The 120,594-nt window shown below is 43.3% G+C and overlaps 1 protein-coding gene and 1 long non-coding RNA gene across 3 annotated transcripts; one reads left to right on the forward strand and one right to left on the reverse strand.

Annotated features, from left to right (window-relative positions):
- Window positions 1-48,787: 48,787 nt before the first annotated feature.
- Window positions 48,788-119,294, reverse strand: LOC109432808 (C2 domain-containing protein 5). 2 transcript variants are annotated; one of them, XM_019709153.3, is made up of 15 exons: window positions 118,863-119,290; window positions 115,247-115,362; window positions 115,093-115,190; window positions 114,950-115,036; window positions 114,552-114,712; window positions 114,301-114,485; window positions 114,021-114,226; window positions 102,442-102,600; window positions 102,215-102,383; window positions 81,526-81,927; window positions 81,405-81,462; window positions 75,066-75,616; window positions 74,485-74,998; window positions 49,682-49,954; window positions 48,788-49,618 (listed from the first exon to the last, which is right to left on the reverse strand). In XM_019709153.3, the coding sequence occupies exons 1-15, from the start codon at window positions 119,037-119,039 to the stop codon at window positions 49,556-49,558; spliced, it is 3,219 nt and encodes a 1,072-aa protein (XP_019564698.3). In that variant the 5' UTR covers window positions 119,040-119,290; the 3' UTR covers window positions 48,788-49,555. The 2 variants fall into 2 exon arrangements, with proteins under 2 accessions (XP_019564698.3, XP_062714663.1); XM_062858679.1 differs by lacking the exons at window positions 114,021-114,226; window positions 114,301-114,485; window positions 114,552-114,712; window positions 114,950-115,036 and having other exon boundaries at window positions 118,863-119,294.
- LOC134291211 (uncharacterized) lies at window positions 81,936-89,119 on the forward strand. Its single transcript, XR_009998976.1, has 2 exons — window positions 81,936-86,828; window positions 87,759-89,119. It is a non-coding gene; the product is annotated as an uncharacterized LOC134291211 (long non-coding RNA).
- Window positions 119,295-120,594: the final 1,300 nt, after the last annotated feature.

Consider the following 120,594-nt stretch of genomic DNA (forward strand, 5'->3'; position numbering starts at 1 on the left):
TATCAGCATCTGCAATGCGAAATGCAGTAATTCCACACTTCTCATGCAATAATCCTTTAGATTGGCATTATCAATGTAATGATGCATTGCATTTTTCTTTACATTAGGGTTCAATAAAAGGTGATATAAGATAATTCAATAATTCAGCACTGCAAAAACTGAATAAATGCAATGTACGAACTAGCAAAGGTTGCTCTAAAAATACAATTATAAAAGCTTGACTCTACCCAAGTAACCACGAAGCCGTATATAAGTGCATCAATTTTGCCATATATTGATAATTAAAATTGTGAATATAATACTGCATTGCTTTAAACCCCTCATTGAAGCAATATTAAAGTCGAAAAGGGCCCCACTAAAATCAAATTAGTGCCACATATTGCAGCACGCTGACAGCCATTGCTAAAGTAACATAAATGCATGTGCTGTACATTTGCATTTGCACATGCTTAAAACGTGCAACACGAAAAACCAAAACAAAAATCTATTTTTAGCACCGTTTCGTTATCGACGGTACGATGACCACCCCCCCCCCCCCGCCCTCCCAAACATGACTGTTTTAACCATTATTTTTTTGTCGCCGGGTCGGGAGTCGAACCAGAAGTGTTGAAGACCGGTAGATGAGTTCCATCGCGCTGGCGCCTTGGACCGTTTCTGCTGCAGTGATAACAACAGCTTTTTCATTAACTAAAAGGAAACTGATCTTTGATTGATTGAGACATCATTGCAGTAGAAGCCAAAACGACTATGTCATATGTAATAGAATACGGTAATTTATCACACTCTGATAAATTACTGATAAATACATAATGCATTTTAGAAGATATTCAATCAATAAGAAAATTAAAACACCCTTCGCACACTGCTCATATGCTAATTTTGATTTCCATCATTATTGGCATGTGATAGCAGCCTACAGAAAAGAGAAAAGGTCATCTACAAAATGATTTTGCTGTCGTCGATCGGTGGCTCAAATGGGGATTAAGTTGGTCGGGAGTCGAATCAGAAATGTTGAATACTGATGGAGTTGACCGTAAAGTTGTTGAATCTTCTTAATTTGATTTGTTTACCATTACCCAAGTAACCACAAGCATTATATCATTGCACGAGTGCAGTATCAGCATCTGCAATGCGAAATGCAGTAATTCCACACTTCTCATGCAATAATCCTTTAGATTGGCATTATCAATGTAATGATGCATTGCATTTTTCTTTACATTAGGGTTCAATAAAAGGTGATATAAGATAATTCAATAATTCAGCACTGCAAAAACTGAATAAATGCAATGTACGAACTAGCAAAGTTTGCTCTAAAAATACAATTATAAAAGCTTGACTCTAATGGTAAACAAATCAAATTAAGAAGATTCAACAACTTTACGGTCAACTCCATCAGTATTCAACATTTCTGATTCGACTCCCGACCAACTTAATCCCCATTTGAGCCACCGATCGACGACAGCAAAATCATTTTGTAGATGACCTTTTCTCTTTTCTGTAGGCTGCTATCACATGCCAATAATGATGGAAATCAAAATTAGCATATGAGCAGTGTGCGAAGGGTGTTTTAATTTTCTTATTGATTGAATATCTTCTAAAATGCATTATGTATTTATCAGTAATTTATCAGAATGTGATAAATTACCGTATTCTATTACATATGACATAGTCGTTTTGGCTTCTACTGCAATGATGTCTCAATCAATCAAAGATCAGTTTCCTTAATAGAAATACACTAGAACGCCAATGGCGCTGTACTCAGTTTTCCTATTTAATTATATTAATAACTTTTTTTGTAATAATTGATTATGTTTAAGTGCCCATCTTGTAGAGGACCTTTTGTTTTGGTAAACAAAATTTATTTGACATTTATAGTACCGCTACTGACGCTGTAAGGGCGAGGCAAACTAGATGTTAGTCACACGAACAGTCGTGACATTGGATTTCTGTGGCTGGTTATTCTAATGTTTCCTTTTAGTTAATGAAAAATCTGTTGTTATCACTGCAGCAGAAACGGTCCAAGGCGCCAGCGCGATGGAACTCATCTAGCGGTCTTCAACACTTCTGGTTCGACTCCCGACCCGGCGACAAAAAAATAATGGTTAAAACAGTCATGTGTGGGGGGAAGGGGAGGGTGGTCATCGTACCGTCGATAACGAAACGGTGCTAAAAATAGATTTTTGTTTTGGTTTTTCGTGTTGCACGTATTAAGCATGTGCAAATGCAAATGTACAGCACATGCATTTATGTTACTTTAGCAATGGCTGTCAGCGTGCTGCAATATGTGGCACTAATTTGATTTTAGTGGGGCCCTTTTCGACTTTAATATTGCTTCAATGAGGGGTTTAAAGCAATGCAGCATTATATTCACAATTTTAATTATCAATATATGGCAAAATTGATGCACTTATATACGGCTTCGTGGTTACTTGGGTTGTATCCCTGCTTGCAGAGCAACCACTCCAGATGACACCCAACCGCATTACTCTTGCCACTTGCGAACCGACGTCAGCCTGGGTAAGTTGAGTGTGCTGCACGTGAGGGATGATTCCTTCCCAGAGAAATCCCAAACTCCACAATTCTCTGTGAGTTCGCTCTTCGCAGTAAGAGAAATGAGTTCTACCGAGCGTACCTGTCAAAACGTTCTTTGTGCCTTCGTGATATCGGCTTCGACAGTGGGAACCGCATTTACATCAATGAAAATCTCACCAACTATGCTAGACAAATTCGAACCCAGGCAATCAAACTAAAAAAGCTCGGACACTTGGAGAACGTTGGCACTCGAAATGGCATCATTTACATGAAACGAAAGGGATCCGAGAAGTCTACTGCAGTCTCCAATTTACAACAAGTTGCATTACGGGACCCATACCGAGTACCCGCCGGCAACGGCAACTGGGTCGCGGATGGGACCAGAAAAATGGCGGCGATATGGACGACGGGTAAATACCCCATTCAGGAGTTGGTGTCTGCTACCTATGAGGGCTTCGTGGTCGCCAAAGTAAACGGGGTCTTCTTCTGTAGCTGTTATGCGCCTCCGCGGTGGCCAATCGAGCAGTTCACGCAAATGCTGGACCGCTTAACGACCGTGCTAACAGGGCGAAGGCCGATGGTAATAGCGGGTGACTTCAATACATGGGCCGTGGAATGGGGAAGCCGTTTCACGAACCAGCGGGGTCAGATCCTGCTAGAAACACTGGCCATCTTAGATGTCGACTTGGCTAATGTCGGTACCAAGAGTACCTTTAGTCGAAACGGAGCGGAGTCAATTATTGACGTGACCTTTTGTAGTCCTGGCCTAACAAGTTGTAACGAGTTTGTTTCAGCTCAACACAAACAGCAGCTTATGCGCCACTTCCTCGTATGAGAAAGACTGCTGGTGCTGTTGAAGGGCCCGGCTAAGAAACCCTTTTCTCGGGCGAGTCTGTTTAATGGCTCAAACGCTCCCGTAATTTCCTTAAACCCAATCGCTGACCCAACTTACCTGTTCAGTCCCTCCCCGTAAATCAAGAAAACTCTTTAGTCTTCTGAATCGAGAAGTTCAAAAGAAATCAATTTAAAAGAAAATATTCTAACTTAACCACTTCAATTATGGTTGCAAAACCAATGCAGAAAAGGTGTGCCTATTTTGGACCGTGCACGAAATTGTAGCAACATGATTTTTATTGGATCCAATTCCGTTAGTGCACATCGATCTACTACGGCTACCCTGATCTATCTTAACCTAGGTTTTCTTCTTAGTATACTTGCCGGCGTGGAGGGTCCAACGATGCCGTTGATCGGGGCCCCGACGAAGTCCGAAGAACGCTCATCAACTTCGCATGCGATCTAGCAACCTGCCAATGGACTACCCGCTTTGCACGCAGCCACAGTTGATCAACAGGAGTAAATCAATTTAATTTTGTATGGCGAAATGCATCTAAACTTGAATTACTTGAAATACAAAGCTTTTCCCGAAAAAAATATTTGGTAGGCTTTATAGTGGTCACCATTGTGCACAACCACTACCAAATATTTTTTCGAATAATGTGTTCTACTTTGAAGAATTTGCCTTTAGATGGTATTCGCCATACAATATTTTTGCGATTTACTTTTAGCGATTTTTCGTGCATAGAAGCTAGCGCCACATTGGTCGATGCGGAGAGTAGGAAAACAGCCGATGTAGTTAATTCATACGCCTCACGCCACGTGGTACTTTGTCGGCTATCACCACCGTTTCGCCGTGCACTCGTCAGCTACTCGCTCTGGATCGAACTCGATCGCTTTGCACCGACCAGCCTTGCAACGGTCTCTCCAGTGCGTTATTCGGTTCTCGTAGAAAACTTACATACGAGTCGCTTCTGACCGTGAGTAAAAACGACCAGTTGATGCGTTCGAGCAGTCGACGATGGCTAGTCCGATGACGGTCGGATAAGAAACGAGCTGAAGAGAGGTTCTCAGGAGTGCTCACGGTCGGCGGTCAACTGCAATACGCACCAAGGATTCAAAGCACGTGGCTGGTTGAGGGCGGTTGCTCCGAGTCCAAACCGACACCCTACGTTGTAGGGGTAATCCTTGGAATTTACTATTATAAATTACAATTAGCAATTGTTCTCTGCGTGTGTGATGCCTAATTGGTAAGTATTTACAATTCGAATACTGATTTACTTGCACTAGGCACAATTTTGGGTTTATTCACACTTTAGATTAACTTTCAATCTTCGATTTAGTGCTTCTACAATCTTTAAGGTTCTTCTCTTTTGAGCTAGAGGCTAACTGTAGCTTAACACATCCGCACTGGTAGGGAATCACAACTCAAGTGGGCTATTAAATGCATAGCCAAGCGCCACTAGGGTAAAAGGGTATAATGCGCCCCACCGGGGCAAAACGCCCCTCTTCATTTTCTAGCGATTCAAGCGCTTTTCGCATGTGTGATCGATTAGAAATCTCAAATATTGAAGAATTATTGCCATCAATCTGGTCCGTTAGTGGATTGGTACAGAAATGCAATAAAAATATCAAAAAGTCTGAAATCGACGCTTTTGGCGTAATATTTTACCTCTTGTGTGGCTTCATTGTAAATGAAGCTAGGTCTGTTCGCTTGTGTTACTTTGCAACTTTTATGCAGTTAAACACTTGTTGAAAGACCCTCCTAGGATAAGCATGTGGTGGAATTATCCCCTGGAACAGTTTTATCACGGGGCTGAACGTTTTTCTTTTGATGGGGCGTATTGCCCCGTTTGTTTTGAAAAGGCAAATTTTGGAACGTTTTTGAAAAACGTTTCAAAGCTTCCATAACCACCTCTGCAAAGGCAAAGTTCGCATGCAATACTTCACTAACATTAGTAACAATGATTTGCAGTGAACAATAGATGGAATAGGGCGCCATTTTCAGATGTATTGCGATTTCTGCTTAGGGGGGGCATATTATACCTGTTTACCCTAATTATTGTCTTAGCTGTATTTGAAAATGCCTAAGGCGCGAAAGAACAAAGAATCCTCTTTGATTTAACTTTGAGCCCCTTAGCAATGCAGCATGCAAAAGATTAAATGCGCATTTTAAATCCAGGTAGAGCACTCATGCGAGTGGAGCTCAAGAGAATGTGAGAGCGGAGCCGAAATCAACTTTTATTTTACCGCGTGCACTCAAAAGCTTTCCTCTGATGTAGAGTAGGGCGAATACGGGTGCTTTGTCCATGCTGAGCTTTTTTCTTGTATTTCGCTTTGCGATATTTTGCTGGCAGTTTAGCATATTAGTCTAGAAGAAACAATTGCAGTCCTCCACAAATTGGATCGAATATTTGTATGGCATTACAAAGTAGTTCGAACTGGAGAGTAGATGATGGCTACACTCACAGCGACCACCTGGCGGTTCGCTACAGTATCGACTACAACAACAGCAGACAGCGGATAGAAGAAGAGGCGGCTAGGCCCAGGCCAAGCCCTCGCAGGTCGAAGACATCATACTTCGACGAAGGGGTAGTTAGGGAGGCGCTCCGCCGTGAGCGAAACTTAATCGGTTTAGACGGCGACGAGCTGGTAGCGGTGCTCTCACGTGCCTGTGATGCGACCATGCCTAGGCGAGTCCACCCTAGAAATGGGAGGCCACCAGCTTACTGGTGGACCGGCGCGATTGCGGACCTGCGCCGCGCCTGCCTACGGGCTAGGCGGCGGATGCAGCGAGCACGATCAGAGGAAGAGCGAAACGAACGGCGGGTGGTGTTCGCCGCTGCAAAAGCCGCGCTTAAGACCGAGATAAGAGCAAGCAAAAAGGCCTGCTTCGAGGGTCTCTGTCAGAGTGACAATACGAACCCGTGGGGTGACGCCTACAGGGTCGTTATGGCCAAGACGAGAGGTGTAGGAGTTAGTATGGGTAGTGGACGTGTTTATATACAGCTCCCAAATTTAGGGCTGTTTTTCACAATTTTACTCATCGATTAATATCGAAGATGTGCATTGTCGTTAAAGTAAATTATTGGCTGCAAAAGTTTCCATAAATTACTTAGAATAATGTAGAGAATCAGTGCATTTTTTATGTTTAATCCAAAAAGTGGTTCAAGATGGCAAGCGCTATCACAAGTGCACCTAAGTGTATTAGTGTTATTCAAAACATTCTTATATCCTGAGTGTCGCGGACTGACTCAATATGCTCTCTCAGCGGGAGCCAAACATCGGGAGCCAAACATTGAAGATTGAGGTTATGTTAAACCTTTTTGAACCTGTGTGATTGATTGAAGAGTATTGTTATCTAGGTGCTGCGGATGTAATCAAAACTGTTGTCACGATATCTCCATTTGCCGCTGTTAAGCCGTTGGAAAGCGAGGAGAAGGATAAACATTGTTTTGCGCCTATTTCAGCTAATTTTTTAACAACTATCCATCAAAATTTCCATCGCGAATGGAAAATAATAAACTTCTAACACGACAACAAAATCGGAATAATGGTGGATTGATCATGTTTACCATTTCCGAACAGCGTCGCGACGGCGTGTTTGACAACCGCGCTGAGAGAGGTGGTTGCAAGAAAATTGAACGCTCGTGCGTGTTTACAAGCTGTGTGCCGGGAGTGTGTAGGTGTGTGTTAGCTAGCTTGAAAAATAAAACCGCTTCTATTTGCACCACTCAGCTTATATCCAGTGTTTGTGTACCGATATGTTGATGGGTATTTAATCATGTATGATGATGATAGGTTGTGGTGTCTATTTTATCTATTTATCTATTATCTATTTATCGCAAAAATATTGTATGGCGAATACCATCTAAAGGCAAATTCTTCAAAGTGGAATACATTATTCGAAAAAATATTTGGTAGTGGTTGTGCACAATGGTGACTACTATTAAGCCTACCAAATATTTTTTCGGGAAAAACTTTGTATTTTAAATAATTCAAGTTTAGATGCATTTCGCCATACAAATTTAAATTGATTTACTCCTGCTGATCAACTGTGGCTGCGCGCAAAGCGGGTAGTCCATTGACACAATTTTTGGAATGTGGTGAGATAGGTATGGTATCTACCCGTGTACAACATTTCAAGTCAATGGACTACCCGTTTTGCGCACAGCCACAGTTGATCAGCAGGAGTAAATCAATTTAATTTTGTATGGCGAAATGCATCTGAACTTGAATTACTTGAAATACAAAGCTTTTCCCGAAAAAATATTTGGTAGGCTTAATAGTGGTCACCATTGTGCACAACCACTACCAAATATTTTTTCGAATGATGTGTTCCACTTTGAAGAATTTGCCTTTAGATGGTATTCGCCATACAATATTTTTGCGACTTACTTTTAGCGATTTTTCGCGCATAGAAGCTAGCGCCACATTGGTCGATGCGGAGAGTAGGAAAACAGCCGATGTAGTTAATTCATTGGTTCAACATTGACTGAGTTATAGTGTGAAACAGACGAATATAGAAGCCACCGCCCAAGTAGCGCGATACCCTAGCGCAGTATCAGACCAAGCCCACTCGTGGGCTTAACACTACACACGCAACAGCACGTCGTTAGCGATTTTTAATTTCGTTATCCACCCATTTTCGCACCGGTCGTTCGTTTCCATGCGAGTAAAATAATTATCGGTCGCCTTTCCGCACCGGTGGTCTCTATTCTATCCGTACCATCGGTTTTTTGCACTTCCATAAATCATCGCAATATTTTGTTTATTTCTATGGTGTTATTGCAAATCTTATTTAGTATAATAATCTGTGCTCATATTTTGAAAGAAGAGGTTTTGGATAAGACTGAAAACTGTTAGTAAAAATTGAACTCAAATAAATAATTCCCTTGGAGATTTGTACCAGTTTTGGTGCGTTTCAAGGTATCATTTTCTCAATAATGTATGATTGTATTTAATCCCGGAATTCAAGCAATCTTTTTTAAATTATATGTTTGTTGCTTACTGTATGACTAGTAGGTTGAATTTTTATCTAAAAAAATATCCATCTCTTCGATATCCATGCTGCCTTTCTCGCAAGAAATTTATCTGAATTTGAGATTTTGAGCATCTTTCTTAATAATTAGGTTTATTGAATAATTACATCCCTTGCATTTCCAACACATTTATTACGTAGTTATCTCCTTTACAACTTCGCGTAGGTAAAAATTCTTGAATCCTGGTCATAGTAGAAGCTGCCTTCTAACAGTCTGCGATAAGTTTGCGCAACCTTTTTTCATAAACGTGTATTTTAACATCAGCTAATTCTATACTCAGTCACAACCTTTTAGTTACAAAGCATCAATCGGAAATCTTAATGTATATTGCGATATTTTATATACTGGTATATGAATATTTTGTTGGAAGCAGATTCTATGCGCTTGAAGTAGACTGCGTATTTGTGAAAGTACATATTGAGCCCACTCTCTTTTTTGGCACTTCATACAACACTTGTTGTATTTTAACATCCAACACTTGCTTTTTTTATAACGAGGGACCTACAATATGGCAGTCCTGCACACCGCCCATTTTAATTGATGAAACTTGGCAGCTCGATTACATTTTTTTTAGATTTTTATCGGTATGATTAAAGTTTGTTTTTACAAAAAAATAATAACTGTAGTGTTTCTATTTGAATTGAGTTAGGTACAGTCAAAGCATCTTTGAAAAATCATAACTACTCAAATCTAATCTTATACATACGCAGCCAGTACGCGGAATCATCCTGGAAAGCAATCGTGTTACTTTTCTTGTCAATATTGATGCTTGCAGCATATCAGGACACATACATCAAAGCGGCCAGGTCTATTGCGTTGTATTTACGCGCAAAGTGTTCTTCGAAATACTTGGAGTACAGAATATTTTCTTCCGGCAAGGTACTTCTCGAATTTACAGGGGTGGAAGGATGCGTATACCAAACGATCCAGATAACATGTTGATGAATATGTTTTAAATATATAAGAATGTGTATAATAGAGCTATGAATAAAAAATGTGTAATATTGGAAAAATCTCCCCTATTGTTGGGTTGTTTTTATAGATCTAAATAATGTCGAACCTCCTATTCTGTATGATCGGTGTTATTCACATGGGGTTGTCGCAGATTTTTTTTCTGATTTCCCCTATTGTTTCTACAAGGGTGAAGTTACTCATTTCGCACACTTTCTTCCTAATGTCTCGTTTATTTAATTTATATTTTCAAATTTATATTTAATAAACCACCCACTGACAACCACTTTTTTTTTTTTAAAAAAAAAGCAATCAAACCAAAACTCCTTTGCCTTTTTCGAACTATACACGACAAAGCGAAACGCGAGGCACAGCTCTTTCAAAACGGGGGATCTCAGCCCGGAAAGTGGAGAAAGAAATCCTTGTGGTCACTTATTACCGTCAAATGGTATCTTTTCGGGTTAGAAAATACGCACATCTTCTTACCGGAATCTGCGACGGATGACGATAATTTACGAACTTCGCGACGAACTTCGCGAGTTATTTATTTGGACATTTTTCTAAATATGCGAAACCAAACTTTACTTGCAGCGTAGAAACCCCGGCTCAAGCATGTACGTGTTAAAAAAGCAAAACTCACTGAATCACTGTACATTTCAAATATAAGTTTCGAAACGATCGGCCGAATCAAAAACTAAAAGTGCGATTATGAACAATCGTAACTATTTTAAGAGAAAATCAATACATTTTCGATATGCATGATCCTAAAATTGGCGAAGAAGGGAAAACTTTATTCAAATCATACTTAAGGACAAGGTATTTGGAGTACATAGCTCAAAATTTCTAGAGCACCGTTTTTTGGAACCGTTGAACGGATTTGGATGAAAATGTATCACGCTAATTGTTCAGTGGCTGTCAACAGCGTGATGCATTTTAATCCAAATCCGTTCAACGGTTCCAAAAAACGGAGCTTTAGAAATTTTGAGCAATGTACTCCAAATACCTTGTCCTTAAGCAAAGCTTGTCAATTTAAACCTATTATTTTTCTGCGTTTGTATTGTCACTCTATCACAATTGTATGTCAGACAATTTGTTGAGTTATTCGTGTAACGATCTATTATATTATTTTATTAAAAATTTCAAAGCAAGTAAAAATAAAAATTTTGAATATTTGATGCAAACTAAAATAAATTTCTACCTATACAAAACAAGAAAATCATTCTCTAGAAACTATATACCGGGCGACAAATCCATACTCATGTTCTTTCGTCTCCTCTTTACGCTACCCAGAGAGCTAAACGCGAGAGAGCGCACGAGCCTACGGATAGAGACCGTACTTTGCGTGTCTCTATATTCTAAGCCCTGCTACGAACCGTACGTAAACTTTTCGCTTTCGAGCCCTACTTAGCAGCGACCGGTGCGGTTCGTTTCTTTGTTCGGGGCTCTACTTACCGTTAAAACGCTTGATTGAGCCCATGAGTGGGCTTGGTCTCATAGCGCTATACCTTATCGGGGGCTACTAACCGGGCTAGTAAAATAGCAGCAAGGCTTTCGGGAAACATCGAGCGCACAAATTTAGGCGCCCGATAGTTGCGCGGGAAACGATTGCTATTTCATATATGTCAAAAGTGCTGTGTTGTTTTTATTTGTTTGTTTCGAACAAAACGCAGCGCTGGCAAGCAATAAATTTTGTAAACACTTGCAGTTAGAGAAAATCTGCGAAAAAAAGCGAAAATGTCCAGGAGTACCCGTCGCAGCGTTGAAATGCTGGAAAAATCCTCCAGAAAGTTGTCATAGGATTCCTTTAGGAATTCCTCCAGGAATTCCTCCAGAAATTCCTCCGAGGATTCCTCCAGGGATTCCTCCGCGAATTTCTCCAGGAATTCTTCCACGAATTCCTCCAGGAATTCTTTATTTCTTCTGGCATTCTTGCAAAAGTTCGTACAAGAATTCCTCCGGAAATTTCTCCAGCAATTCCTCTGGTTATTCCTACGGGGATTATTGCAGGAAATCCTCCAGGATTGCTCAACAATTTATCCGGGGATTAATCCGGTAGTTCCTCCGGGAATTTCATATAAAATTTCTCTGGATATTCCTCCTAGAATTCCTTCGAAGGAAATTCTAGAAATTCATCCGGAGATTCCTCAGGTGAATTCCCATGGAATTTCCCTGGGGATTCCCTGTAGCAATCCTCGGGGAATAGCCAGAAGGAATCCCCGGAGGAATTCCTGGAGAAATCCCACGGAAGAATTCCTGAAGGAACATCCGAATAAATTCTTGGATGAACCCCCGGAGGAATTCCTAAAGAAATTCCTGGATAAATTCTGGGAAAAATTCCCGGAAGAATTCCTGAAGGAATGGACTACCCGCTTTGCGCGCAACCACAGTTGATCAGCAGGAGTAAATCAATTTAATTTTGTATGGCGAAATGCATCTAAACACGAATTACTTGAAATAGAAAGCTTTTCCCGAAAAAATATTTGGTAGCCTTAATAGTGGTCACCATTGTGCACAACCACTACCAAATATTTTTTCGAATAATGTGTTCCACTTCGAGAAATTTGCCTTTAGATTGTATTTGCCATACAATATTTTTGCGATTAACTTTTAGCGATTTTTCGCGCATAGAAGCCAGCGCCACATTGGTCGATGCGGAGTGTAGGAAATCAGCCGATGTAGTTAATTCATTCCCGGAGGAACCCTCGGAGGAATTCCCTGAGGAATCCTCGGAGAAATTCCTGGAGGAATCCTCGGAGGAAATCTCGGAGGAATTCCTGGAGGGATTACTCGGAGGAATCATCGGAGGAATTACTCTGAGGAATCCTCGGAGGAATCCTCGGAGGAATTCATGGAGGAATTCCTGGAGGAATTCCCGGAGGAATCCTCGGAGGAATTCCCTGAGGAATCCTCGAAGAAATTCCTGGAGGAATCCTCGGAGGAATTCTCGGAGGAATTCCTGGAGGAATTCTCGGAGGAATTCCTGGAGGAATTCTCGGAGGAATTCCTGGAGGAATTCCCGGAGGGATTACTCGGAGGAATCATCGGAGGAATTACTCTGAGGAATTTCCGGAGGAATCCTCGGAGGAATTCCCGGAGGAATCCTCGGAGGAATTCCCGGAGGAATTCCTGGAGGAATCCTCGGAAAATTCCCGGAGGAATCCTCGAAGGAATTCCCGGAGGAATTCCTGGGGGAATCCCCGGAAGAATTCCTGGGGGAATCCCCGAAGGAACCCACGGAGGAATTCCTGGAGGAATCCCCAGAAGAATTCCTGGGGGAATCCCCGGAGGAATTCCTGGAAGGATCTTCGGAGAAGTTCCTGAAGGAATCATCGAGGAATTCTTGGTGGAATCCCCGGAAGAATTTCGTGAGGATTCCCCGAAGAAATTCCTGGCAGAATCCCCGGAGAAATTCCTGAATGAATCCCCGGAGGAACTCTTGGAGGAATCTCTGTAGGAATTCCTGGAGGGATCCCGAAAAGAAATCCCAGTAGAAATTCTAGGTGAAATCCCGAAAGGAATTCCTGGGGAAATCTGAAATTCCTGGAGAAATCCTAGTAAGAATTCATGCTAGAATCTCAGAGGAAATTCCTGGGGAATCCCAGAAGGAATTCTTCCAAAATAGGTTTCCAAAATATTTTGTTTATTCCGCAACAATATTTGGCAACGACCGGTACGCAATCCGGTAACTAAATATAGTAGCGACCGGTGTGGAAATGAGTAACTAAACTAAAATGACAACTCTGTGGGCAATCATTTTACTCGCCCAGATAGTAGCCCCCGGTAAAGTTGCTCTTAGGGAACCTCATGTTGCGGTTAGATAGAATGATTTTCAGAAACAATATGTTTCAGTTTGTTCAAGTATCATTGTCTTCTACGTTCTCTAATAGTGTATATGTCTTTTTTTTGTATTCTGTTTGGCATATTACACCTTATAACCTTCGGTTTGATTTTTACCCCTACTGTGGTTATTGTTTCAGTATTGGAAAGCGATATTGTTTCAATTTTTTTTTCTCTACACATACATATATGCGTCATACTTCAGTGCCAGTCTTCAAAGATCATCATTGCAAGCGCGAGTTTTAAAAAGCATGCTTTGAAAAAACATCATATCTTTGCGATTCGCAAACCTTCGCATTTTATTGCTCCTGTGCTCACTTGATCGAAATAGTGCATCATTGATTCAAATCATTTGGATCTAACTGTACGTGAAGGTAGATGTGTAAGTGCTGCCGAATGTTTGGACAAGATAGTAATGTTTGAACTATTTTTAATTTAAATATTTTTTCTTATAATTGGAATTCATAAATAGAATATCTAGCTATGTGCTGCGGCAGTTATTGTTTCTATCCTTGGTACTGGTAGCCTTTCAGAGCAGCGGAAAGCCGATCGGCATAAGGTTTTCACACGTCACCGCCAGCATCTAATGCCTCGCCGATATGCAAGTGCTTTCCTGGAACACCGTCTTACATAATAAACAATAGCCGAATCCACCAAGGCATGGGCACAACGCTCGTTTACCAATCCCCATTTTAACATATGGTAAAATTTGTTCTTGATAACTTGTGGAATCGCACGCCGGATCGGCATGGCGCGTGTGGAGAGTTTTAGGTGCTATACTGGAATTTGCTATATCCGACGAAAGTTACTGGATCACGTGCTGGATCGTCAAAACCCAATCGTTCGAGACATTGAACCACGTACGAGACGTGATCAGTAATGGACTACCCGCTTGACGCACAGCCACAGTTGATCAGCAGGAGTAAATCCATTTAATTTTGTATGGCGAAAAGCATCTAAACTTGAATTACTTGAAATAGAAAGCTCTTCCTACAGAAATATTTGGTAGGCATAATAGTGGTTGCCATTGTGCACAACCACTACCAAATACTTTTTCGAATAATGTATTCCCCTTCGAGAAATGTGCCTTTAGATGCTATTCGCCATATAATATTTTTGCGATTTACTTTTAGCGGTTTTTCGCGCATAGAAGCTAGCGCCACGTTGGTCGATGCGGAGAGTAGGAAAACAGCCGATGCAGGTAATTAATGAATTAACTACATCGGCTGTTTTCCTACTCTCCGCATCGACCAATGTGGCGCTAGCTTCTATGCGCGAAAAATCGCTAAAAGTAAATCGCAAAAATATTGTATGGCGAATACAATCTAAAGGCAAATTTCTCGAAGTGGAACACATTATTCGAAAAAATATTTGGTAGTGGTTGTGCACAATGGTGACCACTATTAAGGCTACCAAATATTGTTTCGGGAAAAGCTTTCTATTTCAAGTAATTCGAGTTTAGATGCATTTCGCCATACAAAATTAAATTGATTTACTCCTGCTGATCAACTGTGGCTGCGCGCAAAGCGGGTAGTCCATTGTCAAACTACAAACAACATCAATGTTTCTCTGTTGAGATGTGAAACTGATTTCGGGCTCAAAATTTTGGGGCAAAATAATCTGAATGGACTACCCGCTTAGCGCACGCCCACAGTTGATCAGCAGGAGTAAATCCATTTAATTTTGTATGGTGAAAAGCATCTAAACTTGAATTACTTGAAATAGAATGCTTTTCCTGAAAAAATATTTGGTAGGCTTAATAGTGGTCACCATTGTGCACAACCACTACCAAATAATTTTTCGAATAATGTGTTCCACTTTCAAGAATTTGCCTTTAGATGGTATTCGCCATACAATATTTTTGCGATTTACTTTTAGCGATTTTTCGCGCATAGAAGCTATCAGGTATCAGAAGGCCGGCTCCAGAGGCACGTTATCCTCCATTTGGGACATTTGTGCCATCGCCAAAATAACAGCCTATTTCATCATCTACCTGAGGGAAAAGGAAGGAAAAAGGATTTGGATGGGGATAGGGACAGGTAGGGAAATAGGAAAAATACCCTGGAAGAGGGTACTAACGCACAAGCGTACCACAATGGGTTCAAACAGCGCCCTGAAAAGGGCACTGTAATAACGCATAAAGCGAAAGAGAGCCTATAGCTCTTTACCACAGCGGGTTAAGAACAACAGAATATCCTGAAGATTCAGGTTTCTGAAGTCAGTTTCACTTAATAAGTGTTTACCGAGTACTCGGAAACGCAGTTGCGCGAAAACTGGACAGTTACATATCAAATGATACGAAGTTCCATAATCGGATTCACAGCTATCACAGGCAAATGAATCAGCTTGCTGAATATTCGCCATGTGATAGCTGAGTCGGCAGTGGCCAGTCAATGCTTTGACCAGCATGCTGCAATTCTGCTTAGACAGATTAGTTAGATACTTCGCCACCCGTAGAGATGGCTCAGCACTATACAATTTGGTTTGACGACATGACTCCAAACTATTCCAATATTGTCTGTGTTGAGTGACAGCCCAGGTGTGAATCTGAAGCTTAATCCAACACTTCGATATCGGAATAGCTGGCTCAGGGCCAATGAAGTCATGTGATGCTCCAGAGCGAGCTAACTCATCAGCCAATTCATTTCCAGCGATGGAAGAATGACCAGGTACCCATAGAAGGTGAACAGCGTTTGCTGAATTCAGCTCCTCGATTTGAGTTCGACAAGCGATAACTATCTTCGACCTGGAGTTGGCCGAAGCAAGTGCTTTAATAGCAGCCTGGCTATCTGAACAGAAGTATATTACTTTACCCATTACGTGCTGCTGAAGTGCTGATTGCACTCCGCACATAAGAGCAAAGATTTCGGCCTGAAAAACGGTACAGTGTCTACCAAGTGAATAAGACTGATACAGCCTTAGCTCACGAGAATAAACACCAGCACCTGCTCGACCTTCGAGAAGGGAGCCATCAGTGTAACATACGATGCCGTCTGAAATACTTCTTTCCAGATAACCAGATGTCCACTCTTCCCGGGAAGGGAATTTCGTGGAAAATGTCCTATATGGAAAATTACAAGCAATTGTAAGATCACTTGGAGCAAGGACAATTTTGTCCCAATTCACCAAAAGTGGAAACAACGAGGTGTGTGTTGAACTGCGGTTCACAGGAGTTTCCTCTAGTAGACCGAGTACCCGTAACCGGTAAGTGCAAGAAAGGGCTTCTTGTTTGAGATGAATGTGTAGTGGGGCAACGTCAAAGAGAACTTCTAGCGCTGCCGTAGGAGTTGAAGAGAACGCTCCAGACATCGCCATTAAGCACATCCTTTGGAGATGGCCTAATTTTGATTGGACCGTTCTCACTTCACCCTTTTGCCACCACACAAGACATCCATAAGCCAATATTGGCCGAACCACAGTTGTGTAAATCCATTTGATATACTTGGGTTTTAGACCCCAAGTTGTACCAAAAGTACGCCGGCATTGCCCGAAGGCCATACAAGCTTTCTTGATTCTGAACTCAATGTGAGGTGTCCAGGAAAGCTTGGAATCAAGAATGACTCCAACGTACTTTACCTGTTCAGTCACATCGATTTCAGAATCAAAGAGACGCAAAGGTCGAACGCCATTACGGTTTCGCCTTTCCGTGAAAAGAACAATAGATGTTTTACTCGGATTAACCGAAAGGCCATATTGGCGACACCAACCCTCAACTACCTGAAGGGCGTTTTGCATCAGGTCGAAAAGGGTGCTGATGCACATACCAACCAACAATGTTAGGTAGTCGTCGGCAAAACCATAAGTAGGAAAACCGCTATTATTGAGTTGCCTCAATAGCGTATCTGCTACGAGATTCCACAAAAGCGGTGATAAGACTCCCCCTTGGGGGCATCCACAAACACTCAATTTCCTAATCCCTGCTAGACGCAATGTCGAGAAGAGATATCGGTTTTTGAGCATTTGGTGAATCCAATTGGAAATCATTGGAGATATACCATGACTCCGTGCGGCTTCCAATATGGCATCGAAAGGCACGTTGTCAAAGGCACCCTCGATATCTAAGAAAACACCCAAACAAGATTGCTTTTGAGCGAATGCTTTCTCGATATCGTAAACAACCTTGTGTAAAAGAGTCACAGTGGACTTACCAGATTGGTAGGCATGTTGGTTCACATGAAGAGGCACGTTGGCCAGATGAACATCACGGATATGATGATCCACAATGCGTTCTAAGCATTTCAGAAGAAAAGAGGTCAAACTGATAGGTCTGAAACTCTTTGCTTCTTCATACGACGCACGACCCACTTTCGGAATAAACTTTACAGTAATATCCCTCCAGGATTTGGGAATATACCCTGTAGCAAAACTGCAAACAAGTAGTTTTTTCAAAACATGTTTGAAATAATCAAATCCCTTCTGAAGCAAAATAGGATAAATCCCATCTGCCCCAGGAGATTTGAAAGGAGCAAAGCTATTAAGAGCCCACTCAATCGATTCTATAGTTACAATACTCCGAGCCGAAGCTAAAGAATCATAACTACAAGAAAAGACATCAGGATCATCCGAAGATGTAATATCCACACATCCAGGGAAGTGTGTGCTGAATAAGCATTCCAGAACTTCCTCATCAGAGGAAGTCAGATCGCCATTTGGCAAACGAAGTTCGTTCACCCGGAAATCCTTAGATTTCGCAAGGATTTTGTTTAACCGACTGACTTCACTCAAGCTGGAAACATTTGTACAAAGGTTTTTCCAGCCGGATCGTTCAGCAGACCGGAGAGCTTTCCTGTAGGCCTTGCGAGCCGACCTGAAAGCCTCCGAACCAGCCGAACGTCGTCTGTTCCAACTCTTTCTACATTGTTTCCTGAGTTTCGCCAGATCAGAGTTCCACCAAGGGGTTCCTCTTGTGATCTTCACAGACCGTAGAGGGCATGCTTCTTCAAAAGCTTCCATGATGAAGGTCGTTGTAGTATCAACGGCATCATCTAAATCACTTGGAGTGTCAATGGATGGTGAATATCCATGAAATTTGGCTGCAACCAAATCAGTATAAAGATCCCAGTTTGTTGACCGAGGATTCCTGAAACGCAATGTTTGCGAAGTAACATTTAAATGTTCAAAAAAGATATAGCGATGGTCAGATAAAGATTCTTCATCTGACACATGCCAATTGGTCAGCTCGTGACTAATTCTGCTAGAGCAAAGCGTTATATCTAACACTTCCTCTCTAGCAGATACCATGAAGGTTGGGCGGTTGCCTATGTTAAGTAATGCAAGATCTGTACTACTTAAGTACTCCATCAAACTGGAGCCTCTCAAGTTAATGTCTGAGCTGCCCCAGATGATATGGTGAGCATTAGCATCACTGCCAACAATTAGCGGAAGGCCTTTTGAAGTGCAGTATGCGATGACTTGTTTGAAAGCATCCGTAGGGGATGGTTCATCATGTGGTAAATACACAGAACAATAGACGTATTTCCTGTTGAGGTTTCCAACAGATACATCAATTGTGATAGCACATACATCTCTGGTGGTTAGTTCAGAGATGAGTGTAGCAACTATTGCGTTGTTGACAAGCACACAGGCTCGAGGCATGACACGCGAGTTTGCCATTTCATGTTTACTGAAAGTGGCAAACACCGGGTTCACAAGGTTTCCTAGATAGAAATTTCCCTTACGAAAGTAAGGTTCTTGTACCAAGGCCACTTGGGCTGTACCATTTTGCATAAGTCTGCAAAGATTGATCGTTGCTGTTCTTTTATGCTGAAGATTGATCTGAGCTATCCTAACCGTAGCCACTACCCAAACTAGGTAAGATTAAACTCTTCGCAACAGCAGCACAACAAAGAACAGCAACAATAAAACCAAATCGGTATCGATTGGAAAACGCCAAAGGCGAGGATACACAGAATACACTGTGTAAATCGCATAATGCGAAACCATATAGGTGAAAATTTAAACTAATTAACAACATCTTCATAATCCCGCCCTTATTTAGCCTCAAGTGAGACTAAAGAAGGGCAGCTGATTGTCTCGGAGAAACACAAGGTCCACTGCACCATTGCTCCGGTTAGCGCAGTAAGGGCTACATACTGTGGAGGGCGCCCTGGTACTCCACAGGCTCCGTTAGCGGTTAGGTTTTTATTAGACCCCCCTAGCCATTCATTCCTAGGCACGGTAAGCATAAAGCCGCATCACACCATGAATTAGGGGTCACCTGTTGGTGGATTCTTACCACCGGAACAGGCGGTCCGTAGTGTTATTCTTAGCCATTTGAGACAATCGCTACCGACACTACACAGCTATCTAGGCTGATCGAGAAAAGAAGTTAATATTGATGATCAACTTCATGCGGACTCGAACAGCCGACCCACTTTCAAGAATTTGCCTTTAGATGGTATTCGCCATACAATATTTTTGCGATTTACTTTTAGCGATTTTTCGCGCATAGAAGCTAGCGCCACATTGGTCGATGCGGAGAGTAGGAAAACAGCCGATGTAGTTAATTCATTTTCAATGAAATGCTCAAAATAATTACACCGGTATGAAACTTGAAATTCCCGTGAAGTGTGAAGAAAAACACAATTTGAATGAACTGGAGTGGTGATTTATTGTTATGAAATTAAGACATTGATGTTTGCAATAAGAGGGATCCAGAAAAAAATCAATTGGGAGTCGGGAACTGCTGGTACAAGTCTGGAATGCAGGCCACTCAATATCACATCTGATTTAGGCTTCCCTTAGTCGCTAATTTGTATGCTGAAAATAGGAAGCAATCAAAAGCATATTTTTGACTCTAGAGTAAAGTACCTACCTAAACCAAACCCACAACTGACAGATTTTCAAGGACAATGAAAAACGCAGCAAGGTAACCTTCGCCTAGGCTAGGATACCTTCGCGAGCTAGCGATGAAACGTAAACAGGTTTGGTTGCTAGGCCTACCATGCATGTTTCAAGCCACCCACCCAGTGCAAGGAGTTGGTAAATGATTCAGCTCAATGATGCAGTATTTTCTCCAAAATGATAGGAGCAAATCAAGGCATTGTTGATTTGAAAAATCGGGAGCGTGCATTTTCCTGCTCCAAGTTTTTTAGATCAAAGAAAACGCAATGCGGAGGAACTTTTGAAGCGGTGCTTTCACGTGCGTGTGATGCGACCATACCTAGGCGAGTCCACCCTAGAAATGGGAGGCCACCAGCTTACTGGTGGACCGGCGCGATTGCGGACCTGCGCCGCGCCTGCCTACGGGCTAGGCGGCGGATGCAGCGAGCACGATCAGAGGAAGAGCGAAACGAACGGCAAGTGGTGTTCGCCGCTGCAAAAGCCGCGCTTAAGACCGAGATAAGAGCAAGCAAAAAGGCCTGCTTCGAGGGTCTCTGTCAGAGTGCCAATACGAACCCGTGGGGTGACGCCTACAGGGTCGTTATGGCCAAGACGAGGGGTGTGATGGCTCCTACAGAGCAATCTCCAGAGATGTTGGAGGTGATCATTGGAGGACTTTTTCCGCGTTATGATCCTAGTCCTTGGCCTCCTTTCGTAGGACAGCCGGGGGCTGGGGCTGGCGATAAGGAGAGGGTCACCGATGTGGAACTTGCGGGGATAGCTAAGTCCCTTAGCGTAGGTAAGGCCCCAGGTCCGGACGGAGTTCCGAACCTGGCCTTAGAAGTAGCTATTGCAGAGGCTCCCGAGATGTTCAGGTCTGCTATGCAGAAATGCCTGGACGAGGGAGTTTTCCCAGAAGCTTGCAAGAGGCAGAGCCTGGTACTATTGCCAAAGGCGGGGAAACCACCCGGAGACCCGTCGGCATATAGACCAATATGCTTGATTGACACGGCGGGGAAGGTGCTCGAAAAGATCATCCTCAATAGAATGTTGAGGTTCACCGAGGGCGAAAATGGTCTTTCGAGTAACCAGTACGGCTTCTGGAAGGGGACGTCCACCGTAGACGCTATCTTGTCGGTTACAAAAACCGCCGAGAAAGCACTCGAGCCTAAGAAGAGGGGAATTCGCTTTTGCGCAGTAGTGGCTCTGGATGTTAGGAATGCGTTTAATAGCGCCAGCTGGTCTGCTATTGCCGATGCGCTCTTGCGTCTGGGGATACCGGAGTACCTGTACAAGATTCTCAGAAGTTACTTTCAGAATCGTGTACTAGTCTACGACACGGAGGTGGGTCGGAAGTGCTTTCACATAACCTCAGGAGTCCCGCAAGGTTCCATCCTGGGTCCGGTGTTATGGAATGTCATGCACGACGAGGTGTTGAGGTTAAAGTACCCAGTGGGAGTGGGGATTATCGGATTTGCCGACGACATTACGCTCGAAGTCTACGGTGAAACGATCGAGGAGGTAAAGTTGACTACCAACCACTCGATCAAGGTTGTGGAGGCGTGGATGCGGTCCAGGAAACTGGAGCTGGCTCACCACAAGACAGAGGTGACGGTTGTTAACAACCTGAAGTCGGAGCAGCAGACGGAGATCAGTGTAGGAGAGTGCACTATCCTGTCAAAGCGCTCCGTCAAACACTTGGTCGTGATGATCGACGATAAGCTTACCTTCGGTAGCCACGTCTATTATGCCTGTAAAAGAGCCTCCACAGCTATTGCGGCACTGTCCCGGATGATGTCCAATAGCTCTGCGGTGTACGCCAGTAAGCGCAAGCTTCTGTCTAGTGTTGCTACGTCCATACTTAGGTATGGCGGCCCGGCGTGGGGCACCGCGCTAAGTACTAAAACCTACCGACGGAAGCTGGAAAGTACTTACAGCCTTATGTGCCTGAATGTTGCGAGCGCGTACCGTACCGTGTCACACGACGCTCTCTGCGTCATTACTGGTATGGTGCCTATCTGAAACGAGACCAGTCAATAGGTAGCTCGATATGGGGCCAAAACGGACCAGCTGCTGATTGGTTGATTTCATGCTATTAGAAAAAAAAAAAACAAAAACCATCCCGACCGCGTGTGGACAGTGTTGTCAAAAGCGATTGAAAATACGGTCCGCATACATTTTCATTATGGTAAAAGTGTATTATAATAATGAAAGAGAATTATTTTTTTCATCCGTAATTAATAATTAAATGTATTGAAAATTTAACAAAAAATTCAACATTAAAAAACTGTTATTGTTTCAACTGCTCGGGGGGTTGCTTTATCAATGGACTACCCGCTTGGCGCACACCCACAGTTGATCAGCAGGAGTAAATCCATTTTATTTTGTATGGTGAAAAGCATCTAAACTTGAATTACTTGAAATAGAAAGCTTTTCCTGAAAAAATATTTGGTAGGCTTAATAGTAGTCACCATTGTGCACAACCACTACCAAATATTTTTTCAAATAATGTATTCCACTTCGATAAATTTGCCTTTAGATGGTATTCGCCATACAATATTTGTGCGATTTACTTTTAGCTATTTTTCGCGCATAGAAGCTAGCGCCACTATTTTTTTGTATTTCTGTTAGAAATGAGCACTTATAATAACACCAAAAGAAGGCAATGAATCGGTGCCTTGTCGCTTCTTTTTGATGATGAATTTGGGAGTGGTCCTATTTTGAACAATTTGACCTTGTTTGTTTTGTAGCTGATGCTACAAAAAAATAGTTAGCTTAAATCAAAACCGAAGACGTTTCTTCTTGTCTAAATGTAAGCCTAATCTTTCACCAGGAAGCAGAGTTACAGCATCTCAACGGTGACTATTTTGTATGAAAATCTTGATACGTGGTCAATTTTGAAGAAAATCTAGCTTTAGCGTTAAGGGTTTTCCAAATAATTATGTTTACAAATATCATTTAGAACTAATCCTTTATTAGTTTTGATTTACACGAACACGCTATGGAAGTTTTCTCCATTTGCCCGTCCCCCTAAACTCATGACAAAATGTATGGGCACTTCTCATTCATGTTACATCCGTTAAAAACTTGAATCTTGAAGCAAAATAAAATGTTTGGCAACACTAGCCCGAACGACGATCGGAGCGAAACGTTAATAAACAACAAACATTTTGGAAGGAAAGAAGATCAATAAGAAGCCAGTTGTCCGGTCTCGTCTCAGGTGCCTATCAGCATTCTTATCAGTGAGAACATGGAGTGCTTCGAAATGCGCGGCACAAGAGGCATACGCAGGACTGTCAGGATGGCCTCTATGGTCAAATGGCAGCGCGCGTGGGACAGTTCCACCAAAGGAAGGTGGACCCATAGGTTGATACCGAGGGTAGATAGTTGGATGACATAGGTCCTTACAGGTCATGGTTGCTTCCGACAGTATCTACACCGTTTCGGGCATGCGGATTCTCCCGAATGCCCAGTGTGCAATGGTTTAGAGGAAACGGCGGAACACGTTTTGTTCGTGTGCCCGCGTTTTCGCACAATGCGTGACCGCATGCTTGCCACGTGCGGGGAGGACACAAACCCGGACAACTTGGTCCAGAGGATGTGTAGGGATGAGTTTGGCTGGAACGCCGTTTCAACGGCTATCACCCATATCGTCTGGGAGCTACAGAGGAGGTGGCGCGTGGACTCGGAGAGTGGCTAGTCCAGATGCAGTACAAGAGGTGGTCCAGGGGTTCGGAGTCGGCTTCGTAGGTCATACCGGTACCCTGCGGTCGAGATCGACCCTTACAGCGATTATGTGGCCGCGGAGAGGAAGTCCCGGTAGCGGTGCTGTCGTGGCGTCAGTCTACTGGGTTGGATCTGAGCCCGCGGTTGGAAAGGGGTCCCCGGCAAGGGTCGGGGTAGGTGAGACCCTGCTGTATGCAACCTACGGATGCATCTGATAGGGCCTGAAGGGTAGTGATACCCTTCCTTTGTGGGCAGGTCAGATCGAGTTGCATTTGGGCATCAGTTCTTGATGTCCGCTCAGCAGTAGGGCGCGGGCGGGGTTGACCCTGCCCGCCTTCCGAGGACAAAGGGAGTGGCGAGGACCACTCGGGAAACTGGCTAAGCGCCAGCATGCTACCGTGATGGACTCTCCAGTGCGAGTCATCGATGTTCGTTGCTGCTAGGCTACGGCAGCTAACCTTGAGGGTGCGATATGCACTAGCCCCTCTCTGAAGCAATACCTTCTTGGTGGTTCCGGAGAGACGTAGGGTTTGGCGACCATAGGAATGTGTTTTAGTGGGTCGAGGAGAGAGTAGTCCTGGCTTCTACCGGCATTGTAGAAGACGGCCTCATCCCCACACTACCCTAACCTTCCTGTTAGGGTGTCTGATGAGCAGATTTATCCCCCTATGGTTTAGAAGGAAAAAAAAAAAAACACACACACACACACACACACACACACACACACACACACACACACACACACACACACACACACACACACACACACACACACACACACACTGGGCAGCAGGGACAGGAGTCCAGGGGCCTGACGAACCTCCCCTTCTGCGAGTCGGGTGGAAGCTTGGGAGTCTTCCCCAAGCGAAAACCATTCACACACCCGTGTGGATTACCACCTTTGGCGCTTCCTTCGGGGAGTGACCGGGCTTCTGGTCTCCAGACAGCTCAAGAGGAGGATGCCTAGGATGTGGTGGGGGTTCAACAGTGGGCTCTGTTGGATTCCCATAAAAAGCCACACATCTGCAAGCAACTCCGTACAAGCGACCTGGTACCGCTTCCAAAGTGCCTTAGCCCAAACACCCGGAGTGCCAACCGGCACATTAGGATCGACGCCAGTAAGACCCTAATTATGGCAAACTGGCAGCACATGGACATGGACACGAGCAAGGAATACGTATATACTACCAGACGCTACAGAGCTGACAACCGTACTATTCCACTACCCTAGTAAGAATGGGTGACACCTTTCCGAAACGACGAGTGGGCTAATGGTATGGTTGCCCCCGTCCCGTTAAAACTTTGGCAGGCCTCCAAGTACGTTCCGAACTCGCCACCTTAGCCGGTGGAAGTAGGCTCAGTTGAACATTCCTGACTAGTGCCGATCTGGCTCTGAACACGGTTCCCCATAAAGGACCGTGTCAACCCTAGCATGGCCTCACTGCTTGCAAAGATCACCATGGGATCACGACGGAAACTACTTACGACGGGCGAAGATAGCGGCTTGGAGGGGGGACCCAACCAGATGGAGAAGAACAACAATTACACAACAACGGAGGTAGCAGATGATAAGGATGCGAGCGCATTCCTAAGGAGCAGTAGGTTGACACGTTCGCCGGTAGAAACTTTTAGTATCGCGGCAACGGATAACAGCAGCACGCCACGAGGTGGGCGACATGGACTCTTTGGAGCAAAAGGGGTAACGAGTCAAATGTCCACACCCACCACTCAAGAAGGCCTACAACTTGCGAGGCCCAAGGTGTCAATGGTGGAGTTGAGCAGGAAGGTCATCGAGCTGCACGAATACGTAAAACGCCGTAACAACGTGCACACTGAGATTAAACAAAGGGTGTCGAGCCTCAGGTACGCCGTGTTGGAAGCTGACCGCGAGCACACAGCGTTGCGTAAGAGAGCTGAGACTGCTGAAAAGGCTTTGAAGCTGGCCTTGGAGCAGATTGAGGCGGTGGAAGCATCAACAGAGTTACAGGAGACGCCGAAAGGACGCAGAAATAAAAGCTCGAACAAGCGGGATAGAGAAACACCAGGAGAGGAGGAACGCCCGAAGAAGACTAAGAATGTTCAAGGTAGCGAGGAGTTGAGCGACGAGAGAGCCAACAGCGATTGGAACGTCGTCAAAAATCGCAAGGAGAAGAAGAAAAATCAGCCCAAAAAGGAGGAAACGAAAGGGAATAATCGGATCGAAAAAGGTAGAATGCCGGCTCGAGACCAAAGGAGATCCAAAGAGAACAGGCAAGAACGCCGTCTGCCCCATCGAGAGAGACACATGGGAGACGCCCTGCTGGTCAAGGCAAACGACCAACAGTCGTACGCAGCAATCCTCAAGAAAGTCCGAGAGGATCCGGAGTTGAAGGAACTGGGTGAGAACGTGGTGAGAACCAGGCGCACTCAACAAGGAGAAATGCTCTTTGAGCTGAAGAAGGATCCGGCGATTAAAAGTTCTGCCTACCGAGAGCAGTTCGCCAAGTCATTGGGCGGCCTCGTCGGGGATGGTGGGAACGTGAAAGCTTTGTGCCAGGAAGCAACGATTGAATGCCGATACCTGGACGAGATCACAACAGTGGAGGAGCTTGGTCGTGAACTGAAGACGCAATGCGAATTGGGAGAAGAGGTTCTAACGATCCGTCTGACGAAGGGGTACCAAGGCACACAAACAGCGATGATTCGACTGTCGGTGCCTGCGGCTAGCAAATTGTTGAAGGTAGGCAAGGTACGAGTTGGTTGTACGGTGTGCCCGCTGAGGGTCGCCGCCCGAATAGCAAGGAGTGACCGCAAACGGGTGTTGAGATGCTTCAAGTGCATGGGCTTTGGACACATGTCGGCCAACTGCAAAGGCCCAGACAGATCTGAACAATGCAGAAAATGTGGAGAGAAGGGACACTTTGCGAAGGACTGCTCGCAAGCGCCAAAGTGCATGCTCTGCACAGCGGAAGAAGGAAACGTCCATTCGACGGGTGGATACAAGTGCCCTGCATATAAGAAGGCGATCGCAGGCCAACAGTAATGGAGATAATGCAGATCAACCTGAATCATTGTGATACCGCACAGCAACTGTTGAGGCAGTCAACAACAGAAGCAAAGTGCGATGTTGCGATCATTGCAGAGCCGTACCGAGTTCCACTCGGTAACAACAACTGGGTGGCAGATAGCACGGGAACGGCTGCTATACAAGTGATGGGAAGATTTTCAATTCAGGAAGTGATCGCAAGCGCGTACGAAGGTTTCGTCATCGCCAAAATAAACGGTACCTTCATATGCAGCTGCTATGCACCCCCAAGGTGGACAGCAGAGAAATTCGATCGGATGCTGGAGGAGTTAGCCGACAAGCTGGTTGGACGTAGGCCAGTACTGATCGGCGGAGACTTCAATGCGTGGGCCGTGGAGTGGGGTAGCAAGCTAACCAACGCAAGAGGTTACAGCCTGCTGGAAGCACTAGCAAAGTTGGAGGTACAACTGTGCAACGTTGGCACCGTAAGCACATTCAGGAAAGACGGGCGGGAGTCGATCATCGACATTACCTTCTGCAGTCCATCGCTAGCAAGCAATATGAACTGGAAAGTAAGCGAAGAGTACACCCACAGTGATCACCAGGCGATCTGCTACAGCGTTGGCCAACGGAACCCTACGGCCATGCAGAGAAACAGAATATGCGAGCGAAAGTGGAAGACGAAGGCCTTCGACAAGGACCTCTTCGTTGAGGCACTCCGTATGGACAGTGACACTCCAGACCTAGATGCGGTAGAGTTAACAAGAGCGATTACAAGGGCATGCGACACTACAATGCCACGGAAACGGGAGCCAAGGCAGACGACGTCCTGCGCATTGGTGGAACGAGACACTCGGCACCCTCCGTGCTGCCTGTCTAAGAGCCAGAAGACGCTATCAGAGGGCAAGAAACCTTCCGGATAGGGAGGAGCGGAAGTTGGTGTTCCAGGAGGCCAGAGCCGCATTTAAAAAGGAGATAATCGTGAGCAAGTCGAACTGCCACAAGGAGCTATGCCGAGATGCCGACGCAAATCCCTGGGGTGACGCGTACCGAGTCGTGATGGCGAAGATCAAAGGTCCAGCGATGCCAGCCGAGATGTGTCCAGACAAGCTGAAGGTAATCGTGGAGGGTCTCTTTCCGAAGCACGACCCAACGACGTGGCCACCAACACCGTATGGTGAGGAAAACGACGGTAGTGCGGAAGCTCGGCGAGTCTCCAATGCCGAGCTGGAAGCAGTGGCGAAGAAACTAAAAGCGAGCAAAGCTCCGGGTCCGGACGGGATCCCCAATGTGGCGTTGAAATCGGCGGTCCTAGCTTATCCCGATATGTTCAGAACGGTGATGCAGAAATGTTTGGAAGAAGGTCACTTCCCAGACATATGGAAGGTGCAGAAACTGGTTTTACTGCCAAAGCCAGGAAAACCACCGGGTGATCCAGCATCGTATAGGCCGATATGCCTGCTGGACACACTTGGGAAGCTGCTGGAAAAGCTCATCCTTAACAGGGTGGTACCGTTTACAGAAGGAGAGCATGGACTGTCACAGATGCAGTTTGGATTCCGTAAGGAAAAGTCGACGGTGGATGCTATCCGCACGGTCCTGGAGGGGGCCGAGAAGGCGTCCAAACAGAAGAGGAGAGGAAACCGGTACAGCGCCGTAATCACAATTGACGTCAAGAATGCGTTAAATAGCGCCAGCTGGGAGGCCATCGCCGTAGCGCTGCACAGAATGCGGGTTCCAGACTACCTGTGTCGGATCATGAAAAGCTACTTCCAGAACAGAGTCTTGGTGTACGACACTGAAGCTGGACAGAGGAGAATGAATGTGACGGCGGGAGTTCCACAGGGCTCCATCCTCGGGCCAACGTTGTGGAACGCTATGTACAACGGAGTGCTAACGCTACAGCTACCCACAGGCGTCGTGCTCGTGGGCTTTGCGGACGATATCGTCTTATCAGTAACAGGCGAGTCACCGGAGGAGGTAGAAATGTTGGCGGCAGAATCGATCGGTATCATCGAAGATTGGATGAATGGAGTCAAGTTGAAGATAGCCCACCACAAAACGGAGGTGCTATTGGTGAGCAACTGCAAGCAGTGGAAATCTCCGTCGGAGAACACGCAGTGGCGTCGAAGCGAGAATTGAAGCACCTGGGTGTGATGATCGACGATCGGCTAAACTTTAACAGCCACGTCGACTACGCCTGTGAAAAAGCAGCGAAGGCGATCAACGCACTGTCGAGGATCATGCCAAACACCGGTGATCCGAGAAGCAGCAAGAGGCGGTTGCTAGCGAGCGTGTCATCTTCAATACTGCGGTACGGAGTCCCAGCCTGGGGTGCGGCGCTAAAAACCAAGCGAAATCGGGGGAAGCTAAACAGCGCGTACCGGCTCATGGCCATACGAGTAGCGAGCGCGTATAAAACAATATCGTCGGAGGCAGTTTGTGTGATTGCAGGGATGATCCCGATCTGCATCACCTTGGAGGAGGACATCGAGTGCTACGAGCGGAGGAGGACCAGCCAAGTGAGAACGTTGGTGCGAACGGCCTCAGTGACAAAGTGGCAACAGGAATGGGATTCCACGGAGAAAGGAAGATGGACCCATCGGCTCATCCCTAATGTGTCGACTTGGGTGAACAGGAAGCATGGAGAAGTGAATTTCCACCTAACCCAGTTTTTGTCTGGTCATGGCTGTTTCAGGCAGTACCTACATCGGTTGGGCCGTGCCGTTTCGCCCTTCTGCCCGGAGTGCGAGAACGTGGAGGAGACACCGGAGCACGTGGTGTTCATCTGCCCCAGATTCGAGGCGGTAAAAAGATCGATGCCGGCATTAAGCGTGGACAACATCGTCGACGAGATGTGCCGTACTGAAGAGACGTGGAATGCGATCAACAGAGCAGTCACAAAAATGATGACGGAGCTGCAGCGGAAGTGGAGGAGCGACCAGCAAGCTGGGATCGCCCTTCTGCCCGGAGTGCGAGAACGTGGAGGAGACACCGGAGCACGTGGTGTTCATCTGCCCCAGATTCGAGGCGGTAAAAAGATCGATGCCGGCATTAAGCGTGGACAACATTGTCGACGAGATGTGCCGTACTGAAGAGACGTGGAATGCGATCAACAGAGCAGTCACAAAAATGATGACGGAGCTGCAGCGGAAGTGGAGGAGCGACCAGCAAGCTGGGATCGCTTGAAAATGATTGAAGCGACAAAAAGTGCAAAAGCACTGTAACAGAAGAGCGCATGAGCGCATTACCCCCCCTGAAGCAGTCGCAGCAGTGGTACCAGGGGGATCGAGGCATCTAGATGTAGCAGAGTTTTTCCAATCGGTTTTCTCTGCTGGGGGGTAGGGAGGAAAAAAAAAACACACACACACACTCACACACACACACACACACACACACACACACACACACACACACACACACACACACACACACACACACACACACACACACACACACACACACACACACACACACACACACACACACACACACACACACACACACACACACACACACACACACACACACACACACACACACACACACACACACACACACACACACACACGGGGCAGCAGGGACGAAAGTCCTGGGGCCTGACGCAACCCCCCGCTTGCGAGTCAGCCGCGTAGTCGCCGGCTAAGAATAGGACTACTAACCCCAATTCAAGGTGTCAAGCGACCCGTGCTGAGGAATAAGTGATCGAGGGGGTGAAAAAGATGCTCGATCTTTAACGGAGCCTGTGGGGTACCTGGGCACCCCCCACAGTAAGCTGTCCCTTACCGCGTTAATGCAGGGCTCTGGCGTGGTGGACATTCTTTCCCGTGCTACTCGTGGGATTTAATCATGAAGTCAAATAAAAATCAGAATCTAGGTGGAAATAGTGGTGGGATCAACCCTTTCGCAAGAAGCGGGTTGATGAGATCTCCGACAAGGAGAAGTGAGGAGATAGGCGCTGGGAGTTGCGTACGCAGCTCAAGCGTGGGTGCTCCAGTCCACTTCCCGGCAAGCCAGCCGGTGGAGGTTATGGACGGAGCGTGGTTGTTGAGGGCCGTCAACCGAGGATCCAAAGGACGGTCCGCAATAGAGGTGGCTGAGCAGCAGCTTGGCAAAATCATCGACTTTGCGTCCACTAAGTCGAACATAAGCAAGGACCTGAAAACGGCCTTGCTTCGACTTAGGGCGTCGATCGACGATGCCAAGCAGGAGCACGCGGCACTCGCGTTGCTGACTGCTGCAGCAGCGGAGCCTGCAAATGAGAAAGTGCCGAAGTTTACCCAAACGGAGGCCTTCTCCTTCGCAGGAAGTCCGAATAAGGCGGAAGCGACTGCTCGCGACAAACGGGGCAAGCAATCGCAGAAGCGGGCGAGGCAACCGTCAGGCGAGGAGCTGTCTGGCGGTGCCCGCAAGGCCAGGCGAATCATTACCCCGAAAGTCGGTAATAATGCCGGAAGGTCGGACCCCAGCCAGGGCTCCCGGAAAGCTGGGAAGGGTGGGCCTGAAAAGGCTGGCCCGTCCCGGAACGATGAGAACAAGGGGTTGCGACCGCTAGTGGGCCCTCAACAGCCACAGAGTAGGGCGATCCAAGGGGAGGACCCCCATTGGACGAAGGTAGAGCGGAAGAGGAAGAAGAAGGCGAATCCGCAGGTAGTAGCGCAGGACGCCAAGCCAAGGCGTAGGAAGGCAGGTGCCAGGCGCGAGAAAGGCGACGCTATCGTCATCAAGACGGAACAGTCCAAGTACTCGGACGTCTTGAAGATGATGCGAAGCGACGCCAAGCTTGAGGGTCTTGGAGCCGACGTACGCAGTATTAGACGTACTCGTACGGGCGAGATGATCCTGGAGCTGAAGCGCCAGAAGGAGCACAAGGGCGCCGCCTATAAGAGGCTGGCAGAAGAGGTCCTTGGTGAGGGTGTGCAGGTGAGGGCTCTGACACATGAGGCGACTCTGAAGGTCAAGGACATCGATGAGATCACCGAAGTGGAAGAGCTCGTCACGGCACTGCGGCAACAGTGCGATGTGCAGGTGGCCGCCGCAGCCGTTAAGCTACGGAAAGGGCCAGCAGGGACACAGATAGCTTTGGTTCAGCTACCTGTGGCGGACGTCAAAAAGTCCGTTAAAGTAGGGAGCATAAAGGTGGGTTGGTGTGTATGTCACCTGACATTCCACGAGCCACCAGAGGTTTGCTTCAGGTGTCTGGAACCAGGACACAAGTCGTGGGACTGCAAAGGCCCCGACAGGCGCAAACTGTGCAGGCGATGCGGCGCTGAAGGTCATAAGGCCCAAAGCTGCACGAGTCCGCCCATCTGCATGATCTGTACCGGGAAATCCTCGAACAACAGACATCCGATGGGTGGTCCAAGGTGCCCGGCCTTCAAGAAAGCCGCAGTGAGCAACAAATCACAGTGCAGGTAACGCAGCTGAACCTGAACCACTGTGATGCGGCTCAGCAACTGCTTTGTCAGGCAGTTTCTGAGTGGGAGACGGATATCGCCATCATATCGGACCCATACCGAGTACCCGCCGGCAACGGCAACTGGGTCGTGGATGGGACCAGAAAAATGGCGGCGATATGGACGACGGGTAAATACCCCGTTCAGGAGTTGGTGTCTACTACCTATGAGGGCTTCGTGGTCGCCAAAGTAAACGGGGTCTTCTTCTGTAGCTGTTATGCGCCTCCGCGGTGGCCGATCGAGCAGTTCACGCAAATGCTGGACCGCTTAACGACCGTGCTAACAGGGCGAAGGCCGGTGGTAATAGCGGGCGACTTTAATGCCTGGGCCGTGGAATGGGGAAGCCGTTTCACGAACCAGCGGGGTCAGATCCTGCTAGAAACACTGGCCATCTTAGATGTCGACTTGGCTAATGTCGGTACCAAGAGTACCTTTAGTCGAAACGGAGCGGAGTCAATTATTGACGTGACCTTTTGTAGTCCTGGCCTAACAAGTAGTTCGAACTGGAGAGTAGATGATGGCTACACTCACAGCGACCACCTGGCGGTTCGCTACAGTATCGACTACAATAACAGCAGACAGCGGATAGAAGAAGAGGCGGCTAGGCCAAGGCCAAGCCCTCGCAGGTGGAAGACATCATACTTCGACGAAGGGGTATTTAGGGAGGCGCTCCGCCGTGAGCGAAACTTAATCGGTTTAGACGGCGACGAGCTGGTAGCGGTGCTCTCACGTGCGTGTGATGCGGCCATGCCTAGGCGAGTCCACCCTAGAAATGGGAGGCCACCGGCTTACTGGTGGACCGACGCGATTGCGGACCTGCGCCGCGCCTGCCTACGGGCTAGGCGGCGGATGCAGCGAGCACGATCAGAGGAAGAGCGAAACGAACGGCGGGTGGTGTTCGCCGCTGCAAAAACCGCGCTTAAGACCGAGATAAGAGCAAGCAAAAAGGCCTGCTTTGAGGGTCTCTGTCAGAGTGCCAATACGAACCCGTGGGGTGACGCCTACAGGATCGTTATGGCCAAGACGAGAGGTGTGATGGCTCCTACAGAGCAATCTCCAGAGATGTTGGAGGGGATCATTGGAGGACTTTTTCCGCGTCATGATCCTAGTCCTTGGCCTCCTTTCGTAGGACAGCCGGGGACTGGGGATGGCGATGAGGAGAGGGTCACCGATGTGGAACTTGCGGGGATAGCTAAGTCCCTTAGCGTAGGTAAGGCCCCAGGTCCGGACGGAGTTCCGAACTTGGCCTTAAAAGTAGCTATTGCAGAGGCTCCCGAGATGTTCAGGTCTGCTATGCAGAAATGCCTGGACGAGGGAGTTTTCCCAGAAGCTTGGAAGAGGCAGAGCCTGGTACTATTGCCAAAGGCGGGGAAACCACCCGGAGACCCGTCGGCATATAGACCAATATGCTTGATTGACACGGCGGGGAAGGTGCTCGAAAAGATCATCCTCAATAGAATGTTGCGGTTCACCGAGGGCGAAAATGGTCTTTCGAGTAACCAGTACGGCTTCCGGAAGGGGACGTCCACCGTAGACGCTATCTTGTCGGTTACAAAAACCGCCGAGAAAGCACTCGAGCCTAAGAGGAGGGGAATTCGCTTTTGCGGGGTAGTGACTCTGGATGTAAGGAATGCGTTTAATAGCGCCAGCTGGTCTGCTATTGCCGATGCGCTCTTGCGTCTGGGGATACCGGAGTACCTGTACAAGATTCTCGGAAGTTACTTTCAGAATCGTGTACTAGTCTACGACACGGAGGTGGGTCGGAAGTGCTTTCACATAACCTCAGGAGTCCCGCAAGGTTCCATCCTGGGTCCGGTGTTATGGAATGTCATGTACGACGAGGTGTTGAGGTTAGAGTATCCAGTGGGAGTGGTGATTATCGGATTTGCCGACGACATTACGCTCGAAGTCTACGGTGAAACGATCGAGGAGGTAAAGTTGACTACCAACCACTCGATTAAGGTTGTGGAGGCGTGGATGCGGTCCAGGAAACTGGAGCTGGCTCACCACAAGACAGAGGTGACGGTTGTTAACAACCTGAAGTCGGAGCAGCAGACGGAGATCAGTGTAGGAGACTCTACTATCCTGTCAAAGCGCTCCGTCAAACACTTGGGCGTGATGATCGACGATAAGCTTACCTTCGGTAGCCACGTCGATTATGCCTGTAAAAGAGCCTCCACAGCTATTGCGGCACTGTCCCGGATGATGTCCAATAGCTCTGCGGTGTACGCCAGTAAGCGCTAGTGTTGCTAGTGTGTGCTAGTGTGGCTAGTGTTGCTACATCCATACTTAGGTATGGCGGCCCGGCGTGGGGCACCGCGCTAAGTACTAAATGCTACCGACGGAAGCTGGAAAGTACTTACAGGCTTATGTGCCTGAGGGTTGCGAGCGCGTACCGTACCGTGTCACACGACGCTCTCTGCGTCATTACTGGTATGGTGCCTATCAGCATTCTTATCAGTGAGGACATGGAGTGCTTCGAAATGCGCGGCACAAGAGGCATACGCATGACTGTCAGGATGGCCTCTATGGTCAAATGGCAGCGCGCGTGGGACAGTTCCACCAAAGGAAGGTGGACCTATAGGTTGATACCGAGGGTAGATAGTTGGATTAATAGGCGCCATGGGGAAGTCACATTCCACCTGACACAGGTCCTTACAGGTCATGGTTGCTTCCGACAGTATCTACACCGTTTCGGGCATGCGGATTCTCCCGAATGCCCAGTGTGCAATGGTTCAGAGGAAACGGCGGAACACGTTTTGTTCGTGTGCCCGCGTTTTCGCACAATGCGTGACCGCATGCTTGCCACATGCGGGGAGGACACAACTCCGGACAACTTGGTCCAGAGGATGTGTAGGGATGAGTTTGGCTGGAACGCCGTTTCAACGGCTATTACCCACATCGTCTGGGAGCTACAGAGGAGGTGGCGCGTGGACTCGGAGAATGGCTAGTCCAGATGCAGTACAAGAGGTGGTCCAGGGGTTCGGAGTCGGCTTCGTAGGTCATACCGGTGCCCTGCGGTCGAGATCGACCCTTACAACGATTAAGTGGCCGCGGAGAGGAAGTCCCGGTAGCGGTGCTGTCGTGGCGTCGGTCTACTGGGTTGGATCCAAGCCCGCGGTTGGAAAGGGGTCCCCGGCAAGGGTCGGGGCAGGTGGAGACCCTGCCGTCAGCAACCTACGGATGCATCTGCTAGGGCCTGAAGGGTAGTGATACCCTTCCTTTGCGGGCAGGTCAGATCGGGTTGCATGTGGGCATCAGTTCTTGATGTCCGCTCAGCAGTAGGGCGCGGGCGGGGTTGACTCTGCCCGCCTTCCGAGGACAAAGGGAGTGGCGAGGACCACTCGGGAAACTGGCTAAGCGCCAGCATGCTACCGTGATGGACTCTCCAAAGCGAGTCATCGATGTTCGTTGCTGCAGGCTACGCAGCTAACCTTGTGGGTGCGATGTGCACTAGCCCCTCTCTGAAGCAACACCTTCTTGGTGGTTCCGGAGAGACGTAAGGTTTGGCGACCATAGGAATGGTTTAGTGGGTACGAGGAGAGAGTAGTCCTGGATTTTACTTTTGTTGTAGAAGACGGCCTGTCAGACCTACACTACCCTAACCTTCTGTTAGGGTGTCTGTTGAGCAGATTATCCCCCTATGGTTTAGAAGGAAAAAAAAAAAACACACACACACACACACACACACACACACACACACACACACACACACACACACACACACACACACACACACACACACACACACACACACACACACACACGCACACACACACGACTCGATATGGTTGTTAATACTGGTCACATCTGCCTTACGATCAGGCGGGAGATAGAAAACTCCTATGCTAACTACGGAATCAGCAAGTTTGAGCCTAATCCAAAGCTGCTCAAGACTTTACTATTACTTTAGAGCTTTTAGTAGAACTTGTTACTTCAGACTCTAGTTTAATTTAAAAACACTTCACTAATACTTTACTTTTGCAAAAGAAAATAAAAAATGAATAACTCTTTTAAAGAAAAACTAGAAAGGACGAGCAAATTCCTTTTAATTCTACTACTGTGCTTATCTTCGGACAGATAGGCCTATTTCGTCTGTGACTTACAGACTTCTTCAGTGTCAAGTGCTCGACTCACACGACGCTAGACAGCGCATTCCGACTCATGGCCACTCGGGTCGCCAGCGCGTACAGAACCATTTCGACGGAGGCAGTATGTGTTATCGCGGGAATGATGCCCATTTGCATCACCATCGCCGAAGACGTGGAATGCTACCAACGCAGAAGTACCAGGAGCGTAAGAGATATAGTCAGAGCGAACTCGTTGGCTAAATGGCAGCAAGAGTGGGACAATTCGGCGAATGGCAGGTGGACTCACCGGCTTATCCCTAGCGTTTCAGCGTGGGTGAATAGGAAGCATGGGGAGGTGAACTTCCATCTGACGCAGTTCCTGTCCGGCCATGGCTGCTTCAGGAAGTACCTGCACCGGTTTGGGCACGCTCTTTCGCCCTTTTGCCCGGAGTGTGTTAACGTGGAGGAGACACCGGAACATGTCGTTTTCGAATGCCCCAGGTTCGAAGAAATTCGCGTCTTGCTGCGCGGAGTGACAGTCGACAACATTGTCGAAGAGATGTGTCGCGATGAAAACACGTGGAACGCTGTCGACAGAGCAGTAACGAGGATGCTGTCCGCGCTGCAGAGGAAGTGGCGCGAAGACCAGAGAGCGGCGGAACGCGATCCGGGTAGGCATGATCCACCGCCGGGGACATGACTGAGTCGTCCGTAACGTGGCACCGGTTTTTGGTCGTCGGAGCGCCGGTGAACCGGAAGTCCACCACCAACCGGAATCGCCGGACCGACTTCGGCACCTTACTGGTCGGGATAGAAGCATCGGTATCGGGAGAACTTCCACTGCCGGGGTTTTTCTCCGTCGGAGTAGGCTAGGTCCACCGCCGGGGACTAGACCGAGTCTATCGCGAAGAAGCACCGGAATTTGGTCGTCGGGGCGCCTGTGAACCGGAAGCCAGTCTCCAACCGGAATCGCAGGAGAGACCTCGGCACCTGTCTGGGAAGAAACGGTTTCGGAAGATGTTCCACTGCCGGGGAACTCTTTGTCGGCGTAGGGTAGATCCACCGTCGGGGACTACACGAGTCGTGCGCGAAAAGCTGGAGTGCTAAATGGCACAACGGCGGCACGGGGAGGACACCGTTCGGAGCAAGTTAGTAGGATCCGAATGCCTTGCGTGGTATTAGAATAACAAATTGTGTGTATGTTGTATCTATGTGTCGCTGAATGGCGATATGTTAGGTACTAACATTAGAACGTGTAGAATAACAAATTTGAAACTAAGCATGTTGTCCGCTTAATGGCGAGCCAACACCAACCGGAGTTAGCAAAATACGAGACGTGTATGAGTATGAGTACAGATTAGGAGCGACAAAAAGTGCATGAGCACAGTAGCAGAAGAGCGCATGAGCGCATTGCCCCCCCCCTGAAGCAGTCGCATATCAGTGGTACCAGGGGGATCGAGGCATCAAGGTGTAGCAGAGTTTTTCCAATCGGTTTTCTCTGCTGGGGAGGTTGGGAGGAAAAAAAAAAAAAAAAAAAAACACACACACACACGAAGCTCGAATAACCAACGAGGAGCTGATAACAATAGCAAAAGCTATTAAACCAAAGAAGGCTCCGGGACCAGACGGTATCCCGAACGTAGCGGTGCGAACAGCAATCCTAACGAACCCGGAACTATTTAGGATTACGTTTCAAAGGTGTATCAAAGATGGCAACTTCCCCGACATATGGAAGCGCCAAAATCTTGTGCTACTGCCGAAACCAGGGAAGCCTCCTGGAGATCCTTCAGCATACAGGCCAATCTGCCTGTTGGATACTGTCGGCAAAGTGCTGGAAAGAGTGATCCTCGACAGGCTCACAAAATACACGGAAGGAGAGCACGGCCTGTCCGATATGCAGTTTGGCTTCCGGAGGGGTAGATCCACTGTCGATGCCATCCGAACGGTCGTGGCAGCAATGCAGACGGCGCAAAATCAAAAGAGAAGAGGTAACCGCTACTGCGGAGTGATCACGCTGGACGTGAAAAATGCGTTCAACAGTGCTAGTTGGGTTGCAATCGCCGATGCGCTGCACAAACTGAGAGTTCCCGAGTACCTCTGTAGCATTATGAGCAGCTATTTTCAGAATCGGACATTGATCTACGATACTGACAACGGGAGAAGAAGTAAAACCATAACAGCGGGAGTTCCCCAGGGATCCATTCTCGGTCCGACCCTCTGGAATGCTATGTATGACGAAGTACTGAAGCTGCGCCTCCCCAGGGGCGTGAAGATTATCGGTTTCGCGGACGACGTGGCGCTCCTAGTGATCGGTGAATCATTGGAGGAAGTAGAAGTGCTCGCCACGGAGGCGATAGATGTTGTCGAAAACTGGATGCGGGGGAAAAAGCTGGCCCTAGCTCATCACAAGACCGAGATGGTTTTGATAAGCAACCGAAAGGCGGTACAACAGGCGAGAATTTCGGTCGGAGAGTGCATCATCGAATCGAAGCGGAATGTGAGACACCTGGGAGTTATGTTGGACGATAGGCTAAACTTTAATAGTCACGTCGACTACGCGTGTGAAAGGGCTGCAAAGGTGATTTCGGCACTATCTCGGATCATGCCCAACAACTCAGCGATCAGCAGTAGCAAGAAGCGACTACTGGCAAGTGTGTCCACATCGGTGCTCCGATACGCAGCGCCTGTGTGGGTGACGGCACTACAGACAAGGAGGAACAGATCTCGGCTGAACAGTACGTTCAGGTTGATGGCCATGCGAGTATGCTGTGCGTACCGTACAATTTCGTCAGAAGCAGTCTACGTGATAGCCGGAACTATTCCCATAGATTTTCTACTCGAGGAAGAAAACGAATGCTATAGAGATAGAGGCTTATCAGGAGTCCGAAGAAGAGCCCGAGCTGACACCGTAAGAAAGTGGCAACAGCAGTGGGATAACGCTGAAAACGGTAGATGGACCCATCGGCTCATTCCGAACGTTTCAACCTGGTTGGATAGGAAACACGGGGAGGTCAACTTTCACCTGACACAGTTCTTGTCAGGCCACGGATGTTTCCGGAAGTACCTGCATCGATTCGGGCACGCAGAGTCCCCACTTTGCCCAGCATGCCCGAGTAATGAGGAGACACCAGAGCACGTGCTTTTCCACTGTCCCAGATTCAGGGCAGCACGAGACGGGATGTTAGCGGAGAGTATCACAAGCCTTAGCCCCGACAACATTGTAGAACGAATGTGTCGGGAAGAAAGCACCTGGAATGCGGTGAACAGGGCTGTGGGACAGATCCTGTCGTCACTGCAGCGGAAATGGCGTGAAGACCAAAGGGCATCGGATCGCGATCGGAGTAGGCTAGATCCACCGTCGGGGACTAGTCCGAGTAGTCGTAACGCTCTGGTCTTGGGTCGTCGGGGCGCCGGTGAACCGGAAGCCACCCTCCAACCGGAATCATCGAACCGACCTCGGCACCTGACTGGTCGGGATCAAACCACCGTGTTCGGGAGAACTTCCATCGCCGGGGAACTCTCCGTCGGAGTAGGCTAGCTCCACCGCCGGGGACTAGGACGAGTATGTCGCGAGAAGCACCAGTGAATGGTCGTCGGGGCGCCTGTGAACCGGAAGTCACCCTCCAACCGGAATCGCAGGACCGACCTCGGCACCGATCTGGGAAGTATCGGTTCGGAAGATCTTCCATCGCCGGGGAACTCTTCGTCGGAGTAGGATAGATTCACCGCCGGGGACTATCTGAGTAATCAGCGCCCGTGGAAAACCACTGGTTCGGGTCGTCGGAGCGCCAGCGTACCGGAAGCCATCCTCCAACCGGAATCGCCGGACCGACTTCGACACCCTGCCAATCAACATCGAAGGAATACGCAACGCGAACAACGGTTTCGGGAGATATTCTACCGCCGGAGAACTCTCCGTCGGAGTAAGCTAGCTCCACCGCCGGGGACTACGCTGAGTCGCAAGAAACTACGTCGAATCAACCGGGTTCGAGTCGTCGGGGCGCCAGCGAACCGGAAGCCACCCTCCAACCGGAATCGCCGGACCGACCTCGGCACTCAACCGGTTCGCCCAGGAAAAGGTCAACGAACGCAGCGAGAAAGCCACCCGAAGTAGAATAGCCACCCTCCAACTGGCATTGCCGAACTGACCTCGGCATTCCACTGGTCAACTTGGAGAGCAGCAGCAGTATGTCAAAGCTCACGAGAGCGCAGCAGTTAAAGCTACGTGATTAAGATAAAGCTCATGAGAGCGCAGCAGTTATGTCGGAGATAAAGTCAGCGATCTAGCGTGACTAGCTATGCCTGATAACAAGTGAAGTGCATGAGCACAGCCCCCCCGAAGTAGTCGCTTCTAGTGGAATCCGGGGGAAGCAGGCACTGTAGACCTTGGTGGAGGTTAGAGGCGTAGGGTTCAGAGTTCTCTTCTCTGTTCTGAGTCCCTCACGAACTGGCACGCGATGGACGAAATCGGTAGCACTGGTCATGCTTATCGAACGCGTGTCGGGAAGGCATAAAGGCTTTACCACCAAGTAAAAAAAAAAAAAAAACATACACACACACATGATTGCACGGGAGCCAAAAGGCTCAGTACGAAGCCTAGAATAATAAATTGGTGATGGTGCACAAGGCACATAACGCCTCCCCTCCGAAGAAATACTGCATGGTGGTACCGGAGGGGAATTCAAGGTGGAGGTGAACTAGGAGAGTGTTTTTATTGGGTAGGCGCACATTCGAATCCCACACAGCGTCTTTAGAAGATTTTTGGACTCCTAGAATAAAAACACACACACACACACACACACACACACACACACACACACACACACACACACACACACACACACACACACACACACACACACACACACACACACACACGAGAGAGCGTCTTCTGTAGCTGTTATGCGCCTCCGCGGTGGCCGATCGAGCAGTTCACGCAAATGCTGGACCGCTTAACGACCGTGCTAACAGGGCGAAGGCCGGTGGTAATAGCGGGCGACTTTAATGCCTGGGCCGTGGAATGGGGAAGCCGTTTCACGAACCAGCGGGGTCAGATCCTGCTAGAAACACTGGCCATCTTAGATGTCGACTTGGCTAATGTCGGTACCAAGAGTACCTTTAGTCGGAATGGAGCGGAGTCAATTATTGACGTGACCTTTTGCAGTCCTGGCCTAACAAGTAGTTCGAACTGGAGAGTAGATGATGGCTACACTCACAGCGACCACCTGGCGGTTCGCTACAGTATCGACTACAATAACAGCAGACAGCGGATAGAAGAAGAGGCGGCTAGGCCAAGGCCAAGCCCTCGCAGGTGGAAGACATCATACTTCGACGAAGGGGTATTTAGGGAGGCGCTCCGCCGTGAGCGAAACTTAATCGGTTTAGACGGCGACGAGCTGGTAGCGGTGCTCTCACGTGCGTGTGATGCGACCATGCCTAGGCGAGTCCACCCTAGAAATGGGAGGCCACCGGCTTACTGGTGGACCGACGCGATTGCGGACCTGCGCCGCGCCTGCCTACGGGCTAGGCGGCGGATGCAGCGAGCACGATCAGAGGAAGAGCGAAACGAACGGCGGGTGGTGTTCGCCGCTGCAAAAGCCGCGCTTAAGACCGAGATAAGAGCAAGCAAAAAGGCCTGCTTTGAGGGTCTCTGTCAGAGTGCCAATACGAACCCGTGGGGTGACGCCTACAGGATCGTTATGGCCAAGACGAGAGGTGTGATGGCTCCTACAGAGCAATCTCCAGAGATGTTGGAGGGGATCATTGGAGGACTTTTTCCGCGTCATGATCCTAGTCCTTGGCCTCCTTTCGTAGGACAGCCGGGGACTGGGGCTGGCGATGAGGAGAGGGTCACCGATGTGGAACTTGCGGGGGTAGCTAAGTCCCTTAGCGTAGGTAAGGCCCCAGGTCCGGACGGAGTTCCGAACCTGGCCTTAAAAGTAGCTATTGCAGAGGCTCCCGAGATGTTCAGGTCTGCTATGCAGAAATGCCTGGACGAGGGAGTTTTCCCAGAAGCTTGGAAGAGGCAGAGCCTGGTACTATTGCCAAAGGCGGGGAAACCACCCGGAGACCCGTCGGCATATAGACCAATATGCTTGATTGACACGGCGGGGAAGGTGCTCGAAAAGATCATCCTCAATAGAATGTTGCGGTTCACCGAGGGCGAAAATGGTCTTTCGAGTAACCAGTACGGCTTCCGGAAGGGGAGGTCCACCGTAGACGCTATCTTGTCGGTTACAAAAACCGCCGAGAAAGCACTCGAGCCTAAGAGGAGGGGAATTCGCTTTTGCGCGGTAGTGACTCTGGATGTAAGGAATGCGTTTAATAGCGCCAGCTGGTCTGCTATTGCCGATGCGCTCTTGCGTCTGGGGATACCGGAGTACCTGTACAAGATTCTCGGAAGTTACTTTCAGAATCGTGTACTAGTCTACGACACGGAGGTGGGTCGGAAGTGCTTTCACATAACCTCAGGAGTCCCGCAAGGTTCCATCCTGGGTCCGGTGTTATGGAATGTCATGTACGACGAGGTGTTGAGGTTAGAGTATCCAGTGGGAGTGGTGATTGTCGGATTTGCCGACGACATTACGCTCGAAGTCTACGGTGAAACGATCGAGGAGGTAAAGTTGACTACCAACCACTCGATCAAGGTTGTGGAGGCGTGGATGCGGTCCAGGAAACTGGAGCTGGCTCACCACAAGACAGAGGTGACGGTTGTTAACAACCTGAAGTCGGAGCAGCAGACGGAGATCAGTGTAGGAGACTGTACTATCCTGTCAAAGCGCTCCGTCAAACACTTGGGCGTGAAGATCGACGATAAGCTTACCTTCGGTAGCCACGTCGATTATGCCTGTAAAAGAGCCTCCACAGCTATTGCGGCACTGTCCCGGATGATGTCCAATAGCTCTGCGGTGTACGCCAGTAAGCGCAAGCTTCTGGCTAGTGTTGCTACATCCATACTTAGGTATGGCGGCCCGGCGTGGGGCACCGCGCTAAGTACTAAATGCTACCGACGGAAGCTGGAAAGTACTTACAGGCTTATGTGCCTGAGGGTTGCGAGCGCGTACCGTACCGTGTCACACGACGCTCTCTGCGTCATTACTGGTATGGTGCCTATCAGCATTCTTATCAGTGAGGACATGGAGTGCTTCGAAATGCGCGGCACAAGAGGCATACGCAGGACTGTCAGGATGGCCTCTATGGTCAAATGGCAGCGCGCGTGGGACAGCTCCACCAAAGGAAGGTGGACCTATAGGTTGATACCGAGGGTAGATAGTTGGATTAATAGGCGCCATGGGGAAGTCACATTCCACCTGACACAGGTCCTTACAGGTCATGGTTGCTTCCGACAGTATCTACACCGTTTCGGGCATGCGGATTCTCCCGAATGCCCAGTGTGCAATGGTTTAGAGGAAACGGCGGAACACGTTTTGTTCGTGTGCCCGCGTTTTCGCACAATGCGTGACCGCATGCTTGCCACATGCGGGGAAGACACAACTCCGGACAACTTGGTCCAGAGGATGTGTAGGGATGAGTTTGGCTGGAACGCCGTTTCAACGGCTATTACCCACATCGTCTGGGAGCTACAGAGGAGGTGGCGCGTGGACTCGGAGAATGGCTAGTCCAGATGCAGTACAAGAGGTGGTCCAGGGGTTCGGAGTCGGCTTCGTAGGTCATACCGGTGCCCTGCGGTCGAGATCGACCCTTACAACGATTAAGTGGCCGCGGAGAGGAAGTCCCGGTAGCGGTGCTGTCGTGGCGTCGGTCTACTGGGTTGGATCCGAGCCCGCGGTTGGAAAGGGGTCCCCGGCAAGGGTCGGGGTAGGTGAGATCCTGCTGTCTGCAACCTACGGGTGCATCTGATAGGGCCTGAAGGGTAGTGATACCCTTCCTTGCGGGCAGGTCAGATCGGGTTGCACGTGGGCATCAGTTCTTGATGTCCGCTCAGCAGTAGGGCGCGGGCGGGGTTGACCCTGCCCGCCTTCCGAGGACAAAGGGAGTGGCGAGGACCACTCGGGAAACTGGCTAAGCGCCAGCATGCTACCGTGATGGACTCTCCAAAGCGAGTCATCGATGTTCGTTGCTGCAGGCTACGCAGCTAACCTTGTGGGTGCGATGTGCACTAGCCCCTCTCTGAAGCAATACCTTCTTGGTGGTTCCGGAGAGACGTAGGGTTTGGCGACCATAGGAATGGTTTAGTGGGTACGAGGAGAGAGTAGTCCTGGATTTTACTTTTGTTGTAGAAGACGGCCTGTCAGACCTACACTACCCTAACCTTCTGTTAGGGTGTCTGTTGAGCAGATTATCCCCCTATGGTTTAGAAGGAAAAAAAAAAAAAAAAAACACACGAGAGAGCGCGAGTCAGCACACTACACAAGTGGCAGCAGCAGTGGGATAACGCTGCGAATGGCAGGTGGACTCATCGTCTAATTCTCAACGTGTCGATGTGGATCACCAGAGCACACGGGGAGGTTAACTTCCACATGACACAATTTCTGTCTGGTCATGGGTGCTTTAAGCAGTACTTGTACAGATTCGGCCATGTCAGTTCACCGATCTGTCCTGAGTGTCGGGACACAGAAGAAACACCGGAGCACGTCATCTTCAGTTGTCCAAGGTTCGCGCATGCGCGAGGAGAAATGGCAGCAATTGTCGGCGTCGACGTAAATGTGGAAAATATCGTCGAACGTATGTGCAGCGACGAAGAAAAGTGGAACGTAGTTAACAGGACTGTAGTTCAGATCATGGTTGTACTACAGCAAAGTTGGCGGGAGGAACAACGATCGGTTTCGGGAGACATTCCTTCGCCGGGAAACTCTCTGACGGAGTAGAGCCGAGGGCTAGTAGAGTAGAACGCGTCGTAGCACCGGTCTGGGTCGTCGGAGCGCCAGTGAACCGGACGCCAGGACCCACCGGCATCGCTGGAGTGACTTCGGCACTCTGCCGGTAAGTTCGTAATGTCCGCAAGGCGTAGAAGATGTCTGCCTCCGGGCGGGTCTGCGCTGAATGGCGAAAAATGTAGGAAATTAACAAATTACTAACAGGAGCTAAATGGTTCAGCATGACGCATGTTGCTTGCTGATTGGCGAAACCTAACAAATTAACAACAAGAGCTAAATGGCTTAGCATGGAGGTAGCGAAAGAGCATAGAAAATTTTAACAATAACAGCGTAGAATAACAAATTGGTGATGGTGCACAAGGCACATAACGCCTCCCCTCCGAAGAAATACTGCATGGTGGTACCGGAGGGGAATTTAAGGTGGAGGTGAACTAGGAGAGTGTTTTTAGTGGGTAGGCGCACATTCGAATCCCACACAGCGTCTTTTGAAGATTTTTGGACTCCTAGAATAAAAAAAAAAAAAAACACACACACACACACACACACACACACACACACACACACACACACACACACACACACACACACACACACACACACACACACACACACACACACACACACACACACACACACACACACACACACACACACACACACACACACACACACACACACACACACACACACACACACACACACACACACACACACACACACACACACACACACACACACACACACACACACACACACACACACAGACATTTGCTCAGTTCGTCGAGATGAGTTGATTGGTCTATGGAATGGACTCGGCCCTACGGGCCTCGGATCGAAAGGCGGTTTTTCGAGCGGTGTAAGAGGCAGAAGCCTAGAGGCAGAAGCCTGATTATTCCGCGCCACAATTCTACGCATTACGGAAACACTTTGTTTGTGAGGGGTATTTCTATATGGAACATGCTTCCAACTCAAATCAAAAATAATCGTACACTATATGGATTTAGGCGAGATTGCATTACATACTATAATGGAGAAACACAGCAAAATTAGGGAAATAGTTTATAGTTGATAAGATTATAGTTTATAAGATAATTGCAATTCATACTGATCTAAACTAGTTGTAGTAATTTAAAAGGAATTTGCCTTACTCTGCAACAATTAACGGAATAAATAAAATAAATAAATACAAAAGAAGGGTAAAAAAGAATTTATTGAAAAACACTTCGTAAGATATCTCAGTAATCAAATATCGAATCGAAATAAAATTTCAGGGCCTTTTACAAGGATATTGTACCTTTCATTTGGTGCTTAGAGAATCCAAATCGGTTGACAGACGGCTGAGATATTTATTATGGTACCCTTGGTAAAAATCTCTCTAAAAGTTAACCTGTATTATTGAAAAAGGCTAAGAAACTGGTTATGAATCGAATTAAAGGTGTGGAGAAAAAACGATTTTTGAACCACGCTAGGGGTATGTGCATACAGATTATGCTTTTGGTTGAAATCCGAAGTGACCGGCGGCGAGATGCCACTATGAAAATTTTTCCGACCGGAACAGGAATCGAACCCGCCGCCTCCGGATTAGCGATCCCTAGCCTTAACCACTAGGCTATCTGGATAACCCACGTATCAATCATGGAGTTTTTGGGCATTTTTACAATTTGGTCTTGTACGATTTACTATCCGGAGGACACCATTAAGTTTGTCGAAGTGGGAAGTTTGCCATTTCTGCTAGTATACGACCAAAATTCCCACTGGGGTTAGTTATAAGATCGTCTCTAAGGTTGTTTGCATTTTTCCCGATCCCAAATAGGTGGTAGGGATTTATTGCCAAGCTAACACCCTCATAAGAAAATCTCGTTTTTTGGAATTTCGAATACATCTGAGAAAAAACACACTATATATAGTTATTCTGTTATTCTGTTATAATCAACGCACCCCCGGGCCGTGGCCAATCTGCGTTGAATCGCTGGGCGATACGTCTACCAGTAGACTTGTATTTGCCCTATGCTAAACCGATTAGCATAGCAAGTCCTTTCCACTGATGAGTAGGCTCGAATGTCCCGCCCCTCCCTATAACCCATAGGGGGAAATAAGGAGTTTTCAGTTTCAAGTTTTGCATGGATCATGACACCAACTCTTTCTACCATAATGCTTTAAAAAATCTGAAATAAAAGAAAACTAATATGATAAAAATAATTGAGATACAAGTTTTTATACAAAATTTAAAGATCAGTTATTTAAAGGTGAATTGAAGAAATGTTAAGTACGGTACATATATTATAAAATGTTCCGCACCGCCACGAATGTCATGAATAACCAAACACATAAATATTCTATTTGCCTAGTAGTAGAAAGAGTTGCGTGCCTGTTTATAAAAGATTTTACTTATCTTGATTGCTCCGGACAATTTCCGTTCGTATTGGGAAACTTCGTGAGTGTACCAGGATAGGATTTCTTCAAAATTATGGCGTTTTCTGGAATTAAAAAAAAAAAAAATAAAAGGAAATACTGGGCCGCACAGCTCCGCGGCCCACTTATATTAGTATAATGTTTATAACAAGTGATAAATTTTAGAGAATACAATTCTTAATCAGTATAAATAATAATTACTGGGTTCTACTTTATATGCTACAAGATAGATTTTTTGCCCTCCACCATTTTTACTATTGAAGTGTACGAACTTATTGACATATTAAGACATCAGTGATTCAAATACAATGTAGTGAAAATCTTGAGTCGATAGCATTCAACATCCGAGTTTTTTATGCATATAATAACGTTACAGTGATTAATTTAAATATGGCTCAACAAAAAATACTATTTAATTTTTAAACAGATACGCCTACCAAATTACTGTTTATTAAATAATTATCCTTAGCCATGCAAAATAATAACGTGATACAAGAGTTCTCATGTTATATCAATATTGTCATGCTATCCGCTCCTGAGTTCAATTTCATTTGAATTAAAGAAAACGTTTACAAAGAAGAATATCTAAATTACATTAATCTGCTTGTTTACACTACTCTTGCTACTTACTATTACGTCTACAAATGAATAATGTTAGTAGAGACTACTAAGCCTTGTCGGTTTCTCCAGCACTACTTATAGTCAACTGTTGTTAGATCATGCAACAGTGCCTAAGTTCATGCTGGAAGAATGACAAAATCAAGCGTGTGAATAGACAACAATTTGATTATTTGGAGTCAGATAGGGTCACATTGGGCAGGATGCAGTAGAAAAAAGGGGGAATATTTGAGACGAATATTTATTCTATTATTATTCTAATTGTTAGTTTACTACAACGCTTGACAATAAACGATAAACCAATTCCAAGCTTACCAGTTTGGCACCTTGCCAGGGGAACTTGGCCGTGTATCCACAGCTCAGGGATTAACTCCATACCGTCAATAATGTAAATTATCAACTATACTCTTTTGTGATACTATGACGGAATATTATTTGGAGTAATCTTCTGAGACACACAATCCGGGCAAAATGGATTGTCAGATAATCAGTGCCCTTTCAGCACCAGGTGTTACATCACGATCATTAATATACAGGAGTATAAAAATTACAAGATGTGATGGCCGGAAGAATACAGTGTCGAACAAAACTACTGCTTTGTCCGACACTGCAGGTAAGCTAACTCCCCCAGAAAAAACACACTATATATAGTGAATATTTATTTTATTTTGCAGTTCGTTATTGACATGGGGAATTAAGTGCGCTATTACGATATGATATTGCAACATGTGACGCTATATGTAGTTATTCCCTAATCAATAAGTTACACTATTTTAAGTAGAAAATTGCATTCATTGTTTTTGGCTATCTCAGTTCATCCCTTCGTCTACATTGTACGATTTCAATTTTAATATTGCGGAGTGTACACACCCACGGAGGGATAGCCTGAGGGAGTTCAATGAACTGATGTACTCAAATTCGTGGAGTAGCCAGACTTTTGTCATGAGATAGCAACTTTATGTTGACTACCGAAAGAGTTCAGCGATTTTAATTCACCCTACTACAAAGAACCATTAGGTACATAATTCCCGTCCGGAACTAATCTGCAGCCATAGGCAATCCTTACGCTGATGGTGGGTACACTTTTATCATCATTATCATCATCATTTTAGTTTATCACTCCGTCCTTTATCATATGATTATATAAGCTTAATCAACCGTCATACTTTCGTGGATTTTCTCTATTGGAACGAGTTTTTTTTTATCAAACCCCGAGGAACTGTGCTTTAACTATAAACGATTCTATGATTTGACAGTGTTTCAATTTTGAACAAAACATCAACATTTTATTACGAACACTTGCATTTACTGGAATCACTGTTATAAAAATGCACTAAATTCCATCCAAACTTTGAACAGTTCGTTTATTGCACTTTCATATGTCTATCATACTCATCACTTGTAGATGGCGCTATCAGTCATCTCTATAATAAGAAACGAATACCACATCTCCACCGGCACTCATCAAGCATTGACCCTAAAATAAAATAAATAGACGTTCGATCGTGAAATTTAAACGCAAATAACTAATATCACTAACCTGATTTTTATGCAAATTGTCCACTAATACTAGTTCTGTCATGTAAAACGATACCATTGCATTACCACCAAGGGATGTAACATGTGCTCGCACCACCGCTAGGACCTCCGTAATGAAGCTGTGTACAAATCCACTCAGTCCGCCGTTTTCTTTCACTGCGGTGCATTCTCTTATAAAGAAAAAGTCTAAATTTCCTAAATATTTCTCTATACGTCCACCCGGAACATAGCTGAGAGGTGTGATGTCGACGCCATAGCGTTCCTTTAACGGCATCTTGAATGTTAACGAAAAAAAAAAATATTACCCTATCAGAAAATGTGGAAACGATATCTCAAGTAATTCATACAGTGGGTAATGTCATTCAATACGCTCACGCACACCAAATTATATCAGTTTAATAAAATGCTGACCACACAAAAACATTCAATGTTGAAAAAAAGACAGAATAAGGCACTATAGGACCATAGAACCGTAACGATTGTGGGATTAACCGGCGGACACCCAGCAGGCAACGCAGTGGACAGGCCAACACCGAAAGCGGACGGAATTAACCCGGGGAAATCGCGATAACGAAGGAAATAAAACTTTACTCGTGCCGACTACAAAGAACGTGTTTATTATACGGTCTGTTACATGGGAGTGAAAATTTTCTTCGATCTGCTTGAACTTTTTCTCTTCTGCAAGAATGATTGCAGCACAGTGGCGCCCGGTAAAAATATTGCCCCTACTTGTACACTTTTAACACTCCTCCTCAATATTTTTCTCTTCTTCCGGCCGATGTCACGACTTCCGTCAACCCCATGGCTTCTGCAAACTTCTTCTGCTTCACGGGTCCTAACGGCTTCGTGAGGATGTCGGCTGTCATATTCTCCGAAGGACAGAACTTCAGCTTCACCAAACCTTTCACGCACATATGCTTCGTGTTGTAGAACATGCGCGTATCGATGTGCTTCGACCTGCGGGAAACGCGCTCCATGTCGACGAACTCTATACAGCTCCTGTTGTCTTCGTACAACACGGTAGGACCGCACTGTCTAGCACCCATCTCGTCCAAGATCCGACGCAGCCACACAAGTTCTTTGCAAGCTTCTGACACCGCTATATATTCTGCCTCCATGCTGGAAAGCGAAACACTGGACTTTTTTCGACTGGCCCAGCTGATGGAAGCTTCGCCAAGCAGGAACAAATATCCTGTGTTCGATTTGCGATCCACCGTGTCTCCGCTCCAGTCAGCATCGCAGTATCCACTCAAGCACAGCGGTTTGCCGCGCTCTGCATACAGTCGTAGCTTGCTGCCACTGGTCTTCACGAGATATTTCACCACACGCTTCAACTCATTCCAATCTACTTCTGTCGGCTGACTAATCCTTCTGCACAACAGTGACACACTTGCCGCTACGTCCGGGCGTGTATTCACTGCGACGTAGAGAAGTGCACCAGCAAGACTTCGGTATCGTTTGTTATCTGGCAGCTCCTTACTTCCTTCGCGACTTCTGTAATATCCGACGTCGATCGGCACACTCGAACCTTTGGCATGTTCGAGGCCGAATCGCGACGCCACTTTGTTGATGTAATTCTCTTGATCCATATAGTAGAATCCCTTCTTGTCCTTGGTAATCCGGATGCCCAGAAAATAGCCAATCTCTCCCAACGACGACAGAGTAATCTTCTTCCGCAGCGCGTATTCGACAGCATGAACGTCCGTGTCGGTCATCCCGGCGACGATCATATCATCCCAGACAACCAGTCATCGTATAAGATGTTGCATAAGATGATAAAGTGGAGGCTTTATGCGTACATGCCTCCATTTAGGCGCATGTAAAATGTACGCATATCGCCTCTACTTTAACATCTTATGCAACATCTTATACGATGACTGGTTGTCTGGGATCGACGTGCAGCATCAAATAGACGAAACCTCCTCCTTCCGAACGTTTGACGTACAAACAGGGATCCGATCTAGACTGATCGAAGCCCAAACATTTCAGTAACTCGCTAATTGTAGTGTTCCAAATCCTGGCAGCTTGCTTTAAGCCGTACAGGCTGCGCTTCAACCTGCACACAAGCTTTTCCTTTCCTTACCACGACACGAACCCCTTCGGCTGCTGCATGTAAATTTCATCTTCTAGCTTTCTGTGTAGATACGCCGACTTGACGTCTAGATGGCGAACGGTCATCTTCTTGTGTCCAGCCACTGTCAACAGAATCCGCAATGTCGCCTGGCTAGCGACCGGGGTAAATACGGCATCGTAATCGACCCCATAACGCTGTGAAAAGCCCTGGGCTACGAGGCGGGCCTTAAACCGCGAGACTTTACCGGAACTGTCCTCCTTCTTCTTGTATATCCATTTACAGCCGATGGGTACTCGGCCGGCCGGCAGCTGAACCAGTGACCAGGTATCGTTCCGCATCAACGCGTCGTATTCTTCAGCCATTGCGGCCTTTGAGGCATGTCGGACTTCGGATACAGAGATATATCTTCACAACGCGACTACTCGGTGTGGAGTTACGAATAGGAATGAATTTTATTTTACTTGACACTTAAGAACTAAGTTTTGAGTACAGCAGAAAATAGGAAGTAGGTAGGTTAAACAAGAATGGCAGAACGACGCGCTAGAGTTGTTTGGTAAACTACTCGAGTCTTGCATATGCGTGTAATTTATTGCGCGCATATGGAAGCACTTTAAGAAGGTTATGGAAACAAGGAAAAGGTTTCGTTACTGACTGCATGTTTTGGTAGGCAAAGAATTTGGATGGAGGTTTCGGGTTTTTTGTGTCACGCTGAGAAAGTGTTTAATTTATGACGGAAAGTTATATTGTTTTATGATGAAGTCCGAGAAATGTTGAAACGAGATTTGTGGGAGAACTGTGCCACGACACCTCCCTCCTTAGGAAGAATGGTGTAACCATTCTAAATTTTGAGACAAATTATAGGCTTTATGCGGTCGTTTTAGCATTCTGTTATTCTTGATTTTTCAGGATTTTTGCTTAATTAATCTTGTTCGATGGACTTTCAAAATATTAGCAGTTGTTTGATGTTTTATAGTAGCATTTGATTCATCTAGATCTATTATTATATAGGGACCATCTTGTACAATATCTAATTTTCTTCTATTTTCCAATTTTAAATACACTTTATCTCCAATGCTCAATTTTGTTGGTGTTACATCTTTATTTGCTTCTTCTGTTCTTGATAGTTTGACATTCTCGATTTTTCTTAGGATTTCATTGTGTATAAACTGTAGTTTATATCTTATTTCATTTACGTATGAGTCGTGGTTATAAATAGGAGTGATTTGGTCTAGATTTATCTGATCAAATGTATTTACGGGCTTTCCAAATACTATTTCAAAAGGGCTGTAATTGTGTTCCGAGTTGGGAGTAGTATTATAACTAAAGCAGTAAAAAGATAACCATTCATCCCAATTATCTTTAAGATCGTTGACAAAGATTCTCAGATATTCGTTTAAACATCTGTGATTCCTTTCCAACGCTCCCAAAGTTTGTGGGTGATATGCTGTTGCTAGAATGCGATCGATATTGAGCAGTTTACAAACTGATTCAAAGATACCTTTGTACTCTGTACCTTGATCTGTTCGAATTGCTTTCATTGGTCCGTATATCAAAATACATCCTTCCACTACTGCTCTGGCAATCGTGTCAGCTGATTTATCCGGAACAGGTATAGCTATGACGTATTTACTCAGATCGCATTGTATAGTAACTGCGTATCTGTTTCCTTTGCTACTCATTGTGAATGGTCCAATCGTATCTATTGCAACTATGTCGAATGATTTGCATGGAGTTGAAGTTTTTATCATTTTACTTTGAACCGACGAAAAATGTTTGTTCCTTTTACAAATTTCGCAGGATTTGACATATTTAGTAACTAAATATTTCATATTTGACCAAATATATAAATTTTTCAATTTTTTGTACAATCGGTTAATACCAACATGACCTCCGATTGGTGTACTATGGTAATGTTGTAAAATAGCTTGAATTTCGTTTGGGTTGTTTATTTTTCTAGGAGGATGATAAATGATAATTTTAATATTTTTCAAAACTTGATTTCCTATTGTTTTGAAATCATTGATACTTATATAATTAAATATGGTATCGCTAGTCGAAATAGCAATACACTCATTTTCGATTTTATTTTGTTTCATTAATTGTAGGGTACCCTTTTCAATCAGCTTAAATATTTCTGGCAAGTTAACATTGTTAATTGTGAGACCTAACGCTAGAGTTAGACTCGTTTTGAAATTTTTTTCGAGAAGAATTGCCATAGTTGATTTATTTTTATTTTGATGTAATGAAAATTGCAATTTTTTTTGTTTATGTATTTGTTCATTGCTAACTGCTTCATACACGTGGAGTTGATCAGGCTCCGGTACTCTGCTTTGTATGTTATTGTTGACTAAACAAGGTTTGCGTAGCATTGACCTGGTCTGTACTTGTAAAATGTTAATTGACTTTAATTTATCTGATGTAATATTAATTCTAGACAATGCGTCAGCCACAACGTTACTTTTACCTGGGACGAACTCTACTTCAAAGTCGAATTCTTCGAGATCAATCCTCATTCGCGTCAACTTTGAAGAAGGGTTCTTCATTCCAAAGAGGTAAACTAACGGTCGGTGATCAGTACGCACCAAAAATTTACGACCTAATAAGTAGGGTTGATAATGCATGATAGCCCAGTGAATAGCGGCTAATTCTTTCTCAATGATGTGCTTATTTGCTTCGCCTTTTGTAAACGCGCGACTGGCGAAAGAAACAGGTAGATCATTGCTTCCATGCATTTGGGACAAAACTGCCCCGCAAGCGAAATCTGATGCGTCTGTAGTCAATATAAATGGTTTTTGATAATCTGGATACTGTAATATTTGTGGTGAAAGTAGCATAGTCTTTAATGTTTCAAAGGCGGACTTGCATTGTTCTGACCACACAAAAACTGTATTTTTTCTTAATAATTTGTTCAAAGGACAACAAATATTTGCAAAACCAGGAATAAATCTCCTGTAATAATTACACATGGCTACAAAACTTCGAACTTGGTCTGCGTTTTGAGGTTGTGGGTAATTTTTTATTACATCAAATTTTGAATTATCAGGCAAGATACCTTTATCAGTGATTTTATGACCTAGAAATGTAACTTCTGCTTTGAAAAAATTACATTTTGAAGGGTTCAGTTTCAGGTTTCTTTGCCTGAAACATTCGAAAACATTCCTCAAGTTTTTCAGATGGTGTTCAATTGAACAACCTACGACAATAACATCGTCAATGTACAAGAATGCACACTCGGGACTCAAGCCACTGAGTGCTATTGACATCATTCGTTGGAAACTGTTTGGGCTTATATTTAGTCCAAACGGCAATCTTTTATACTGAAAATGTCCACGTTCCTGCAACGAGAACGCGGTGAACTCTCTGGAATTTTTCTCGATCTCAATCTGGTGAAAACCTGACATGAGATCAAGCGTCGAAAAATATTTGGCTCTGCCAAGTTGATCGAGAATATCGTCAATCCTTGGAAGAGGAAATTTATCCGCAAGCAATTTTTTGTTCAATTGACGAAAATCAACTACTAATCTCCATTTCTTTTCGGAAGTAGTTGACTTCTTGGGAACAAGTAATAATGGTGAGTTGTAACTAGACACCGAAGGTTCAATTATATCGTTTGCAATTAAATTATCTACTTGACGACAGATTTCTTCCTTGTGACACTGTGCATTCCGGTAGTTTTTAATGTATACCGGTGATTTATCTTTTAGGCTAATTTTTTGTTGATAAAAATTGTTACACGTTAATAAATCATCCTTTAAACTAAATATATCATTGTATTCGTGACATAATTGTTGTAAAGATTGTTTGGCGGATGCAGGTATATCGTTAAAATTTAGTTCTGCATTCAATTTTTCGATTCTATCTGTATTATTACAGTCAATTTTAGCTATGTAAAAGTCGTTAAGATTGGAAGTTTTTAAATTAAAATTTGCAAGTTGCACAGGATATTCATTAGTGTTTATAATTTTAGCATAAGGTGCGGAACTATTCACAATGGCGTTGGCACAAAACACGCCTGGTGCAAGCTCAGCGGAATTAATTATGACATCTCCATGAACATTAAAATTGTTTATCAATCTAAATACTTCAGATCTAGCTGGTATCCACGCAGACCCATTTAGATTATTGCAAATTGGGATTTCAAGTCGGATGTTATTTACGTATGCTGCTAAAATCCACGTATCGTAATTTATTTCACATCGGTCCTGTCACGGTCGCCATGAGGCATGTCGGACTTCGGATACAGAGATATATCTTCACAACGCGACTACTCGGTGTGGAGTTACGAATAGGAATGAATTTTATTTTACTTGACACTTAAGAACTAAGTTTTGAGTACAGCAGAAAATAGGAAGTAGGTAGGTTAAACAAGAATGGCAGAACGACGCGCTAGAGTTGTTTGGTAAACTACTCGAGTCTTGCATATGCGTGTAATTTATTGCGCGCATATGGAAGCACTTTAAGAAGGTTATGGAAACAAGGAAAAGGTTTCGTTACTGACTGCATGTTTTGGTAGGCAAAGAATTTGGATGGAGGTTTCGGGTTTTTTGTGTCACGCTGAGAAAGTGTTTAATTTATGACGGAAAGTTATATTGTTTTATGATGAAGTCCGAGAAATGTTGAAACGAGATTTGTGGGAGAACTGTGCCACGACAGCCTTCCACAAATCCTGCTCGGAACTGCTCACTGCCTCTTCGTAGGTGTCGGGTTCTCCTTCTATGGATTACCGGCAGGGAGTGCGTTCAATGCTGGTCAGCAGGAGTAAAAACATTTTATTTTGTATGGCGAAAAGCATCTAAACTCGAATTTCTCGAAATGAAAAGATTTTATAGAAAAAATATTTGGTAAGCACCAAACCGGTCATCATTGTGCACAACCGCTACAAAATATTTTTTCGAATAATGTGTTCCACTTCGAGAAATACACCTTTAGATGCTATTCGCCATACAATATTTTTGCGATTTACTTTTAGCGATTTTTCGCGCATAGAAGCTAGCGCCTCATTGGTCGATGCGGAGAGTAGGAAAACAGCCAAAGCATTTAATCCATTGCTATAGCTACATCGACTTCGTTATCGTCGAACCTCTTCGGAAGCACTCCACGTGTGCTTCGCTTCGGCGGCGGCTGCTGTCCGCCGACTGCGCCTTCCTCCTCATCCGGATCGTAGAACTCCGAATCCGACTCCTCCTGAAGCACTGGCTCCTGCTGATGTTGCTCCGGTTCGACCGGATTTTCCGCCTCCGCTGGTTCCTCATCGCTATCAACGTCGAGCTCCACCAACTGTTCGTGGCAGCCGGCGACCGGTTTGCGCTGTTCCAAAGATCCATCTCCCAGCTCGATGTATCTTGCATCCCGACTGATCGTAATTTGATCGTTTTCCGGGTCCAGGAATCGAAACGCCTTCCTATCGTCGCAGTAGCCAACGAAGAGCAACTTTCGAGCCTTGCTGTCCAGTTTGGTCCATTTTACATCCGGGACGTGGACGTATGCCGGGCTCCCAAATACTCGCAGATTCTTCAACGAAGGTTTCCTGCCGAACCATTTCTCGATAGGCGTTGATTCGACAGATCGTGAAGGCAACCTGTTCTGGAGGTATCCAGCGGTCATGATTGCCTCACCCCAGTACTTCTTGGGAAGCCCTGCGTCCAACAACATGCACGTTGCCATTTCCTGTAGGGATCGGTTTTTACGTTCCGCCACGCCATTTTGTTGTGGGGAATACGCGGCCGTAAACTGAGCCCGGATGCCCTCCCGCTCATAGAAATCCTTCAGCTCCTTATTGGCGTATTCTCCCCCACCATCGGAACGTATTACGCCGGGCGCTCGACCAAATCGCGTTTTGACGTGCGCTACGTAACGTTTGATGCACCCCGCCGCATCCTACTTCTGCCTGAGCAGACAGACCACAGTATAGCGACTGTATTCGTCTATGAGGGTCATCAAGTATCTGCAACCCCCTGGCGTGACATTGCTCATAGGACCGCAGACGTCCGTAAGAACTACGTCGAGTATACGAGCAGCACGGTTCTGTGCTTGTTTAGGAAAAGGGAGTCTAGATAATTTAGCTGTTAGGCAGTGCTCGCATACATGCCTGATCCCGCAATCGTGCATACTGAATCCCTCGCAGAGTTTCTCCTCCTGAATGCGTTGCAGCACTGCCGGATCCCGATGGCCGAACCGGCGATGCCACGTATGCTGGCAGTCCGGCAGATGCCGAGCCTCCTTACTCAGCCGCGCATCCGCTGCCGTCTTCAGGATGAACAAATTTCCACACAGCTCTGCCGCAGCAACCACTTTTCCGTCTTCATTCACAACACTGCACCGCGACGCCTCAAACTTCACGCTCAAACTTCTCTGGGTTAGCTTTCGCACTGATACCAGTCCGCCTTCCAAGGTCGGAATGAAAAGCACTTATTTGAAAAAAATGTCCACTACTTTTCCTTCACCGTCGACGCACTTGACCGAACCTTCAACGACACCAGCTGACGTGGTTACCGAACCATCCGCGAGAATCACTTTGATCTTCACACTTTCGTCCAACTTGTCGAAGAAGTCCTTGTCGCTAGTCATATGACTAGAACACCCGCTGTCGACGTACCAGCAGCCTTTGCGCCGACTGCCTCCAGCTGCGAAGCAAATCGGTACATCTTTCTCCACTGCTTTCTTCGCCTTGTTTCCGGAAGGCTTCACTTTGTGTTCGGCATCGCTCTTCTGTTGCGATTTCAGCAGACGGCAATCGCGCCGGAAATGTCCCGGTTTCCGGCAGTGGTAGCAGATCATCTCCTTATCCTTGCTCCGAGTCTTCATGGCTTTCTCCGAAACGTCCCCTGATCGTTCCACGCGGCGCTGGTGCTCGTCGAGAAGCTTCTGTTTGACCAGCTGCAGCGTCTGGTCAGCATCGGGTCTGCTTTCCAATGCCGTTATCAGACCTCCGTACGATTCAGGGAGACTGCGATAGAACATCGCAATCTTGAGCGGTGTTTCCAGAGCTTGACCGGCTGTGGCTAAGCGGTCGAAAAGCTCTTCGAGATCGTAGAGATGTTTCTCGATGTCTCCTCCCTCAGCCATGTTGAGACTACAAATCCGCCGCAGCAGTGCCACCCGCGACGTCATCGTCACTTTCTCGTGGAAATCCTGGAGCACTTTCCACACCTCCGCCGCTGTAACGCATCCCGCACTAAATTTAGCTGACTATCTTCGACGTACAGAACGATAGTAGCTAGCGCCTTCTGGTCACGTTTCAGCCACTCGTCGGTTGCCGGTTCCGGCTTTGGCTCCGACACGACCGACCATAAATCTTCGCGCTTGAGAAGCATCTCCATGCGCTGCTTCCAGACGGGATAGTTCTGGTTACTTAATCGCGAAAACAAATATTTCTCGCTCATTTTCAGTTCTTTTCGTACACCCGCGATCGAACGAAAACGCCAGGGATAGGGTGCGACTCAAAACTCTTTGCGTGCCGCACACGCTGCTACGAGACAGCACAACAAACTAGAAGGAGACGAGTACGCGCAATCGGTTGTGTGTTGCTCGCTTACTTTGCCGCGCGCTGGAGCTCTCCTGTCTCTCACGCTCTGTCGTATGCACTCTCTCGGTGCTTGTCTCCGTGTTTTGCACTTGGCTTGATGCTACGCATGATTGGCAAAAATTCGTATCAAACAACCCATCACTTGTCAACCCTTGACAAGCTTAACAACTTTGCCGAAAACACAAACTCTTCAATTAATTTATTAAGTGATTTTTTCTGTTTGGTGACAAGCACAGTCCCAAGCACCGAGCATTACTCCCTGCGCCGTAGAGCTAGTGCTGCGATTGTCTCTCGCACAATTACGAAAGCTCTCACTCATACGTCTCTGTCTCTCGGCAAAACGGGAGACAAGCACTTGAGATTGTGTGAAACACATGCTTTTTTCGCACCGCACGGTGCATGCCGCCAATCCCTGGAAAACGCGCACAAAGTTTTTCACTTTCGCTCACGCGCACCGAGCGAGTTATTGTGCGTTTAGCACTAAATTGATTTCCGAAAAAACTTCATTGACTTCCGCTGCCTTTCCTATGCGTTAAACATTACGTCGGAAGTAGTGCGCTGTATAGAAAACCAGATTTACTGTACAGCGCACTACTTCCGACGTTACGTTTAACGCATAGGAAAGGCAGCGGAAGTCAATGAAGTTTTTTCGGAAATCAATTTAGTGCTAAACGCACAATAGAGTCTCGAGCAAACTTGTCTCGACTTGTTCGCACTCACGACGACGGTGACGACGAAATTTACACAGTCCAATTGAGTCCAATCACTGTGGTTATTCGCCGAGCGACATAACCTCAATCTCGAAAACGCACTTTCGCACAAACACTTTCTGTTCCAGTTCCCCCACACGGCCTGCAGCCCATAACCTGTGGGATTAACCGGCGGACACCCAGCAGGCAACGCAGTGGACAGGCCAACGCCGAAAGCGGACGGAATTAACCCGGGGAACTCGCAATAACGAAGGAAATAAAACTTTACTCGTACCGTGACTCGTACCGACTACAAAGAACGTGTTTATTATACGGACTGTTACATGGGAGTAAAAAATTTTTTCGATCTGCTTGCACTTTTTCTCTTTTCTGCAAAAATGATTGCAGCACAGTGGCGCCGGGTAAAAATATTGCCCCTACTTGTACACTTTTAACAACGATCTGTACAAATTTTATGCAGCAATCCATAGGGCACTGTTCACAAATTACGTAGGTAACGCTTTAGGGGGAGGGGCGGGCCGATGGCCAAGCGTAACGGTTCATACAAAAATTTTAGGATTTTTATACAAAAAGCATTACGGATGGGGAAGGCGGGTAAAAAATGTCGATTTTAGCGTTATGGGTAGTACGCAGATCGCAAAAAATTTCTTGGCCTTTCTCGATGCGTGGGAAATTCAGGCAAAGAATCGTTCAAGAAATAAGAAAGCGCCGTCTTAATATTCCGGATCCTAGTACGGAGCTGAAACAAAACGTCAAATCAAATGGGGCTTGCTGCATTGAATTTCTTGACCATTCCGGTCACTGAAAAAAAAAACAACTAACAATCACTCATTTAACAGGCACAATGGACTACCCGCTTGGCGCACACCCACAGTTGATCAGCAGGAGTAAATCCATTTAATTTTGTATGGTGAAAAGCATCTGAACTTGAAATACTTGAAATAGAAAGCTTTTGCCGAAAAAATATTTAGTAGGCTTAATAGTAGTCACTATTGTGCACAACCACTACCAAATATTTTTTCGAATAATGTATTCCACTTCGATAAATTTGCCTTTAGATACTATTCGCCATACAATATTTTCACGATTTACTTTTTCACGCTAAGAAAATGTTACTCTAAAATGAGTAAGATTCACACAAAACTGAGCTCAACTGGAACAGCTAAAAAAATGAGTAAATTGCATTTCCAGGGATAGCGCTGGCCCAAGTGCAAAAATCCAAACAGTTTAAGCCGTATAATATTCTTCACATCAGCAAGAATATCATACGACTTAAACTGATGAGATTTTCGCACTTGGGCCAGCGCTATCGCTGGAAATAAAATTTACTCATTTTTGAGTTGTCCCACTTTAGTTCCAAAATGAGTGAATTTTCTGACCGTGTAGCGATTTTTCACGCATAGAAGCTAGCGCCACATTGGTCGGACATTTCTTCGGAGATTCCTGCTAGATTTTCTTCGGGGATCCTTCGCGGATTTCTTCCGGGAATTCCTCTTAGAATTCCTCCGGGGATTCTTCCTAAAATTCCTTCGGAGTTTCCTGCTGGAATACCTTATGGGCTTCCTCTTGGAAATGGACTACCCGCTTTGCGCGCAGCCACAGTTGATCAGCAGGAGTAAATCAATTTAATTTTGTATGGCGAAATGCATCTAAACTCGAATTACTTGAAATAGAAAGCTTTTCCCGAAAAAAATATTTGGTAGCCTTAATAGTGGTCACCATTTGAGCACAACCACTACCAAATATTTTTTCGAATAATGTGTTCCACTTTGAGAAATTTGCCTTTAGATTGTATTCGCCATACAATATTTTTGCGATTTACTATTAGCGATTTTTCGCGCATAGAAGCTAGCGCCACATTGGTCGATGCGGAGAGTAGGAAAACAGCCGATGTAGTTAATTCATTCCTTTTAGTATTCTCTCAGGAATTTTTCCTGGAATTCCTTCTCGCTATTTTTCGTTGATTCCTCCTAGAAATCCGTCGGGGATTCCTCTCGAATTTCTTTTGAAATTCCTGCTAGGATTCCGTAGAAGATTACTCTTGGAATTCCTGCTGTAATTCCCTTGGGACTCCTGCTTTAATTAATTTGGAGTTCCTAATAGTAATTTGAAGTTCCTCGAATACTTCAATTAGAGATTTGTTCAGAATTTTCTGCAAGAATCTCTGAAATAGATTCATAAACCGCCAGAGATTCCTGCACAAGTTTCTTCAGGGTTTCAAACAGCAGTTTCTGCAGAGATTAGTTCAAAATTTTCTTAATGGATTGTTTCAGGAGTTTCTTTCAGGCTCATCCTAGGATTCCGTCTGAGATTCATCCCTGAAATCATTAGGAGATTCCTTAGTGTAAATAGTATGACCTTATCATCAAGTTTGATTGCTTCTGAAGGTTCTGAGACAACCAAACAAAAAAAACTATAGCAAAATCAATATTTTATTGCCCTTCATTGGCATTGGAGTAATGCAATATGCATTACATTTAGGATACCAGTAATGTATCAATATTCCTTTCCAATGGACTACCCGCTTGGCGCACACCCACAGTTGATCAGCAGGAGAAAATCCATTTTATTTTGTATGGTGAAAAGCATCTAAACTTAAATTACTTGAAATAGAAAGCTTTTACTGGAAAAATATTTGGTAGGCTTAATAGTAGTCACCATTGTGCACAACCACTACCAAATATTTTTTCGAATAATGTATTCCACTTCGATAAATTTGCCTTAGATGCTATCCGCCATACTATATTTTTGCGATTTACTTTTAGCGACTTTTCGCGCATAGAAGCTAGCGCCACATTGGTCGATGCGGAGACTAGGAAAACAGCCGATGTAGTCAATCCATTATAAATATTTGTTATCCCTAACCTCGAAACAGCCGCGAGTACTTCGGCTCCCCAAACTATTAATATTATGGCTGTTGACAAGTTGAAAAATGTAAACAACGTAAAAACAAAAATGTATAAATCATTTCGGCTCTGTTATGTCCATGTGGCGCCCGAGCCTTCCAAATAAATGAATAAGTAAAAAAAGTGTCTCAGTAGTGGCAGTGATAGCGTAATAGTTAATGTCATCAATAATGGTCATGTTCTTTGCTTTGCCTAATATGGTCAAATTTTGGTCACACCGATTCACGCCACCACGCCGCCGCCGCCGAAAGCTGCCATCGGCGTGACGCCGATGACGCCGCCGCCGCCGGCCAAAAATGGCCTTCACGCCGCCGCCGAGCAAAATATAGTCGGCGCACAGGTCTACCTGACAGTTGCATGAGCCTCTGTACGAATTTGCCCTGTCCTGCTCACTCCCACAGAACATTTGAAAACAGCGCGCACAGTAAAAGTCACATTTGACTTTTACTGTGCGCGCTGTTTTCAAATTTTTTGTGGGAGTGAGCAGTACACCAGATTCGTGCAGAGGCTCATACTCGAGTCGTATCGAGCCGAGTGGGAAACGTCGTGAGTATTGTTGGCCGCATGGCGATGACAATCTTCGGCTAACCAAGCCGGCTGTCGCGTAAAGGCTGTCATAGGCTGTCACGGGAGCACATGGCTTAACGCTAAAAGTTATTCACAAAATATGTGCTCAATAAATATTTTTTTACAAACATGATATGCCTTTCACAAGATGCCCCAGAGGCGAAAAAAAGTTTGTGCCAGCGTTTGTCAAAATTATAATCTGGCTATAATATACTACTGATGTGATGTGATATGATTCAACTCTCTTTTATATTGAAAACATGGCAGTGCATTTCACATGCCAATAAAAAATAATGCTATGCTAAATACTCTACTAGAATAAGACTTACAGGTACATACTCTCTATTTGAAAAAATACATAATACATGAAACGCGTCGATAATTTTGAGCGTGCGATATACCACGATACTCGACACGTTCAACAGAAGTAAAATGCTCGGGCCGAGCGCAGCGATTATCGTCACTTCGTGTCCAGCCAACGAGAGACGGTTTGGGCTAGAGCCGAGGTTGTCATCGGCGAACGAACGCACAGCGAAAGCAGACGCTGTGAGCAGTTCCCGACAGTGATGTAGGTCGCATGAGTTTTATTCTGTGGGCTGTCATGAATCATGCATTCACAAGGCTGTCATGGGAATAAGAGTGTAACAGCCATCAAAATGCTATCATGATGCGGTACTTTTGGGAAGCCTGATTGCAATTGATTGATGCACCAAGCGAAAAGAAGAAGAAGTTTTGACATCCAAGCGGTGTGCCGTCGATGAGATCCTCGTCGCTGATTGGTCGATGGATGTAAACGGCTTGGAAGTCAAAACTTCTTCTTCTTACCGCTTGATGCATCAATCAATACAACGTTGGACACCATGCAGCACAGATAATGTCCAAGGGTTCATCTGGCCTGGGAATACCTACAATGCAAAATGAGGGTAATATTAGGCGGTCGGAGAAGAATGAATGAGAACAGAATGAATTAACTACATCGGCTGTTTTCCTACTCTCCGCATCGACCAATATGGCGCTAGCTTCTATGCGCGAAAAATCGCTAAAAGTAAATCGCAAAAATATACCGCATTTAGTTCACCACTGGGACTGCGCACTCAGTCTTCATAAGTGCAAAAACGTAAATAAAAGTGCGCGATTGCATCAAATCAAATCGATGTCTTCGGCGCACTATTTCTTCAATCTATGCTGAATAAGTGCTCTGAAGACACCGAGTTGATTTGATGCAATCGCGCACTTTTATTTGCGTTTTCGCACTTGTAAAAGCTAGTGCGATAGCCCAGTGGTGAACTAAATGCGCAATATTGTATGGCGAATAGTATCTAAAGGCAAATTTATCGAAGTGGAATACATTATTCGAAAAAAATATTTGGTAGTGGTTGTGCATGGTGACTACTATCAAGCCTACCAAATATTTTTTCAGTAAAAGCTTTCTATTTCAAGTAATTCAAGTTTCGATGCTTTTCACCATACAAAATATATATAAAAATGAGTTTGAAGTTGCTTTGAGGCAGCAAAACTCAAGAACGGGTGGATCGATCAGCATGACTCTTGCATGGTTCGATTCGTATTCGTGGTTGCTGTGTTTATATGTACAAAAAGTTACCAAAATTATCTAGAAAAGTAATATAATTGACAAAGTACTGATTTTTCATGAGCTGGGAAGGAAATCAACACGATCGCAATAAAACCGATCTAGAAGGCCGTGCTGCAATGAACCCAATAGTTGTCAAATCACCACAGCTTGGCAAGACAAAGTTTGCCGGGACAGCTAGTAGGGTATCGCGCCACTTGGGCGATGGCTTCTATATTCGTCTGTTCGCCACTATAACTCAGTCAATTTTGAATCAATGAATTAACTACATCGGCTGTTTTCCTACTCTCCGCATCGACCAATGTGGCGCTAGCTTCTATGCGCGAAAGATCGCTAAAAGTAAATCGCAAAAATATTGTATGGCGAATACCATCTAAAGGCAAATTCTTCAAAGTGGAACACAATATTCGAAAAAATATTTGGTAGTGATTGTGCACAATGGTGACCACTATTAAGCCTACCAAATATTTTTTCGGGAAAAGCTTTGTATTTCAAGTAATTCAAGTTTAGATGCATTTCGCCATACAAAATTAAATTGATTTACTCCTGCTGATCAACTGTGGCTGCGCGCAAAGCGGGTAGAACTTTGAGCTCTTTGGAAAAAATATGCATCGTTAATAGTTCTGAAAGTGCTCGGAACAAAGTATTTACGAGAAACGAACGAATTAAAAGTTATTTCAGGAAAACTGAAATTCATGGATCACCCTAACATGAATCTTTTAAAAAACTATAAGTTAGGAACCATAAGAGATAGAATAATGGTTTTTTCGGCAAACTTGCTCCAAATAAGTTCGTTTACAACTTTGTAGAACATTTTGTGAACGTACATAAAACTATTGAAAAGCAGATGTTTGGATCAGCGAAACTAGAGGGACCACCCTAATTTCACAATAATGAGAAAAAAGGTCGAAAAATAAGAAGAAAGTTTCCCAAAGACACCATGTATCTAAAACTTATGGTTTAGGCACAAACATTTTTGTCTTCGTAAACACGGCTCTGGACCCATTGTGCAATGGTGACTACTATTAAGCCTATCAAATATGTTTCAGTAAAAGCTTTCTATTTCAAGTAATTCAAGTTTAGATGCTTTTCACTATACAAAATAAAATGGATTTACTCCTGCTGATCAACTGTGGGTGTGCGCCAAGCGGGTAGTCATCCGCACATTAGAGCAAAATAGTCGCCCAAGGAGTTTTCAATTTTCAGCCGATTTCCGCACTCCAAACAAAATAACAAAAACAAACGAGAGTATAGGCTAATTTTTCATAATGGTAAAAACAGAACACTGTTTTTTTCGGAATGAAATTTTTTATCTATTATGATGAATGTCACTTTCTCTATGTTTTTATAACATACTGACTTACTTTTAGCATGATAAAAACGGTATTAAAATCAATTTTGCAAACGAAAATAGTAATTTTCTTATGTGGTGGTTAAGTTTTTTTACTGGTTCTAAAACCACAGCCAAACAGACGTAGCTTTTAGAGGAAATTAATCAAAAGTTTTTTCCCGGTGTCTTTTTCGAGCGCACACTGCCACCTGTTGGAAGAACCGCGCGAGATATGTCGGCCATGATGGATTTCGATTTGTCGTGTTTCTAAGGCCTTGGACAGACTGGTGGTATTCGTACCATGGTACAATTAATTACCTGCATCGGCTGTTTTCCTACTCTCCGCATCGACCAATGTGGCGCTAGCTTCTATGCGCGAAAAATCGCTAAAAGTAAATCGCAAAAATATTGTATGGCGAATACCATCTAAAGGCAAATTCTTCAAAGTGGAACACATTATTCGAAAAAATAGTTGGTAGTGGTTGTGCACAATGGTGACCACTATTAAGCCTACCAAATATTGTTTCGGTAAATGCTTTGTATTTCAAGTAATTCAAGTTTAGATGCATTTCGCCATACAAAATTAAATTAATTTACTCCTGCTGATCAACTGTGGCTGCGTGCAAAGCGGTCCATTATCTTGAAATGAGTTTCATACTGATAATTGTCTTCATTCAAGATAGCCTTGGAATAATTTTCTTGGCAATTTGTACCATGGTATGAACACCACCAGTGTGTCCCAGGCCTAACACGCACACCACTACACAAATCGCCTGTAATCAATGAGAGTATATTACAGGTGGGGAAGAAGATACTTCGTGTGCGTGAGATCCGTGTCTGGTGCAAAACATGTCACTACTACAAGCAAAGCGAGCTCCCATAAGAACGCGTGTCAAATAGTGACGTCACTATTCGTGTTTACATTTTTCTTTCCTTACTAATACATAGCCATCTCTTCTTCTTCCCCACCTGTAATATACTCTCATTGGCCTGTAATTTTCATTTGCATCATTCAGCAACGTGTCCACTGGCAAACGTCAAAGCGATCGAACACTAGCGCATCTGGTGGAAAGATCGCGCAAATGAAATGAAATTTGAATTGATCGTTAAATGCATGTGCCAAGCCGTTTTGAAGAGTGTTACGTTTGTTTGTCTGTACTAAAACAGTAGGCACAATTTGTTCCCAGTTGACAGCCAGCTTACACCCCTGGTTTTAAGACCTACATATAGAGCTTGCTGACGTTTATTCACCTTTCTCTTTCAAACATGCAGGCGGAATAGGATTTGTTGTCATCAGGAAAGGTTTCCCGATGAAAACAAATCCTATTCCGCCTGCAAGCTTGAAAGAGAGAGGTGAATAAACGTCAGCAAGCTCTATTGTGGCATTACCCGTATCTTCTTTAGTGTAGTGCATGTCGCATTACTCAATGGACTATCCGCTTGGCGCACACCCACAGTTGATCAGCAGGAGTAAATCCATTTTATTTTGTATTGTGAAAAGCATCTAAACTTGAATTACTTGAAATAGAAAGCTTTTACTGGAAAAATATTTCGTAGGCTTAATATTCCACTTCGATAAATTTGCCTTTAGATGCTATTTTTTTTTTTTTTAAGTGAAGTTTTATTTGTCAGTTCATGTTTTTACAGTTTTGAATTTAAAAATCTAAATCTAGGTAGAAATTCAGAGCATTAACATCAATTCTAGCGTTACAATCATTAACGAAGCAGATGTAATCTACGAGAAGTTTTAAAATCTCCACTCGTTGTCTTCTTCCCATACCATTCAGGGCCGGTCTCACCAGGTCTTCAAAAGTCAAACGTCTCCATCCATTCATGACATTCGCTATTCTCTGCTGCAGGACCGTCCAAGCCGGGCCGACACGAGTGCAGGTACTGAATTTGTTTGGTAGGCACCAAACCGGTCATCATTGTGCACAACCGCTACCAAATATTTTTTCGAATAATGTATTCTACTTCGATAAATTTGCCTTTAGATGCTATTTGCCATACAACATTTTTGCGATTTACTTTTAGCGATTTTTCGCGCATAGAAGCTAGCGCCACATTGGTCGACGCGGAGAGTAGGAAAACAGCCGATGTAGTTAATTCATTGCCATTGAAGGGCAATAAAACATCGATTTTGATACAGTTTTGGTATGTTTTTTAGAAATTTCTTATAGAAAACAAAACAAGAGCACTGACCACTGGCTATGCATCGGAACCCTATAGCATCACTCTTGTTTACCGCTAAATTCTCCTCAGTAAGAAGTTTAGAACCCGGGTTTTAACATTAGCAGCAATAATGGAACATGTGTTCAGTAATAAGGACTCTAGTATTTTCCCGTCTTCGAAGAGTTAGTACATACATGCATCCCTAACCCAATTTGATTTCCTTTGCAATGAGTTTAGCCTCAGATGGTGAGGTTTTCAACTACATATTTATATGTACAGGGGATGGCCAAAATGTTTGGGATAGGCAACTTTTTTTCTTCCACAAAAAAATTCAACATTGCTTCAACAACTTTTCATAAAGTGCATCAAAAAATCTCAAATTTTGTCTGTTTGTCAACCTATTATATGGGCATCATTGGTACAAATTTGGGCTCGATTGATTAATTTTTCGCGAAGTTAGAACCGTTCGGGTAAAACACTATTATCTGTGCTATTATTTAGACAACTAATTTTTGAACAGTCATATCTCGGAAACCAGTGAACCAAATTGAATGATTTTTTAACGTTTATCAACAATATGTTGATACTTAATACGACGTTATAAAATGTATTTTTTTCTCACGGCGAATTAAGTTATACCGGATTGAAATTTTTACCCATATAGAGGAAAATAAGTCAAATTTACAATACCACACAAAAATTAGTAAATGTGTTCTTCCTTCAATCTAAATAGGCTCTAATATATCTGATTAGAGATAACTTAAGAACAGAAGTGGAAAATCTTTGGATATCAACTTGAAAATTTATTGACATTGATGTAAAAAAAATACATTTTTTCGAGAAAAATCCAAAAAGTGTCAATCCATGATAACTTTTTTCAACATTTAAAAAGTACCTATGTTTTAATAGTTTGTGAAGCATTTACATATTGTTAGTGTACGTTCAAAATTTCATTCAATTCGGTTCACTGGTTTCCAAGATATGACACCTCAAAAATGAGTTGTCTGAAAAATAGTGTTTTACCCGAACGGTTCTAACTTTGCGAAATATTAATCAATCGAGCCCAAATTTGTACCAATGATGCACACATAGTAGATCGACAAACAGTCAAAATTTGAGATTTTTTGATGCGCTCTATAAAAAGTTATAGCTTGTTGAACCTTTTTGAGAAAGAAAAAAAAGTTGCCTATCCCAAACATTTTGGCCATCCCCTGTATATGCAAAGTAAAGTTGGTTAACTTAGTTTTATGCAAAAACAGGAAGTCACCAAAACACCTGTAGCAAGGACTAAATACAACAATTCCTTAAAATACCAGAACACATATCCCAAAATTTAAAAATAGGACGACACTAGATTTCGGTTTGGTAGATCTTTCACCGCAACGCAACCCAAAAAGGTGATCTACTCACGCTACGGGCTCCGTTATAGATCGAGCATGTCTTAAACCCCTTTAACCATTCATCCCTTAGCACGGGTCGCCTGACACCTTGGATTGGGGGTTACCTGTTTGGTGGACTTTTACCCCCGGAACAGGTGGTTCGTAGTGCTATTCTAAGCCGGCAGCTACATACACTCAAGACAACTTCATGGGAATTTTTCTATGTAATCTCTTGGAACTCTCCCAAAACTATACATACTGAGGTATCTCCAAGAGGTTCCTTCTAGGAGTCCTCCAAGAATGTATCTGTGATTTTTCGAACGATTCTGTTGGATTCGTTGGATTATATCTCATGAAATTTGATAAAAAAAAGTATCCGTTTAGATAGATCCTAGAAAATTTCCCTAGGAGTTCTTTCTAGAATTTCCAGGGCTTCGTTTTAAATCCAGATATGTACTGCTTTTCTTCTTTGGGATTTTCTTACTTTTATTTATTTTTCGCTAGGTTACATGAAAATGCTGCTTGGGGTTTTTCAGGGTTTATAACTGTGCTTCATCCAAAAAATCCATCTGGTATTTATCTAAAAGTTACTTCTTAATATAATATCGGAGCTCATTCTTAAAATCTTCCAGAACTTTTTTTTCTGGGAGTCATCCTGAAATCCTTATTCTGAAAATTCTTCAGGTTTTTTTTACTGTGAGGCTACTTCATCTTGGGATCCATGACTTCACTTCCAAAGGAAGAACCCACATTTTGTGAGTATTTCGGGAGTGGGATTCGAACTCAGGTCGTCGACGTGATTGTCTTATGTTATAACGCTTCAAAAATCTTCAAAGAGATTCTTGTGAAAATCCAACAGAAGTTTTTTAGGGAATCTACCAAAAGTTATTTCTTAGAAATTCTCCAAGAGTCGCTTCTGGAAATCCTCCAGGAGTACATTCTGGAAATCCTCCTCATGTTCCTTCTTTTACCAATAATGAATTATATACATATTAAAGCTTCATTGGGGAAATTTTGACTGAATTTGGTGAGCGAGATCGAATAAGTTTTCTGAAAGTTATAGAACTTTTAGTAAAACTTGGTAGTTTATTGAACAAAATTTCAATACTCTATATCTCAACTATTATTGGATGAAATATTTTCAAACTTTTTTGAGGGAACACAAACACGCATGAACAGGTAGGGGCAAGGATTCTCAAAATCAATGAAATCCGGAAAATATCGACGCAGTTCATCTAATTTAGGTATATTCACGTAAAAACTGCATAGTGCATTAACCTGAAAAAAGGGTGTTGACCCTGCAAAATATTGAAAAAACTGTTGCTTTCTCCATTTCTTGTCTCTTCAACAGCACAGTTTTTCCACGCTTTTTGTACCATTTCGTGATTTTTTTCCGCTAGGAATAACTAGAAGGTAAGCCCAGCTCCCTGGGTTAGTGGGTTGGTGTCAGGCCCTGCGAGCCAGCCGTAAAAAAGACTAGCACCGGTAAATCAACAAGAGAAGAATGCGAACCGATACCAATGGCGACGACCACAGCGACGAAAAGGGACTTGCGATTGGAAGCTCGGTACGTGGAACTGCAGATCTCTCAACTTCATCGGGAGCACCCGCATACTCGCCGATATACTGAAGGACCGCGGGTTCGGAATCGTAGCGCTGCAGGAGGTGTGTTGGACAGGATCTATGGTGCGAACGTTTAGAGGTAATCATACCATCTACCAGAGTTGCGGCAATACACGTGAGCTGGAAACAGCTTTTATAGTGATAGGCGACATGCAGAGGCGCGTGATCGGTTGGTGGCCGATCGACAAAAGAATGTGCAGGTTGAGGATCAAGGGCCGATTCTTCAACATTAGCATAATAAACGTGCACAGCCCTCACTCCGGAAGCACTGATGATGACAAAGACGCATTTTACGCGCAGCTCGAACGCGAGTACGACCGCTGCCCAAACCACGACGTCAAAATCATCATAGGGGATCTAAACGCTCAGGTAGGCCAGGAGGAGGAATTCAGACCGACGATTGGAAAGTTCAGCGCCCACCAGCTGAAGAACGAAAATGGCCTACGCCTCATCGATTTCGCCGCCTCCAAGAACATGGCCATTCGAAGCACCTTCTTCCAGCATAGCCTCCCGTATCGTTACACCTGGAGATCACCACAACAAACGGAATCTTAAATCGACCACGTTCTGATGGATGGACGGCACTTCTCCGACATTATCGACGTCAGGACCTATCGTGGCGCTAATATCGACTCTGATCACTACCTGGTGATGGTTAAACTACGCCCAAAACTCTCCGTTATTAACAACGTACATTACCGGCGGCCGCCCCGGTACGATCTAGAGCGACTGAAGCAACCGGATGTCGCCATCGCATACGCGCAGAATCTCGAGGCAGCGTTGCCGGACGAGGGTGTGCTCGATGTGACCCTCTAGAGGACTGCTGGAGTACAGTCAAAGCAGCCATCAACAACGCAGCCGAGAGCACTATCGGGTACGTAGAACGGAGTCGACGAAACGATTGGCTCGACGAGGAGTGCAGAGCGGTTCTGGAGGAGAAGGATGCAGCGCGGACGGTAATGCTGCAGCATGGAACCCGACAGAATGTGGAGCGATAAAGACAGAAGCGGAAGCAGCAGACCCGTCTCTTCCGGGAGAAAAAGCGCCGCCCGGAAGAAGCGGAGTGCGAGGAAATGGAACTGCTGTGCCGTTCACAGGAAACACGCAAGTTCTACCAGAAACTCAACGCATCCCGCAAAGGCTACGTGCCGCAAGCCGAAATCTGCAGGGATAAGGACGAGAGCCTCCTGACGGACAAACGTGAGGTGATCGAAAGGTGGAAGCAGCACTTCGACGAGCACCTGAATGGCGAAGAGAATGTAGGCACGGAGGACCAAGGCAGCGGAGGAAATGACTATGTTGGTGCAGCAGAGGACGGGAACGAACCAACTCCCACGCTGAGGAAAGTTAAGGATGCCATCCACCAGCTCAAAAACAACAAAGCGGCTGGTAAGGACGGTATCGCAGCAGAACTCATCAAGATGGGCCCGGAAAAGTTGGCCACCTGTCTGCACCAGTTAGTAGTCAAGATCTGGGAAACCGAACAGCTACCGGAGGAGTGGAAGGAAGGGATAATCTGTCCCATCCACAAGAAAGACGACAAGTTAATGTGTGAGAACTTTCGAGCGACCACCATTTTGAATGCCGCCTACAAAATGTTATCCCAGATCATCTTCCGTCGTCTTTCACCTAAGGTAAATGAGTTCGTGGGAAGTTACCAAGCCGGTTTCATCTTCACCGTACGGCAAATCCTCCAGAAATGCCGTGAATACCAGGTCACAACGCATCACCTGTTCATCGACTTCAAAGCGGCATACGACAGTATCGACCGCACAGAGCTATGGAAAATTATGGACGAGAACAGCTTTCCCGGGAAGCTGACTAGACTGATAAGAGCAACGATGGACGGTGTGCAGAACAGCGTAAGGATTTCGGGTGAACTATCCAGTTCATTTGAATCTCGACGGGGACTACGACAAGGTGATGGACTTTTCTGCCTACTATTCAACATCGCCCTGGAAGGTGTTATGCGACGAGCCGGGCTCAACAGCCGGGGTACGATTTTCACGAAATCCAGCCAATTTGTCTGTTTTGCGGATGACATGGATATTATTTCTAGAATATTTGGAACGGTGGCAGAACAGTACACCCGCCTGAAACGTGAAGCAACAAAGGTCGGACTGGTGGTGAATGCGGTTAAGCGCTAAGACAAAGTACATGCTAGTAGGTGGGACTGAGCGAGACAGGACAAGCCTTGGCAGCAATGTTACGTTAGACGGGAATACTTTCGAGATGGTAGAAGAATTCGTCTACCTCGGTTCCTTGCTAACGGCTGACAATAACGTGAGCCGTGAAATACGAAGGCGCATCATCAGTGGAAGTCGTGCCTACTATGGGCTCCAGAAGAAACTGCGGTCAAAAAAGATTCACCCCCGCACCAAATGTACAAGACGTTAATAAGTTCTCTACGGACACGAGACATGGACGATGCTCGAGGAGGACCAGCAAGCACTCGGAGTTTTCGAGCGACGGGTGCTAAGGACGATCTTCGGCGGCGTGCAGGAGAACGGTGTGTAGCAGAGAAGGATAAACCACGAGCTCGCTGCACTTTACGGCGAACCCAGCATCCAGAAAATGGTCAAAGCCGGAAGGATACGATGGGCAGGGCATGTTGCAAGAATGCCGGACAACAACCCTGCAAAGTTGGTGTTTGCTAACCATCCGGTTGGTACAAGAAGGCGTGAAGCGCAGAGAGCACGATGGGCGGACCAGGTGGAGCGTGATCTGGCGAGTGTTGGGCGTGACCGACGTTGGAGAGCTGCAGCTGCAAATCGAGTATTATGGCGGCAAATTGTTGATTCAGTATTATCATGAATTTGATGTTAACTAAATAAATGAAAATGAACTGGTTGCATTGGTTATGTCCCGAACAGAAAAAAACGTATCTTAATTGATCAGTTCCGAATTTCAAATCAAGTATTACTCACATGTCTGGCGAGTCGTCCTGATCCATACCGTCCACGACAGGGGGATCTCCGTCGATATTTGATGGACCCAGACTGTCCAAACTGTGATGTAACCGTATTTTGCTGCGGATTATTGCCCTGAGGTACATTATCATCTTCCAAGTTGAAAATCAAATCATCGTCAATGCGTTTGATTTGATCTTTGACAATGGAATTCGTCAAATGTTTTCCTTTTAACGTGGTATGCTTGAATGGTTCACCAAGCCCAAGTGCCATTCCCGTCACCAGCAGTTGAATTTCGTCATTTTCTGGAAGATCTAGTTTAAAGCGTAAGTCACATATTGCACATGGTACCATTGCTCTTAATTTAAAGTATATGGCTTGTAACAGTCGCTGATAGTGTTTGGAAAAACTTATATTCGGTTGACTTGTTGGTAGTTTTGCTCGCCAAACCTGCGTGAACATTTGTAGATTCCGCACTACTTCTACATCGTGTAGGCCTGGTACTACTTGTGTATTAACAACATCAAAACCGCTGAGGAATATAAAATATAATTCGTAAAACATATTATTTTTTAAATTTAAAGCATAGCTATACTTACTCCGGGGGACATGGTTCCATAAGTAGCGATATAATTTCCAAGTCATGAATGTCATCTACCTCTAAAACACATGTCTCCTTATTGCCATAGGTCAAATCTAGATCCACCATTTCTTCCTCGGAGTCATCGGAATCATCCGGTTGTGCCAACGATTTGTTGTTAATAAATTCATTGAGAGGCTTAAGCTGGCAATACTCTCTATTCCGGTCGACCGTCTCTTGGATTGATTTTTGTAGCTCTACGAGTTTGTCAGAATCTGCCCATGAATTTCCAGCCACAATTTTGGGCAGCGCTGGTTGTGACAAGGCCGGTAGATAAACGGCAGTGCCTGTGGCCACTAGTGCCATCATACGCTCACCAACAGCTACCGATGTTTTCAAACCAAATATGGCATTCATTCCTTTCATTTTTAGCTTATTAATCAGTAATTTATGCAGTTCTATTTCAAGAAAAGGTAATGCATCAGACATCTCCTTTGCATTTGATTCTCCTTTTAGATCCCGTTTTGATCTGCAGGCGTGTGCCTGAATAAGTATTCCGCGACCATCGACCTGAAGATTTATATCAGTATTTGTATTACATAGCAATAAATTATGGAATCTGAAAATAAGATTTTACCGTCGTGCGGGGCTACTTTTGCAATGCGGGGCTACTTTGGACACGTTTGGATATGGATTTTTAGAATTCAAAATATGGTTCAAATCTGTTTGATGTCTTCAAGACTAGGGTAACCAATATAATTTGGACTCCCATATATTTTGGACCTGAGTCGTATTTTCATAAATTTCACAGATTTAACCCTCGAGCAGTCGCGTCTTTAACTACCTGCAACGGCGCCACGCTCACGCTGTGTACCACAAGCGTGTATTTTTCATGGTGTGTGTACTCAGTACACGACGCGACCACTCCCGGGTTATTGAAGAGATGACTTAAATTTTTAAAATCATTCGCTAAATTAGAATGTTCTGCACGAGCAGCAATCATTTCCTTACTGGAAATATCATTATTTGCCTTGAAATTATTTTTTGTTAATCTCGTCATCCGCGCGAGTGTCGCGACATGTTTACGAAGAGATAATGTGATGCTGGGCAAACTTGCAGATGTTAACAAAAACGTTTATCATTCTAGCGCATTAAATTCGCAAAGTTCATCTAATCAGCCTTTGTCAATCAAGTAATTAGGATGTGATCCAGCATATCCAAGTGGCAGATTCTTCGAAAATAGTTCCAAGCGGGTTTCAACACCGGGTGTCCAAAATATATACCTAAAAGGGTCCAAAATACATTGGGGTGTCCAAAACAGTGAAAACTCATGCTCCAAAATTCAGTTATTTTCATCAAATGTTCAGCCAGAAATGACCTTGTGTGTATTTTAACGGACAATGGAGGCTTTTACGGTCATACTCACATCATCATTATGTGTAACACCCTGTGAATCTGTTTGATTTTGGCTTAAATTCTAACTAATGCCCTCTAGGGGTCCAAAATTCGACCGTTACCCTATTATAAAGCAATATTTTCCCCTTCATTTGGTTGAAATTGTTTTTCAAACAGACCCTTTATTTATTTATTTATTTATTTATCTTCGACATAATAAAAATATCGCACAGACAAAATTAACTTATCTACTAATTCTTAACTTAAACACATTCTTTGAAATTCCAAAGTCAAACATTGAGGCTATAGAGAAACGCATGGAGAAACGCGTTCAAACCGATGTCATTTACACCGACCTGACTGCAGCATTCGATAAATTGAACCATCGTATTGCTGTAGCTAAACTCGATCGGCTGGGGATACATGGAACCCTCCTGCAATGGTTTCAATCTTATCTTACAGGTCGCCACCTGTCTGTCGTCATAGGTGACTGTCAGTCCGTTTCATTTGCCGCAACGTCTGGTATCCCACAAGGTAGCCACTTGGGTCCACTGATCTTTTTGATATATTTTAATGACGTGAACTTGGTGATCAAATGCCCACGGATATCCTACGCGGATGATCTCAAACTGTATCTTCGTGTTCGATCGATTGAAGACTGCTACTTCCTCCAACGTCAGCTGAATGCGTTTGCTGAATGGTGTACTCTAAACCGAATGGAAGTTAACCCGTCCAAATGCTCGGTGATTTCCTTTACGAACAAAAAACGGTCAATACTATTTGATTACAGTTTGTCAGGCACCCAAATTGAACGCGTCAGTCAAGTCAAAGACCTTGGTGTAGTTTTGGATGAAAAGCTCTCTTTTAAACAACATATCAACTAGTATATCAACTACGCCGTCGGAAAAGCCTCTAGCATTCTCGGCTTCATATTAAGAATAGCAAGAGAGTTCACGGATATCTTCTGCCTTAAGTCCTTGTACTGTGCCCTATCCCGATCCATACTTGAGTATTGTTCGGTTGTTTGGAACCCATACTACAACAATGGAGTTGAAAGGATTGAGTCTGTTCAACGGCGATTTTTAAGATATGCTCTTCGACGTTTGCCTTGGTCCAATCCGTATAATTTGCCAAGTTATGAAAGCCGTTGCCAGCTGATACATCTGGAACCTTTATCGACCCGTAGGGACACAGCCAGGGCTTTACTGGTCTCGGACACTCTGCAAGGACGCCTTGATTGCCCCGCCATTCTGGATCAACTAAATATTAATGTTCAACCTCGTGCTCTTCGCAACAATTACATGCTGCGGCCACCCTTAAACCGGACGAACTACAGTATGTTTGGGGGTGTTAACGGCCTGCAACGTAACTTCAATAGAGTTTGTTCATTATTCGATTTTAATGTGTCTCGTCAAATACTTCGTCGGAGGTTTCGTTTGTTTTTTTTCAAGGCGTAATTAGTTTGTAGTTTTGTATGTTTTTTTTTTTGTTTATTAATTTTGACTATTAATTGGATTGTGTTAACAGTTTTTCTTGTGCTTATGTTTAAGTTTTATTTTCGACTGCGATATGTTACTTTGTCATGTTACACTTTAGATTTAAGTAAAATCATTGGGGCTTATATAGAGCCTGTTGATTAGATAAATAAATAGCTACTTCATTGAAGCGTGTACAACAAACGTCTAGAGGGTTGTTCATTTCGTATGTAGTGCGGTGAAACGATCGGCGAAAAAAATCTGGCTGACGATTTTCTCGGGACAGGGCATTGAATCGAAGCTTCTCAAGTATGTCTGCGCAGTCGACGTGGCCTGACAGGACATCAAACACAAACATTCGCTGTAGAAATGCACGTCTGCTTGACAATGTTTATTGTGTTTATTGATTATCAGGACGCGAAAAAACATCGAATAAACCATAAAAATATGTATAAAGTATCAGAACATTTGCTCTGTATGCATTGTTTTTATAGTTCATCAATTTCAAATGGTTGATCAATTCATTGAAGATATATCAACGTAGCATATACAATCGAATATTTGTATCGTTATACATTATAAATGACCGTTTCACCTAAATAAAGGAGATAGCCTTCAAGTCTATTTTTTTTTTTGAAAGGTTCCTAGCGGCACGCCGAAGAACGTAGAAACCTCTTCCATCACTGTATGCGCAATTGTCTCGCGTCTATATGGAGGAGCACGATGCGTTTGCGCGGACAACGACAGTTCACTAGGGGTTGTTCATAAACCACGTAGACCAAAATTCATCTCAGACTCCCCCTCCCCCCTCGTAGACTTTGTCCGTACAAAAATTTTTAAATTTGTATGGAGCGTAGACTTTGGCCAGCTGGTCACAGAAGTAAGCAGTTATCGTCGAGTTTCGTGAAGTCGTAATCACGCGTGATAGCATGATAGCTTTGAAGCTATCAGCACTATTGGATGCTACACTTACTTCTCACTATGAATTTTCGTTTTTTTTTGTACAATTTTCACTATACAAGAAAATATTATCTAGTATCATTGAAGGCATTCGAAACCCATTAGGATTTACTAATTCGTAAGTATTTAAGAAATGTTGAATCAGATTAATGATCATGTATAAGAAATTTCAAGAACAATGTATATGTATATGAACTAATTAAATACATGAGAAAGTTTAGTTATTGCATGATATTTAAACAAAATTTACAAATATGATTATTAAAATCAATTGAATAGTGGGACAGAAAACCCAGACAAGTATGTTGGCTTTAAAAAGGCCCCAAAGCCAGTCACAAAACTAATAATGCTTTCATTATGATATGACGATGACCAAAACCTTCTCAAGTCCATCCGACCTCGAACTGTTCTCTGGTACCGTGAAATCAACAAGCTCCAATCATCCCTCCTCCACATTTCACTCACGACATAAGTTTTGAATGGCGGAACCAGGAACCGAAAAAAGCGACCGGAACCAAATAACGTCATGGTAGTAGATTCTACTGAGCCCCGGCATTAAGCATTTCTGATAAATATGCCGAATACATATGATCAGCTATATTGCGTCTGCAGCAACATGTTCGTGATAAACCGTTGGAGGCGTATTGAAGTATTCAAATTGATATGTTTCACTAAAGAACATTACATTGCAAAAATTAAAACGAAACGCCGTCAAGTCAACCCTCGTGATCCATGGGAGAGGTATTTAGCTGTGGAAAGAATGCGTTGTAATTAAATGGGTAACGTAATTTACCTTTGTTGTTTTAGGGGTGTTCAGTAAACATTTAGCATAGATCCTACTTGTGTTATTCGAGTGAGTAATTGGTCCTGCTCTTGAAGACTGCTTTCAGCTCCTAGGAATCCAGTTAGTACGGTGGAAATCCGTGTAGTTAATGACTTATAACCGGGTTATACGTACGAACATTTCACCAATCGAGTTATGTTCGACACAAGACTCCGATGCAGATGTTAGTACAATTTAGTGATATTCTCACGGCGGCCATTCAGAATGCTTCCGCGGATTAGGAAGGAATATCATGTCATTTTCGATCTTCCCTCCCATCTTCAAGGGGTCATTACAAGCTCAACGCAATCGTTCAGGCACTTTGAATGTCATCGTTGATGAAATTGTTAGAATATCACATATCCTGCAGTAATATTCAAAGTTTTGTGACTAGTTCACCCAAGAATCCTGCCTCGACCAAGTTGGCAGAACGCTGCCCATATCCCTTTCTGAACCAAAGGGCAGGGGGTCCCTTTATAAAGGCTGTCTATATTACAATATCACGTTGCTCATAATACCAATACCAAAGATTGCACAGAACCATCTAAAATTCATATATTTATTGAAATCATGTATGGTATAGTATACTACAGTATTGGTACAAGGTAGTTTTCTAAATAACTCTGGAATTTTAAATGCAGTTTTGTCATATTGTCGCGCTTATCTTTTATTAGAGTCCTGCGGCGGTCGTACGCTCGCAAGGCATACCGCCGCATGACAGTCGCAAGGCAAAACAAAAAAAAAAGTGTTCCCGCCAAAAACAAAAGCACGTGGGTTTCGCGAAGTGACAGATGTTTTTGAATGTATTTGTGACGAACGGCAAGAGTAGCTCAGTGGAATGAGTGTTCTTGCTGTCAAACCCCATATAGTGGAATTATTGCGCTTAGCAAGAAAAAATTTAGTTTCACACTTTTACTGATCTGTCAGTCAGTTGTGCGCAAGGGTGAATCTCATACCATGGGCAGTATTCATATTTGCATTACTTAAAACATACCCAAGTGATATCGACTGCATGCGATCAATACAAGACTGAATGCAACGAATAATGGCACAACCAATCGAATCAGCAACAATTCCAGAAAATACTGTTTTATTTCCGTTTCATTAAAATAATCTCGAAAGGGACCATAATGAGTTAACTTACCTTTCCACGCAAGTTATCAACAACAACAATCAGCCGGTGGGCGAGCGTCGATGTTTGTTTTGGTCGCAGACAACGGAAACGTGCTGCGTGTAGCTTTGGCGCGCAACGACGTCGTCTGCTTTCTTGCTCCTGATTGGCTGCGCGCAACTGGAGTGGAGCTGCGCGTAACTGCCCGGCGCGCAAATTGCGCAACGAAAGAAAAACTATACAAAATATTCGCAATATATACTTTTAAATCTGGTGACGCTGTTATGATTAGTGACTGTCGCGCTGATATCAGAAGCCAGAGGCAGGTAATCGCCATATTCTGATTTTTCTTGAGAGGCCCCCCTCCAGTTCTGTATGAGATGTGTCCGATTGGTGTATGAACAACTTTTTTGTTTATTGATGGATTAAGTTCAAATTTTGCATACATCCTACATATATACTCACGATTATTATATGTAAAAATTATGGAAATCCATTCACTACTCTGGGAGTTATAATGTCATAAAGTTGAAAAAACTATGAAAAAGTGTAAAAAGAACCCCGCACGACGGTATACAAAAAAATGCTTCTTACCTGAAGTCCCTCTGGAATTTCTATAGTACATAATAGAACATCAGGTACACAGCCATTCCTGATTTAAAAGAATAGGATGGATAGAATCAAAACTATTCGTTAAATTTAAAAACATTCTTACTTGCATATTGCGCACTTCATCGTATTAATCCTAAACGGTATGGATGTGTGAGAGTATGGAATATGGCATATACCACACTGATTTCCGATTGCTTGTGGCGCAGAAGTTTTGTTTGTAGAATCCAACGCGTCTTTAAGTATTCGAGTATCTGCACTGGTATCAACCCCATCGGTCTCGAAACTTTTTTGGTTGTCGGCGATGTCTGCGCATTTTGTTGAAGAGCTTAGGTCTGAAGTAGGATTCAAGTCTTTTTCTAACTCCTGGCCATCCATAGAAGATGTCATGATTTCTTTATTCAGAGATGATCCATGCAATCTAACACTGTCAGTTGCCGATGGTTCGCCGTGCTGCAAATTTATCACTGCAGCTGTGCCAATGGCCGACAATACACATACGTCCTCGCTGTAAAAGTACAAAGTATGTGAGTAACACCTTCAAAACGGCTTCGTTGAGGGCTTTTATGAGAACAGATAAGTTATGGCAAGTTCTCAGTATTAAGTGTGTAACATTATTATTTTACCCTAATAGAATTGATTCACTATGAGACTATAAAGAGAAGAAATGTCAGATCCAATGAGAGTCTACTGTCGTTTTTAATCGAAACCACACGTGTTGCGTTTTCTCTGTTATTGAAAGATTTCAATAGGTGATGTGTCCAGTTTTGCGCGATTGAGATTCTCGTCGGTTTTTCGGCGGTTTTCGTTCTCCGGGAATATTATCGTCGCACCACCAAATCGAAGTCGTCGCTAGAAGCACATGCGAAGTTGCAGCTGCGAAGTAAATTTTAATCTATTTTTTCTGTTGCGCATCATTAAGCTAATTAATAGCAACAATATGCACTAATCCAAATTTAGTTGCGACATTTCTAAATAGCTTAAAAATCAATTTTCGCACGTTCGGTCACTTCGTATTTCGACCAAAAGCATAATAGTTCGCGAAAAGAAAACTTCGTGTCGTGCGTGATGGAGGAGGAAACGAGAAGTTTCCGCATCAAACCGTTCGATGGAGTCGGTTTCAATAATTATTGGAGTTTCCGCATGCGGGCTTACCTCCAGCAACTAGAAGTGCTGCATTGCGTGGAGAGAAGCGCGGAAGAAGAAGATTTTTGGAACACTCCCACAGCGGCGACGGCAGAGGTGAAAGCGGCGGATGAGATACGGAGAGCGGCGCGAGTGAGACAAGACAACAAATGTCTGTGCTGATACAGTCGGTTGCGGACAGTCACCTTGAGTACGTCAAGGTGTCGTCGAAACAGATCTGGGACGATCTGCACGATATCTTCCAGCGGAAAAGCATAACAAACAGATGCTGCTGAAGCGGCAGCTGCTCTCGATGCGATACAACGAAGGGGACAAGCTACAGTATCATTTCTTGCGATTTGATCAGCTGGTGCGAGAGATAAAGGGAGCCGGAGCACGAATGGATGAAGAGGACGTAATTTGCCATCTGATGTTAACGATGCCGGAATCGTTTGACGCCGTCACCACGGCGATGGAGGCAATTTCGGAAAGGTTGACGATGGATCTGGTGCACCGGAGGTATCTCGATGTTGAGGCCAAACGGACAGGACAGCGACTGGAAAGCGATGAGTTAAGCTAACTGATCAGCCATCAAGAAAACATTGTTACCCTAAATAAGTCATTAAGCACACTGCTCCGCATATCGCAATGAATTAACTACATCGGCTGTTTTCCTACTCTCCGCATCGACCAATGTGGCGCTAGCTTCTATGCGCGAAAAATCGCTAAAAGTTAATCGCAAAAATATTGTATGGCGAATACCATCTAAAGGCAAATTCTTCAAAGTGGAACACATTATTCAAAAAAAATTTGGTAGTGGTTGTGCACAATGGTGACTACTATTAAGCCTACCAAATATTTTTTCGAGAAAAGCTTTGTATTTCAAGTAATTCAAGTTTAGATGCATTTCGCCATACAAAATTAAATCGATTTACTCCTGCTGATCAACTGTGGCTGCGCGCAAAGCGGGTAGTCCATTGGAAAACCCCTGAATACGTTCTACACTCCACCCTTCAACCGAAGCAGCAGCTTGGCATAGCAACGACCGATCGCAGGAAAAGCAATACATGCTCAAATAGCCGCGTCACATCTCCGCACGACAGAGCGTCGACAGCGAAGCAGAAGGAAAAATTGAAGTACATAAGGAGATCGTTGCGGTCAGTAAATAACATCCACGCTATACTGCAGCCACACATTGTCACCTCCGAGAGACGATTTTCTTTACCCAACGTCTCCACTAGACAGAAATGTCTTGCCATTTTGCTGCCAGAAAGAGAAAACGTAACAGAAATGATCAACACCGCTGCTTTCCATGCAAACAGCGAGAGAACATTTCTGTCATGACACATCTGTCCAGCAAAATGGCAAGACATTTCTGTCTAGTGGAGACGTCGGGTTACCCTCGGTGCAGCGCGTCATCACGCACACAATCAGAGCTCGGCGGCAAGACGATCGAACGATCGCACTGCATTCAGTGTCGTCTAGCCCACTTCGTCGTCCGCACGTAGCAGTTCGAAGCTGTCGCGGGGTTTAATCGAACGAAACTTTGCCTGCAATAAATTTGCAAGAGTGCGCGGGTGCAAAAAGTAAAATCAAAATCCGAGTGCGGTGCGAGACTCACTTCTCTGCTGGAAGTGAGCAGCCAGCTTCCCAGATCAAGGTATGCGCAATTTGACGGTGAAGTTGTAATGAGTTAATGGCCATCTTGATGACAGGTTAATTCCCCGGACGACAAGACGCTAGTCGCAGCTATTGTAAGCGTCACCATTTTGAAAGCGCGAAAATAGGATCGACACGTGAGTTTCGACAAATGTAAGTAAAATGGAGATCTTTAGTAGAATGGAAGTTTAAACAGTTTTTCGTCTAGACGGACGACTAGTGGCCAGATCGCGCTAAATTTATTCGCAAGCGATACGTTTTACGGTCGCACGGAACACCAGTGCAAGTGCATCGCATTCCGGCATCGCCAGCCAAGAAGCCAGTCGAGAAGAAGAAGACCACAAATGCCTTCCATTGGAAGTATGTCGATCTGCCGTTCCACGTGACACGCAGGGAGCTAATAGCCTGGTGCCGTAGGGCTTTTGTTTCCTATTTTTCAGTTTTGTCGTCCAGCACAACAAGCGTCGTCGGTCCGGATAGGGCGATCGAATCCCATCGCCACGCGTTCAGAAGAGAGGGCTGCTGGGCCGAATGGGTCAACAACGTCGGTGCGTCACATTGGTCGTTGGAAGCGCGGCCACAGTGTGGTTAGGCGAGGCAACATCCTCGGTGGTAACCGAGATACGACGTAAGAGCGTCGATAAGAGCAGGTCAGTCAAGCCGGTGTGAGCATCGACGAAGCCAGGATGGTGAGTCAGCCGGACGTCAGCGGGGTAGCGATGGAAGACAGGGCGCGCCCTGCAGTGCAGTGAGTAAAGCAATGCAACCTTAGTTATTAGGCTATCAAGAGAGATCGTAAGGGCATTGAGGATAGGAGGACCAGTCAGGAGTAGGAGAATGATGACCAGTTAATAAATTTGTTAACTATGATCAGTTTGTGTTGAGATTTATTTGTTGTGTGCGCATTCCCTTAAGAGCTTTCCGGGACTCAACGAGGCTGTGTTATTCCCTTCGATAGTCATTCACAACAGCGAAGCGGCGGAGGGTTCTGCTTTTGTCGAGAAATCCTAAGGCAAACTGAAGTGCTTCGGCTGCGGGCAGATTGGGCATAAACGCGCCCAGAGTCCGAAATTCAGCGAGAAGAAAAACAGTGCAAAAATCAGCGAAGAAAAATGACACCCAAAAGGCGAATGTGGGAGCAAGAACGGTATCGTTTGTTGCTGCTGAGACCCACCAAGAGGTGGTCGCGATGAGTGAAGTGTCTGAGACGCGATGGTTTTTGGACAGTGGGGCGTCCGATCACATGTCCAATGACAAGACATTGTTTTCGATCATGGAAAAGTTAAATCGTCCGATCGAGATTCTAACTGCGAAGAACGGTGTGAGCTTGCATGCTGGCTATAGAGGTCGTGTTACTACTAGTGCTTTGACGTTTGACACTCCGGATCTGTCACTGAACTTGCTCTTGTTGCGTCGGCTGGAAAATTCCGGGAAAAAGGTCGTATTTTTTGGCAGAAAAGTGAGTGTCGAAGACGAAGAGGGGGTAGTCGCCACCGGAAGGCAACTTGGACGTCTGTACTGTATGGATTTTGTGTGTGAAAAAGTTAAGCCTGATGATCAAGCACTAGTGAGTGGACGGGTTTGCAAAAGCTTGGAAGTGTGGCACTATCGATTCGGGCATCTCGGCAATGACAATCTCATGAAGCTTGTGCGGAACGAAATGGTCGAAGGAATGCCGGTTGAAATCGCGCGCGGTAAAGCTGAAAGTTTGTGTGTGAACCGTGCATTATTGCAAAGCAGACGCGTGAATCGTTCGAGCCCCGATCGGAGAAACGTGCTAGTAGGCCCCTCGAAATCGTTCATAGTGATGTTTGTGGCCCCATCACTCCGCTCTCTTGGGATGGCCACTCGTATTTTGTCACGTTCACGGACGACTATACACACCTGGCGGTAGTGTACCTCATGCAGCATAAGGATGGTGGTTCGGAGGTGAATCCAGAAGAAACCACTAATGTGAGAAGAAGTGGTAGAGTGATTAATCCAACGCGGACATAATGGCGTTCGTACTCAGTGCAGAAGAGTTTGTGGAAGAAATTCCGTCGGACATCGAAACTTTGAAAACAAGAAGTGACTGGCCTATGTGGAAGCATGCTGTTGATGAAGAACTGGTATCACTGGAAAAGAACGATACGTGGACCCTTGTTAAGCTGCCAGAAGGACGGAAAGTAGTGGACAATAAGTGGGTGTTTAAACCTAAACGGAGCAGTGATGGTGAAGTAGATCGTTACAAAGCCAGACTTCTGGCGCGCGGTTTCTCGCAGCGGTGAGGCTTTGATTATGTAGACACTTACTCTCCTGTCGTGAAAATGACCACCCCACGCGTTTTGTTAGCTCTAGCCAATCAAAAGGACTGGGAAGTGCACCAACTAGATGTCAAGTGTGCATTTCTGAACGGCGTGTTGGATGAAGAAGTGTATATGCGCCAGCCATCTGGATTTGAGCGGGGAGATGGACTAGTCTGCAGATTGAACAAGGCCATATACGGACTAAAACAAGCGTCGAGGAAGTGCAACATGCGTTTCCATCAGTTCATGGTCCGACTGCAGTTCAAACAAAGTGAACATGACTCGTGCCTGTACAGTTGATTATATCGTGGTGTCGTGCTATACGTAATCATTTACGTCAGTGATATTCAGCCTAACTGCTTTTGCGGGCCAAAAATGAATTTTGAAAAGAGACTGCGGGCCGCAAGTTATTCAAGAATTTATTTCTCGGTTCATTAATTCAACAATGTTTAAGGCTCAAAACAAAATACATTTGTTTGATTTTTTGAAAAGTGTGAAGAAAAAGCATTAGTTAAAATTCACGAATAAAAAGAAATCATTTTTTTTTCTGAAAATATTGAACGAGAGCAAAGAACTAAACAACCTGTTGGATGTGGAACTGTAAGGTTTTTTGGACTTCTCGTGAATTTTGAGAAATTTCAAAATGACAACTTCCTGGAGATACTATTTTGGAAGTTCTTGATGATCTTTTTATTTAGTTTTTCTTGCGTAATTTCTTTGGACGCCAATGAAGAAAAACCTGCAGACATGATTTCCAAGTATTTGTTGCTGATTTGGAATAAATATTTTGAGAGGAATTCCCAAAAGTGTTGCAAGGGGAATAAAAAATATCTTGTCTAATCCCTAAAATTCCGAAAGTTTGGGCAACACATCCTTTAAAAGAAATTGTAGGCAAACATTCTGTAAAAAAATCAAAAAGATTCTTGGTAGAAGTGCTGAATATGATGTAGTATATACCAGAATTAGTTTCGCCAATAGATACAAAATGGAAATATTTTTTTTCGTGAAATTAAACAAATTTCGAAAAAGTAGTCTTTTACAGTTTTTAAAACTTTCAAAAAATTTACTTCTTTTGAAAAACTCCCCACGATATTGGCAAAATTTCAGTAGTTAGTAGGCATTCTCATGAAAGTTTTAAAATTTGGTGAAATTTCTGATTTTCATTATGGAATTTATAAGTGGGCCACTTACTAAAACATTTCAAAATCAGTTCGCGGGCCGCACAAAACCTGGTCGAGGGCCGCAATTTGGTGACCACTGATTTACGTAGACGATATACTTGTCGTCGGGAATTCGCTGGAAGCAATACGTAAGTTGAAGGCATAGCTTTGCAGTGAGTTTGAAACAAGAGATCTTCAGGAGGTGAAATCTTTCCTCGGGTTGAGCATACATCGCGATCGCAAGGCAGGAGTTCTGACCGTGAACCAGCGGGTCTATCTGAAAGTGTTTTCGAACGCTTCGGAATGAACGACTGCAAGCCGTCCGCCATTCCCATGGAACCACACGTGTTGCGTTTTCTCTGCTATTGAAAGATTTCAATACTCAGATCATTACGCATTAGCGGTTTATCGATTCAAAGGCATCTATAACAACAGTTTCGACTTACTCGGGACGACCCGAAACACCTCATGGAGTAACCAGTCTTTGTTTATGATACGCTTGATAAAAACGATGGAATCGAAATCAAACAATACGTAAAAAATCAGAGGGGTGTGTACAAGACACAACCGCATGACGTAGGGGTGGTGGGGGTAAAGTGGACAACCTAAGCATTTTGGTCGTTTCCGGCGGAAACGCGGCAAAACCCATCTACTTTTCCGAGTAACATGGAAGATAATGATATACTCTAGAAATCTTGTAAGAGGTTGCATTTAAAAAATATTGTTTTCTTTGATTATTTTCTTCACAAAATCGTGCATCAAAATAGCGTGAAAAAAAATGGTGGGGGTAAAATGGACAATCGATGGGGTAAAATGAACAAGTCGTTAAAAGTTATATAACAACATATTGTTTCTATGTTTTTAAATATAAACTATCAAATTTCATACGATACCTTTATTTTGTTGTTTTAAAACTTTTGATACAAACTTTGAAACACACTTAAATAATTATTGTAAAAATAGTGAAAAAAACAAGCACTGTTTTGGATGAAAATTATATTTTGTTGATATAAAATATTTTTTTTATAAATTTTTACTTCAATTATCTCATGATACGTATGACGGCTGATGATTCTGAAGTTTGCAAAAAAAAATATGAAATTTTGGTGGAATTTGTACCGATTGTCCATTTTACCCCCACGGTCTGATTTTGTTAAAAAAAAATCCAAAACTTATTTTTTTTACAAAACCTAATTTTTTTTCGGTCGAATATACTCTTCTACGTGGACTTTATTGGTTTAGGGTGTAAAACTTGTAATAATTTGAAAATAACTTACGAGAAAACCTTAGCAATTATAAGCAGATTTTACATCATTTCCCTTGTTTCACGTGATTTTTAAAGTTCTTGTCATCTTGAAGAGGATTATTTGATTTTAATGTTCAAGATCAGCAAAAGTATAATGATTCATGCTTAGGCATAAGCTTCAATCGTTGAAACATTTTGAAAAACAATAAAAGCCATGAAACTGTACCCTGTCCATTTTACCCCACCTGTCCACTTTACCCCCACCACCCCTAAACTACGTAAAGCAGTTTGTTATAAACAACAAATGACTTCTATGCAACTTCATTGGATCAACAATAGAATTTGTAGTGGCTAAAAGTTTTGAAAATCGATAATTTTAACAAGATTTGTGTTGAAAATATTTATAACAAAGTTTGAAGCCTGAAGAAATCCCTTTATAACTTTACACTGTACACGCAAGAAGGAAGCGTACTCGCCAGATTCGATGACATGACTAGGTGATAAGACAAGCTGTTGCATTTAGTTTAGGAGTAGATTTTAAAATTCGGCGGTTTTGACACTTATGTGACCAGCATCACTTTGTCAGAAAATCTACCGTTTACTCTTTCTGAAAACTGCTGATAAAGCCCTCAAAAGGGTTGTTTGGACCAGAATTTGTTAAAAATATTGCACGTGTTAGAACAGCGACGATGATAGGCTTTGATAGTTTCAATTTTCAAACACTTGTTATGATGAAAAGGAATGCAATAGTTCAATAGGCGCACTAGAGAAATGTTGCGACCAGATGCGGTTTGATTTCCACAGAGTGCTGTTGATGTAGTTGGTTTCGAATTCTTAGTTGTAGCAACTTCCTCGGAAAATTCACCGTACCCTCTTTCAGAAAATTATTGGTCCTTTAAAGAACTGTTTGAACCAATTTTACAGAAAATTGAGCTCCTATGCGATAAAACATAGTAAAATTTACGTGCCGCGCTTTTGATGCAGTTGATTTTAAATTCTTGGTGGTCTCAACACTTTCACAATGCACACCAAATGCTTTCGAATAATTATCTCATTGAATATTTGCATAATTTGGATAAATCATGCAAATATTTAGGTAAAATTGTAAAGATTTACGAATTTTGCGAAGACTTACACGCATTGAAATGTGGCAACACTGAGTAATACATTTCATTAAAATGAAATTTTCTTCATCATCTGAGAAGAAGAAAACGTTTTCCGAATTGTCAATCAAATAGCACAGCTCTCACAAATTTGAATTGAATGTCTCATGGTTGCGACGGAGCGCTATTCAATTTTCACACAGCGCTCAAGTGATTGACATTTGTGTCCCGGGCTTTCGTCCTAAAAAAATTATTCTTTCGCTCCTGGTCCTGTGGGACATTTTCGTAGCCCTTACAAGGACTCCCAAGTAACAATTCCATCGCTGATTGGTTTTGTTTGATTTTTATTAATGTTTTATTACAGCAATAATTAAAACTCACAATTTTATGACTGCTTTTATGAAAACCATTAATAAAATGTTTTATAGTATACTTGAAGATATCCATAAAGACAGATTTTAAGAGTAAACAAAACTTTCCGATATGTAAACCTTCTGGCAATCATTATTACCGCAATAAAACTGTTAAAACTCTCAACAGATGGCGATCCGTTCGATTAGTAACGACATCTGTTGGTGGAAAAGCAGAAACTACGACACTGCTAGGTTTATTGCGGTCATCATAAAAGTAAACTCATTTTCGCTGATTATGGTCGTCGCCATATTGAAGAATTAGCTTACGTGAATGAATAATAGGTAATTTTGCTTAAATTAGCAATAGAGCTTGCTGACGTTTATTCACCTTTCTCTTTCAAACATGCAGGCGGAATAGGATTTGTTGTCATCAGGAAAGGTTTCCCGATGAAAACAAATCCTATCCCGCCTGCATGCTTGAAAGAGAGAGGTGAATAAACGTCAGCAAGCTCTATGAATTGGTAGTTTGCAACCATTTCATAACATGCTCACATAAATAAACTCTCTCGACTGAGTTTTTTTTTGTGATTCGGGATAGTTTTACTAAATTCACAAACTAATTTATTTCATTCCAAGATGATAACATTCACTATTTTCGAAGCGCATTAATTTTATGATTCTGCAACCCCAATATTCACGGTAAATTCGAATGCGCATACGCCTACCAGCACAAAAACTACTAAAATACTACTTTGAAATAATCGCTTTCTACTTACGAATGATGTATCCTCCTGAACTTTACGTGCCATCGAAGAAGCTTCTCTGCATCTTGAGCTGTCATAGTTTTTGTTGAAAAAAAAACAACAACAATCGAGAATGGGAAATATTTCAACTAGTTTTTAAAACGGGTTTATTGCTACTCTTAATGCGGTTTGCAAAACCTCTCCGAGAGTGGTCCACTTAGCCGGAAGATGCTCTTAAAGAGGTTATCAAGAGGTTTCGATGTATAAATCAGTTTTATTGTGAGTTTTATAAAATTGGTCATGAATATCTCTTGTAGAGCCGAACAAAACTTAAAATGTTACTTGGGCTCCCAAGTAACAATTCCATTGCTGATAGGTTTTGTTTGATTTTTATTAAGGTTTTTTTACATCAATAGTTAAAACTTACAGTTTTATGACTGCTTTTATGAAAACCATTGATAAAATGTTTTATAGTATACTTGAAGATATTCATAAAGACTGATTTTAAGAGTAAACAAAACTTTCCGATATGTAAACCTTCTGGCAATCATTATTACCACAATAAAACTGTTAAAAATCTCAACAGATGGCGATCCGTTCGATAAGTAACGACATCTGTTGGTGGAAAAGCAAAAACTACGACACTGCTAGCACAGACAAACAGACGTAACACTCTGATATTTTGCATCGTACACCGATTTAACGGTCTATTTGAAAATTTGATAGTTGGCCAACTGACCACCCGTGGCGTTCGCATCGTTTTTGCTCGAGTTTGACGTTTGCCCACTACCGCCACCTAGTTGATGGTCGGCCAAACTCAGTCCTTTCAGCATTGGGCGAACATGTTTCCGTGACTATGATTTGATTCGAAAAATGTTCGAAGTGTTACGTCTGTTTGTCTGTGCTGCTAGGTTTATTGCGGTCATCATAAAAGTAAACTTGCTTTCGTTCAATTTTCGCTGATTATGGTCGTCGCCATATTGAATAATTAGCTTACGTGAATGAAAAATAGTTAATTTTGCTTAAATAAGCAATGAATTGATAGTTTGCCACCATTTTCATACCATGCTCACATAAATAAACTCTCTCTGCTGAGTTTTCTTGTGATTCGAGATAGTTTTCCTGAATTCACAAATTGATTTATTTCATTCCAAGATGATAATATTCACTATTTTCGAAGCGCATTAATTTTATGATTCTGCAACCCCAATATTCACGGTAAATCCGAATGCGCATAAGCCTACCAGCACAATAACTACTGAAATATTACTTTGAAATGATCGCATTCTACTTACGAATGATTTATCCTCCTGAACTTAACGTGCCATCGCAGAAGCTTCTCTGCATCTTGAGCTGTCATAGTTTTTGTTGAAAAAAAAAAAATAACAACAAACGAGAATGGAACATTTTTCAACTAGGTTTTAAAACGAGTTTCTTGCTACTCTTAATGCGGTTTGCAAAACCTCTCCGAGGGTGGTCCACTTAGCCGGAAGATGCTCTTAAAGAGGTTATCAAGAGGTTTTGATGTATGATTCAGTTTTATTGTAAGTTTTATAAAATTGGTCATGAAGATCTCTTGTAGAGCCGAACAAAACTTAAAATGTTACTTGGGACTGTTTTACTGCAAGCGCGATCCAGCTGTGTAATTTGGTTGGCTTGTGCAAAGCTGCCCGGACGACCGATGAAGCCAGAATGAAGAAAGTTTTCGCTTCTGCCGCACCAGAGATCTGATCCGGTGTGAACTGGTTAGCAGCCCCACTGGTACCGCGCACAGCGATGCGAAGACGACTAGCAACAGCCGACGACCACCGCCCTCGGCTAGCCAAAGCATACTGAAGAGAGAAGCAAACGGAGAAGTCCGATGCGTTCCCCTCGTGGTGTTTAAGAATGATGAAAGATAAGAAGAAGTTTGTGTGTTCTCTCTTGTGGAAAACATTTTCAAAGCCCTTAGAAGTGCTGTTTAAGGTGAAGATATGACTTAAATTTTCAAGAGCACAAATCTGAAGAACCAAACGTCGGATTGCGCTGAAAAGTTGATCGATTGGTTACTCGCTGGTGGTGACCAATCGATCAACTTTTCAGCGCAATACGATATTCGGTTCTTCAGATTTGTGCTCTTGCAAATTTGAGCTGTGGCTTCGTCATATCTTCACCTTAAATCTATATGCTGAACAATAATTGTTCAATTATTGCATACACGAGGTGAAATTCTCCGGCGAAGGTGTTGGATCCGATGTTGAAATTTCCATTTCGTTGCTGCCGTGCTCATCCGCTACCGCACTGAGAGAATGCGAATCAGCCATCCCACCGCTCCTACGTTGCTGGCAGAGCTTCTGCCGCGAGCATTCCAGCAGAAAATTCTGAATTGTAGCCCCGATAAGGGCTGTTTAAATTTGACTTCGCAAAACCAAATCTGTTTACTGTTGAGGGATTTCTTCCTTCGCTGATGGCGTTGGATCCGATGATGAAAATTTTTCCGCATGCTGCCGTACCCATCCGCAGCCACACTGGGAGATTTCGAGCCACAACCAATGAACCGGGCCTACTGTCCGGTGCGCGGGACAACCGTTCGACTCGGCGACCAAAGCAAACTGAGCTCCGCTTTCCGTCCGGCGATGCTTCTGCATCGATGGGTTAAAGAATAATGAGCGAAGATAAGAAGAAGCAGTTTGCTTTTATACTGCACAAAGGTATGATTTTCCCTCTTGAACGTGATTGGTTAGATAGGGGCCGTCCATATACCACGTGGACAGCTTGGAGGGGGAGGGGGTTAGCGAAAAGTCCACGCTTGTCCACAGAGAGGGGGGTGGGGGTTCGTCAAATGTCCACGTGGACAACATTGACATATAAATTAGGAAACAAGAATTTACAAACGAAACAAATTATGTCGCATTATTGATGAGATTCTCCTTAACAGTTCTTCCATACATTTTATTTTATTATACATTGTCTTCTAACAGTAAATTACTTCTTCAAGGAAAAAAAATCATGTTTTAAATTATCAGAATTTCTAATTACTTAGTTTTCTGCATCGAAGAATATTCTGGAGATTTCAAATGGAGTGTAGACCACGCAAATGTTGGTGTTTCAGTCAGAAAATTTTCATTGAAGTTTTGTATGGATTTTTCGAAGTTTCATATCCAATTTTTAAACTACTTCAAAGTTTAAAAATACATAGGAATTTGCAGGCTTATCTCAAAAACTTTTTTTCGTAGGTTCCTTTAAAATTTGATATGTTTCTAATGGATATTAAAGTCCAAACCTCAGCAATACAATTTAGTTGCTGTAAATCTTGTTTTTTTTGTAAAATTTTCCACCAACTGGAGCAAGAATCGAACCCACACTTTTACAAACATTAAGCTGAATTAAAAACAATGTTGAAAACTTGTAGGTATCTATTTTGTGCTACTTGTTTGTATTATATATGTAAAGCTATAGAATATTTGTATTTTATAAAGTTTTTAATACTATTTATGACATTGTTTACAAAGAGCTTGAGCTTGAGCTTGAGCTTGATTGACCGCCCGTGGATGCTACTCCAGTATCGCCAGACCAGGCTGCACTCACACAAGGACCAATGAGATAACTGCCGGGGACTAGCAGGCATCTTCAGTGTGTGAGCGTTGGTGATCTTCTATTTCTAGGCGACAATGGCGCCTGCCACGTCAGGTTGCAGGTCAATGTGGGGAAGGGGTAAGGAAGTGATGATTGCAATCGTTTGTATTCACATCTGGCCGAATATACCTCTGCGCCAGCACAAATTCATGCGGATGTTGGAGTGTTGGTGGGAATTGGTTGGCAGAAGGTTCACACATTGGTGTGTGGAAACCAGGGGAAGGTGATAGAATATTGTGTTTTTTATTATTTTGAAGATGTGCGGCACAGTTCGCTTAATTGCATAACTTGTAGGCGTTTTCTAATAGGATTGTGACACTGTGCTGTGAAAGTTTGGAAGGTAGGGAAACGGCTTTTTCAACCCGTTTCTGTTTTAGCGACGGCTATGAACATGCATATACATGAGTTGTATATGTAGAGAGCAGAGATAAAGTATATAGAAAGATACATAGTAGGAGGAAAGGGACGGGCCAGGGATTGAGCCCAGGACCTTCTGCATATAAATCAGAAGCGGTAGCCACTAGACCACCAAGCCCGTCTAATTTATGACAAAGAAAAACAAAACAATATTTAAAAAAAAAACTTTTTAAAATCACTTTTTCCATTTATTTTAGAAATATGAAAAAAAAACCTTTTTTTCGAATGTCCACGTGGACATTGGGGGAGGGGGGTAGGGGTCAATGAAAAGTCCACGCTTGTCCACGGGGAGGGGGGGAGGTGGTCAAAAACCATTAATTTTCTGTCCACGTGGTATATGGACGGCCCCATACGAGGGGAGTCAAAATCAATGATGCCATACAAATTTATCTGTTATCATTTATTTTTGCGGAATATTCAAAATAATTTAAAATGATAATTATTATTCTGAACAGTAGACATAGGATTAACAAATATTATGATATTTAGTAAAGAATTACTGCATATATACCGCATTTAGTTCACCACTGGACTGCGAACTGCGACTTCATAAGTGCGAAAACGTAAATAAAAGTGCGCGATTGCATCACATAAGGTTGATGTCTTCGGCGCACTATTTCTTCAATCTATGGTGAACAAGTGCTCTGAAGACACCGAGTTGATTTGATGCTATCGCGCACTTTTATTAGCGTTTTCGCACTCGTAAAAACTAGTGCGATAGTCCAGTGGTGAACTAAATGGCTATACTACAAATACCATGTATTTTCGGTCAACATTACTAAAGATTACTAATATTGGAAATTCGAAAATTTTTATTGAAATTTGGCAACGCTGGTTAACAATTTTCACTTTCCAGCAAACCAGCAAACTTTTCTAAGTTGGACAAATTTCATGTTTGATGCGCGCTTAAGTTTACACACAGAACATTGAATTCTGAACTGATTCGACATCAAGCGGTTAAATTCTCTCCGATGAAAATTCCCAGTTGCTGTGTCATGCCTATCCGCTACCGCACAGGGGAAATCTTAATGAGCCACCATCCCTGCTGCTGCTACTCGGTTGCTGTCGGTGCGGCTACCGCGCTCGGCAGCGCTTTTGTTATAGTTGGTTTTAATATGTCGGCTACTTTCTAGGATAATTCTGAATGAACTCTTGTGCAGAAATTTAAAATAGTAACCCTCAAAAGGGCTGTTTAAATTTGATTTCGCAAAATATATTCCACTTTCAGGAGGGATATTTTCCTCCGGCGATGATGTTGGATCCGATGTTGAAATTTCCTTTCCGTTGCTGCCAGGCACATGCGCTACCGCACTGGGAAATTGCGATTGGGTCACCACCGCCGCTGCTGCTTGGTTGCCGACCGACGGCACGTCCAACGCGCTCGGTAGTGTGAAGCAGAATGGGTGAGCGAAATGAAAATGCTCTCTCCCGCTCCACCGCGGTCGACGCTCGGAAGAATACTAATTCAGAACGCCAGCGCTCTGCCGATGCTTTTCCATCGAGTAATCGAAGAAGACTGATGGAAGATGAGAAGAAGCAGAATGCTTTTATACCGCAGCGAAATACCCAAAAAACGTGCTTGCACGTGATTGGTCAATAAAATAAAAACATGGATCAACAGTTTTCAATATTTCAAAAGTTTATGATTGAAAATAGTGACTTTTGTGTATTGTAGAAAATTGTTATGAAGTTTTCCTATCGATTCGTGCTAAAATCCGAAAAATTCATCGATTACTTTTTGAGTTATTAGCGTTTGAAATCTGTTGCAATTTCGTGACGGTCGCAAAATTTTAGATTTTCATTTTGCACCCGGTACCGTGGTACAGTACCGTACCTTCCCCATAGACGTAGTTTACGTCAAAAAATAAACTTATTACTGAATTAGATACAGACTAGGCACCGTGAATATGGTAACGCATTATCACAGAGAAACAGACGTAAGACTCAGCACAAATTATATTAAGGACAGACTTGTTAGAATCCCAAAATGGCCGCCACAATGGACGACTTTGGCACCTACTCACGCTTTCGAGGCACAAATCTTTTCGTAAACAAAACCAGTGCATCTGATTTTCTTATTTTAGGCTTATTACAAGTGAGCAAGAACAGAATAATAACATGTACTGTTGTTTAAAGCTTTCTTCTTGAGATTTGTGCATCTGAAGTTCTGATGCACTGTTGAAGCGGGATTTCAAGACGTTTGTCCTTAAAAATCATCGTCACGAAATCGTAATCGCCCAATGATAATCATGCCGTGTTTGGACAAGCCACCACTAGATGGCGATAGTGAGCAAACGTCAAACAAGAGCTAAAACAATGCCAGCGGCACGACTGGTCAATTGACCAACTACCGAATATTTGAATCAACAAAAGGTAATCAATGGGAAGCGAGTAGAGTGTGACGTCTGTTTTTCTATGGCATAATGTTTATCGACTTCAAAGCGGTATTTTCGTCACGGTTGAACCCCGAAGTTTCCTCACACCCGACAATCGAATTTCCTCAAAATCCATACGTGAAACCTAACGTCGGACGTAGTGCGCTGGACAGCGGACCTGGCCCTCTATCCAGCGCACTGTGCCCGACGTACGTCCGACACACGGTTTAGGAGAAACATCGATTTTCGCGTGTCAAAAATTCCGATTTTCAACTGCACGAACAATATATGGCAGTCCAACACTCGGAACTATTGAAAATCCTGGACGAAAACCGGCTTTGTTGAGAAGCTGATCAGATTCCAACGGTGAACGGTGTACAAAACTACATAAAGATCTCGGGTATTCGGGTTTTCAGTTTTTTTTTTGAATCTCGCCGAGGATTTCAACAAGATCCCTAACTCACATGGTTATGGGCTACTTTTCAACATCGTCCCCGAAGATGTAATGCGAAGAGCTGGACTCAACTAGAAATCCTATACATATAGATGAGCGGAAGTTACATACGTCGATTCGGCAACGCTGTTTGTTTTGTTTACAACAGCTGCCAACACTTGCTACAAAGCTAGATGTTCAAACTTTGTGCGTGACTTCGTTGTGGTTCAAGTTGTTTTGTTTACATTTTCTAATTATGTAGTTTTTTTTTTCAAAATTTTGTAGAAATAGCGGAGCAATCGAAGAAATCTGAAATTCATTGCAAAAGTGTTACGCTAATCATATCGGCAGAAGTGAAGCAAGAAGCAGCAATGGAAGTTTTTTCGACAAGTTCAGCAACAAAAGTGTCGTCATAAGCATGAGCTTTTGAAAGCAGAATTAATATTTTTTTATCTTTTTACTAAACATACATATGCCGCCAAAATCTCGATATTAAAAATAAACAATTTTAATTTATTTAGTTCCGATTGCAATACCGTTCAAACGACGCCTTCCTACGAACGATAAACATGTTCATTTGGCTCACACTTTGACAGTTCTCTCTGCACGATTGGCTCACTATGGCCACCTCCGCAGATCTCTATAATGTAGGATTACTAGACTCAACCGTGCACGATTTTTACGAAATCTGGTAAATTTGACATGAACATCATAGACAAACAAACGTAACTCATAGAGGAAATTCATCAACAAATTTTGCCCGGTGTCATTTTTATGAGCACACTGCCATCTGTTGGTAGAACCGCGCGCAACACTGTCGGCTATGATGGATTTCGACCAACTGAGAAAATGTCTGTGTGTGTGTGTGTGTGTGTGTGTGTGTGTGTGTGTGTGTGTGTGTGTGTGTGTGTGTGTGTGTGTGTGTGTGTGTGTGTGTGTGTGTGTGTGTGTGTGTGTGTGTGTATGTGTGTGTATGTGTGTGTGTGTATGTGTGTGTGTGTATGTGTGTGTGTATGTGTGTGTGTATGTGTGTGTGTGTGTGGCATTTTATTACGATCGGACATTTGGTTACCGAGATATCTTTCGATGAGTACTTTGAAGTCATATAGATTAGCTTTTTGAGAGATTTTTGACATTTAGCATATTGATGAATATCTCAGCCGTCTGTCAACCGATTTGAGTTCTCTTGGCAGCAAATGAAAGCTACAATATCCTAGTAGATCGCCCAGAAATTTTATTTCGATTGGACATTTGGTTACAGAGATATCTTTCGAAGAGTACTTAGGAGTTATACAATTAAACTTTTTGAGATTTTTAACAAAATGCATCATATTAAACATCTCAGCCGTCTGTCAACCGATTTGGATTCTCTTGGCACCAAATGAAAGCCACAACATCCTAGTAGATTGCCCAGAAATTTTATTTCGATTGGACATTTGATTATCGAGATATCTTTCAAAGAGTACTTAGGATTTATACAACTAAACTTTTTGAGATTTTTGATCAAGTGCATCATAATAAATATCTCAGCCGTCTGTCAACCGATTTCGGTTCTCCTGGCGCCAAATGAAAGCTACAATATCCTAGTAGAACCCTATACAATTTTATTAGGATTGGACATTTGGTTACTGAAATATCTTTCAAAGAGTACTTGAGAGTAATACAGGTTAACTTTTTGAGAGATTTTTGAGAAAGTGTATCATAATAAATATCTCAGCCATCTGTCAACCTATTTGGGTTCTCTAAGCACCAAATGAAAGCTACAATATCCTTGTAAAAGGTTCTGAAATTTTATTTCGATTGGACATTTGGTTACTGAGATATCTTTCGAAGAGTATTTCAATAAATTCCTTTTTTTATTATTATATTCGCTTGTTGTCTTGCATTAGATTTTGACCAGTCTAAGATAAATTATTTTTCAATAAATAATGCTGATCTCATATAAAGTGTATCGGAGGCGAATGACTTTTTGTTGAAACCTCTTTAATAAATAAATAAATAATAATATTAATATAAAGTGTATACTAGCAGGTTATTATTTTCAATAAAATTATAAATAACAAATTACAAATAAACAGGAATTCTTTGAAAACTAACAATATGTTAAATGAAAGCTTTGAATTTATATACTGTGGGTAAGTGCAAGAACCGGACAGCCAAATCAACTAGCTAATGCCAAAACTGATTTACATAGTAGATATATCATTTTTGTCCTTTTTGCACCAACTATGAATACCAAGTACTTCGGAGCTAATTTATTCGACTGATTAAGAGATATTAGACAAAATGTATCTCGCTGATTTTCTTATCCATTTGTTGAATATGGAAGCTATTATTTTTAAACATTCCATACAAGATTCTAGGACGTGTTTGGCATTTCTGGTAGTTAAGTCCATGGTCTGATGCTATTTTGGAAACCAAACCACTAGATGCCAAATCCACAATATTTTCTAGAACTTTTGGTCAATCAATCAAAATAAATTTGTTAAATACGAATAATACAACCATATTTTTAATAAGTGTAAGAAGGGTTCTGTTCACCATAGGTGGATTAAATCGGGTTTTTTATTATTATATTCGTTTGTTATCTTGCATAAGCTTTTGACCAGTCTATGGGAAATTATTGTTCAATCAATAATGCTGACCTCATATAAAGTGTATACTAGCAGATTATTGTTTACAATAAAATTATAAATAACAAATTACAAATAAACAGGAATTCTATGGAAACTAATAACATATTAAATGAGAGCTTTGAATTTATATATTGTGGGAAAAATGCAAGAACTGGACAGCCAAAATAACTAGCTAATTCCAAAACTGATTAGCATAGTAGATATATTATTTTTGTCCTTTTTACACCATAACCATGAATACCAAGTACTTCGGAGCTAGTTTATTCGACTGATTAAGAGATACAAATGTATTAGACAAAGTGTATCTCGCTTATTTTCTTATCCATTTGTTTATCGATTCAAGATCTTTTGGCAGTTGACAAAAGATACATAATTCCAGAATAAGTAAGATATTTTTTTTGCCTGGCATTTCTGGCATGATCCATGATGATATTTTGGAAACCAATCCACTAGATGCCAAATCCACAATATTTTCTAGATTTTTTGGTCCATCACTCATATGTTAAATACAAATAATAAACAATAATTTTAATAAGTGTAAGAAGGGTTCTGTTCACCATAGGTGGATTAAATCGGGTTTTAATTTGTAAAACGAGTTTTATTATTTAACCCGACGTTTCGGCGCAGGTATGGCGCCTTCTTCAGGGGAAACTGTAATTATTATTGGTTTCATTACAATATTTTAAGTATACTACACATTTTTAACTTACAATAAAGTATTCGTTTTTGGTTTGGGGTTATGGCGAACTGTAACTGTCGGGGTTTTATAATGTTGGTACATGCTGTAATTTATAAATCTTAAGTGTTTCCGTTGTGGATTTTTGTTCGAAATTATTTTAAACTTACACTAACTGCGGTGAAAAACTAAAATTTAAAATTGGTTTCTATACTATTTTTGCGCGCTTTTAGTCTTCTGTTGATTGGACCTCACTGTTGTTAGTTGCAGCGGTTTTGAAATCTTTCTCTTGGTTGAAAAGTTTCATCATTCTGGTCTAATTCGGTCATGCTTGTTGTGTTCGTAATGGTTTAATACTGTGCAAGAGAGCAGCATATGTAGTGTTAAGTCGCTCTACATCTGTACGTTTGTTTACTGTGTGGTTAGTATTTGTATACTTAAAATATTGTAATGAAACCAATAATAATTACAGTTTCCCCTGAAGAAGGCGCCATACCTGCGCCGAAACGTCGGGTTAAATAATAAAACTCGTTTAACAAATTAAAAAGACTGCGTTGCCGATAATCAAAACAGTATTCGCTAGAGGTGAACTAAGCGAAACCAACCCTTGGGGAGCATCCTGGAGCATCCATCACACTTTTTAGGCGTACCAAAAAAAGTGTGATAGTCCAATTTGAGATGTAGTCTGCAATACAACACGGTCCTCTATGGTCGTTACAGTCATGAGAACTAGATCATGCTTCAGAAGAATTTGTATGTACACAAGTGCTAAGGACAATCTTTGGCGGTGCAGAAGAACGGTGTGTGACGGCGGATGATGGACCACGAGTTAATTGCACTCTACTAACATAATTACCAAAGTTACGTCTATGTATGGGTTATCATAGAACCATTTTCCTGAACGTTTCATTGTTAGACAAAACATAAAATCAATCATTATTGGTTGACATGATATCTTTTTGAACTTACGAAATTGTAGTGGTCTCTGTGTATCCCAACACCATGTTGCAGCCGATCGCACGAGCATGGGAACGAATTTCCATGCGGATTTCGTTCCACCACATATCGCGAGTTTCTGGATCGTCGGGATTGGGCACACGTGCTAGTAATTTCACTGATCGGGCGGAAACCGTGGCACCTGCAGTAATTTAATGTATTAAAACAAAATGATCAAACTTGTGCTTAATAATGATTACCTAAATGCAGCACGAAAGCTGGTGGTACCTTGCTAATAGTTAGGAATGGATACTCAAGCAGTTCCAGTGCGTCATGGTTCAATGGTTTAATCAATATACTGGTTGGTTGACCTCTTGATCCGATACCAAAATAACGATCGTTGGACGTGAGAGAGCTTCCTGTAATGTGTGTATTTTGGATGGAAATCAGTACTATTTTCTGAAACTGATACTATTGATTTAATAGTTTTATTTTGAAACAATTTAACAGATAAATTTGTGTAAAGTATATTTATTTATTTGCTCAATCAACAAACTTAATATTGACCCAATAATTTATGTGTATAATTATTATCTGACATACAGTAGCATAGCATAGCATAGCATATCCGACCGTACACATCCTGGGGTGGCTGTCGATAGAGACGTTTAATGCGCCAGAAAAGTTGCCTGGGATTTGACAAACCTTTCATTTAACGAACTCTCGACACCTGGCCAGGTCCTTACGATCAGCGGGGATGGGGAGGAAATGTTGATTAGATATCTACTCAGAACATGTCCAAGAACTTGGGCCACTTCATAGATATCTGGAGTTGGAAGTTGGGTGGGGTTTGATGGGATGCTTTCCTTGGCGAAAAAGCGTATGATAAGTTATTATAAATAAATATTGAATTATGTAATATGTATGATTTACCTTATTACCGCTGAAAAAGTAAATATTAGTAACGAATGTAGAGGTTTCTTATTGATGATTGTATTTTTGAATAAACTTGAGTACTCTTGGAATAAATTTGCATTCATTGGAGAAAAAATAAATGCAGGTTTGTTTTACACAAGAATTTTTGATGATGATGATGATTGAAGTGTACCCACCATCAGCGCAAGGATTACCTATGACTGCAGAATCATTCCGGGAGGGAATAATCTACCTGATGGTTTGTTTTAGCAGGGAGAGTTAAAATCGCTGAATCCCTTCGGAAGTCAACAAAAGTTGCTATCTCATGACAAAAGTCTGGCTACTCCACGAACTTAAGTCCGGTCATCAGTTCATTCAACACCCTTAGGCTATCCCCCGTGTGTGTAACCCCACAGTATAATGTATTTAGTGTAGATAGTTTGAAATATTCATTAAAAAGATGAAAAAAACGTGTATATTGAAACGGGCTCACCAAGTTTAGTCTCCTGTCGTCTACCGAAAAAAAAACAGTCACTACAGATCAACTGCTTCACTTGAAGAGCATCAGCCGGACTCGTTCACACATCCGACATGTCGTTTTATTCTTCGCACACAGGATACAGCATTCCGGGAGGAGAAATAAGTCACTATCAATACTGATATCATCACTGCCGGAGTACACGAATAGGAATCTACGCGGAAGGACACTTGCTTTTCACACACTGAATATTTGCCAGCGGAATCGAGGACATTAATCCGTGTTCAAAACGTGAGAAAAAAGACAAGCGATTTATGATCTACGGGAATATTCTCAGTATATTCAAATTTCCACGCAGTACCACTCACTGCTAATCCACTGATTGCGTGAAGAAAATTTCTACTCCATCTATTGTAACAGGGCCATTATTTTCACCCTCAAAAGAACACACCCGTACAATTCTGTCCACGGGAGGATTGCGTTCAACGAATCACTTCCTTTCTATCAGTTTCCGGTGCAACGACCACGACACTATCACCACGGAACACGGCGGAACTCGACGATGAAGACGACGGCGATAGGGATTTGGAATCCGATTGTTACAAAAAACCAAAATACTGTCTGCGATCACAAAAGGAAATTATTCTAATGTCTCAAATAAATAATTAAAAACGAGAAAAATTCTGACAGGAAAAAAAAAATTGACCGGCTGCTGGCAGAGCACACTACGATTATCTGACATACAGTAATACACAAAGTCTAGCCTAACGAACACGATGAAAACACATGAAATGGAATACTTAAACAATTTGCAATACAATACATAGTAATAAGCTACTTCTAGCTAATTAGAGGGGTGTTATTTTTGTAACTCAAGTAAAAAATACTTGAAAAGTGCCTATTTTTTCAAGAAAAATATCAATATCTTTTGAACGGCATGATGTAGCAACATTCTCAGCGCACGAAAATGTGCGTTTCTTAAGGGCGGACGGGACGGTCGGGGAAATATCCGCCATTGCTCTGTTGCTACTAAGATGGTAATCTCAGATTCTACTTAATATTTTGCAACAAAAACCTATCACCGTGTATGCTCACTTGCAGTGCATATGCTGATTGTTTTTCAGCATCTTCAATGCGATAGAACTCGAGATTACCATCTTCAAAATCGCGAGGCAAATTGTTAGAAAGAGAAGCAAGATAGGAAAAATAACACGGCGTCCCGTTTCACCTTAAAGCTCTAAAATGGTTCTTAGACAACTTTGATGAGAAATTTGAAACAAAAAAGATACAGCGTTTAAACTGTTTTGACCAAATTTGGAGCATTTTCCAATAGTTTTCATAGGGTGACGCTAGAACAAAACGTTTTATTGCTTTATCTTTTTTGTTTAAAATTTCTCGTCAAAGTCGCTTAAGAACCATTTTTAGAGCTTCCAAAAACGCGCATTTTCGTGCGCTGAGAATGTTGCTACGTCATTCAGTTCAAAAGATATTGATGATTTTCTAGAAAAAATAGGCACTTTTCAAGTATTTTTTACTTCAGTTACAAAAATAATATGGTAAGTGGGGGCAGGATGGATCACTAAAGAAATGGATCCCTATAACTTTCTGAATATAAATCGCATTTCTCTGTATTCTACCACGACTCTCAGATACACTAGTCAGCTATGATATAAGAGTATAAAAAGGTAATAAAGTTTGATACCTGCTTCTTGACAAACAATTTTCAAAACATGACCCATCTCACCCCACCTCATTTTAACGGGGGCAAGATGGGTCAGCTATAAGAAAACTCGATTTTCCTCCAACAAAAAATACTATATCTTCTAGTTTTTCTCTATACATCTAAGCTTCATAGACGTACAGATTACATGAAGAAAGTGTTGAAACATATCGGTAGATTATTCTCAGAACTAGAAGATTTTTGTTCGTGTTGCCATAAACGGACTTTGAAAACCTATATTTTTTAAGGAAAATTTAAAAAATATGTTCTCAAATTTTCAGTGCTTTCATCGCTTCGATAATGTAGGTCACAGAATAGCCTTTCCATGAAAAATAAAACATTTTCAAAAACTATGCAAACATACCGAAAAATTAGGGTGACCCATCTTGCCCCGTCTACACAATACACGTAGTTATATGGAATGTATAGCATAAGAAGTATAACGAAAAAAAATTTTGTTTTTTTTTCTGTGCGAGGAACGTATAGAATTTTAAAAACAATATACCACTTTTTTGTGTATCCCCGTCGTTTATCTGGAAAAATTATTGAAAGATTCAAAACATATATTGTGCGATTGAAAACGGTACTGACCCATCTTGCCCCCTGACCCATCTTGCCCCCACATACCATACCTCTCTAATTTTTTGATATGTTTTATAACAACATTTCTTCCTTTGAATGCAGGCAAAAGATATTTTTTATGTTTGCCCCAACCCGTCATAACACCTTTTTAAAAAACTATGATTTTCTAAGAAAAACGCCTGTAACTATTGAACCAAAAGAGATAATCGCACAAAACGACGCGTCTTCAAATGCTCTACAAGTGTTTCTTGGGCGACTTTGATGAAAAATTGAAACTGAAAAAGTTAACGCCAGAAAACCGGTTTTTCTTGAATCACCCTGAGCTTATTCAGAAAAACCTCTAGATCGGTCAATTTTAAAGCTACATAAAATGTGTCTTCAGCAAACTTGCTCAAAATTGATAGATCTACAACTTTCCCGAAGAATGTATATAGTTATTCTTGCAAATAAAAATGTTTGGTTTTCAATTTCTTTGAAAATATGGACTACCCTAATTTTCATGTATATTGAAAAGAGGGCATTAATATTAGGAACAACTTTGTAGAAGACCATATTAATCTAGAAAATCATTTGAAGGCGCTGAATGCATCTTTCCTCGTAAATCTGTTTCGTGGACCATTGTGCAATGTGGCGCTAGCTTCTATGCGCGTAAAATCGCTAAAAGTAAATCGCAAAAATATTGTATGGCGAATAGCATCTAAAGGCAAATTTATCGAAGTGGAATACATTATTCGAAAAAATATTTGGTAGTGGTTGTGCACAATGGTGACTACTATTAAGCCTACCAAATATTTTTTCAGTAAAAGCTTTCTATTTCAAGTAATTCAAGTTTAGATGCTTTTCATCATACAAAATAAAATGGATTTACTCCTGCTGATCAACTGTGGGTGTGCGCCAAGCGGGTAGTCCATTAGCACCGATTTATTTTGTCGTTAATGTTTCCTTTTTTTTGCTGTGATTGTGAAGAGTGTTATCCTGTCTAGTTTGGAGAGTGGCTACGGCTAGGAAACTTCAGATCAATTTTTAGCGTAAAATGTGTACATAGCAAAAGTGACTCTTCTTCAAAAAGTTCATTTTCGTAGGGTAACTTCTGTATAGGTTACCTTGTGAACCCAGTTTTGCTTCTTTCATTATAAATGAAGTATCGTGCCTCGAGCATGCTATATCTTAGAATAACGTTAACAGTATGTTTCAACCTTTCCTTATGGATGCCTTCACGTTGAACAATTTGTCATTGAAATCATCGTCATCATCAAACATTCGAAAGCAGTTTTTTCGTTCAAAACAAAAGTCTTTGCTATGAAAATATATTCACTGTACTTCACACGAGGAATAGAATGCAGTGAAAATATTTTCATGGTCGATGTTTTGATTTGCAGCGAGAAAACTGCTTTTTATTTTCCGAAAAAATATTACGGATGCTTGAGCCTGAAAGCAAGCTCTTGTATTCACCATCTTTTCGCTGATGTTTGGCAGTATTGCTACGATGATAACATTTTCTAAAGTAGCTCAAACATTATTTTGAGATGCTTCAGTTTGATGGATTACTTTTGTAGTACAGTTCATAGATAACTTAACATAGAATTGCACCTAACCCAACTCTCATGAGCAGAATTTATCATGAGTTAACTGATTGACATGTGTCAGATGAGAAGTCTCAATTTGACCTTCTTTGCACTTTTGAGTATTCCTTCGCAAAATTTGCGTATTCAAGCGCCCCTGCTCAACAAACTAGGGAACCTGTACTTATTGGTTGCGACCACATTTGGATAAGGATAATTCGCTTCCATTGCTACTCCAAGAGAGTCTCGTTGTGGTTTCCCAAGTAACCATGACGCTGGATATAGAGCATTAATTTCGCTTTATAGTGTATATATGACATGCGATGTAAAGTTGTTTTGTCATATAGGTACCATTAAAGTAGGTTTAAAGTCGAAAGTGGCGCTACTATTGTTGATTTAAAGCAAGCTTTACTGTGGTGATTGCTAAAGCATATTGTGCCATATAGCTAATGCAATGAAATAGTATGAAATGCATACTTATGACATCATGTCAACAAAAGAAAAAAAGTATTTTTTCATTTTTCTGTCTATTTTTATCTTCTCATACCTGTTCCGATACTCTCACTCTCATGTTTTTTATTCTAATTCGGGAATTGAGTTCTTTAGGGGTATTCAGATTATTCCATAATTGGATTCTCCGTCTAAAAATTAGTCGATATCCAAAATTTAAAATTTTTTGGTGGCCGGGAACTATTTTTAAAATGCATTTAAAGGTTGTATGGGGAAAATTTTTTGTTCGGGACGAACTGTCATTTTATCGAATGAACTGTCATTGTATCCACAGAAATCAAAATTGTTTTGTTAATTTAACCATCAAAACAAAGGAATTGGATCGCAATAAAATCACGTTATACTCAGAAAAATGAGCTCTTTCGATTAGGATACATAAAATAGCAATATTTTATTCACTAAACAACCCAATTGAACCTAGACTGTGACTGTGCTACGACTACCATGCATTTTGCACCCGAAAAAATGTGCAACATAAAGTAACGTATACTCAGCTCGAGCTTTATTGAGTTATGTTTTCAGCAGCTCTAAAAAGTTGTGCTAGGGTCTGAATGTCAACAGTTATCTTACTCTCCCAAATTCATTCGAAAACAAGCGATTGCAGAACCGATTGATTCGAAGCGGACCTGGTGTGATGGTTAGAACACTTGACTATCACGCCGAGGACCTAGTATCGAATCCCACTCCCGACAAACTTGCATAATGTGAGTTCTTCTTTCGGAAGGGAAGTAAAGCGTGGGTCCCGAGATGAACTAGCCTAGGGCTAAAAATCTCGTTAATACAGGTAAAAAAAACCGATTGATTCCACAAACGAAGATAATTCATTTCATTTATTTAGTTAACATCAAATTCATGATAATACTGAATCAACAATTTGCCGCCATAATACTCGATTTGCAGCTGCATTTGCATCGTGCTCTCTGCGCTCCACGCCTTCTTGTACCAACCGGATGGTTAGCAAACACCAACTTTGCAGGGTTGTTGTCCGGCATTCTTGCAACATGCCCTGCCCACCGTGTCCTTCCGGCTTTGGCCACCTTCTGGATGCTGGGTTCGCCGTAAAGTGCAGCGAGCTCGTGGTTCATCCTTCTCCGCCACACACCGTTCTCCTGCACGCCGCCAAAGATCGTTCTTAGCACCCGTCGCTCGAAAACTCCGAGTGCTTGCAGGTCCTCCTCGAGCATCGTCCATGTCTCGTGTCCGTAGAGAACCACCGGTCTTATTAACGTCTTGTACATGGTACATTTGGTGCGGGGGTGAATCTTTTTTGACCGCAGTTTCTTCTGGAGCCCATAGTAGGCACGACTTCCACTGATGATGCGCCTTCGTATTTCACGGCTCACGTTATTGTCCGCCGTTAGCAAGGAACCGAGGTAGACGAATTCTTCTACCACCTCGAAAGTATCCCCGTCTATCGTAACATTGCTGCCAAGGCTTGTCCTGTCTCGCTCAGTCCCACCTACCAGCATGTACTTTGTCTTAGCCGTATTCACCACCAGTCCGACCTTTGCTGCTTCACGTTTCAGGCGGGTGTACTGTTCTGCCACCGTTCCAAATGTTCTAGCAATAATATCCATGTCATCCGCAAAACAGACAAATTGGCTGGATTTCGTGAAGATCGTACCCCGGCTGTTGAGCCCGGCTCGTCGCATAACACCTTCCAGGGCGATGTTGAATAGTAGGCAGGAAAGTCCATCACCTTGTCGTAGTCCCCGTCGAGATTCGAATGAACTGGATAGTTCACCCGAAATCCTTACGCTGTTCTGCACACCGTCCATCGTTGCTCTTATCAGTCTAGTCAGCTTCCCGGGAAAGCTGTTCTCGTCCATAATTTTCCATAGCTCTGTGCGGTCGATACTGTCGTATGCCGCTTTGAAGTCGATGAACAAGTGATGCGTTGGGACCTGGTATTCACGGCATTTCTGGAGGATTTGCCGTACGGTGAAGATCTGGTCCGTTGTCGACCGGCCGTCGATGAAACCGGCTTGGTAACTTCCCACGAACTCATTTACTTTAGGTGAAAGACGACGAAAGATGATCTGGGATAGCACTTTGTAGGCGGCATTCAAAATGGTGATCGCTCGAAAGTTCTCACACATTAACTTGTCGCCTTTCTTATGGACGGGACAGATTATCCCTTCCTTCCACTCCTCCGGTAGCTGTTCGGTTTCCCAGATCTTGACTACTAACTGGTGCAGACAGGTGGCCAACTTTTCCGGGCCCATCTTGATGAGTTCTGCTGCGATACCGTCCTTACCAGCCGCTTTGTTGTTTTTGAGCTGGTGGATGGCATCCTTAACTTCCCTCAGCGTGGGAGTTGGTTCGTTCCCGTCCTCTGCTGCACCAACATAGTCATTTCCTCCGCTGCCTTGGTCCTCCGTGCCTACATTCTCTTCGCCATTCAGGTGCTCGTCGAAGTGCTGCTTCCACCTTTCGATCACCTCACGTTTGTCCGTCAGGAGGCTCCCGTCCTTATCCCTGCAGATTTCGGCTTGCGGCACGTAGCCTTTGCGGGATGCGTTGAGCTTCTGATAGAACTTACGTGTTTCCTGTGAACGGCACAGCAGTTCCATTTCCTCGCACTCCGCTTCTTCTAGGCAGCGCTTTTTCTCCCGGAAGAGACGGGTCTGCTGCTTCCGCTTCTGTCTGTATCGCTCCACATTCTGTCGGGTTCCATGCTGCAGCATTACCGCCCGCGCTGCATCCTTCTCCTCCAGAACCGCTCTACACTCCTCGTCGAACCAATCGTTTCGTCGACTCCGTTCTATGTACCCGATAGTGCTCTCGGCTGCGTTGTTGATGGCTGCTTTGACTGTACTCCAGCAGTCCTCTAGAGGGGCCACATCGAGCACACCCTCGTCCGGCAACGCTGCCTCGAGATTCTGCGCGTATGCGGTGGCGACATCCGGTTGCTTCAGTCGCTCTAGATCGTACCGGGGCGGCCGCCGGTAATGTACGTTGTTAATAATGGACAATTTTGGGCGCAGTTTAACCATCGCCAGGTAGTGATCAGAGTCGATATTAGCGCCACGATAGGTCCTGACGTCGATAATGTCGGAGAAGTGCCGTCCATCAATCAGAACGTGGTCGATTTGCGATTCCGATTGTTGTGGTGATCTCCAGGTGTAACGATATGGGAGGCTGTGCTGGAAGAAGGTGCTACGAATGGCCATGTTCTTGGAGGCGGCGAAATCGATGAGGCGTAGGTCATTTTCGTTCGTCAGCTGGTGGGCGCTGAACTTTCCAATCGTCGGTCTGAATTCCTCCTCCTGGCCTACCTGAGCGTTTAGATCCCCTATGATAATCTTGACGTCGTGGTGTGGGCAGCGGTCGTACTCGCGTTCGAGCTGCGCGTAAAATGCGTCTTCGTCATCATCAGTGCTTCCGGAGTGAGGGCTGTGCACGTTTATTATGCTAATGTTGAAGAATCGGCCCTTGATCCTCAACCTGCACATTCTTTCGTCGATCGGCCACCAACCGATCAAAAGCTGTTCCCAGCTCACGTGTGTTGCCGCAACTCTGGTAGATGGTATGATTACCTCTAAACGTTCGCACCATAGATCCTGTCCAACACACCTCCTGCAGCGCTACGATTCCGAACCCGCGGTCCTTCAGTGGATCGGCGAGTATGCGGGTGCTCCCGATGAAGTTGAGAGATCTGCAGTTCCACGTACCGAGCTTCCAATCGCAAGTACCTTTTCGTCGCTGTGGTCGTCGCCATTGGTATCGGTTCGCATTCTTCTCTTGTTGATTTTCCGGTGCTAGTCTTTTTTACGGCTGGCTCGCAGGGCCTGACACCAACCCACTAACCCAGGGAGCTGGGCTTACCTTCCCGGAAGCTACGGGTTCTGCATTGGCATTTCCTCCAACTACAGTGCTAAATAGCTAGGCTCGAGCGCCAGTCTTCGCCGGGGGTGGTGTTTTTAATGGGCGCCCAGGAGATAATATTTTACCTGAGCTTCCACCCCCAAAACGAAGATAATATAAAGATATAAATTAGTCTGTGTTGATTTTGCTCTTATTGTTTTCATACGTGCTGACTTCTACCATTTATTTTATGAAATCGGGGCACTATATGTTAAATAAGGAAACCAATACCTCAACCCCACATAATTTTTGTTCCCTCATCATCTGATTGTCTTCATGTCCCAACCTGAACCAAAAAAAAACCATACGCAGTAAAAAATTTCAAACAGCAACATCTGAGCATGATAATCCAAGTTCTATGCAGCAACCCATGACAGTTTGGGTCTGTTTTTTTTTCTTTTGAATGGTTGTGTTTTTAAAAAGGTTGTACAGATATTTTTTTTGCAAACTGATGGTATTTTTTTCTGTTTACAACTATGAAAGCATTAGTAAAGGCATATATAAAATAATAAATGCTTGCATTATTGATTGCCATAAAGCTTTTAAAATGCAATGAAGCATTAAACAACGTCCCCATAAAACTATACCGACCTGTCAAAATCCCATAATGCTTCAATGCTTTCATAATTTAGATTAAACGCTTTATTACTTGACAGGTGTAGAATAAAAGTTATCTCGCATTAGCTAAACTATAATACGATTCATTGTAGTATACCATAACTATTGCTTTGAAAGAAGCGTACCGCAAAGAGGTATTTCTGAATGGAACTCTGACCCGTTCAGGTTCAAAATATCTCCGGATAAACCATTCTTTTGTTTAGTTACGAATCTCTAGCTTCCGTCCCAAGAATTGTTGCTATAAAATCGACCTAATGGGCCTGAAAAAGCTCTGCTTACTTCAAATCTCCAGGAGCAAATGGGGTTTTGTCCTATTTCTCTCCAGAGGGATTTGTGTATTTCAAACATGTTTTGAACTCGTGTACCGTGGGGTGCCCTAACTTCGAGCGGGTCCAAATTTCGCTCACTGATAACATTTAGAGATCATAATCATAAAACTAATTGTTGAATGAATTAACTACATCGGCTGTTTTCCTACTCTCCGCATCGACCAATGTGGCGCTAGCTTCTATGCGCGAAAAATCGCTAAAAGTAAATTGCAAAAATGTTGTATGGCGAATAGCATCTAAAAGCAAATTTATCGAAGTGGAATACATTATTCGAAAAAATATTTGGTAGTGGTTGTGCACAATGGTGACTACTATTAAGCCTACCAAATATTTTTTCAGTAAAAGCTTTCTATTTCAAGTAATTCAATTTTAGATGCTTTTCACCATACAAAATAAAATGGATTTACTCCTGCTGATCAACTGTGGGTGTGCGCCAAGCGGGTGCCGGGTAGTCCATTGTCCAAATTTCACTTCAGCTATACTAGATAAAGTGAAAGTTAGACAATTCAACAATTAGTTCTATGATTATGATCTCTAAATATCATCAGTGAGCGAAATTTAGACCCGCGCGAAATTAGGGCATCTCACGGTAGTTTTCTATTTGCTATTTTCATGACGTGAAATTGCTCCATAGTTTTATCCCGAAAGGGTGCGTGTGTTGTATAGAGAAGGAATGAGTTCTACATTTATCTGGTTACCTCACTCTTTCTGAAATGCTTGAAACGCATTGTCGATTATCACATCTGTGATGTTCGTCTGGCTCACATGCCTATTCATGTGAACTCACATGCCTCCCATTTTGGGATGTCCACAGGGACTCTTTTACACAAAGTTGTATACGTCTTTAAGAAAGTACACACACAAACGTAGTTTATGCTTGGGTGAACATTGAGTATGCTTTCGATGACGTGCCTTTCAATGTCATATTGAAAGTCGCATGACGTCACAAGCTACCTCCAATGAGTTATAGGCTCCCTTTACGCCTTTGCGTTTTACAGTGTCCTTTTCAAGGCACTGATTAAACCCGTTGTGGTATGGGCTATGAGCTCTTGTAGTGCTTATGCATTCATTCCCTCTTCTAGGGTACCCCTTCGTATTTCATCACCTTTCCTTATCCTAATTCCCATCCCTTGTCCCATTCTCCCTCGGGTAAATTATGACATAGGCTTATATATATGGCGATGGCACAAATGTCCAAAATGGAGGATGGAGGATAACGTGCCTCTGGAGCCGGCGTAAACTTGCAAATATTACACACCTTTAGGAGTAATACTAAGATCGGAATCAGAAGATCGTCTGTGAATCGCACTGCTCGAGTTGTGATCTTTGATGATCACTACCGCAGAACCAGGAGTTCCAGCTTTTGCAGGACTTTGAGACACACGAGCTCCGGCAGCATCAGCTAGTTCGCGACTGTGCTTTGCTCCATTTGCAATGGACAAATTCTGACTTAGTGGTTCGTTCCTAAGGTATAAGGTAGAAGATTGAAAGGTATAACAACAAGAAAAGATTAAAGCCCTAGCTGCTATCATACTTACTCTTCCACTAGAGTAGTATCGACAACTTGATGAGAGTAATTGTCATGCATTTTTACCAGTGTGACTGCTGTTCCAATGCCTCGAGCCACCACACCTACATCTCCTTCCAAATCGAAGCATTGTGCATACCCTATTACTGCATTCGCCCCTAACTCAATAGCTTTTAATCCAATCTTCCGTTGGACCTAGAATTTTGAACTTTGTTTTAGTCAATAATTGGGTGCCCAATCTCACACAATTGAAAACCATACTTGTCCCGATAATTTCATGAAAGCTATCTGCCTAGCTTCATTGGAAGCCCGAGGTGTCCGAATTTTATCGATCCACTGATATTCTGGATCATCATTCACAACAAGTTCCTCTACAAAACCATGTATCACTTGCGCATTATATCCATGAGGAATAACCGGGGCTAAAAGAGAAGAAAGCTCAGTTGAAAGCATGAAACCTCAACTTTGGGGGCCGTACACAAATTATGTCGCGCTATTAGGGGGGAGGGGGGGTTTTGCAGAACGTGACGACCCTTACAAAAAATATTGAAGACCCATACAAAAAGTGTGACATAGGGTGGAGGGGGGGGGGGTTGAAAAAGATCGGTTTTTGCGTGACATAATTTGTGTATCACCCCTTGGAACAGATTCCTACTTACAATGAAAAAAGCGAACTCCGCAAGAACTCTGTCGAAATTTGTTAAAATCGGTGAACAAATCAACTTTGACAATCACATTCACTTCTCCTAAAACACATGTCCAATAATATAACAAGTTAAATTTAGTAGTGACTACTACATACCCCGTACACCATTCATGGTATCGTAGACCGGAATCCAACCGGACATAACCGAACCTTTACCCGTATTGCTTTGTGTTGGCTTTTCCAGAGTAAAGGAACTGAAAAAAGTTTGGCTTTAGCGGATTGACTTAATATTATTTTGTGAGAAACTTACTGCAGTAATGGACTTAAATTTATGTACACCTTCCCAATGGCATCGTTGGCAGAATATGTGTCATAGTCCATGAGGCGAATTTGCAGCGGCTCATCCTGAAGATCGGCATCGTCCACCTGAAATACGAAGGTTTTCAACACCATAAAATACTAATACAAACATGGATTCGAACACAGAGAAACAGACGTCACACGCTGATCGATCCCCATCGATCACCTTTTCAACGTTCCATCGATTGACTACTCGCGGCGCTGGCATGGTTTTGCTTCTGTTTGACGTTTGCTCCTAACCTCCACCTAGTGATGATCCGGCCAAACACAGTATTTAGCATTGGACGATTGAGTGGTGATTTTTTTTAATGAAATTTCTTCTAAGTGTTATTTTTGTTTCTCTGTGCTTTTTTTTTGTTCACAATATGTTTTAGTCTTTTTTCCTTAGTTTGTACAGTCTGTCATTTTTGATGTCGACACCGAGTTTTGTCTCAATATATCGAGGCCATGGTATTTCAAAAGCAAGTTACGTTGTATATTAGCACAGACAAACAGACGTCTCACTCTACTCACTTTTTATCGTTACCATTTTTAACGGTTAGTTCAAATATTTTGTAGTTCGCAAATCAGTCGATCACGGCGCTCGCATCGTTTGCGTAACATAGCTTGGTTAGCTTTGGGCGATTATGTTTTCGTGACGATGATTTGTATCACAATTTGTTCTAAGTTATACGTCTGTTTGTCTGTCATATTAGTTTACCAGTCCTCGTTATTGCGAAAAGTGACGCAAGATCTCATTCGTTTCGTTAGTTACTCTTTATATACCATCAGGGTACCAGATTCCGCTCATCTAAGGCAAGTTTCGCAGAAAAACATCATCTGTTGAATGATTGTTGAGCCAATTTGTAATGTTTTTCCATTTTATGTTAGGGGCTGTTCATAAACCACGTAGACCAAAATTTGGCCATCTCGGACCCCCCCCCCCCCTCCCCCCTCGTAGACTTTTGTCCATACAAAAAATTCGAAATTTGTATGGAGCGTAGATTTTGGTCAGACCACCCCCCCTCCCCCAAAAAGTCTACGTGGTTTATGAACGGGCCCTTAGTTCAATCTAAGTGCAATCAGATACAAATCAAGACTTATGTAAAACTTTTCATAAAAGTATGATATTATTACATTTGGTGTGAGACCAAAGGTCCTAATTCCGCTCACGAACAAATTTATGCCATCTTTTAAATAGACTTTTGCGGAAAAGTGCATTATTTTTCCAACTCTATGTTTTTACAATTATTTTTTCCTGTTCCGTAGGAGTGTATAATAGGGATTAAACACACTGTGTACTAAAATCAGCAGATTTTACGATTTTGACGTATTTTTTTGGCGTGAGCGGTTATTGGAACACATGAAATTAGCTACAGCTTTTTTGGGCCCAATAGCCGCTCAAAAAATTTCATTGTTTTGTTTTTAAAATTTATGTTATCCGGTAAATATTGCATAAAATGGCTTTGCTCTCGTCTAATTTATACTGTCCAAGAATATCAGCACCGAAAAGAGTGTATTTATGCGTGTAAACTTGATTTTTGCAACAGTGAGCGGCTATTGGGTCATGAGCGGCTACTGGTACACTGACGGTACCGTGGGATGCCCTAATTTCGTGCGGGCCCAAACTTCGTCAACTTTTGACATCTGAGAGCATTATTATTGATTGATTAATTTGTGTTTATTTAAGAGACTTTCAGCCCTTGGCTGGTTCATCTCTTATAGCATTATTATGTAATTCACATTGGAATCATCCAAAATTTGCTATAACCTCAAAACTGCATTTGATCTCAATACAATTCACAAAAAAGACATGAAAATTTAATTTATGTCAAAGCAATACTACATCGAAGCAGAGTTGCACAGCTAAAAAAAATCACCGACTTCGGTAATGTTTTACCGAAATCTCAACCGTTAAGTTTGTTTTACAGGAAAAAATCGGTAAAGGTAGCAACTTTTACCGAAATTCGTTAAAGTTTGACAGATAAACGATAACATTTTACCGAAATTTGGTAATTTTTTACAGAATTTCGTTAAAAACCCATTACCGATCGCTCAGCGGTTGAGATGTCGGTAAAAATTACCGAACGCGATTAGCTGTGTGCACTCTGTCACTGTCAATGGTAAGCAAATCACTGATTTTGATAGGCCGACTGCGATCCAAGTCAGCGTGCGTTCTTGAGTCACCGTCACTTTCCTTTTCCATCAGAACTGGACTGACTGTGATGGTATGTAGAAATCACTGATAGGCCGACTGCGATCCAAGTCAGCGTGCGTTCTTGAGTCACCGTCACTTTCCTTTTCCATCAGAACTGGACCGACTGTGATGGTATGTAGAAATCACTGATAGGCCATCTTTAAAATTCGTTTTAAAATCCAAATAAAGATTTACCAAGATGATATTTTGATATGTGGTACAAAATAACAAGTTTTGCATATTGGACACAAAAAAGTTTGAGTTTTGGTGAAAACCACTAAAATATCACAACAGCTGCAATGATTGTGATCTAGAGTGCGGGTAAACATTAGGTCGTTACCTGTCATTGTCGTTTTGATATTGAACGGCCTGAAGTGATAGTGACGATGGTGCAATATCAGTAGTCACCTGACAAGACTGATAATGTGCAACTCTGCATCGAAGAGACAAACTATCATGATTGCAAGGGCATTCTACTGGAACCAACTTTCCTTGGCAACCAGGCAGCTACCAGTTTTATGCGTCAGCTCCTTCGGCACGACGATGATGCATCTCACTGGATAGTCAATCTTGCTTATCTCCTTCAGAGTATTAGTTATTATTTTTCGAAATGTTTGTGAAATATTAAACAGTAATTTCCTTGACCTGATTAATGGTTACATCGCCAGGCTTACGTTTATGATAATAAATTACAATTACCGTCAATTAAGTCGTTCAAGCAGGCTCTGCGAACGAGATTAGGTGGATTGGTTGGATTAGACTTCAGATTCACCTTACAAGCATGTCCAAGATTAACTTGTCCACTGTTACTTTATTTTTTGTATCTATTCCTTGACCTAATTGAAAGTAATTTGTTTATTTATTCTTAACGATAACCTGTTAGTGAGTACCTTATATATCCTAGCCTTATATCAGGTCAAGGAAATGATTATTAGAAAAAAATTACATTAGGAAGAATAGATTAACTGAACTACTGAATACTATAACAAGTGTAACTAACAGGCTCACGTATAATTAAAAAATTACAATTACAATTTGGAGGCTAATACTAAACTACAGTTACATACAGTTATGGTCACAAATGGCAAAGAGAAAAAGTGAAAATATATTTAATAATTTTTACTTTTTCTCTGCCATTTGTGACCATAACTGTATGTAACTGTAGTTTAGTACTAGCCTCCAATGTTATAAATATCTATATGTATGATTTAAATTTCCTTGACCTGATATATGGCCTGTCCAACAGTGTCGTGATATTACTAATAAATTACAAATCATCACATTACAATTTTTATGTGAAACAATTGTAATTGTAATTGAATTTATTAATCATACGTGAACCATTTTGTACATTTATCGGGTCAATGCTAACTACACCTGCTTCTCTTACCTCAAATCGATACCAATCGGAGTTCCAAACTGGGTTGAGGCTTTTCCTGCAGACGTCCGTTTTGTGCGTGATGGAGCCGAACTTAATTTCGACGAAAGCATCGGTAGTGTCACTGCCTCTATCCATTACCGGCAAGTTTCTTCCCGCCAGAACTTTAACTTTCACTTTTCCAGGCATCTTGGATTATTTTTTGCACTGATTTTTGGCTGCAAGCACAAGGAGCGCAAGGAGCAGTGCGACGAGTGATTATGTCTTTCAAATAAATAAGGATCGATTATTTTTGTTTTGTTTGTTTTTATATTTTTGCATTCTGCTTTCGTCACGCAATCCTGGCACCGTCGATGCGGCAGTGCTATCACGCTCGTTGAAAACTACTCTGCAGAGTCGTTTGCGAAAACCCATTAATGGGTGAAAAAACACCCATTTTCCCTAGAAGTGCCTCTCCCAATTTTATAGAGCTTGCTGACGTTTATTCGCATCTCTCTTTCAAGCATGCAGGCGGGATAGGATTTGTTTTCATCGAGAAACCTTTCCTGTTGACAACAAATCCTATTCCGCCTGCATGTTTGAAAGAGAAAGGGAACGTTCAAAAATTACGTCCAACATTTGGGGGGGGGGGGTCTAAGAAAGTGTGACAGTACGTGTATTAGGTATAGGAAAATAGCGTGACAGAGGGGGGAGGGGGGGTCTATAAATCCCGAAAAACGCTGGACGTAATAAATGAATCTTCCCAAAGGTGAATAAACGCCAGCAAGGTCTATGGGTAAAGGCTGTTTACCAATTACCGGGTAAAGACGGTTACGTCAGAAGATGGGTATTTATTTACCCATTATAAAAAGGCGGCTTTTCGAAAAATGGACGAAAAATCACATGATCGTGAAATTACCGGGACGAATTGGATTGTTTAGTGAATTAAATATTGCCTTTTTCTTTAGCCTAATCGAAAGAGCTCATTTTTCTGAGCACAACGTGATTTTATTGCGTTCTGATTCCTTTGTTTTGATGGTTAAATAAACAAAACAGTTTTAATTTCCGTGGATAGAATGACAGTTCAATCGATAAAGTGACAGTTCGCACCGAACAAAAGAAATTCCCCATACAATCTTTAAATGCATTTTAAAAATAGTTCCCGGGCAGCTAAAATGATGAAATTTTGGATTTCGACTTATTTTTGGGCGGAGATTCCGATTATGCAATAATCTGGATACAGCCGCCGTTCGCTCGTTGCAAAATGTTTACTTTGCAACGAGCGAATGCCATTCGCTAATTGCAACGTCAATTTGACACTAAAGTGCATCGAACTGCACTGCCAGCATGACTGACAGCACAAATTTGAAACTTGAGTGCTTTTTAATGGACTACCCGCTTTGCGCGCAGCCACAGTTGATCAGCAGGAGTAAATCAATTTAATTTTGTATGGCGAAATGCATCTAAACTTGAATTACTTGAAACACAAAGCTTTTCCCGAAAAAATATTTGGTAGGCTGAATAGTGGTCACCATTGTGCACAAACACTACCAAATATTTTTTCGAAAAGTGTGTTCCACTTTGAAGAATTTGCCTTTAAGTCTAGTATGCACCTGGTAAGAAAAGCACTCCAGAAAAAAATCCTCTAATTACCAAAGGAATTTTGACAACTGATTAGTATGGGAAAAAATGTCACTTTTCCTTGAGGAATAATTGAACGGAATATTTTTCCGCAAGGAAAAGTGACAGCTCCAACTGATTTGCC

Source organism: Aedes albopictus, chromosome 3 (assembly GCF_035046485.1).
Source record: "Aedes albopictus strain Foshan chromosome 3, AalbF5, whole genome shotgun sequence".
NCBI classification, from domain to species: Eukaryota; Metazoa; Arthropoda; class Insecta; order Diptera; family Culicidae; genus Aedes; species Aedes albopictus.

Bases quoted from the DNA above. Each gene is read 5' to 3' on its own strand.
- LOC109432808 (XM_019709153.3), bottom strand. From the start codon at position 119,039: ATGCCTGGAAAAGTGAAAGTTAAAGTTCTGGCGGGAAGAAACTTGCCG. The intron at 115,191-115,246 runs GTAAGTTTCTCA...AACTTTTTTCAG, and splicing joins AATTTAAGTCCATTACTGCA to TTCCTTTACTCTGGAAAAGC. The intron at 102,601-114,020 runs GTGTGTAATATT...CACACATTACAG, and splicing joins TCTTAGTATTACTCCTAAAG to GAAGCTCTCTCACGTCCAAC.